Source organism: Coregonus clupeaformis, chromosome 16 (genome assembly GCF_020615455.1).
Source record: "Coregonus clupeaformis isolate EN_2021a chromosome 16, ASM2061545v1, whole genome shotgun sequence".
NCBI classification, from domain to species: Eukaryota; Metazoa; Chordata; class Actinopteri; order Salmoniformes; family Salmonidae; genus Coregonus; species Coregonus clupeaformis.
Window position 1 is genome coordinate 31,234,727 of NC_059207.1, and position 144,179 is coordinate 31,378,905.

The following is a 144,179-nucleotide window of genomic DNA, read 5'->3' on the forward strand; positions in this document are numbered from 1 at the left end:
ATGTTTGCTAATTTATTTAAAAATAAATACTGAAATATCAAATTTACATAAGTATTCAGACCCTTTACTCAGTACTTTGTTGAAGCACCTTTGGCAGCGATTACAGCCTCGAGTCTTCTTGGGTATGACGCTACAAGCTTGCACTGTCAACTGTGGGACCTTATGTAGACAGGTGTGTGCCTTTCCAAATCATGTCCAATCAATTGAATTTACCACAGGTGGACTCAAATGAAGTTGTGATGGCAGAATTCTCAATGAATAAATCTCTGACTATGCAGACCGGGACTCTGTCCGTTACTTAAATCCCAAAAGACTTACAACCTTTTGGGAGACGCACAGAGACACTGAAATAGTTTGTTGAATAATTCACTTAACAGTCTCATAGCAAAGGGTCTGAATACGTATGTAAATAAGGTATTTTTAATTTTATAAATTTGGCAAAACTTCTAAAAACCTGTTTTTGCTTTGTCATAATGGGTTATTGTGTGTAGATTGATGAGGACAATTTTTTATTTCATCAATTTTAGAGTAAGGCTGTAACATAACAAAATGTGGAAAAAGTCAAGGGGTCTGAATACTTTCCGAATGCATTGTATACATCTGCCTCAGCTATTGCAGACATCCATACACAACATATCGTCCAGCCCTATCCGAAACAAATAATTTGTGGTCGTCTGGATTGCTGGATATAGCGTTTTGGAACAAAACTCTTCATTTGTATTTCCTGCCATACATCACCCATCTTGTGGTGGACAGGTTGTGTAATCAGAGTTTTACCATGCCATGAAATTCAGCCCACCTCACCAACTGTCAGATCATCTGCTGTGACACTAAAAGGTCAAGTGTAATTACATACCCTATAGAGGAGCTGAGAATCATATTGGAAAGCTGTGTGTTTACACTCAGGGTGAACAACACATTTCACACAACCATTGTGTGACTTGATGAATGTGAACTCATTGGAAGTTGGAATTGTTAATGTATTTGTAAAAACACAAGCATTGCTCTGTTCAATCTACCTGTTTAATTTGTTTATCTGATGAATAAGATGAGTAGACTATGATCTTGTATTGCAGGGGTAGGCAACCCTGGTCCTGGAGTGCCGCAGCCACTTCATGTTTTTGATTTAACAGACCTGGAAGACCAGGTGTGTTGAATTTAGGCAATCACTGAACTGATCAATTAGTTCAGTTGGTCAGGTGTGGTGCCTAATTGGAACAAAATCCTGGTATATGTGTGGCACTCCAGGAACAAGGCTGTCTACCCCTGTTTGTATATTAGACCATGTTTGTAGTTATTTATGGTAAACCACAGAAAGAGAAGCTGCTTGTTGTGGTCCTCTGTAGCTCAGCTGGTAGAGCACGGCGCTTGTAACGCCAAGGTAGTGGGTTCGATCCCCGGGACCACCCATACACAAAAATGTATGCACGCATGACTGTAAGTCGCTTTGGATAAAAGCGTCTGCTAAATGGCATATTATTATTGTTAAAAGGAACTTAACTGGGAAGCAGACTGTCACCTTCTAACTAAAATGCATTTGTAATTCTGCAATGACTGTTTCTGTTGTGTGTGGTGAGTGCCTTTTTCTGATTAAATCCAATGTTTTGAGGAATAGAAAGTTAATTGATTTACACTTATTAGGCTTTATGTTAGCTTATAATCACAATACTGTTTTTGTTTAATGCAAATTGTTTTAATGTATTTAATAATTAAGTCATAAATACCTGTAGTTGTGACAGAAACAAACTGCTGTGTCCAGCCATCTTTATGTGTATGCCATGAACAGTTTATTGAAAAAGTGCATGTAATTACATGAGTTACCCAGGAGTTGCAAAACGGCATGCATCATACATGAACCTGCAGCCTCTAATGTCCAAAGGGCCAAAGTCAATGTTATGTATTGGATGCTGTGCCTGACCAGGTTTAGGTGTAGGCTGAGGTTTCTTTTCTCTTCATTCTAAATTGAGTCTCAATGTCAGTTCCTGAATTTAAATAAATTAAAAAGGAAATAACTCCAACAGTTCATTTCAAAAGCCTAGCTGGAAATAATGTGCATATAACTTGTACTTTCAAGTATATCATACATTTTTGTTAATGAAAGATTTTCATGACAAATGGCATTGTAATAATTGTTAGCCGTTTCAACATTTAAAAAAAAATGTTACCGTACTGACATAAAATGGTATGAACTTACACTACCGTTCAAATGTTTGGGGTCACTTAGAAATGTCCTTGTTTTCGAAAGAAAAGCTATTTTTTGTCCATTAAAATAACATCAAATTGATCAGAAATACAGTGTAGACATTGTTAATGTTGTAAGTGGCTATTGTAGCTGGAAACGGCTGATTTATTTATGGAATATCTACATAGGCGTACAGAGGCCCATTATCAGCAACCATCAGTCCTGTGTACCAATGGCATGTTGTTTGCTAATCCAAGTTTATCATTTTAAAAGGCTAATTGATCATTAGAAAAGCCTTTTGCAATTATGTTAGCACAGCTGAAAACTTGTGCTGATTAAAGAAGCAATAAAACTGGCCTTCTTGAGACTAGTTGAGTATCTGGAACATCAGCAATTGTGGGTTCGATTACAGGCTCAAAATGGCCAGAAACAAATAACTTTCTTCTGAAACTCATCAGTCTCTTCTTGTTTTGAGAAATGAAGGCTATTCCATGCGAGAAATTGCCAAGAAACTGAAGATCTCGTACAACGCTGTGTACTACTCCCTTCACAGAACAGCGCAAACTGGCTCTAACCAGAATAGAAAGAGGAGTGGGAGGCCCCGGTGCACAACTGAGCAAGAGGACAAATACATTAGTGTCTAGTTTGAGTTTTGGTGGGTGGCCCTCTCTTGGCAGGTTTGTTGTGGTGCCATATTCTTTCCATTTTTTAATAATGGATTTAATAGTGGTCCGTGGGATGTTCAAAGTTTCTGATATGTTTTTATAACCCAACCCTGATCTGTACTTCTCCACAACTTTGTTCCTGACCTGTTTGGAGAGCTTCTTAGTCTTCATGGTGCCGCTTGCTTGGTGGTGCCCCTTGCTTAGTGGTGTTGCAGACTCTGGGGCCTTTCAGAACAGGTGTATATATACTGAGATCATGTGACAGATCATGTGACACTTAGATTGCACACAGGTGGACTTTATTTAACTAATTATGTGACTTCTGAAGGTAATTGGTTGCACCATATCTTATTTAGGGGCTTCATAGCAAAGGGGGTGAATATACAGTTGAAGTCGGAAGTTTACATACACTTAGGTTGGAGTCATTAAAACTTGTTTTTCAACCACTCCACAAATTTCTTGTTAACAAACTATAGTTTTGGCAAGTCGGTTAGGACATCTACTTTGTGCATGACACAAGTAATCTTTACAATAATTGTTTACAGACAGATTATTTCACTTATAATTCACTGTATCACAATTCCAGTGGGTCAGAAGTTTACATACACTAAGTTGACTGTGCCTTTAAACAGCTTGGAAAATTCCAGAAAATGATGTCATGGCTTTAGAATCTTCTGATAGGCTAATTGACATCATTTGAGTCAATTGGAGGTGTACCTGTGGATGTATTTCAAGGCCTCCCTTCAAACTCAGTGCCTCTTTGCTTGACATCATGGGAAAATCAAAAGAAATCAGCCAAGACCTCAGAAAAGAGGCACTGGTTCATCCTTCGGAGCAATTTCCAAACGCCTGAAGGTACCACGTTCATCTGTACACAAACAATAGTATGCAAGTATAAACACCATGGGACCACGCAGCCGTCATACCACTCAGGAAGGAGACTCATTCTGCTCCTAGAGACGAACGTACTTTGGTGCGAAAAGTGCAAATCAATCCCAGAACAACAGCAAAGGACCTTGTGAAGATGCTGGAGGAAACCGGTACAAAAGTATCTATATCCACTGTAAAACGAGTCCTATATCAACATAACCTGAAAGGCTGCTCAACAAGGAAGAAGCCACTGCTCCAAAACCGCCATAAAAAAGCCAGACTACAGTTTGCAACTGCACATGGGGACAAAAATCTTACTTTTTGGAGAAATGTCCTCTGGTCTGATGAAACAAAAATAGAACTGTTTGGCCATAATGACCATCGTTATGTTTGTAGGAGAAAGGGGGACGCTTGCAAGCCAAAAAACACCATCCCAACCGTGAAGCACGGGGGTGGCAGCATCATGCTGTGGGGGTGCTTTGCTGCAGGAGGGACTGGTGCACTTCACAAAATAGATCATGACATCATGAGGAAGGAAAATGATGTGGATATATTGAAGCAACATCTCAAGACATCAGTCAGGAAGTTAAAGCTTGGTCGCAAATGGGTCTTCCAAATGGACAATGACCCCAAGCATACTTCCAAAGTTGTGGCAAAATGGCTTAAGGACAACAAAGTCAAGGTATTGGAGTGGCCATCACAAAGCCCTGACCTCAATACTATAGAACATTTGTGGGCAGAACTGAAAAAGCGTTTGCGAGCAAGGAGGCCTACAAACCTGACTCAGTTACACCAACTCTGTCAGGAGGAATGGGCCAAAATTCACCCAACTTATTGTGGGAAGCTTGTGGAAGGCTACCCAACACGTTTGACCCAAGTTAAACAATTTAAAGGCAATGCTACCAAATACTAATTGAGTGCATGTAAACTTCTGACCCACTGGGAATGTGATGAAAGAAATAAAAGCTTAAATAAATCATTCTCTCTACTTTTATTTTGACATTTCACATTCTTAAAATAAAGTGGTGATCCTAACTGACCTAAGAGGGAATTTTTACTAGGATTAAATGTCAGAAATTGTGAAAAACTGAGTTTAAATGTATTTTGCTAAGGTTTATGTAAACTTCTGACTTTTCTGTTATTTATTTTGTAGAATTTTCTGAAACAAGTTATTTTTTAACGTTTCTACAAGTGTCTGATTGCCTTTCAATAAATACCGTAATTACAGTACATGTAATATATTGCCAATACAATAACACATTCAGTTCACATATTAAGGTCCATGGTTTGTGACAATAAAATATTGTGTTAATCTATACCAACTGTAATGCAAACTTTTCAATGCTGAGTAAATAACACATTTAAAGTCATGTTTCCTGTAACACCAACACAGTTGTGATAATGGTTTTGTTCAAATGTAGTTGAACGTCTTTTTCAACACCACTCAAGTAACATGGGCAGCAATATTGTACTGTATGTTGTCTGTATATTGATAGAGTCAGAAGCATTTGTATTTCCTGCCATACATCACCCATCTTGTGGTGGACAGGTTTTTGTGTAATCAGATTTGTACCATGACATGTAATACAGCACCAACACTCATCTGTCAGGTCATCTGCTGTGACACTGAAAGATCAAGTGTAATTACATATCCTATAGAGGAGCTGAGAATCATATTGGAGAGTCCTGTGTTTACACTTCACAAAACCGCTGACAACAAATATTTTGGATGAGCGTGAAGTCATTGGAACTTCATACAGTACTAATAGTCAAATGTGCAAAATGGGGACTAAATACATAATAACCAACAACTTTGGTGAGTGATTAATAAAACTGTGAATAATAAATGTTTATGTGTTGGTGATCTCAGTGTTGGTGATCTCAGTACTTTGACACTGTATGTATGTAACTGAGCCCTGAAAGAAATACCAGGAATATCCTGGGCATATATTCAGGTCAATGTTACACAATATTATGTGTTCTTCATTGATCAATAGGGGGGTGGGCGGAATTTAATCTTTGTCCTGGTCGAGTGTGTACTTTTACTGTCATACAACATTTATTTCAGATTGCATGTTTATTTGGAATCACAGTCCATTACTTCCATTCTATTACCTTATTTATTGGGTATAATCACATTACATTCATTCCATACAAAATACATTCAAATGTGACACCCCTTTTCAGATAGTGCTAGCCTGTCAATGAAAGCAAAAAACACTCAAAGTTAAGGTCCTATGTCAAAAATAGAAGTGATCTCTCCCATTTACTTGTTGCATTATAAATATATTTTTAATTTTGTTGCACGTACTATAAAAATATATGTGTATATTTTGGAAGGAATTTTTTCTTTCATTGCTCTCTTTCTACATGTGTCCAATAGAGACATGTGCACATTGTACATCAGTCAACATAATGTGGTGGGTGTACAAAATCGAATGCTTCACTTACAGATTATTTTGAAGTATTTTAGCTTTCTATGCTCTGTTGCACAGTACCTATGGCTGGGACTATTATATAGCTTGTTCTGCGATACCAAAGCAATCTAGAAAATGGGGTGTGTCACTTTCAGTATTACTCACCTTCAACAAAAATGATCAAAATCGTATATAAATGCCTTTTGGGCCTTTGGGGTAGTAAGCGTTCAGCTACATTCTACAGCTGTATGAATCTTACAGTGAAACACTTTTTGGATCATATTCAAGTTAAATAAGTGAACACAAATATTTAAATAAGCAACCTTCATTTTCTCTTAATTATGAAGTCAATCAAACAGACACAATATTCATTTTGATTGATTTTGGTGTGTTTGAGTCATTATAGGCAGGCAAAGTTATAATTTGAAGTGTTAAACTATCTGGGTATGCTTGATAACTCAACAGTATTGAACTAACATGCCTCAGCCACACAGTGAGGTGGCATACTATTATTGATTGTAAACCCTGCCTCTTCCCAGCCTGTATTGAGATCTATGAGCCAAATGGAAATCTGTATATGTTCTCAAACATTCTATCAGTGTATTGCACTGACACAGTACTTGCAATAAATACATAACAACATCCTTGGTATTTTGTTTTCATAAGCTAGAACACCCTCGACATTAGTGTGTCTGGTGATGCATTATGCGGACAGTTTAATATCAAATATCATCAATAATATATTCACATTAACAATAATATTTGATATTACTAACAATTGTATTTTCCCTACATTTCAACTTAAAGCCAACAGTCAGCTGACAGAAAAGTCACCACAATAAATGTTGCTTCAAACCACCATTATAAGGAAAGCAACTGGTTCTGCAGAGACATTTGGCAGAAGTGGTAGTTTCAAAATAGCGCTGTTTACAGAAAACTACGTTCAATAAATCCACAATAAATGTATTATGCGCAGTGTGGCTGGCTGACCACCTCTGAGGAGACCAAGGATGAACAAGCAGTCGATGAGTCAAGGCTACTTATTGAAAGGGCTGTCTTGACAAGAGCCAGGAGCGTTCCATAGAGCCTGATGGTCCAAATAAACTGTGGAGGGTTTATTATTTAATGTTCCAGAGCTGTTGCCAGTAACCAAAAGGACAGATGTGATGTACAGATGTAATGACTCAGTAGGACTGATACAGCACAGTTTTAAGTGAGGCCACTGCTTCAGAGAACCAGAGCAGCTGTATGATAGTGCTGTATTACCTCTTCTCATAGGAATACTGCTGAAGCATGAGGAGAAGAGTGAAGATCTGTCCTCATGGTGGGTCCGCAGGGGTGGATGGAGAGACGAGTGTTCAGTCCCATTCATTACCTCTTAGATGGACTCTGGTGTTTTCGCCAACCAAATCAAAGTCCAATGGTACGGTTTTGACCACCTTCTCATTTTAAGTCCAGTAGCTCTCAAACATACAGTATTCAGCAAGTGGAGGTATACATTTTTCATCTCTCTAACAAAACAAAACATTTAGTTGAAAATGACAGATCATTACAAGGTTTTGTGACATTTCAAACCATTTCAAAAAATATTATTTGTTCTCCTAATCTGTGATAGCAGAAGATCCTATTCGATAACGTACATTATGCATATGAATAGACTTCTTACAGTGCTTTTTCATCACTCCGATGAACAGGAATTTGCTTTTTGTGGTCGGCTGACAGTAATCCAACCAGTATGTACTTGGATGTGCTTCCAACACAGTTACTGTACCTTCATGTTAAATCATAACGCACACACGTGCATAGAGGGAGAAGTGCTTTTCATTGGTCTGTATTTGAGTTTCCTAATGTCAAAGATCAAATCAAAATCAATATGCAGAGTGCTGTGCTGAATGTATGTTCATCAGCCAAGTAGCTAAATGTCCTTTTTAAAGCAGTATACAGTATGATGCTGTTGTCATAATCAATACGGTTGTGTGTCTGTCAGTCAAACAAATAAAGAAAAGGGATGTGAGAAAGGAGACAGAGAAGTGGAGGGGAACAGAGAAGTATATTAAATAAAAAAGGTATTTCCTATACATAGATTTTCAGTTCATGTGACTTTTCTGCCCCAAAGAATTTCTGAAATAATATTTGGACGCCATTTGGACATGGATGCCATTAATTAATCCTAGAATGATGTGTGGGAAGGGAAGGGATAGAGGAACAGAGTGAGAAAGAGAGGGAAAGGAGAGGGGATCATATTATCTCGGAGTCGGTCGGTACTCCTTCGGCACCCCGGCCATGTTCCTCTTCTTTAGGGAAGCGTCTACAGTCATGACCAGTTCGTCAATGCTAGTGCGCATCTCAGGTGTGTACGGGTCATAATCCAGTTTACGCAGGCCGGAGCGCTTGAAGTTGCCGTCCTTCTGTCCCTCTACACAGAGCAGGCGGTTCTCGGCCACCTCCAGGCCCAGAAACAGGACCATGTCCTTGAGCTTGGAGAACAGATCCCTCTTCAGCTCCTCAAAGTGGACCACATGGACGTTCCTCCCATAACGCAGCCAGTCCAGTGTGTGGGACGCCCACCAAGGAGAATAGTTCTTCACAAACTCAGGCCACTCTGCAAAACAACACAGAACACAGGAAGCAGATGAAAAATTATAGAGTCGTGTGAGAAGGCCTAAAATCTTAGTTAAGGGTACACAATTGAGCTCCAGGATATATCAGTTATAGCCAGTGTAAATAATTATAATACAAAGTTAGAAGAAAAAAATAACTATAACTGGGGCACTATTGGCTGTATGAGCAGCCCAGGGAACAGCAGGAAAGAATACAATTTGAATATAATTTGAGAATACAATCTCTGCAGCTCTCTACATCCCCAGGTAACCCTGGGGAGTAGATCCAGCAGAGGCCTCTCCCCCGTCCCCCGTCCCCCATTCCCTCTCCCTGCAGAAGAATCATCAAACGCTGATATTATTTCATTTAAGAGGTCTGGTGCAATTCACCAGCACATAATGCCTTCTCTAAGACCCAGGCTTCCTGTTATCTTACATTATACCTTAATTTCTCAACATGTATACTCTATAATGTATACTTATGTATGGCACTATCTGCTGTGCTGCTCTTAAAAAAAACCAAAGTATAGCCTAGGTCCTAGGCAATACGAGAAACTAAGCTTCACACCACCAAAACCACATAGTAGGCTAAGGTCTTCTTTTACTTCTCATTTTTAGCTCTTTCTTAGTGTCCCAGTTCTCGCCTAGTGTTCTGTTAGTGTTATGCAGATCGAAGATCTCTGTTCCTGCCGAGTCCAAAACCCCATTACATCATTCAGATATTGAAAGCCTCTGGGGTTGACCACATTAGTTAATAAAAAATACATCATAAGGAATAAGGTTTTGAAGTGTCCGTCCTATATCTAAGAGTTATAAGAAAATTCAGGAAATATATTTGTTTTGTTTTTACACATTTTTGTTTTTGTTGCCACAAAACTACCTCCATATTTCCATTCATTTGTATGGGTTACATTTAGACAAGTCCTGTGACACTTGTGTATCCCCTTTCTATAGAGTGGTCTTATTAGTTTGTAGGCCAAACCGTTTGGATGCTACAGACGTTTTTGTGAGATGAACGATTTTCGGGATGTCTCCTGGTCTGACAAACAGCGCTGTAGCTTTGACACTTTCCACCGCAGATGGACATAGGCGGATGCGGTGGATTGAGACGCAGCCTTGCAAAAAAAAAACAGATATCTCTAGCTTAATCTGCTGGGTTTTGATGGGGATTTTTTTTATTATGTTACTTAGATTGACGCACTGGTGCATCAGTAGACTCTAGGGGGTTTTAATAAAGAGAGAGCCACTAAAAATGGGCATGCAGTAGCATGATGGGGAAAGGGCATATCTACAGTATGCCAAGCCTGTTCATATCTGTTGAATTCACCTAGTCATGACTCATCAATAATGCAGACAATTGAGTAACTCTTTACACCACATACCCTTATTACTGTGTAATTATACTCATGTAATTACTGTTACAAGTATTGTAATTACTAATGATTGTACTTACACTGTACTTACAGCAGTAACCCTATTAATCTTAGCTCTAACCCTAACTCTAGCTTCATGTCCACACCCTGGCTCATCCCAACCCTAACCCTAAGTACAGTATAAGTGCAGTGTAATAATGAGCACTGCAATATAAAGTGTAACCGACAGTTGATTAGATTGATCATTTTAATTGCAAGACAGTGTAAGGACACAATGCACAAATACAGTAGGTCGAAAATAGTTAAAGAATAAGCATTGGCATTCGCTGAGGACGAGAGACTGAATGGTGGAAACAGTGACAACATGTTGTCATCATTGGCTAAAGTCTCACCTTTCCCTCTCCAGTGGGCCTGCGAGGCGAATCCAATATGGCCGCCGTACTTGCGGTTGAACTCAGCCATGAGGGCTTTGTAAGGGTTGCGGATCATGACGATGCTGGCGTCAAAGGCTTCAATCTCCTTCTTGCCACTCTCATGTGTTTTAATGCAGATGGTCCTACCACTCCGCCAATGGTCTCGCTCACCTTTGAAGCCTTAAAAAAAAATATATACAGTACCAGTCAAAAGTTTGGACACACCTACTCAAATCAAGGGTTTTTCTGTATATTTACTATTTTCTACATTGTAGAATAATAGTGAAGACATCAAAACTATGAAATAACACATATGGAATCATGTAGTAACCAAAAAAGTGTTAAACAAATCAAAATATATTTTAGATTCCTCAAAGTAGCCACCCTTTGCCTTGATGACAGCTTTTCACACTCTTGGCATTCTCTCAACCAGCTTCACCTGGAATGCTTTTCCAACAATCTTGAAGGAGTTCCCACATATGCTGAGCACTTGTTGGTTGCTTTTCCTTCACTCTGCGGTCCAACTCATCCCAAACCATCTCAATTGGGTTGAGGTTGGGTGATTGTGGAGGCCAGGTCATCTGATGCAGCACTCCATCACTCTCCTTCTTGGTCAAATAGTCGTTACACAGCCTGGAGGTGTGTTGGGTCATTGTCTTGGATTGAAAAACAAATGATAGTCCCACTAAGTGCAAACCAGATGGGATGGCGTATTGCTGCAGAATGCTGTTGTAGCCATGCTGGTTAAGTGTGCCTTGAATTCTAAATAAATCACAGACAGTGTCATCAGCAAAGCACCCCCACACCATCACACCTCCTCCTCCATGCTTCATGGTGGGAACCACACATGAGGAGACCATCCGTTCACCTACTCTGCGTCTCAGAAAGACACGGCGGTTGGAACCAAAAATCTCAAATTTGGACTCATCAGACCAAAGGACAGATTTCCACCAGTCTAATGTCCATTGCTCGTGTTTCTTGGCCCAAGCAAGTCTCTTTTTCTTATTGGTGTCCTTTAGTAATGGTTTCTTTGTAGCAATTTCATGAAGGCCTGATTCATGCAGTCTCCTCTGAACAGTTGATGTTGAGATGTGTCTGTTACTTGAACTCTGTGAAGCATTTATTTGGGCTGCAATTTCTGAGGCTGGTAACTCTAATGAACTTATCCTCTGCAGCAGAGGTAACTCTGGGTCTTCCTTTCCTGTGGCGGTCCTCATGAGAGCCAGTTTCATCATAGCACTTGATGGTTTTTGCAACTGCACTTGAAGAAATTTCAAAGTTCTTGAAATGTTCCGGATTGACTGACCTTCATGTCTTAAAGTAATGATGGACTGTTGTTTCTCTTTGCTTATTTGAGCTGTTCTTGCCATAATATGGACTTGGTCTTTTACCAAATAGGGCCATCTTCTGTATACCCCTACCTTGTCACAACCCAATTGATTGGCTCAAACGCATTAAGAAGGAAAGAAATTCCACAAATTAATTTTTAACAAGGCACACCTGTTAATTGAAATGCATTCCAGGTGCCTCATGAAGCTGGTTGAGAGAATGCCAAGAGTGTGCAAAGCTGTCATCAAGGCATGTTACAGGAGAGGGTCGCAGTTCCGAAGCGACCCACTAGGTGTCATCCTCTGACAACATTAGGCACCTCCTCACTCACAGTCTGGACTAATCAGTATCCTTTTGGTGTCACCTGTGTCTACCTGTTGACCTGTGTATTTATGCCCTCACTTCCCTGTGTTCCCTTGCTCAGTTTTCTCTGTTAGTTTCTCTATGTCCAGCAGTACTACTCAGTGTCTGATCGGAGACCTATGTACAGGTACTTGAGAAGTTTTGTTATTTGTTTCAGTCGTAAGTAGTATATCGTATATGGCTGTCAGCCGGTTATTGGAGACTTATTTGCTCCGCCTTTCTTTTATCGTGATAAGTCCGTTATTTTGTATTTTGGCTTCGGGACCACAAGTAAAAATCCTTGTTTCACCATCTCTTCCTACTGCCTGCTGTATATCCTGCACCGCACCTGGGTCACACCTCACACTAACCCTTACAGAAAACTGAGCCAATATGGACCCAGCGGAGACAGCACAGTATCGGAGCGCATTGGCAACACAGGGAGCTATGCTGAACCAACCCGACCGCAGCCTGCAGCAGATCATCGAGAATCTCCGCCAGCTGACGATCGCCGTGCAGAGCCGGGTGGACACCCAACCAGCCCCAGCAGCCGGCGGAGCGGATGTCACGGCAGCGGCTCCATTCGCGCCAGTGACATCGCGGGAACCCCGCCTACCACCTCCGGAGAGGTATGACCTACGTCCAGAGGGCTGCAGGGAATTCCTCACCCAGTGTTTGCTGGTATTCAGCCTACAATCCTCCTACTTCCCGACGGAGCAGGGCCGGGTGGCCTACATCATCACTCTGTTGACGGGTTCGGGCCCTTTCCTGGGCTACCGCGGAGTGGGAGAGCCTACCAATCCACCCGGGAGCTACGCAAGGTGTTCGACACCTCTCGGGTGATGTCGGGGCACGAGGCCGTGAGACTACTCCATGGAGTTCCGGACCCGGGCTCGAGAGGCAGGATGGGAGGAGGCCGCCCTGGTCGTCCTTTACGCGCAGGGGCTATCGAAGGGGATGAAGGACGAACTCTCCTTCCGGGAGCTGCCTGAGCGACTGGACGGCCTCGTCGAACTCTCGGTGCGGGTAGACTATCGGCGTCATGAGAGGGCGCATGATAGAGGGATGACGCAAGGCACGCCTCCGTGACCCCCTATCAACCCGGAGACTTTCCTCCTCAGCAGGAGACTATGCAGCTGGGGGGGCGCGCTTGTCCAGGATGGAGAGGCAGAGGCGTCTGCGCCAGGGACGTTGCCTGTACTGCAGCCAGGCAGGTCACCACTGCGACTAATGCCCGGAGAAGCCGGTAAACGGGAAGGCTCGCTAGTATCGGGAGGGGTGCTAGCGAGCCTGAACCAAAACCCCAACTCCAGAGACTCCCAGACTTTTCTCCCCGTCAGGGTTCAGTGGGCCCACGCTACACATCGGGTGCATGCACTGGTGGATTCTGGGGCCGCGGGAAACCTGATGGACGTGGGGCTGGCCCAAGGGTGGAGTGTTCCATTACTCTCCCTCTCCGAGCTGGTTCTGGTCATTGGCCTGGACGGCCGGCCGTTGTGGTTGGGCTTCATCACCCAGCGCACTGTCCCCGTGCTTGTCCGGGTGGCGGGGGGGGCTATGGGAGGATATCCAGTTTTTCATTGTGGACTCTCTGGAGTGTCCCCTCATCCTCGGGCACCCCTGGCTGGTTGCCCACAAACCCCCAATATACTGGTCCACGGGGCGGGTCATCCTGGAGGGAGGCTCCGCCCCCGTCCTGTTCCGGTCTCCACCGACCACTCATCAGCCCAAACCACCATCCCAGACCACATACCAGTCCTCACCTCTTCCCCAGGTCCCGCACTCCGAACCGCCTACTGCCCTAGTGGCTGTTACCACCGGGAGGACTGCGGCTACAGACTCAGTCACCGGCCCAGACCTGGGAGGCATTCCCCGGGAGTATTGGGATCTGGGTGAGGTGTTTAGTAAGAGGCGTGCCAAGGGCCTACCTCCTCACAGGCCATACGACTGCGCTATCGATCTCCTGCCGGGCGCCATGCCCACATGAGGGTGATTGTTTTCCTTGTCCCGGCCGGAGACACTGGCCATGAGGGAGTATATCGATGAGGCGCTCGTCGAGGGTCACATCAGTCCCTCTATCTCACCCACGGGCGCGGGCTTCTTCTTCGTGGGGAAAAAGGACGGTGGGCAGCGGCCAGGCATTGATTACCGGGCGCTCAACGACATCACGGTTAAGAACCGCTATCCACTCCCCCTGATGACGACGGTATTTGAGTCATTGCAGGGAGCCCGGGTCTTCACCAAGCTGGAATTACGCAATGCCTACAACCTGGTGAGGATTAGGGAGGGGGACAAGTGGAAGACGGCTTTTAACACAACCAGTGGGCATTACGAGTACCAAGTCATGCCGTTCGGTCTAGCCAACGCGCCTACAGTGTTCCAGGCGTTGGTCAATGACGTGCTCCGGGACCTCCTCGACTACAGCGTCTTCGTGTATTTGGATGACATCCTAATATTCTCAAAGGACATGAGTAAACACCAGCAGCACGTTCGGCAGGTCCTCCAACACCTTCTCTGTCACCAGCTCTATGTCAAGGCGAAGAAGTGCGTGTTCCACAAAGAGACAGTCTCCTTCCTGGGGTTCATCGTCACCCAGGGGGACCTACGGATGGACCCAGCCAAGGTCAGCGCGGTACTGGATTGGCCCCAGCCCTCATTCCTCAAGCAACTACAGCGGTTTTTAGGGTTTGTTAATTTTTATAGGTGATTTATTCGCAATTTTAGCTCCTTAGCCGCTCCCCTGACAGCCCTCACCCAGACGAGCGTGCGCTCCTTCGCCTGGACCCCGGAAGCGGGAACGCATTTGATGCGCTTAAGCGGCGCTTTACATCAGCCCCAGTCCTCGGGCATCCTGATCCATCCCTGCCGTTCATTGTGGAGGTGGATGCTTCAGACGTTGTGGTGGGAGCATTCCTGTCCCAGTGGTTCCTCACGGATGGTAAGACTCACCCCTGCAAATTTTTCTCCCGGCGGCTGTCCCCGGCGGAGCGGTATTACGACATGGGGAACCGTGAGTTGCTAGCGGTCAAGCTCGCCCTGGGGGAGTGGAGGCATTGGCTAGAGGGGGCTGCCCATTCATTTGTCATATGGACGGACCATAAGAACTTAGCCTACATTCAGGGGGCCAAGAGGCTCAACTCGCGCCATGCCAGGTGGGCGTTGTTCTTCACCAGGTTCCGGTTCACCATCTCATACCGTCCGGGTCGAAGAACACCAATCCTGACACGCTCTCCCGGCAGTTCGACCCCATGTACCTGGTGGAGAGGGACAACCCCATTGTCCCCAACGCCCTGATTGCTGCACCAGTTTCGTGGGGAATTGATAGGCTGGTCAGAGCAGCGCTACGGCGGGAGCCCAATCCGGGCAGGGGTCCATTGGGAGGATGTACGTAGCCAAAGCTGCGCGCTCGCGACTGCTTCAGTGGGCACACGCGTCCGACCTCACCAGCCATCCGGGGGGCGCCAGGACGTTGGAGTTCCTGCGTAGGATGTTCTGGTGGCCATATGCATGCGCCTTCATGGCTGCTTGCCCGGTGTGCGTGCGCACGAAGAGCTCACGTCAGCCCGCGGCAGGGCTGCTCCGACCCCTGCCTATCCCCAAGCGTCCCTTGTCTCACATCTCTCTGGATTTCATTTCCGCCCTACCCCCCTCTGATGGATACACAGTCATCCTGGTCGTTGTGGACCGGTTCTCAAAGGATGCCCACTTCATTCCCCTTCCCAAACTCCCGTCGGCCTGGGAGACGGCTAAGTTGGTGGTGCAGCACGTTTTCCGGGTCCACGGCCTTCCCCAAGATGTGGTGTCGGATCGGGGCCCTCAGTACACCTCCAGGTTCTGGAAGGCGTTCGCCACCTGCCTCAGCGCCTCCGTCAGCTTGTCTTCCGGCTCCCATCCCCAGTCGAACGGGCAGACGGAGCGCGTCAACCAGGATCTGGAGGGGGAGCTGAGGTGCTACGCCTCCAGCAACCCAGCTACGTGGAGTCAGCGACTGGCGTGGGCAGATTACGCCCACAGCACCCTACTCTGCTCATCCACCGGAATGTCCCCCTTCCAGTGCCAATACGGGTACCAAGCCCCCCTATTCCCCGAGCAAGAGGAGGAGGCGGCGGTTCCATCGTTCCAGGCCCACATCAGTCGCTGTCACTGTTACAGGAGAGGGTCGCAGTTCCGGAGCGACCCACTAGGTGTCATACTCTGACAACCTTAGGCACCTCCTCACTCAAAGTCTGGACTAATCAGTATCCTATTGGTGTCACCTGTTTCTACGTGTTCACCTGTGTATTTATGCCCTCACTTCCCTGTGTTCCCTTGCTCCGTTTTCTCTGTTAGTTTCTCTATGTTCAGCAGTACTACTCAGTGTCTGATCGGAGGCCTAAGTACAGGTACTTGAGAAGTGTTCTTCCTGTTTCGTTATTTGTTTCAGTCGTAGGTAGTATTTCGTATTTTGGATATATGTCATGCAATAAAATGCTAATTAATTACTTAAAAATCATAGAATGTGATTTTCTGGATTTTTGTTTTAGATTCCGTCTCTCACAGTTGAAGTGTACCTATGATAAAAATGACAGACCTCTACATGCTTTGTAAGTAGGAAAACCTGCAAAATCGGCAGTGTATCAAATACTTGTTCTCCCCACTGTATATATATATATATATATATATATATATATATATATATATAGTACCACTCAAAGGTTTGAACACACCTACTGATTCCAGGGTTTTTCTCTATTTGTACTATATATATAACACATATGGAATCATGTAGTAACCAAAAAAGTGAAACAAATCAAAATATATTAAATTTGAGATTCTTCGAAGTAGCCACCCTTTGACTTGATGACAGCTTTGCACACTCTAGGCATTGTCTCAACCAGCTTCATGAGGTACTCACCTGGAATGCATTTAAATTAACAGGTGTGCCTTGTTAAAAGTTAATTTGTGGAATTTCTTTCCTTCTAAATGCGTTTGAGCCAATCAGTTGTGTTGTGACAAGGTAGGGGTGGAATACAGAAGATAGCCCTATTTGTTAAAATACCAAGTTCATATTATGGCAAGAATAGCTAAAATAAGCAAAGAGAAATGACAGTCCATCATTGCTTTAAGACATGAAGGTCAGTCAATCCGGAAAGTTTCAAGAACTTTCAAGAAACCACTACTAAAGGACACCAATAAGAAGAAAATACTTGCTTGGGCCAAGAAACATGAGCAATGGACATTAGACTGGTGGAATTCTGTCCTTTGGTCAGATGAGTCAAAATTTGAGATTTTTGGTTCCAACCGCTGTGTCTTTCTGAGACGCAGAGTAGGTGAACGGATGATCTCTGCATGTGTGGTTCCCACAGTGAAGCATGGAGAAGGAGGTGTGATGGTGTGGTGGTGATTTGCTGGTGACACTGTCAGTGATTTATTTAGAATTCAAGGCACACTTAACCAGCATGGCTACCACAGCATTCTGCAGCGATACACCATCCCATCTGGTTTGCGCTTAGTGGGACTATCATTTGTTTTTCAACAGGACAATGACCCAAAAACACACCTCCAGGTTGTGTAAGGGCTTTTTGACCAAGAAGGAGAGTGATGGAGTGCTGCATCAGATGACCTGGCCTCCACAATCACCCGACCTCAACCCAATTGAGATGGTTTGGGATGAGTTGGACCGCAGAGTGAAGGAAAAGCAGCCAACAAGTGCTCAGCATATGTGGGAACTTCTTCAAGACTGTGGGAAAAGCATTCCTCATGAAGCTGGTTGAGAGAATGCCAAGAGTGTGCAAAGCTGTCATCAAGGCAAAGGGTGGCTACTTTGAAGAATCTAAAATCTAAAATATATTTTGATTTGTTTAACACTTTTGTGTGTACACTTCCATATGTGTTATTTCATAGTTTTGATGTCTTCACTATTATTCTACAATGTAGAAAATAGTAAAAATACAGAAAAACCCTTGAATGAGTAGGTGTGTCCAAACTTTTGACTGGTACTGTATATATATGGAAATGCTTAATAGTGTATTTCTTACTGTGTAAGTGACTGCATGACTTCCCAATGTATGACTTCCCAGTACCCATCATCTGTTCCCTCTAGGTGAGGCCTACCGTACCTTTGTTGTAGAGGGAGCCATCAAAGTAGTAGCTGCCTGTGTAGAAGCCGGTGGCCAGCTCTATGAGGTGGCGGGCCCAGGTGTTGCCAGCCCCGGGGAAGCTGGCCAGAGCCATCAGCTGCTTGGAACGCGTGGGCAGGAAGCGCCGGTCCATGCAGCGGTTATCTGAGGGAACACAGGAGAGAACACAGGTCACGTGATACACAATAATGAATGAGCAAATGAAATACACAGACTTATTTGTGTTCCTTCCTAAAAATATTATTATTAACCAGCCACAGATTTGAAATAGCTGGACAGTGAGTGAGAATGTCAAATGGTCTCTGTACTTTAGCTTGACAGTAGGAATCTCAAAGGGCCTCTGTAAGCCCCTGAAGGACTGGTGAACATAGAAAGCTCTTTCAGGGTCATACATCCTAGACCTAGAGCAGACATGTTCCTACTACAGAGGAAAAAACATGGCAAAGGTAATGTATAACGCCTTTGAAATCCAGTCATTGCTTCAAATGTCCTGCACTGTACAACACAAGTCAATGACGTGCTTGTAACAGATGACATTCATATTCTGATTATCTCTGAAACTGACTTAGATAATACCTTTGATGATACAGTGGTAGCAATACATGGTTATAACATCTACCGAAAAGACAGAAATGCCAATGGGGCGGTGTTGAGGTCTCCATTCAAAACCATTCCTGTAAAGGTTAGAGAGGATCTTATGTTAAATACTCTTGAAGTAATATGGCTAGAGGTTCATCTGCCTCACCTAAAGCCCATTCTTGTGGGAAGCTGCTATAGACCACCAAGTGCTAATAGTCAGTATCTGGATAATATGTGTGAAATGCTTGATAATGTATGTGGTATCAACAGAGAGGTATATTTTCTGGGTGATTTAAATATTGACTGGCTTTCATCAAGCTGCCCACTCAAGAAAAAGCTTCAAACTGTAACCAGGGCCTGCAACCTGGTTCAGGTTATCAGTCAACCTACCAGGGTAGTTACAAACAGCACAGGAATTAAATCATCAACATGTATTGATGTCACGCCCTGACTCAGGGGACGCTTATATGTTGAGTCAGGGTGTGTATATTCCTTGTTGTGCTTTGTCTATGTTGTCAATCTAGTATGTGTGGATCTATGTTGGCCGGTGTGGTTCCCAATCAGAGGCAGCTGTCGCTCGTTGTCTCTGATTGGGGACCATACTTAGGCAGCCTATTGGCACTGTCTAGTTGTGGGATCTTGTTCCGTGTAAGGTTTGTTGTTCTGTACTACCTTGGACTTCACGTTTCGTTTCCTTTGTTGTTTTGTCGTGTTGTTTATTACGTTAATAAACATGTTCGCATATCACGCTGCGCCTTGGTCTGACCCGTCCTTCAACGAACGTGACAGAAGATCCCACCTAACAAGGACCAAGCAGCGTGCCGAGAAGGAGCAAACGCCTGGGACTCAACAGGAGGTTATGTTAGTAGATGTCCTCCTCGGTTGGGGGAGAATTACGGAGGAGGAGGCCGTCCATTATCGGAGGGCGATGAAGGAGGATGCCCAGGTAGGAGAGGAGAAACGGCGCCAACAGTGCCAACGACGGAGACCCGAGAGGCAACCCCAATAATTTTTTTGGGGGGGGCACACGGTGTGGACGGCGAGGCAGCAGGAGGCCGTTAAAGGGCGGATCTGCAGGTTAGGAGAGGAGGCCACCATGTTACGGGGGCTATTGGTTCAGAGGGAGCAGGACTTATTCGGTCAGAGGGAGGCGCTACAGGAGGCTAAAAGGGAGAAGGAATGAGTAGAGGCACGGCGAGAGGAGCTGGTTAGGCAGCAGAAGGAGCGGGGGTTAATAAAGGAACCCAGTCCTGCTCCTCGCACCAAGCAAGTGGTGCGTGTCGCCAGCCCGGCCCGGCCTGTTCCTGCTCCTCGCACCAAGCCAGTGGTGCGCGTCGCCAGCCCGGCCTGGCCTGTTCCTCGCACCAAGCCAGTGGTGCGCGTCGCCAGCCCGGCCCGGCCTGTTCCTGCTCCTCGCACCAAGCCAGTGGTGCGCGTCGCCAGCCCGGCCCGGCCTGTTCCTGCTCCCCGCACCAAGCCAGTGGTGCGCGTCGCCAGCCCGGCCCGGCCTGTTCCTGCTCCTCGCACCAAGCCAGTGGTGCGCGTCGCCAGCCCGGCCCGGCCTGTTCCTGCTCCTCACACCAAGCCAGTGGTGCGCGTCGCCAGCCCGGCCCGGCCTGTTCCTGCTCCTCGCACCAAGCCAGTGGTGCGCGTCGCCAGCCCGGCCCGGCCTGTTACTGCTCCTCGCACCAAGACAGTGGTGCGCGTCGCCAGTCCGGCATGGCCTGTTCCTGCTCCTCGCACCAAGCCAGTGGTGCGCGTCGCCAGTCCGGCCCGGCCCGTTCCTGCCCCTCGCACCAAGCCAGTGGTGCGTGTTCCTAGTCCGGTCCGGCCCATGCCTGCTCCTTGCACCAGACCAGTGGTGCGTTTATCCAGTCCGGCACGGCCCGTGCCCGTTCCACCGGTGCCTGATCCAGTGCCGGTCAGCTGTGCCACTCCGGAGCCAGAGCAGTCCACTCCACCGGTGCCTGATCCAGCTCCGGTCAGCTGCTCCACTCCGGAGCCAGAGCAGTCCGCTCCACCGGTGCCTGATCCAGCTCCGGTCAGCTGCGCCACTCCGGAGCCAGAGCAGTCCGCTCCACCGGGATCCAGTCCAGCTCCCGTCAGCTGCTCCACTCCGGAGCCAGAGCAGTCCACTCCACCGGTGCCTGATCCAGCTCCGGTCAGCTGCGCCACTCCGGAGCCAGAGCAGTCCGCTCCACCGGGGTCTAGTCCAGCTCCGGTCAGCTGTTCCACTCCGGAGCTAGAGCAGTCCGCTCCACCGGTGCCTGATCCAGCTCCGGTCAGCTGCTCCACTCCGGAGCCAGAGCAGTCCACTCCACCGGTGCATGATCCAGCTCCGGTCAGCTGCGCCACTCCGGAGCCAGAGCAGTCCGCTCCACCGGTGCCCAGTCCAGCTCCGGTCAGCGGCTCCAGTCCAGACCATGACAACAGCCCCTCTCCAGGTTCGGGGTCTCCCACATCAGGGTCCAGACAGGGCCTGGCGTATCGTGGGAGGAAGGAGAGGGAAAGCAGCGCGCCGAGGTCCAGACCAGACCAGGGGCGCAACAGGGAGGCGGAGAGTGAGAGGTCGTCACGCCCCGAGCCGGATCTGCCTCCGAGGCAGGGACGCTTATATGTTGAGTCAGGGTGTGTATATTCCTTGTTGTGCTTTGTCTATGTTGTCGATCTAGTATGTGTGGATCTATGTTGGCCGGTGTGGTTCCCAATCAGAGGCAGCTGTCGCTCGTTGTCTCTGATTGGGGACCATACTTAGGCAGCCTATTGGCACTGTCTAGTTGTGGGATCTTGTTCCGTGTAAGGTTTGTTGTTCTGTACTACCTTGGACTTCACGTTTCGTTTCCTTTGTTGTTTTGTCGTGTTGTTTATTACGTTAATAAACATGTACGCATATCACGCTGTGCCTTGGTCTGACCCATCCTTCAATGAACGTGACAATTGATCACATCTTTACTAATTTTGCAGAAATGTGCTTTAAAGCAGTATCCAAATCCGTAGGATGTAGTGATCACAATATAGTAGCCATATCTAGGAAAACCAAAGTTCCAAAGGCTGAGCCTAATATAGTGTATAAGAGGTCATACAATACGTTTTGTAGTGATTCTTATGTTGATTATGTAAATAATATTTGCTGGTCTGTGGTGTGTAATGAGGAGCAACCAGACACTGCACTTGACACATTTAGTTACTAATAAGCATGCACCGATTAAGAAAATGACTGTAAAAACAGTTAAATCCCCTTGGATTGATGAGGAATTGAAAAATGGTATGGTTGAGAGGGATGAGGCAAAAGGTATGGCAAATAAGTCTGGCAGCACAACCGATTGGCAAACGTACAGCAAATTGAGAAATCATGTGACTAAACTAAATAAAATAAAATAAAAACTATACTATGAAAAAAAAAGATATAAAGAATGATAGTAAAAAGTTTTGGAGCACCTTAAATGAAATCTTGGGCAAAAAGGCAAACTCGGCTCCATCATTCATTGAATCAGATGGCTCATTCATCACAAAACCCACTGATATTGCCAACTACTTTAATTATTTTTTCATTGGCAAGATTAGCAAACTTAGGCATGACATGCCAGCAACAAACGCTGACACATCACATCCAAGTATTTCTGACCAAATTATGAAAGATAAGCATTGAATTTTGAATTCCGTAAAGTGAGTGTGGAAGAGGTGAAAAAAGTATTGTTGTCTATCAACAATGACAAGCAAACGGGATCTGACAACCTGGATAATAATAGCGGACGATATCGCCATTCCTATTTGCCATATCTTCAATTTAAGCCTACTAGAAAGTGTGTGCCCTCAGGCCTGCAGGGAAGCAAAAGTAATTCCACTACCCAAGAATAGTGAAGCCCCCTTTACTGGCTCAAATAGCTGACCAATCAGCCTGTTAAACTTTTGGAAGAAACGGTGTTTGACCAGATACAATGCTATTTTACAGTAAACAAATTAACAACAGACTTTCAACACACTTATAGGGAAGGACATTCAACAAGCACAGCACTTACACAAATGACTGATGATTGGCTGAGAGAAATTGATGATAAAAAGATTGTGGGGGCTGTTTTGTTAGACTTCAGTGCAGCTTTTGACATTATCAATCATGGTCTGCTGCTGGAAAAATGTATGTGTTATGGCTTTACACCCCCTGCTATATTGTGGATAAAGAGTTACCTGTCTACCAGAACACAGAGGGTGTTCTTTAATGGAAGCCTCACCAACATAATCCAGGTAGAATCAGGAATTCCCCAGGGCAGCTGTTTAGGCCCCTTACTTTTTTCAATCTTTACTAACAACATGCTTTGAGTAAAGCCAGTGTGTCTAACACTATACACGTTAGCTACTACAGCGACTGCAATGACTGCAACACTTAACAAAGAGCTGCAGTTAGTTTCAGAATGGGTGGCAAGGAATAAGTTAGTCCTAAATATTTCAAAAACTACAAGAATTGTATTTGGGACAAATCATTTTTTAAACCTTAAACCTCAACTAAATATTGTAATGAATAATGTGGAAATTGAGCAAGTTGAGGTGACTAAACTGCTTGGAGTAACCCTGGATTGTAAACTGTTATGGTCAAAACATATTGATACAACAGTAGCTAAGATGGGGAGAAGTCTGACCACAATAAAGCGCTGCTCTACCTTCTTAACAACACTATCAACAAGGCAGGTCCTACCTTTGTCGCACCTGGACTACTGTTCAGTAGTGTGGTCAGGTGCCACAAAGAGGGATTTGGGAAAATTACAACTGGCTTAGAACAGAGCAGCACGGCTGGCCTTTAAATGTACATGTAGAGGTAACATTAATAATATGCATGTCAATCTCTCATGGCTCAAAGTAGAGGAGAGATTGACTTCATCACTACTTGTTTTTGTAAGAAGTGTTGACAAGCTGAATGTACCGAGCTGTCTGTTTAACCTTTACGGGATTGGTGTCCCGTATATGGGACGGTTGAGCTAACGTGCGCTAATGTGATTAGCATGACTGTTGTAAGTAACAGCAAACCTTCCAGGACATAAACATGTCTTATATGGGCAGAAAGCTTAAATTCTTGTTAATCTAACTGCACTGTCCAATTTACAGTAGCTATTAAAGTGATAAAATCAATTTTTATATTCAAATGTAGGAACTGGGTTCTACAGTTTGAACCCCTGCTGTCTCTGGCTCCACACCCACCCCGCCCGGCCATCTAGATATGTGAAAGTTAGTGTATAAGCTAATGATCCATCATGTATGACATTCCTGAGAGTGTGTAAACTTCCATTTTGTATTACCATATCATTTTTGTATGTTCTCTATAGTTATGTACTTGAAAATGTATCAATTGACCAATTCGGCACATTTGGGCAGACTTGAAACAAAATTGTCCAGTATTGCAATGCTTCACTGGATCAATCTGAAACTTTTCACACACACTGCTGCCACCTAGTGGCTAAAATCTAAATTGCGCCTAAACTGCAATATTATATTGTGGCCTTTCTCTTGCATTTCAAAGATGATGGAACAAAAAAATAATATTTTTTGTTTGCATTATCTTTTACCAGATCTAATGTGTTATATTCTCCTACATTAATTTCACATTTCCACAAACTTCAAAGTGTTTCCTTTCAATAGTATCAAGAATATGCATATCCTTGCTTCTGGTCCTGAGCTACAGGCAGTTAGATTTGGGTATGTCATTTTAGGCTAAAATTCAAAAAAAGGGTCCGATCCTTAAGAGGTTAAACTACAAGCACACAGCTCGGACACCCATGCATACCCCACAAGACATGCCACCAGAGGTCTCTTCACAATCCCCAAGTCCAGAACAGACTATGGGAGGCGCACAGTACTACATAGAGCCATGACTACATGGAACTCTATTCCATATCAGGTAACCGATACAAGCAGTAGAATCAGATTTAAAAAACAGGTAAAAGTACACCTTATGGAACAGTGGGGACTGTGAAGAGACACACACAAAGGTACAGACACACGCATAAGCACACAAGTGCTGGCACACACACTCTACAGACACGTTCATTGTAATATTGTTGTATGGTGGTATTATACATTTTGTATTGCAGATTGTAGTGGTGTAATAATGTTATACGATGTAATGTTGTATCTTTTGTTTTATATGTAATGTAAGTGCCTTAATGTGTTACTTCATAGATGTGTAAGCTTTGTAAATCACCCTTGATACAAGTTCCTGCTTAGCAACAGTGTAATGTGATGTACTGCAAGGCAAAGGACCGTGAGTAACATGACTGCAGTGGTGTAAAGTACTTAAGTAAAAATATATTAAAGTACTACTTAAGTAGTGTTCTGGGGTATCTGGACTTTACTTTACTATTTCTATTTTTTGACAACTTGTACTTTTACTTCACTACATCCCCAAAGAAAATAATGTACTTTTTACTACATACATTTTCCCTAACACTCAAAAGTACTCGTTACGTTTTCAATGTCTAGCAGGACAGGAAAATGGTCAAATTCACAACCTTAGCAAGAGAACATCTCTGGTCATCCCTCTGATCTAGCGGACTCACTAAACACAAATGCTTAGTTTGTAAATTATGTCTGAGTGTTGGAGTGTGCCTCTGGCTATCTGTAAATTATGTCTGAGTGTTGGAGTGTGCCTCTGGCTATCTGTAAATTATGTCTGAGTGTTGGAGTGTGCCCCTGGCTATCCGTAAATAAAAATAAATAAAAATGGTTTGCTTAATATAAGGAATTTTAAATTATTTATACTTTTACTTTTACTTTTGATACTTAAGTGTATTTTAGCAATTACATTTACTTTTAATACTTAAATATATTTAAAACCAAATACTTTGAAACTTTTACTCAAGTAGTATTTTACTGGGTGACTTTCACATTTTACTTGAGTCATTTTCTATTAAGGTATCTTTACTTTTACTCAAGTATGACGATTTAGTACTTTTTCCACCATTGCGTGACTGCAGGACTTGGTTGTTGTGAGTGGAGCCCTGTGCTGTTTATGATGTTGTAACTCTGGTGGCTGTTTAAGGAAGCAAGAGATTGCACAGTACGTCAGTTTGTGTTCTGGGACAGCTGGTGATGCACAGGCCTTCGTCATACTGGAAATGAAAATAAAGGTCACTAAGAAACTCCAAATAGAAATAAAGAAATGTGGAATTTATATAACCAATGTACACTTCCATATGTGTTATTTCATAGCTTTGATGTCTTCACTATTATTCTACGATGTAGAAAATAGTAAAAGTAAAGAAAAACCCTTGAATGAGTAGGTGTTCTAAAACTGTTGACCGGTAGTGTATATTAGGATACCATAAAAAAATAAATACAGTAGGTTTACTTTTAATAATGTATTTGACTGTTTAAAAAAAATAGTATCCTTATATAATGCTACTGGTCCAAACCAGTATGTTGTTGTACATTGTTTATTATAGCCTCAATTTCCACTTCTGAATGTAAGAAGAGCTGCTGCAGCAGTAGGGCAGCATTGCTCACAGCCTCTCTGAGCATCCATCCACTGAGATGTGAGAAAACAGCAGTAGGGCAGCATTGCTCACAGCCTCTCTGAGCATCCATCCACTGAGATGTGAGAAAACAGCAGTAGGGCAGCATTGCTCACAGCCTCTCTGAGTATCCATCCACTGAGATGTGAGAAAACAGCAGTAGGGCAGCATTGCTCACAGCCTCTCTGAGCATCCATCCACTGAGATGTGAGAAAACAGCAGTAGGGCAGCATTGCTCACAGCCTCTCTGAGCATCCATCCACTGAGATGTGAGAAAACAGCAGTAGGGCAGCATTGCTCACAGCCTCTCTGAGCATCCATCCACTGAGATGTGAGAAAACAGCAGTAGGGCAGCATTGCTCACAGCCTTTCTGAGCATCCATCCACTGAGATGTGAGAAAACAGCAGTAGGGCAGCATTGCTCACAGCCTCTCTGAGCGTCCATCCACTGAGATGTGAGAAAACAGCAGTAGGGCAGCATTGCTCACAGCCTCTCTGAGCATCCATCCACTGAGATGTGAGAAAACAGCAGTAGGGCAGCATTGCTCACAGCCTCTCTGAGCATCCATCCACTGAGATGTGAGAAAACAGCAGCAGCAGCAGCATCCATGGTGCTGGTAAAGTGTGGTGTAAAGTGTGGTGTATTGCAGGGCAGCTCTCTAGGCCCTCTACTCTTTTTTATTTTTTACCAATGACCTGCCATGTGTGTCCATGTATGCTGAGGATTTAACCATATGTGCATCAGCAACCACAGCTAATGAGTCACTGAAACCCTTAACAAAGAGTTGCAGTCAGTTTTGGAATGGGTGGCTAGTAATAAACTGGCTATGAACATCTCTAAAACTAAGAGCATTGTATTTGGAACAAATCATTCCTTAACTTCTAGACTTCAGCTGAATCTGGTAATGAATGGTGTGACTGTTGAACAAGTTGAGGAGACTAAATAACTTGGTGTTACCTTAGATTGTAAACAGTCATGGTCAAAACATATAGATACAATGATTGTAAAGATGGGGAGAGATCTGTCCGTAATAAAGAGATGCTCTGCTTTTTTTGACACCACACTCCACAAAGCAAGTCCTGCAGGCTCTAGTTTGATCTTATCTTGATTATTGTCCAGTCGTGTGGTCCAGTGCTGCAAGAAAATACCTAGTTAAGCTGCAGCTGGACCAGAACAGAGCGGCACGTTTTGCTCTTCATTGTAATCAGAGGGCTGATATTAATACTATGCATGCCAGTCTCTCTTGGTTAAGAGTTGAGGAAAGACTGACTTTTACTTCTTGTTTATATAAGAAACATGAATGTGTTGTAATTTCCAATTTGTTTGCATAGTCAACTTACACACAGCACTGACACACACACTTACCCCACCAGATATGCCACCAGGTCCACAGTCCCCAGATCCAGAACAAATTAAAGGAAATGTACAGTATTATACTGAGTCATGAGTGCATGGAACTCCCTTCCATCTTATTTAGCGCAGGTGAACAGAAAACCTGGTTCCAAAAAACAAATAAAGCAACACCTCACGGCACAACGCCTCTCCCCCATGTGACCTACTTGTTTGTGTGTATGTACTGACATGTACAGTATGTGTAACTTATAGATGCACACACACACTACATGTTCATAAATTTATTTAAATTGTAAAGTATTTTGTCTGTAATGTCTTTTTCGTTATATGTCGGACCCAGTAAGACTAGCTGTCGCCATTGGTGTCGGCTAATGGGGATCCTAATAAATCTAATCATGGTGTGAAAGCAGTGGGCTAGCTGTTTCACAAGAACACTCTCACCCATGCTCAGAAACACTGTACACAAATTGTTTCCTGTACCACTTCCTGCACTCTGACAATATCTTCTACTCAAAGAGCATCAAAACAAATCTACGGAAACCCATCCTTTAATATGAATAACATTGGTAATGGTAATTAATGTAGTTATATCCAGTCACTACAACTAGAGCGGGCTTAGAATGATGAGGTCAGTGGCAGATAGTGGCTTGTTTACCTTGGACCTGTGTCTGGTACACCACAAAGTACTTGTCATTCCCACAGCTCTCAAACTCCTCGCCATGGCAGCGATGCAGGCACATGTCCTCATCCTCCATCTCATGGAGGGAGAAGTGGGGGGTGGGGAACCCACAGAGACACCTGTCTCCAGCCAGGACTGCTAGGGACAGCTCCTGGAGGACAGGAAGGAGGGAGGAGAGGGACATCAGAGAGAGAAAGATGATGTATACGCATATGATACACACACACTGTAAAAGATAATGTCGTTGTTTCAACAAATTATTATTAAGTAACTGGCTCCACAGCCTTTTTTGGATTACTCAACTTTTCGGCCCATGTGCTACCTGAACAAAAAAAAAATTGTTATCCCAAACCTAACTCCAACTTGAGAAAACTTAGCCAAAAACTCAGTAAATTTAAAATGATGTGTTTGCTCAACTTGTCTCACATGTTCATTCAACTATAAGGCTGTGGAACTGGTTACACACACACGCACACACACACACGTACACACACACACACACACACAGTGCTTTTAACATACAATGTTTTCAACTTACATATTCGACACACATTGACGTCTTACATCACCAGTTACTTAATAATAAATAGTTAAAACAAATAAGATTTTTTTTTACAGTGCAAGCAGGTGCAGGCACACATACACACAACATGTACACACACATGCACATTACACAAACACACTTTCTCTCACTCAGTACCAAGCAAACAGACATCACAATCTCATACATCACAACATGCACATTTCCCTCACCTTCTCTGTGCACATATCCACACACTTCTCCACTGACATGTTCTGGATGACTGCGCTGATGGGCAGGGCCAGGGTGACGTTGTCAGGCCTGTGGAAGCACCCCTTAAAGATGGCGCTCCCATCTGAACCAAAGACAAACACAACATACTAGATTAGTATCAATCACTAACCCATTTTCATGTGTGTTCTGACTGAACAAAGCTTTCAGTTTGACCCCTATAGTATCCACTGACCCCTTCCTTGGCCTCACTAGGAACCTAACACAGAGCATGAGGCCCTGACCCAGCAGCGGCCTGACCTGAGCAGTTACCATCACATCAGGGACTGCCCGGCTCTCCTTCACTGGCTGTCTCAACACCCTTTAGCCCTAGGCTGTCCCTATGGGCTACCACAGTGCACACACTGTAGAACAGCAAATAACAGGCCCAGCCATACTGTAGAACAGCAAATAACAGGCCCAGCCATATTGTAGAACAGTATTTAACAGGGAAGTGCAGCAGTCTGTGTAGGTTATGCACCAAAAGAGGGGAGAAAGCTCACTGGTGTGTACAGACAGCAGGGCACTACAGCCAATGCATTTCCCATGGAAGGTGGTTTGTGTGTTGGAGACCTGGAGGAGTTAGTCATAGTGTGTGAGGGATTAAATGTATTTTAGATGTGACTCCTGCCTCTAGCACTCTCACAGCCGCACATAGGGGAGGAGAGACTATCCAGCACCAGCACCTGCACATTGACATTCTCTCTCTCTCTCTCTCTCTCTCTCTCTCTCTCTCTCTCTCTCTCTCTCTCTCTCTCTCTCTCTCTCTCTCTCTCTCTCTTCTCTCTCTCTCTCTCTCTCTCTCTCTCTCTCTCTCTCTCTCTCTCTCTCTCTCTCTCTCTCTCTCTCTCTCTCTCTCTCTCTCTCTCTCTCTCTCTCTCTCTCTCTCTCTCTCTCTCTCTCTCTCCAGCTATTTTCTGTCAATAAGTCTGTTTCTTACTTCCCCCTCCCATCCTCTTTAGGTCTTCCTCTATCTCCTGCCGTCTCTCACAAAAGACACCCTTTCCTTTTTTGGTAATGAAATGCTTCATTGGAGCTTCCTCGGCTAGTGTGTCACTTAACTATATACAGTATCAGCCCAAGGCCCGAGAACCAGAGCACCTTTCTAACTGTATTTAGTCTGACTCATCATGGGAATATATCATACATGCAAATATTCAGCTGCATGAAGTGCAAGTATGTTAGCCTAGGTGTAATGTGTGGGGAGACTACACATTATATTTCTGCTTCAGTAATACAAATAGGTATATAGAGATAGGGGAAAGGGACATGATAAGGGGAAAGGAAAGGGGGAAAGAGAGGCAAGAGTTTTTACTCAGAAAATTGGGTCTTATGTCTCTACAAACGTTCTGCTGTTGATCAGAGCGGAAAATGGGAGGCTGCACTGTTTCCCAGGCAATCTGATGATAACAGTCATGTTGCAGAGGACAACAGAGGGCAAAACATCCTCCCGTTAATTTCCTCTTTTGAAGCATGCAGCAGGGTTCTTGTCACATGATTACTGCAATCAGGGTCAGAGGTGTCAGAGCACGCACAACCACATTTGAAAAAGAGCAATGCTCAGCAATCTGGAATATGCGGGCTTCAGAAGACAGGAAAAAATGAGAAATAACAACAATTACAGAACAGTGTTGTTATTTTAACCCTGAATATAAACAAGCTTGGTGCGCCTCTTCCAATAGCTATACTACCATAGATTGTGGATTGGTGGCTATGGGCTTATTGTTTAAGAGACCTAGGAGATAGTAGAGGTGGGGGAGGAGGAAGGGGTGGAGAGGGAATAAAAGGAGAGGGAGGAGGTACACCCTTCCCTGTTGCCTCTGAACATCCTCTCACACTTAACTCCCTGTCCCACCCATAGACATTAAAATCAGTAGATAGTGATAGCGTGGACATCATCCATGTATTCCTATGGAAAACTCCCGATGGCGTATGATGCCGGAAGTATTTGAATTTGAAGTGTGTCATATTGCTGAATGGGCCTAAATGGCATCAAAAAATCGCTAAGGATCATGCAGTCGTTTTCATCCTGCCTGAGAGAGTCAACCGGGAGCCTCCTCGTAGCCTGCCGGCCCATGGTTGGTCTGTGTCAGCACGTGTTCCTGTGTGATGACAAATGTAGTAGTCAGAATGGATCACTATTTAATTACAGTTTTTCTCAATTGCTAAAACACTAAACCCTATTGTCTGAACCAAATGCTCAGTTGCCTGAACCCACTGATTGAATCAATCACTCTTTTGGCAAAACCATAAGCACTTTTCACCTGTTTAGACATAACTTGCCAACACATTTTTATTGTGATGCACCCGTGCTGCATAATGGTGAGCACAGGTGACAAAAGTCAAACACAATTAGAGCACAGGTGTCACCACTTGAACACAACAACTCAAAATTGATCACACTTGTGGCTAATGATGTGAGGGAACATATACAGTAAGACAGTTCAGAGAGCACTGGTTTGTGAGGCCCTACAATGGATAGAAATCTGAGAGGAAGAGTTCGTGTGAGAGGAGGTCGAGGTGGTCGAGGTGGTCAGCGAAGACAAAGAACAGTAATATCTGATGAAATCAGAGCTACTGTGATTGACCATGTTCTTGTCCATGGTATGAGCATGAGGGAGGCTGGACAAAGGGTACAACCAAACATCAGTAGATTCACTGTGTCCACCATAATCCGAAGATTTAGAGAAGAGAACAGGTAATTACCTTTTTTTTACATTATAGTACAGTATGTAAATGTTGACAGCAATTACTGTATGACATACTATATACTGTACCACAGTATACTGTAAGTAAATATATGTTTCAGTACATCACTGTACCAATGTACTGTAGTATTGTAATGGAGGGTTGGTCTAACTGTTTGTAGGCCTAGTATTCCATGTATATTTTTGTAACTCCATGTTCTCTTTTTGTAGAATTGAAAGACTGCCACATGGGGGGTGGGAGGACAGGTATGTTCTCCCCACACCAAGAGACCCTAATTGTTGATATGGTCCGTGAGAACAATGCCATTAAACTGAGCGAAATTCAGCAGAAGATCATTGAGGACCATTAAAATTTTGAGGGTATCAACAGTGTCAGCCTCTCTACTGTTGATCGTGTCCTCAAGCGCAACAGACTGCGCATGAAACAGCTATACAGAGTGCCCTTTGATCGCAACTCAGACAGAGTCAAAGAGCAAAGATTCCAGTATGTACAGGTTGGCATATATGCAGACACATTCAATGTTGATTACTCTAAGTAGTGATTTACTGTAGTGGCCTAAATCACATTTTCCGTATCACTTACAAAACTATATATATTTCTACAGAGGGTTTTTTAACTGGATGCAATGGAAAGACCCCATCAATACATCTACATGGATGAAGCTGGGTTTAATCTCACCAAAAGGAGAAGGAGAGGCCGTAATGTGATTGGCCATCGGGCCATTGTTGGTGTTCCTGGGCAGCGTGGTGGCAATGTCACATTATGTGCTGCCATCAGCAATCATGGGGTTGTCCACCATCATGCCAACCTGGGGCCCTACAACACTCACCAGCTCCTCATTTTCCTCAATCACATGCGAGATGCTTTGTTAGGGCAGCAGGATGAGCATCCCATCTATGTTGTAGTTTGGGACAATGTGAGTTTTCACAGAGCCCTCCAGGTTAGAGAGTGGTACAATATGAACCAAGGTTTTATCAATCTTTGCCTTCCACCGTACTCCCCTTTCCTCAACCCCATTGAGGAATTCTTCTCCTCATGGCGGTGGAAGGTATATGAACGCCAACCTTACACCAGGGTAAATCTCCTGCAAGCCATGGGACTTGCCTGTGGTGACATAGGTGTGGAGGCATGCCAAGCCTGGATACGGCATGCCAGGGGTTTTTTCCCCCGTTGCCTGGCCAGACAAAATGTGGCCTGTGATGTGGATGAAGTCCTGTGGCCTGACCCAGTACGGAGACATGATGCTGTGGCTGAGTGATGCACTTATTTGTATATTTTTGTACTTTATTTTTTACATGGGCTTACTGTACACAAGTGGCAAACGCATAATATTTCTGTTTGTTTTTACAAGTGCTACATGTAAATGCACAAGATTTCTGTTTTGTCTTTTTGTACAAGTGCTAAATGCACAGTTTTTTTTTGTTTTGCAACATGCATTTAGCCTACAGTGAACAATAAACATTTATTTCTCCAGCTTCATGTCCTGAGCATTGTGTTTTCAATTTTTCTACGTAGTGTTTAGTGACTGTTCAGTAGTGTTTTTAATTTTGATTGACTCGGGGCACGATTTGACAACATAGTTCAGTTTTGAGCACAGATTGAACTGTTTTGAGGTGAAAGTTTGGTTTTGCAAGAAGAGTCTGAGGTTTTGTGAATGTAGCTTGAAAATTGGGTTTTGTGTTCACAGTTAAGAGAAAAGGAGAGCAGCTTTCAAGAAATGTGTCTTAGCAATCGAGAAAAACTGTAAATATCTCGATTTGTAGCGAATTTAAAAATAAATCTTGGGGATTGAACTTGATCATTTTTTAGGCCAAAACGGCTGTCCATTTTTTTGGGATTTAGCCGTTATGGCGATCGTAATTTACATAGGCTTTCTAGGGCAGACCAGGGCTTTTGGCACCACTAGGTTGCTACGCAGTAGCCGACCAGCAGAGCTTGTGACTTTGTGCTCCAGACTGGAAACTGGGGGCCTGGTCCCACCGCAGCTCACGGCATATCCATTTCCCCTCAGAGGGTTACATGGATAAACAGATAACAGCGTGCAGCTCGTTTAAAGACACCACAGTGACTCTCCTACATTCACTCTCTCTCTCCAGAATCCACTCTCTGTCTCTCTCTGTCTCTCTGTCTGTCACTGTCTCTCTCTCTGTCTGTCTGTTTCTCTATCTCCCCCCTCTCTTTCTCCCTCCTGCCTCTCCCTCTGCTGTTCTCTGGTAATAAATATGGTGGTGGGTAGTGTAGGTGAGGTCCACTTTTATTAATGAGAGCTCCTTCGACCCTGTTCACCTCCATCCAGGGTTGTTCTCACAAAAGGAGAGCAGTGTTAAACTGAAAAACACACCTTGCTGGGCTAGGTAGCACAGCTCTCTGGGGGAAAAGTAAACAACTGAACCAGGTTGCACCCGACCCTGGCTTCACTCCAGAACGAAATTATTCACCATCAAACCACCAAAATCAAAATATTTTATTAGCATAATCTGTATAACAACAATATGGATTGCAAAACAGTGCCAGGGACTGTGTAGAATCCTTTCAAGTATCTATTTTACAGTTAGTTAACCTTTAATGTTTTCTTTGCATATTAGCCTATAATATGAGGTAGAAGTCAGTCATGTTCAAAGAGAACAGTGCTGTGGTATGATTGCCTGGCTGCTCCTATCAGTACCCTTCTGGTTGTCATTGTGTGGGGTGCACCATGCCCCCTGAATGGATTACCCATGCCCTTGTGGAGTGTGGTGATGGGTGGTTAAAGCTCACAGCGGCGTGCTGACTCCTGGCTCAGCTCCAGTCTGTAGATGGACAGGCGATTGGCCCCTCCACACAGGTTGCCCTTGTCGCCCTTACACTCCATGTTGCATTCACTCTCAGAGGCGTTGGGAGCCTGGATCTTGTGGCCACAGTAGCACTCCGCCCCAAACTCTAGGCCTGAATACAGGTAGCCCCTGGTGAAAGGGAAACAGAGGGGGTTAACATGTTAATATTATCAATAATGGGGCGGATCACGGGACCCTTGAACGAGATAGCCGCATGAACTGAGAGCTCTTAATCTTACCTCCTATTCAAGTTAAACCCCATTAGCTTTAGTCAAAAAAGCCATGGCGGCTACAAAAGGCGACATTACATGTGACATTTTTACCCGGACTCGAGCAATAGCCATGGAAAAGCCTCCAAGAAAAAGCTAGCTTCAGAAAAAGCTAGCACCATTAGCCAGGAGCATGAGGACCCATCCCTTCCCGAGGCCCAACAACTGCCAACCTCGTCCTCTGTCAAAGACATCCTTTCTGAGCTGAGATCCCAACGTACAGAACTCAACATCAAACTAGATGGCATTAACTCTCAGCTCACTGCGATAGGGGGCAAAGTGACAACCCTGGAAAATGCCTTGCCTGACATCAACAACAAGATAGCCATCAATGTGGGATGCCTGAGTGAGGCAGAGGGGCAAATCCTATCCATGGAAAACTCAATGGCAGACGCAGTGGAAACAATAGAATCTGCTAAAAAGAAAACAGAGCATCTGGAAGAGAAAACGGAGGACCTGGCAAATAGGGGGTGAAGGAATAACTGTGTTCTATTAAACCTGGCTGAAAAAAAGAGGGAAACATGCCTCTGATCCGCTACCTGCAAGACAAACTCCCCGAGTGGCTCCACCTGTCCACCGACAGGCCCATAGAACTGGTGAGAGCTCACCGAGCACTAAGGCCCCCACCAGCAGCCAGACAACCACCGTGCCCAATCACCATACGTTTCCTGAGATTTCGCTGACAAGGAACGAGTGCTACAGGCGGCGAAAATCAACACCATTACCGTGGGAAACGCCAAACTCACCTTGCACCAGGACCTGTCAGCTGGAATACACCGAAAGCGCAGAGAGTTTGATGAGGTGAAGAAACACTTAATTGACCGAGGCATCTTCAGGGGATTCAAATACCCAAACGAGTTCAGGATTATTCACCAAGGAGCCCTGTGACACTTCAAAACTCCTGAAGAGGCAAATAGGTTTTTGAAGGACAATCCTGGCCACTGAGAAATGGACCGATGACTAAAAGTGATTACTGTTATTACTATTGGAGGTAAGACAACATATAGCCGCCGTCCAATGACCCACCTGCTCCGCTAAATGTAATTTTAGCCGTCTGCAAGAGGGTTAGGCCTAGGCCTGCTAAAGTTTTAGCCTACTTTTATTTTCCCTTTTATGTCAAGTGAGAAAATTCACAATTTACAGCCTGTTATCTTGTTTGTAGAACATATAGGCTATTTGGCAGACAAAGTGATCAGACACTGTGTAAATTTTATATTAGGCATATAACTTACTTTTTATATATATATAATTTTCACATAGGCCTTCACCATTAATAGCCTGTCGATTACGACACATCTATAGACCTAACGAGAGGATCAGTGTGTCAATTGTATGTTTATGGTTATGACCGTCTTATTCTGTTGATATTTCATTTTAATAATAACAAACAACTTATTCTATAGATCCCTCTTAGGGATTTGCTCCCTCATTTCTGTTTTATTTAGTCCAAATGATTAGGCCTATGTCCTTTGGGGGATGTATTTGTAGGCTAGGCTATTGATTTTATTTACTTTATTTCTCCCTCTCTTTGTCACGATCGTCGGTGAGAGAGGAGGACCAAGGCGCAGCGTTGAATGCGAACATATTTATTTATATAATGATCACACGAACAAAACAACAAAACGAAAACGTGACGTCCCTGGTTACATACACGAACCAACACGGAACAAGAAACCACAATGAATGAATGCCTAACGGCTACCTAAGTATGACTCCCAATCAGAGACAACGAGCTACAGCCGTCTCCGATTGGGAGCCACCCTGGCCAACATAGATATACAACAACTAGAACCAACACACATGAAAACTCACACCCTGGCTCAACATACTAGAGTCCCCCAGAGCCAGGGCGTGACAGTACCCCCCTAAAGGCGCGGACTCCGACCGCGCCAACCAATACTACAGGGGAGGGACCGGGTGGGCACTCCGCCTTGGCGGCGGATCCGGCTCGGGCATGATCCCCACTCGCTCTCTAACCCCCCAAAGTACCCCTGGTCCGGTCTGGCCCTGCTGACCGGAGCTGGACTGCACACTGGTGGAGCGGATTGCTCTAGCTCCGGCGTGAAGCAGCTGACCCGTGCTGAACCAGGCACCAGTGGAACAGGCACGGGCTGTGCCGGACTGATGACGCACACCACTGGCTTGGTGTGGGGAGCATGAACGGCCCGAGCCGGGCTGACGAAACGCACCCCTGACTTGGTGCGGGGAGCAGGAGCGGGCCGAACCGGGCTGACGAAACGCACCACTGACTTGGTGCGGGGAGCAGGAACGGGCCGAGCCGGGCTGACGGGCGCACCACCGACTTGGTGCGGGGAGCAGGAACGGGCCGAGCCGGGCTGACGAGCGCACCACTGACTTGGTGCGGGGAGCAGGAACGGGCCGAGCCGGGCTGACGAGCGCACCACTGACTTGGTGCGGGGAGCAGGAACGGGCCGAGCCGGGCTGACGAAGCGCACCACTGACTTGGTGCGGGGGAGCAGGAACGGGCCGAGCCGGGCTGACGAGCGCACCACTGACTTGGTGCGGGGAGCAGGAACGGGCCGAGCCGGGCTGACGATGCGCACCATTGGCCTGGTACGGGGAGCAGGAACAGGCCGGACCGTACTGGGGACACACACCACTGGTCCCACGCAGGGATCTGGAATGGGCCGGACCGGACTGGTAACACACCCCCAGTACCTCTCGCCGTGCCTCTACACCTTCCATCCCCTCTTCGACCAGTGGCCCCCGTAACCTGGCGGCCTCCTCTGCCAACCCGCTGGGCCGCTCTGCCGCGGTCTCCTGCTGGCCCGTCGTCCCACGGCGTTAGCCCCCCTAAAACATTTCTGGGCGTCTCTCCTACCCGTGGACCAGGTCTCCATGTCCCTCGCCAGCCTTTCGCCCTTCTGCTTCCATGTCAAGCCCTTCTCTTCCTCACCCGGCTTGACCCAGTCGAGGAGGCGAAGGAGATCTGCTAGAGATCTCCCTGGCGATGGCTCCTGGACACGCTGCTTGGTCCAGTCTTGGTGGTTTCTTCTATCACGATCGTCGGTGAGAGAGGAGGACCAAGGCGCAGCGTTGAATGCGAACATATTTATTTATATAATGATCACACGAACAAAACAACAAAACGAAAACGTGACGTCCCTGGTTACATACACAAACCAACACGGAACAAGAAACCACAATGAATGAATGCCTAACGGCTACCTAAGTATGACTCCCAATCAGAGACAACGAGCTACAGCCGTCTCCGATTGGGAGCCACCCTGGCCAACATAGATATACAACAACTAGAACCAACACACATGAAAACTCACACCCTGGCTCAACATACTAGAGTCCCCAGAGCCAGGGCGTGACACTCTTTTTTACTGTGGCCTAGGCGGGGGCTATATTGGCATTCACTTAATGCGGGGCGGAGAGGATGAGTCTCTCTCAGGAGAAGTTGTGTGTTGTGAACTGTTCCCATTTTTCGGAATACAGAATTGTGACTGAGCTTGGGGTTAACAGATCCAACAGGATATGTCGAGTTGTTTGGGAATTCGGCTGGGGTGTTCAGAGATTGTTATTTTATGTACACGGTTTATTTTTATTTTATTTGATCGCAGTTGTAACTATTATCCACCTATACCCAGAGTTGACTTGCACTAGAGTTCAATCACTGTACGATGACGTTGACTAGTACCTTAAATCTACATGGAACTGCCATGGGCTAGGTCATGCAATAAAACTGAAAAAGATACTATGTGCTCTCAAAAAGGAAAAAGCAGACATTGCACTATTACAAGAGACACACCTCTGTGATGTTGAACATGCTAAACTCCGCAGAGCTTGTGTGGGACAGGTGTATTTCTTATCTTTCAAATCTAACAGTAGAGGCACAGCCATACTTATCCATAAGCATGTTCCATTCATAATTAACAAAAACATGACTGATCGAGAGGGGAGATTTATTCTGATAACTGGGTCACTGTTTGGGCAACCAATTACTATCTTAAATGTATATGCCCCTAACACAGATACAGTGGCTTGCGAAAGTATTCAACACCCTTGGCATTTTTCCTATTTTGTTGCATTACAACCTGGAATTTAAATAGATTTTTTGGGGGTTTGTATCATTTGATTTACACAACATGCCTACCACTTTGAAGATGCAAAATAAAAAAATTTGTGAAACAAACAAGAAATAAGACAAAAAAACAGAAAACTTGAGCGTGCATAACTATTCACCCCCCAAAGTCAATACTTTGTAGAGCCACCTTTTGCAGCAATTACAGCTGCAAGTCTCTTGGGGTATGTCTCTATAAGCTTGGCACATCTAGCCACTGGGATTTCTTCCCATTCTTCAAGGCAAAACTGTTCCAGCTCCTCCACAGATCTCAATTGGATTGAGGTCTGGGCGTTGACTAGGCCATTCCAAGACATTTAAATGTTTCCCCTTAAACCACTCAAGTGTTGCCCTCGCAGTATGCTTAGGGTCATTGTCCTGCTGGAAGGTGAACCTCTGTCCCAGTCTCAAATCTCTGGAAGACTGAAACAGGTTTCCCTCAAGAATTTCCCTGTATTTAGCGTCATCCATCATTCCTTCAATTCTGACCAGTTTCCCAGTCCCTGCCGATGAAAAAACATCTCCACAGCATGATGCTGCCACCACCATGCTTCACTGATGTTCAAAGTTTCGGATATTGATTTATAACCCAACCCTGATCTGTACTTCTACACAACTTTGTCCCTGACCTGTTTGGAGAGCTCCTTGGTCTTCATGGTGCCGCTTGTTTGGTGGTGCCCCTTGCTTAGTGGTGTTGCAGACTCTGGGGCCTTTCATAACAGGTGTATATATACTGAGATCATGTGACAGATCATGTGACACTTAGATTGCACAGAGGTGGACTTTATTTAACTAATTATGTGACTTATGAAGGTAATTGGTTGCACCAGATCTTATTTAGGAGATTCATAGCAAAGGGGGTGAATACATATGCATGCACCACTTTTCCGTTATTTATTTTTTAGAATGCTTTGAAACAAGTTATTTTTTTCATTTCACTTCACCAATTTGGACTATTTTGTGTATGTCCATTACATTAAATCCAAATAAAAATCAATTTAAATGACAGGTTGTAATGCAACAAAATTGGAAAAAAAACGCCAAGGGGGATGAATACTTTTGCAAGGCACTGTACTCTTGCTTTCATGTCGAAAATGATAACCCTGTTCAATGAGCATTGTGTTTCATTTAGAGTGCTGGCTGGAGATTTTAATTGTACCCTCAACTCAACTCTGGACAAATCATCTCAGGTCCCCACCACAAACCCTAGATTGGTAAAGATGTTGAACTTTCTTACTAGAGAGATAGGACTGATAGATATCTGGAGAGAGACTAATGGCTTATCTATGGACTATACATATTACCCCAATGTCCATAACACCTACTCTCGTATAGATTACATTTGTATCCCAAAGATTTTCATAAATTCTGCCACTTGTAAAATAGGACTCATAGCACTTTCAGATTACGCCTTTGTCCGCCTCCGCTTTGACCGCTGTAAAAACATCCCGAGGTCAAAGACCTGGAAATTCAACACCTCCATGTTATCAAACGAAGCATTCCATACATTGGTCTCTACATGGATAGACAACTACACACAAGACAACAAAGACTCCTGTTTCTCCGGCCACAATGTGGGACGCTGCAAAAGCCACACAAAGAGGTCATCTAATTGCATATGCTTCCTCTTAGAAAAAAGCAATGTAAGCACACAGGTTAGATCTTGAGAGGGAAGTGGAACGCTGCAAAAAAAAGAGCAGATTGCTTGAATACCAATTTTAAAAAGAGCAGTCAGAGCAATCATGGCCATCCCAACAGCAGATGACGAGGTCACATATGATCCAAATAAGATAAATGTAACTTTTCATGAATTTTACTGCAAATTATATACTTCTGAGAGAAAACATACAGATGCAGAACTCTGTTCCTTCCTAGAGGGAATCTCGCTACCAAAGCTATCAGAGACCGACCAAGAAGGTCTCAACTCCCCCTTCACTCCAGAGGAGTCCCCAGGCCCAAATGGATTCCACAGAGAGTTCTGCAAAGCTTTTTGGCCCCAGCTTAGCCCTATTTTCATGCCAATGCTGGATGATTTTTGCGAAAACAGAGCTCTCCCAGACTCTATGTACACAGCCCGCATTACAGTGTTGCTCAAAAAAGACAAGGACCCTCTATCCTGCTCGTCCTTCCGATTTCGACTACAAAATAATTACCAAATTGTTCGCCAAAAGACTTAACACTCTTCTTCCCAAAATAATAAAAGCGGACCAAACTGGATTTATTAGAGACAGGTACTCTTCTGATAACATTTGCCGTCTTTTTGACATTATAGATCAAGTAAATGCACAGAAGACCCCTGTCCTGCTGGCTTCACTGGATGCTGAGAAAGCGTTCGACCGGATGGAGTGGAGCATTCTGTTCTCAGTCTTAGAAAAGTTCAATATGGGCCCAAACTTTATTAAATGGATTAAGTTTCTATATTTTCATCCAAATGCCATGGTGTCTACTAATGGTCTGAACTCTGACAGATTCTCTTTGGGACGTGACACAAGACAAGGATGCTCGCTGTCCCCTCTGCTCTGCTTGTTGGGGGCGGAGCCTTTCTGCAGGCGGCCTTCAGCACAAGATTTTGCTCTATGCGGAGGATGTCTTGCTCTACATATCCAACCCTGAGAAATCCCTCCCTCCCATTTTAGACACAATTGCTCAGTATGGCAAGTTTTCAGGATATAAGATACATTTTAACAAATCCTTTGTTTGCCTTCTCAATCGTACACTCATCAGGTCTATGAAGACACTCTGCCCGTTCCAATGGAAGACACAGGGGTTTCAATACTTTGAAATTTTTGTCAGGTCTTACCAGCGTGTTTCTCCTGTTCTCAAGTTTTGTTTTCTAGTCTTCCCAGTTTTGACCTTTCTGCCTGTCCTGACCCTGAGCCCTCCTGCCGTTCTGTCCCTGATTGACTCTGCCTTGTATTAGGAACCTGTGCCTGCCCTCGACCTGCCCTTTGCCTGCCCCTTTGTTGTAATAAATATTCTGAGAATCAAACTATCCGCCTCCAGTGTCTGCATCTGGGTCATATCCTGAGTCGTGATAAATATAAAAATGAAAGAATCTAATTACACATTTTTGTACAAATTGTATTATACCCTAGTGAGACTCCATATAATGAATACAGACATTTCTCCTGATTGTAAAATATCTACCTCTGAAAGTGGAACCTATATGCATGTATTTTGGAGTTGTAGAGAGATTACCAGATTTAGGCAATCTATACATACTGCTGCACACAAAATATTAGATGTACAGTTTGATATGACCCTGTGTCTCTATCTTCTTAATGCTCAGCAGGACATTGTTCTTGATCCAGACAGAGAAAAGGTGTTTATGACGACCACATACTTTGCTAAAAAATGTATTATCCTACTGTGGCCTTCTAATTCCTCTCCTACATTTAAAATGTGGATTGACCAGATTGTTGATTTCTTCCTCTTTAAAAGCTCACTTATGACCTCTGCAAGAGACAGCCCAGGTCTGATAGACTCTGGTCTCCACTACTCAACTATATTTCAAACTGGACAGAATTAATGGGGTTATTAAGGAAATGTGTATATCTACAGTACATGTTGTGTAAGGTGCTGTAAAACTAATTATTTGCACGTTGTCTCAGCTAAAGCTGGAAATAGCTAACATGAGCACAGATAGTGTTGCTGCAAATTTGTTGTTTGTTTTTAATTTTATTTTATTATATTATTTATATCTGCCACATCTGTGAATGTTGAATGTGTTTTGTTTGTTGATTGAAAAACAAGAAAACTTAATAAAACTATATCATCAATAATAACAGAGAGGATCTGGCTCACACAAGAATATTCAACATTGGTTGCAACATGATGAGAAATAACAATGTCCCTACAGTAGAAAGACTCTCAGGGCTTCTAGTGGGGATCTGTCAACATCCTGTCTCACCAACTGCAGTCTGCAATGTCTGACCAGAGGGAAGTGGTCTTGTATTTCAGGATTCGATTATGCATGCAGCAGCAAGACACACGTCACCCTCTCTCTCAGCAGTTCTCGCTGCAGTCAGTCCACTAATAGGGTGAATGACTCATAGACAGTCAGTTGGGTAACCAGCAGTAACCTCACTCGCCCTCTCCAAGATGAAGAGAGCCCTCTGGGTGGACAAGGGTGGGATCAGAGAGAGAGTGCATGCATTAATACTGCACCAAGACACCAGAGCTTTTTTAAAGAAATACATTTTCTAGGGTGATGCTGATTAGGAAGTCCATGCAGAGTACAGTATTCTGGAAGGCTCTATCCATCAAACACACATGGCCTGTACACTCCTTGGGGTACAGTAACCTGGAAGTGGCACATGAGGGATGCATATTTGATTCTTCAGAGGCCTTTAGAATACCAATAGATGGCGAACACAACACAGCCTTTACACAAAACAGCTGGGTTGCAGGCATTTGGTTACTTAATTTGGTTGTTTTCTTTTAAATCAGCACGGTTGGGTTGTTGATGCTGGAGTATTGATACTGGGTTATTGAGATATTACCCAGCAGGTCAGATCAGAAGAATGGAGGCGTGGCTTAGTAGGAACGTGGCTTTCAGATAGTTATTTTTGGCCACCTGTGAGAGTAAATGTAATTCCGGTTCATCTGTTCTGTTGTATTGTTATCACATGTTAAGGCTGAATACTGACACTTTTGTAGCTTTAATGAGGCTTACACACGTGTATGAGTTCCTCAAGAGCCTATGCATTTCCCAATGTTGGGATAGTTACCACTTTGTTACAATATGTCAAAAATAATGTTATTAAGTTTATATTAGAATATGTAATGTGCAAAAATATTAAAGGAAAACTAGAATTTGTAGTGTACTAACTTAACATGATGACGTTTAGTCTCACGGGTGGCCAAAAATAACTATCTAAAAGCCACGCCCCTGATATTGCACGACTCCTGAAAATCACCTATGGATTATATTAAAAAATACCCAGCTGCTGGGTCAACCCAGGATGAAAATGAATAAAAACCCAATTTATGGTTAAATTAACCCAAGTTTTGAGGGAGTTTGCAATTGGCATGCTGACTGCAGGAATGTCCTCCAGAGCTGTTGCCAGAGAATTGAATGTTAATTTCTCTACCATAACCCGCCTCCAACGTCGTTTTAGAGAATTTGGCAGTATGTCCAACCGGCCTCCCAACCGCAGACCACGTGTAACCACGCCAGCCCAGGACCTTCACATCTGGCTTTGTCACCTGCGGGATCGTCTGAGACAAGCCACCCGGACAGCTGATGAAACTGTGGGTTTGCGTAACCGAATAATTTCTGCACAAACTGTCAGAATCCATCTCAGGGAAGCTCACCTGCATGCTCGTCGTCCTCACCAGGGTCTTGCCATTACTGCAGTTCGGCATCGTAACCGACATCACTGGGCAAATGCTCACCTTCGATGGCCACTGGCACGCTGGAGAAGTGTGGTCTTCACGGATTAATCCTGGTTTCAACTGTACCGGGCAGATCGCAGTCAGCGTGTATGGTGTCGTGTGGGCGAGCGGTTTGCTGATTTCAACATTGTGAACAGATGTGGGGTTATGGTATGGGCAGGCATAAGCTACGGACAATGAACACAATTGCATTTCATCGATGGCAATCTGAATGCACAGAGATACCATGACGAGATCCTGAGGCCCATTGTTGTGCCATTCATTCACCGCCATCACCTCATGTTTCAGCATGATAATGCACGGCCCCATGTCGCAAGGATCTGTACACAATTCCGTGAAGCTGAAAATGTCCCAGTTCTTCCATGGCCTGCATACTCACCAGACATGTCACCCATTGAGCATGTTTGGGATGCTCTGGATTTACATGTGCAACAGCGTGTTCCTGTTCCCACCAATATCCAGCAACTTCGCACAACAATAATATATTTTTTAATTCTGATTTTTCAGGGAGTGCTGCAGCACCCTTAGCACCCCTACTTTCCACAGCTATGGATTTGTCTGCATATGAGCAGCCTGCTCTGGGAGGGGTTGGAGGAGAGAGAGAGAGAGAGGAGCAGAAGAGGAAGATGAAAACATGCTCTCTACTTCTCCCCTCTCTCTCTCTCTCTTCTCTTGTTTTCCTCCTCTCTTTCTCTAGTAATGGAATGCATTGGGCTGAGCCATTGGGAGAGAGAGAGGGACAGTAGGAGGCAAGGTGGACCGGGAGAAAGAGATTATTTGAAGAAAATATGATAGGAGGAGGACAGAGGCAGGCTAAGAGAGAGAGAAATAGAGAAAGAGAGAGAGAAAGAGAAAGAGAGAAAGAGAGCGAGAAGGAGAGAAAAACAGAGAGAGACAGAGATAAATAATGTGAAAAAAGTATGGAGACTACAGTTATAGAGAGCTAATGTGAAGGAAAGGAAGAGAGAGATGGTAGAGGCTGAGAGTGTATGATAGCTGGGCCAAGGCCCTATATCCATTAGACAGGACTCATTTCATTCTGCCAGACATGTTAATCTACTACACACTGATCAGGTACACAACCTTTACTCCTCACTCCCACCCTGTGACTGTGTGTGTGTGTGTGTTTGTATATGTTTATATGCGTGCATGAGTGCGTGCGTGTGTTTGTAACATAAGCATTTTATATCCTGTCATTCCTCAGCCAAACACTTACAGTAGCAACCACCAATTAATTAAGAAGTAACAAGGACAGTAAGCACACCAGAGGACATTTGATTGCTTGTTATGTCTTTGTACTGAATCGTCGTGTTTGTGAGTTTTTATATTCCCAGGCCTACCTTTCAGCACAGTTGTCCTGGCAACGGAAGACCGTCATTTTCTTGTAGTCAAAAAAGGACACTCCCCTAAGTGCTCTTTTCGCTGTGTCATCAATATAGCAGCCAATGTACTTTGCTGTAAGAGAGAAGAACATAACATTTCTGATAATAAATCAAATATACACAATTCAAGCAGACCAATTAATATTATAGGAGACAAGGGAGATAGGCAATAATGTAGTTTTGGACAGCACATGACGAAAACATTTTTGTTTTTTTGTTTTGTTTAAAATGTAATTCCATAGCTTATGTGAGAAAAAAAGTAACATTTTAGAACATTTCCAATGGTATTTGCTTATTAATACAGCCATGGTAACTTCTGTAGAGACAATCTGTAAATCAGTAAAAAAACTCATCAATCTGCTCCATACAGTGCAGACACACTGCAGGGCAATACTGCTGCTCAAGGAATCAATACCAGACTAGCATGTTTATTTATAAAGACACACAACCCCTTCTAGTGGCCTGCTACTGCAATGGCACTCAGTCCACTTCCTCTCTGACTTATTCAAAGTGAGTAAGGAGGGAGGGAGGGCTGATCATGTCCTTCAGCAATAGGACTGGTTGATCCTTCCAAACCTCCTTCCTGCTCTGTCTGTGAGGTAGCATGCTGGATAGACCAATCCAAAACCCACACCATCTGTCCCCTGCAATCTCCAAATGGGGGGGGGGGGTTGAACAATGCACATCCTAACCCACCACATTACTGTAATTGTAATGGTCTAAAAGGCAGTTGAGCGGCAGTCTGCGGTGCTCTGTAGGACCTTGCAGTAATCTTCCTCCCAGACATAGCAGCACAGCAGACTGAGCATGATCACTAATCTGCTTTATGACAAAGGGAAGCAGTGATTTAGCTCTACTGAACTGCACTTCAATGGGGCTGACCTTCCACCTTCCGTTTTTGTGCTGAGTTTATTAAATTAAATAATCAGATCAGCAGCCATACAGGGAAGCAGAGATACTGTATATATCTGCAGGTTGTGACGTAAGCACAGTCATGTGGCAATAAGATTAACAACAGACACATAATATAAATGCTCTACTGTACGAACAAATACTTTGTGTACACAGATGAATGGCAGGAGTGCAGGGCAACCACTCAGCCACCTGTATAGAGTTGTATTCAGGGCTGTGATGATAGGTAGGCATCTCTCTCATTCAGAAGATCTGGTGCTGACAGGTGATGGATAATGGTTCCATTTCAAACAGCTGTGTTTTTCCTCTCGATTTCCCAAACAAATAACAGACGTCAGAAACAATCTGCCTCTCTGAGTTTGACGCCACAGTATGAGCTTACTGTCTCCCCTCTCGAATAATGTTATTATCTTATTATATAATCTTATTATATACTATACAGTAATGTTCTGGCCTCATGAGGGATGTCAACAGATACAATTACTCTGTACTGGATAACAACAATACCCTTGCTGGATTATTCCTTAAAACAGGGTAGATGAGGTGGTTGAATACAGGGAAGACAGTATTTGGTTAATGTTTCTTTCAGACAGTGTGTGTGTGTGCGTGTGCATACGTGTGCATACCCATGTGTGTATGGTGGGGAGCGGGTTGGGTGTGGCTGCTCTTGACGAGAACATGACAGGGGCCTGGAGTGTGATGAGGGGGCGGTGGGGATGGTGGAGCACTGTGGCACATAGGAGTTGTGGATGAAGGGGAGCTGCGCTGCTTTGAAAGCACTAATTACTCTTTCAGCTAGCGCTCTGCTGTGGTTGTGTGGGGGTTACCACTTCACAGAGAAAGAACAGAGGGAGGAGAGAGAGAGAGAGAGAGAGAGAGAGAGAGAGAGAGAGAGAGAGAGAGAGAGCGAGAGCAAGGACCTAGACAGAGAGGACATACTACATGGAGACAAACTGAGGGCCTCTCATATGATCTGATAATCCGTAGCAATAATACATGTACTATATAAATCACGTTTTGTGTTTCTCTCAATCAGAAAGATGGAAAACAATCATATACCATATGAATACCATATGAATGCAACAAAAACAATCCCTGTGCAAATCAATTCCACTCAGGAACTGCTTGTGCTTGTAATACCTATTTCTCTAATGCATAGGCTTACTATATGTAGGTATCCTAGCACTATGAAGGTAATACTCATAGAAATAGATTATATCTCTATGGTTATACTACTGTCATCTGGTACAAATCCTACTATATACTTTAAAGTCCAGTATGGGGAATGTAAAGATCAATGAGGAGGATAACATGATTAGATGTGAGGGAATTAGGGCGGTGCGCTGTGCTGTGCTGTGCTCTTCTGGCACTCCCAGTCTGCTACCAGCTGCTCACAGAAGCCAGCCATGTGGAGTCCCTGTCACACCCTGGTTCTGGGACTCATTATGTTGAGCCAGGGTGTGTGCAGTCTATGTGGTTTTGTTCTATGTTGGGTGTCAAAGTGTTGTAATTATGTTGATTAGTCATGTGACTCCCAATCGGAGGTAACGAGTGTCAGCTGTCGGCTCGTTATCTCTGATTGGGAGCCATATTTATTCTGTATGTGTTCTTGTGGGCATGGTGGGTTATTGTTTCCTTGTTGCTGTTAGTGTATATCAGTATTTGGACTTCACTTTGTCCTATTTGGTTTGTTGTTTTTTGATCGTGGTTTCTTTAATTTAATAAAGTCTACGATGTGCGTCGCCAGCCGGCCTGAACTGGCCGTCTGCCCAACGCCCGCCTGAACTGCCCGTCTGCCCAACGCCGTCTGAACTACCCGCTCTGCCCAACGCCGCCTGAACTGCCCGTCTGCCCAACGCCGTCTGAACTGGCCGTCTGCCCAACGCCGTCTGAACTGCCCGTCTGCCCAACGCTCGTCTGAACTGCCCGTCTGCCCAACGCCGTCTGAACTGCCCGTCTGCTCAACGGCGCCTGAACTGCCGGCTGCCCAACGCCGTCTGAACTGCCCGTCTGCCCAACGCCGTCTGAACTGCCCGTCTGCCCAACGCCGGTCTGAACTGTCCGTCTGCCCAACGCCCGTCTGAACTGCCCGTCTGTACTGAGCCTGCAAAGCCGCCCGTCTGCCATGAGCCTTCAGAGCCGTCCGCCAGACCGGAGCGCTAGGAGCTCTCCGCCAGACAGGATCAGCCAGAGCCTTCCGCCAGACAGGATCAGCCAGAGCCTTCCGCCAGACAGGATCAGCCAGAGCCTTCCGCCAGACAGGAGCAGCCAGAGCCTTCCGTCAGACCGGATCAGCCAGAGCCTTCCGCTCAGACAGGATCAGCCAGAGCCTTCCGCCAGACAGGATCAGCCAGAGCCTTCCGCCAGACAGGAGCAGCCAGAGCCTTCCGTCAGACCGGATCAGCCAGAGCCTTCCCGCCAGACAGGATCAGCCAGAGCCTTACGCCAGACAGGATCAGCCAGAGCCTTCCGCCAGACAGGAGCAGCCAGAGCCTTCCGTCAGACCCGGATCAGCCAGAGCCTTCCGCCAGACAGGATCAGCCAGAGCCTTCCGCCAGCCATGAGCAGCCAGATCCGTCAGCCAGCCATGAGCAGCCAGATCCGTCCAGCCAGCTATGAGCAGCCAGATCCGACAGCCAGCCATGAGCAGCCAGATCCGTCAGCCAGCCACGAGCAGCCAGATCCGTCAGCCAGCCACGAGCAGCCAGGATCCGTCAGCCAGCCATGAGCAGCCAGACCCGTCAGCCAGCCATGAGCAGCCAGATCCGTCAGCCAGCCATGAGCAGCCAGATCCGTCAGCCAGCCATGAGCAGCCAGATCCGTCAGCCGCCAGGATCCGCCAGATCCGACAGCCAGCCAGGATCCGCCATCTAGTCAGGTACTGCCCCTGAGTCCGGTGCTGCCCCTTAGCCCGGTACTGCCCCTTAGTCCTGTACTGCCCTTTAGTCCGGTACTGCCCGTAGTCCGGTGCTGCCCCCTTAAACCAGTGGGGGGTCATTTGGAGGAACCTACGTAGCGGGTAGTGACGATGGTGGGGTGGTGGTCTAGGCCGGAGCCAGAACCGCCACCGAGGAGGTATGCCCGCCCAGCCCTCCCCTGTTTGGGGTTTTGAGGCGCGGTCGCAGTCCGCGCCTTTAGGAGGTACTGTCACACCCCTGGTTCTGGGACTCATTATGTTGAGCCAGGGTGTGTGCAGTCTATGTGGTTTTGTTCTATGTTGGGTGTCAAAGTGTTGTAATTATGTTGATTAGTCATGTGACTCCCAATCGGAGGTAACGAAGTGTCAGCTGTCGGCTCGTTATCTCTGATTGGGAGCCATATTTATTCTGTATGTGTTCTTGTGGGCATGGTGGGTTATTGTTTCCTTGTTGCTGTTAGTGTATATCAGTATTTGGACTTCACTTCGTCCTATTTGGTTTGTTGTTTTTTGATCGTGGTTTCTTTAATTTAATAAAGTCTACGATGTTCGCTCAACACGCTGCGCTTTGGTCTCCTCCTTTCGACGATCGTGACAGTCCCATGCTAAATGAATCTACATCACTTCACAGGAGCTCAAGCCAGCTCTTTTTGGGAAAGGTTAATTGCCATGGACATGCTACATATGGCCCATGAAAATGAGCAGTGCAGGATTTTACCCAAGATTGGAGATCTATGCTTAGAAACCATCTGTTAGGAGTGTGAGCCCTTCAAACATCAGTCCGGATTAGCCTAATGGGCAGAGATTGAGCCAATACTTAAATTAGCTTAGTTTTTGAATTATATTTTGTGGTTTGGTTCCAAGTCACTTGTCTGTGGCATCTTGGTATCTAGGTAATACTTACAATGTTACACCAGATGTTGCGAAGGATAGCTCCATTATATGGGTAAACATACATAGTAAAATATAGGGAAAACCTGCTATCACTGTAAAGCGAATCAGTACGTTCTGAATATCCCCCTGACAAAACCATGCTCAGTGGCCTGCTGGTGGGTGTTGACTGACTGTGGGCAAGGAGGACCAGGGTGGGTGGCACCACTGAGCTAACTGAGCCCCTGGTTCTAGATCTCCCTGGGAGAGAGTTCTTCATCTCCCTGGAGCTACAAGCTCTCACAGTCTCACGTCAGAATTAGACGTTCATCCATGTTTCTCAATCGTCACATTTTTAAGTTGTTCCAAACATCAAATGTCGAAGTGTTTAAGGTTAAGTTTAGACATTAACTCCAAATGGTTAAGGTAAGGGTTAAGGTTTGGGATAGGCTTAAAATAAAAATATCAAAAACAACTTTCTATCGCTGGATTCAAACATGCAACCTTTGGAATCAGAGGTGGAAGCTTAAGCCCATCCGCCATCCCCGTCCATAATGTCCTAGCAACACCGAAATCTACTTGAAGGTAACAGTGCTCACTGTTGCCCATAATGGCCAGTTTCCAAATCCCAATGTCCTCAGACATGGATGAAAGTCAAATACTGACTTGTATTACGGGTGACCTGCCTGCCCTGGAGAGGCATCACCTGAAGGGCCAATTACAGTTGAAGTCAGAAGTTTACATACAACTTAGCCAAATACATTTAAACTCAGTTTTTCACAATTCCTGACATTTAATCCTAGTAAAAAATCCCTGTTTTAGGTCAGTTAAGATCACCACTTTATTTTAAGAATGTGAAATGTCAGAATAATAGTAAAGAGAATGATTTATTTCAGCTTTTATTTCTTTCATCGCATTCTCAGTGGGTCAGAAGTTTACATAAACTCAATTAGTATTTGGTAGCATTGCCTTTAAATTGTTTAACTTGGGTCAAACATTTTGGCTAGCCTTCCACAAGCTTCCCACAATAAACATGTTCCACCTAGCCTGACGAGGGTTCAATCTCCTAGCTGCCCGGATGTACTCCAGGTTACGATGGTCAGTCAGAATGAGAAAAGGGTGTTGAGCCCCCTCAAGCCAATGCCTCCACACCTTTAGGGCTTGAACCACGGCTAACAGCTCCCTGTCCCCTACGTCATAATTACGCTCCGCCGGACTGAGCTTCTTAGAATAAAAAGCGCAGGGACGGAGCTTAGGAGCGTGCCAAGCGGGGTCCGGGTGCGCCAGCACCGGAGCCGAAGTGAACAGGTCCTTCAGTTTACAAAACGCCCTGTCCGCTTCAGCAGACCACTGCAAACGCACCGGGCCCCCCTTCAGCAGGGAAGTAATGGGAGCTGCTACCTGTCCAAAACCCCGGATAAACCTCCGGTAGTAATTGGCAAAACCCAAAAACTGCTGCACCTCTTTAACAGTGGTTGGGGTTTGCCAGTTACGCACGGCTGACACACGGTCAATCTCCATCTTCACCCCTGCCGCTGACAACCGATGACCCAAGAAGGAGATGGACGCCTAAACTGCAATATTATTTTGTGGCCTTTCTCTTGCATTTCAATGATGGAACCAAAAAATAAATAGAAAACGCATGTTTTTTTGTTTGTATTATCTTTTACCAGATCTAATGTGTTATATTCTCCTACAGTAATTTCACATTTCCACAAACTTCTAAGTGTTTCCTTTCAAATGGTATCAAGAATATGCATATCCTTGCTTCAGGTCCTGAGCTACAGGCAATTGGATTTGGGTATGTCATTTTGGGCGAACATTTTAAAAAAGGGTCAGATCCTTAAGAGGTTAAAGGGGTGTCCACATGCTTTTGTATATATAGTGTATACCAACCATGTACTGTAGGTACTGTACAACTATCAGTGTCTCGACATAAACTTTTGACTCACCCCGTCCATCGTCCAAATCTTTGGCGTTGCGTCCCTTGAGGGCGCGGTTCCAGGTGCTGGTGTAGTCTATTCCTCGGCCCTCCCTGTCATGGCTGTCCTTCCCAGCAGCCCCTTTCGTCCAGGGAGGGCCGTACCTCCGCGGGGTGGGTCTGCGCGTCTCTTTGAACACCCTCCCTTTCATTCCTACCCCCCGGCCGTCTGAGGAGGCCGCCCTGTTCCCTATCCCAGATGCCACCAGGGGGTCCCGGCCCCCATTTGCCCCCGTGGAGCTGTCCCCTACGAAGCCAGAGTGCAGGAATACCAGGCTCCCAGCTGTCAGGTAGAGGAGGATGAAGGAGAAGAAGCGCACAGGTTTCCTGCGGAAGTAGCGTTGGATTTTCAGCAGAGGCCTGGCCATGCTGGCTCCCCCTGCTCAGTCACAACGTCCCAGGGACACCCAACCATAAAGCAGCAGAGCAAGACAGCACTCCCCTTAAGCTACTGAGAGGTCCAATCACACAGGACAGAGAGTCACAAAAATTCTAATTCTGGTTGGGGAAAAATAATTGCCTACAAGGTAAAAAAACACACACAACAAAGGTCTCTTGTGCTCCGGAGTGTGTGTGTATGGTATCTCTGCATGAGGTCTGTCCCCATGAAGGGGTGTGTGTGTGTGTGTGGTGCTGGAGAGTGTGTCTCTAGTGTGTATCTCTCTACGTTCCCTCTGAGAGAGCATCAGGAGGACAGAGAGCTGACGGTAGGGCCATGGCAGGAAAGGTGAGTGGCTGAGACTGAAAGACGATCACTGCAGCAGTACTGCTTTCTTTCCTGTTATCGACCTCCGGCTGACGCCTCCGCGGCTCCACAGAGGCCCTTTCCCCCGCCGCACAGATGGAAGAAGCTTTTATTCACTCTCCGAGTTGAGACTCTTGTGCCTTTGTGTGGCCAGCCATTTACCGTGACGGTCTGTGAAGGAGGTTGTGGCTCGCCATCTGAAAGTAAAATAAGCTGCATTAAATAAAATCAAAGTCAAATTGTATTTGTCAGATGCTTCGTAAACAACAAGTGTAGTCTAACAGTGAAATGCTTACTTACGGGCCCTTCCCAACAATGCAGAGAGAAAAATAGAACAAATTATATCACACGATAACTTGGCTATATACACGGGGTATCAGTACCGAGTCGAGGGGTACAAGGTAGTTGAGGTAGATACTGTATTCATCCCCCTTGGCGTATTTCCTATTTTGTTGCATTACAACCTGTAATTTCAATTGATTTTTATTTGGATTTCATGTAATGGACATACACAAAATTGTCCAAATTGGTGAAGTGAAATGAAAAAAATAACTTCTTTAAAAAAATTCAAAAAAATTAATAAAGGAAAAGTGGTGCGTGCATATGTATTCACCCCCTTTGCTATGAAGCCCCTAAATCTGGTGCAACCAATTACCTTCAGAAGTCACATAATTAGTTAAATAAAGTCCACCTGTGTGCAATCTAAGTGTCACATGATCTGTCACATGATCTCAGTATATATACACCTGTTCTGAAAGGCCCCAGAGTCTGCAACACCACTAAGCAAGGGGCACCACCAAGCAAGTGGCACCATGAAGACCAAGGAGCTCTCCAAACAGGTCAGGGACAAAGTTGTGGAGAAGTACAGATCAGGGTTGGGTTATAAAAACATATCCGAAACGTTGAACATCCCACGGAGCACAATTAAATCCATTATAAAAAAATGGAAAAATATGGCACCACAACAAACCTGCCAAGAGTGGGCCGCCCACCAAAACTCACGGACCAGGCAAGGAGGGCATTAATCAGAGAGGCAACAAAGAGACCAAAGATAACCCTGAAGGAGCTGCAAAGCTCCACAGCGGAGATTGGAGTATCTGTCCATAGGACCACTTTAAGCCGTACACTCCACAGAGCTGGGCTTTACGGAACAATGGCCGGAAAAAAGCCATTGCTTAAAGACAAAAACAAGCAAACAAAAGGCATGTGGGAGACTCCCCGAACATATGGAAGAAGTTACTCTGATCAGATGAGACTAAAATTGAGCTTTTTGGCCATCAAGGAAAACGCTATGTCTGGCGCAAACCCAACACCTCTCATCACCCCGAGAACGCCATCCCCAGTGAAGCATGGTGGTGGCAGCATCATACTGTGGGGATGTTTTTCATCAGCAGGGACTGGGAAACTGGTCAGAATTGAAGGAATGATGGATGGCGCTAAATACAGAGAAATTCTTGAGGGAAACCTGTTTCAGTCTTCCAGAGATTTAAGACTGGGACAGAGGTTCACCTTCCAGCAGGACAATGACCCTAAGCATACTGCTAAAGCAACACTTGAGTGGTTTAAGGGGAAACATTTAAATGTCTTGGATTGGCCTAGTCAAAGCCCAGACCTCAATCCAACTGAGAATCTGTGGTATGACTTAAAGATTGCTGTACACCAACGGAACCCATCCAACTTGAAGGAGCTGGAGCAGTTTTGCCTTGAAGAATGGGCAGAAATCCCAGTGGCTAGATGTGCCAAGCTTATAGAGACATACCCCAAGAGACTTGCAGCTGTAATTGCTGCAACAGGTGACTCGACAAAGTATTGACTTTGGGGGTATGTCTCTATTGTTTCACAATAACAAATATTTTTACTTTTTAAAGTGGTAGGTATGTTGTGTAAATCAAATGATACAAACCTCCAAAAAATCCATTTTAATTCCAGGTTGTAAGGCAACAAAATAGGAAAAATGCCAAGGGGGGTGAATACTTTCGCAAGCCACTGTATTTCCATGTTAAAATATTATGGGATGCATTTTCTCCATTGTTTTTGATGGTAGGACACTCTGGTAGGCCTACATTATGATCAAATAGCCACAGTAGCCTACTTAGCCACTGTTAAAACTGTAACTTAAAGCGGGTACAGCCTCAGTGTTCACAATAAACGTGCGCTGGAAGTTGCACAGGATTTTCACAATGTTCAAGTTTGCACACAGCAGACCTGAAATTTGTTCAGTGGCGAAAAAATTTATGTGGGTGGGGCTAAGGCTTAAGAGAGTGGGAACTATGCTGAATGAGCATATTCAAAAAATACCTCTTGAGCAAGTGTGTAAAACCTTCTGGAACTTAATAACAAGTTATCACATTTCAAATAAGCATAACTGTTAACCCCAACTGCAGTGTATCATATACCATTTTGAAGCTCTGAGTCTGTACTTTTATGAAACATACAAAAAATGTAAATGGTACATAAGACTCAATTGGGAATTGTAGCCACATTTTTGTAGCCACATTTTTGTAGGGGTTGCAACAGACTCTGTACACATAAAGTGAAGGTTTCCCCTGGGATTAAATCTGTTAAAAGAAAGTTACAGTTTTTAATGTAGTAGACATCTCAATCCAATTCAACAACTCAATCATCCCCAAGGGCGATTTGGGAGGGGACACTATTCCCTATTTAGTGCAATAGTGCACTATATAGGGAATAGGGTGCCATTGCACTAGTGCACTATATAGGGAATACGGTGCCATTGCACTAGTGCACTATATAGGGAATAGGGTGCCATTGCACTAGTGCACTATATAGGGAATAGGGTGTCATTTGGGACAGGCTCCAGGCACCTCTGGTTTATTATGAGTGAGCCTCTTCTGAGCTCAGTTTTTCTGTAAGATGATGAGGAATGAGAGGAACCAGGAACAGTCCATATGTTAGTTTGTTAACATTGACTTTATTTAGTTTACTGCTATTTATCACTTATTCAGCTAATATGCTCTGGTATCAATAGGGATCATGAATCAGAGGCGTGTGAAGCTAATAGAATCTGTCATCAGCTCAGGTCAAATTAAGTTTAGACACACACGTCACAACTCTCTCCACACAGTATGAATGGTAGATCCTCACTGACAAGGCAGGGCCTGGTTGTGTTTGACTGAAGCATGGGGGTGATGAGGTTAGGGAAATGTGAGTACAGTGTCAGAGAATGTAAAGTAAATTCCACTGACAGCCAGGGGTTCACACCTTGGACCCCTGAACTAAAACAACCCATTGGACGTCCATATGAAATGTAACCAGCTGTACAAACAGTAAGGGGAAAGGATCTACAGGTCCCATCATTCAAGCTATAAAGGGCAGTTTAGACTGGCTGACTTATTCTGCCCCCTGTTGTACAACCTACTCTATATTACTAAGCAAGTATTAATATATCAGGGAAGAGCATATCGATTTGATGGAATAGAAAAAACTCTGTCACTCTTTCAGAGTACCACCTTAGTGGGTGGTGATAAGAGAGTGTCCCTATCTGCTCTCTGAGTCAGGCTATTGCCCTTATAAGGCTTGCGTTTACACCCGATGCTTTGTGGGATTAAGGTGTTAAGGTCGGGGGGGGGGTTTACCTTGAGGCTGGGAACACGTCTGCGCTGATAAATGGACCTTTTGTCATGTTGGATATTGGCTTTTCATCACTGCAGCTTACAGACTTAGAGGCAGACCTTCATAAAAGGTACTACAGTACATGTAAAAGTACTCCAAGTACTTCCCATCATGCGCTCTTCCTCCTTATTTTCACTTTCTAACCATGGCATGCAGACACAGACAATTATATCTGTCTAGCATTTGTCTACATACTGGGATTGGCATGTAGGCCAGGGGCAAAACATTCCTGGGCAGATTTTTGGGATGGTTGGGGAGAAAGATAAAGGGCACACAACTGGTGGCAGATGGCAGAATGTTACAGTATACACATACACACACATGCACACACAAGCTTGCAATCACCCTATTAATTATTTGCAAGCACACAATGGAAAAAATGATATTGAACTACAAACTCCACCTGAGAAGAGCATTTCTAATTTGCAGGTTCAAATCCCCGTAATAAGAGTTGATGCAGAGGTCACTGACCTCAAACTAGACATTGAACACAGACAGGTTTTGGATGTAGGGGGGCAGAGAGTGACAGGTGTCCTTAAATTCTCTAATTGCCAATTAGGGTTCTATGACTTGCCGTAAGTTTTCAATGTTTATATGAGCTATAAGAGGCCCTTGAAGTTAGCTGCACTTTCTGAACCTCCTCGAGTATTGTGGTTGGATTGTGTTCATATCTGGCTGACCACTTCAGGAGGTGGTCAGGGACAAATTGTGTGCGGATTTCTCCTCAGTCTGGATGCAATCAGGCTACCAAAAGCCCATTTTTGGGACGACGTCATCAGCATTCTGCCCACAAGTCTCCAGAAAACTTGTGTTTTGGGAGCGTGGCACCTTTTTTCATTAAACATTAGAGGAAATACGTTCCTAGTGTGGGAGGAACGTGTTTGCTGGCTTCATAAATGCTAGCCAGGTAGCTTATTTATATTTAAAAAAATGTTTGGCTAGAGTTATGCTAACCTGTTTGCAATCCCTTTAGCTTTGCTAGCTTGCTGGCTAGCTACAGAGTTTCACTGGCTAGTTAGCTACAGTAGATGGCTACTGCCATCAAGTTGTTGTTGTGTTATTATCAGATTTGGCCTGTTCCATCGTTTGCAGAATGCATACTGGCATTTCAATATAGCGCGGAAAAGGGAATCCGGACACAATGTAGACATGGTAGACATTTAAATGTAGGTGTAGATGCATGACGTGTTCGGAATTCCATGATCAGAACTCCATGATCAGAATACAAAAGCTGCATGAACTGTCAAGTCTAAACACGGCGTGATTGGCCATTAATTCACATTCATATTAAATGAGCCAGCAAATATTTAATCAGAGTGGATTCTGGCGGGAGAAATGTCAGAGTTAATCGTTGCCGGGCAGGAGGGCAGCTCAGCGCGTGCTGTGGGCCATGGCTCTGCAGGACACTTCATAAATATACTTCATATCTGCCCTGGGACTTATTGAGCACTAGGCACAGGGTCATCCTGCAGAGTGGATGCTGTCACCTCACTCATACCCTTTACAGACAGCCTTTACTGTAAAAATTAATTAATCAGGCTATGTTTTTTACAGCCCAATTCATACAGTCCCATTTTTACCATATTCTTCACAGGATAAGCATTTTATATCTCCCATGCACATGCTGGCAAGTGTAGGAGAGGCAGTAGATGTGGGTCGATGTGGGTGAACGTCTATTTGAATAAACCCATTGAATATACACCATCACAAAGAAATCCATTATTATTTTGTTTTAGGCCGGTCCTAAGAAACATTATAAGACTAATAAAATGTAGTAATTTTTTTACGAATAGAATGCCATATTTTTTGTTTAATTATGTTACTGGTCTGTGCAGCCAAATGGCTGCAGCATGTGCATGAAATCACAACCTGGTCTCAGAGCATTTCATGTACGTACAGTTGAAGTCGGAAGTTTACATACACCTTAGCCAAATATATTTAAATTAGTTTTTTCAAAATTTTTGACATTTAATCCTAGTAAAAATTCCCTGTCTTAGGTCAGTTATGATCACCACTTTATTTTAAGAATTTGAAATGTCAGAATAATAGTAGAGAGAATGATTTATCTCAGTTTTTATTTCTTTCATCACATTCCCAGTGTGTCAGAAGTTTACATACACAATTAGTATTTGGTAGCATTGCCTTTAAATTGTTTAACTTGGGTCAAACGTTTCAGGTAGCCTTCCACAAGCTTCCCACAAGAAGTTTGGTGAATTTTGGCCCATTCCTCCTGACAGAGCTGGTGTAACTGATTCAGGTTAGTAGGCCTCTTCTTTTTTTTTTTTTTTTTTGGGGGGTAGATCAGCTTAATATTGCAGATAGATTGATACTTCCATCAATATAATTGTCTGCATCACTTCCAATCCCCCATGTTTTTTTATATATATATACATACACACACATATACACATACACATACAATACATATACATATACATATACATATACATATATATATATATATATATATATATATATATATATATATATATATATACACACAGTGGGGAGAACAAGTATTTGATACACTGCCGATTTTGCAGGTTTTCCTACTTACAAAGCATGTAGAGGTCTGTAATTTTTATCATAGGTACACTTCAACTGTGAGAGACGGAATGTAAAACAAAAATCCAGAAAATCACATTGTATGATTTTTAAGTAATTAATTTGCATTTTATTGCATGATATAAGTATTTGATCACCTACCAACCAGTAAGAATTCCGACTCTCACAGACCTGTTAGTTTTTCTTTAAGAAGCCCTCCTGTTCTCCACTCATTACCTGTATTAACTGCACCTGTTTGAACTCGTTACCTGTATAAAAGACACCTGTCCACACACTCAATCAAACAGACTCCAACCTCTTCACAATGGCCAAGACCAGAGAGCTGTGTAAGGACATCAGGGATAAAATTGTAGACCTGCACAAGGCTGGGATGGGCTACAGGACAATAGGCAAGCAGCTTGGTGAGAAGGCAACAACTGTTGGCGCAATTATTCGAAAATGGAAGAAGTTCAAGATGACGGTCAATCACCCTCGGTCTGGGGCTCCATGCAAGATCTCACCTCGTGGGGCATCAATGATCATGAGGAAGGTGAGGGATCAGCCCAGAACTACACGGCAGGACCTGGTCAATGACCTGAAGAGAGCTGGGACCACAGTCTCAAAGAAAACCATTAGTAACACACTACGCCGTCATGGATTAAAATCCTGCAGCGCACGCAAGGTCCCCCTGCTCAAGCCAGCGCATGTCCAGGCCAGTCTGAAGTTTGCCAATGACCATCTGGATGATCCAGAGGAGGAATGGGAGAAGATCATGTGTTCTGATGAGACAAAAATAGAGCTTTTTGGTCTAAACTCCACTCGCCGTGTTTGGAGGAAGAAGAAGGATGAGTACAACCCCAAGAACACCATCCCAACCGTGAAGCATGGAGGTGGAAACATCATTCTTTGGGGATGCTTTTCTGCAAAGGGGACAGGACGACTGCACCGTATTGAGGGGAGGATGGATGGGGCCATGTATTGCGAGATCTTGGCCAACAACCTCCTTCCCTCAGTAAGAGCATTGAAGATGGGTCATGGCTGGGTCTTCCAGCATGACAACGACCCGAAACACACAGCCAGGGCAACTAAGGAGTGGCTCCGTAAGAAGCATCTCAAGGTCCTGGAGTGGCCTAGCCAGTCTACAGACCTGAACCCAATAGAAAATCTTTGGAGGGAGCTGAAAGTCCGTATTGCCCAGCGACAGCCCCGAAACCTGAAGGATCTGGAGAAGGTCTGTATGGAGGAGTGGGCCAAAATCCCTGCTGCAGTGTGTGCAAACCTGGTCAAGACCTACAGGAAACGTATGATCTCTGTAATTGCAAACAAAGGTTTATGCACCAAATATTAAGTTCTGCTTTTCTGATGTATCAAATACTTATGTCATGCAATAAAATGCAAATTAATTACTTAAAAATCATACTATGTGATTTTCTGGATTTTTGTTTTAGATTCCGTCTCTCACAGTTGAAGTGTACCTATGATAAAAAATTACAGACCTCTACATGCTTTGTAAGTAGGAAAACCTGCAAAATCAGCAGTGTATCAAATACTTGTTCTCCCCACTGTATATATATATATATACATACACATACACATACACATACAGTACATACACATATACACACATACACATACATACATACATACATACATACATACATACATACATATCCTTTAAAAAATATATATTCCCCTTTATTACTTTCCAACCCCGCCACCCTTTCCCCACTTGGAGTAAACTAGTGAACAACAACGCCTAGGCCTCTACTTCCAGCCCATACCCACTATCTACATTTTATGGACACAGTCAATGTTACAGTAATTACATTTTGTTTGTTCTTTCTCCTGAACTTCCTCTACCCTCAACCTCTCCGATCATCTTCATGATGTCCATCTGGTTTGCTTCTATATGCCATATCTTTCTAACTGAGCTCCTTCACAAAAGCTCCCAACCTACAACCCATACACTTATTATGGACACAGCGTGCCTACATTATTAGTTATCTTGTTATTGTTTGTTGTTAGTTGTTATTAGTCCCATCCTTCAATTCCATTCAACACCACCCATCTATCTCTTAACACCATCCATATAGGATTTCTATTTGCCATATATATTTCAACTGTACTGTAATGTCTTACAAAAGTTCTGAACCTTTCTATTCTCATTGTTTCTACAGATTGTGAATTGAAAATAAACATTTTTGCTAATAGTATTATTATGTTATTGATCGATTGACTATGACTTTTCAGATCACCCAGTAGTACTATCTGCAGGGTTAGCTCCAGGTAAATATTGCAATCCTTTAGCCATTCCTGGACCTGTGTCCAAAAACAAGCTACAAATGGACAGTACCAAAACAAATGATCTAATGATTATGTCTCTTCGCAGCAAAATCTGCAGAGCTGGGAAGATTGTATCCCCCATATAAATAACATTCTATTGGTAGCAAGAATTTTATATAATAATTTAAATTGAAAGATTCTAAGTTTTGAATCCGGTGTCGTTTTGCGTATAGTTCATAAACACTATGCCATGGGATCGGTACGTCAAAAATCTCTTCCCAACTATTTTGCAATCTATATGGGACGGCTGTCAATCCTTTGGTCCTGAATTGAAACTGATATACCTTATTATTTATCACAGTTTTCCTTAACCAATTATTTATTTAATGCAAGGCCGACAGACAAGTTCCTTACTTTCTCCTCCTTCCACTTTCCTCTTCCATTTTTGCGGTAAGGCTGCAATTATTTGGTTGTAATTTTGGGTAGAGCAGACATTTCCATATGTTTTTGTTAGCTGCATGTGCGACATAACTCCACCAGTCCTACCGATGATATCATTTACAAAGATTATACCTTTTTTAAACATTTTGTAAAAAAAAAAAGGTTTTTTGTCAATTAGTATATTTGAGTTTAACCACAATATTTGTTGCATTATTTGTTCTGTCGTTTCTGGAGGATTAAATTGAAATTACAACCAACTTTCTATGGCTTGTTTTAGAAATAGTAATATCTGGGAGATTATTTCCTTTTCAAATAACTGAAAGTGAGTGGTTGTAATCTGAATAAAGGGAAAAAGGCCATTCTTGAACATTGGGTGAGACAATCTTACTAATTTGCTAGAGAACCAGTTCGGATTTAAGTATAACTTTTGTATGACTGAAGCTTTTAGTGATAGGTCTAATGCTTTAATATTTAATAATTTCTGTCCTCCGAATTCATATTAATTATATAAATAGGCCCATTTAATTTTGTCTGGCTTGCCGTTCCAAATAAAATGGAATATTTTTTTCTCATATAATTGAAAAAACTGTTCGCTAGGCGTTGGCAAGACCATAAGCAAATACAGTGGGGAGAACAAGTATTTGAAACACTGCCGATTTTGCAGGTTTTCCTACTTACAAAGCATGAAGAGGTCTGTAATTTTTTATCATAGGTACACTTCAACTGTGAGAGACGGAATCTAAAACAAAAATCCAGAAAATCACATTGTATGATTTTTAAGTAATTCATTTGCATTTTATTGCATGAAGTATTTGATACATCAGAAAAGCAGAACTTAATATTTGGTACAGAAACCTTTGTTTGCAATTACAGAGATCATACGTTTCCTGTAGGTCTTGACCAGGTTTTCACACACTGCAGCAGGGATTTTGGCCCACTCCACCATACAGACCTTCTCCGGATCCTTCAGGTTTCGGGGCTGTTGCTGGGCAATACAGACTTTCAGCTCCCTCCAAAGATTTTCTATTGGGTTCAGGTCTGGAGACTGGCTAGGCCACTTACGGAGCCACTCCTTAGTTGCCCTGGCTGTGTGTTTCGGGTCGTTGTCATGCTGGAAGACCCAGCCACGACCCATCTTCAATGCTCTTACTGAGGGAAGGAGGTTGTTGGGTTGTTGGCCAAGATCTCGCGATACATGGCCCCATCCATCCTCCCCTCAATACGGTGCAGTCGTCCTGTCCCCTTTGCAGAAAAGCATCCCCAAAGAATGATGTTTCCACCTCCATGCTTCACGGTTGGGATGGTGTTCTTGGGGTTGTACTCATCCTTCTTCTTCCTCCAAACACGGCAAGTGGAGTTTAGACCAAAAAGCTCTATTTTTGTCTCATCAGAACACATGACCTTCTCCCATTCCTCCCCCTGATCATCCAGATGGTCATTGGCCAACTTCAGACGGGCCTGGACATGCGCTGGCTTGAGCAGGGGGACCTTGCGTGCGCTGCAGGATTTTAATCCATGACGGCGTAGTGTGTTACTAATGGTTTTCTTTGAGACTGTGGTCCCAGCTCTCTTCAGGTCATTGACCAGGTCCTGCCGTGTAGTTCTGGGCTGATCCCTCACCTTCCTCATGATCATTGATGCCCCACGAGGTGAGATCTTGCATGGAGCCCCAGACCGAGGGTGATTGACCGTCATCTTGAACTTCTTCCATTTTCGAATAATTGCGCCAACAGTTGTTGCCTTCTCACCAAGCTGCTTGCCTATTGTCCTGTAGCCCATCCCAGCCTTGTGCAGGTCTACAATTTTATCCCTGATGTCCTTACACAGCTCTCTGGTCTTGGCCATTGTGGAGAGGTTGGAGTCTGTTTGATTGAGTGTGTGGACAGGTGTCTTTTATACAGGTAACGAGTTCAAACAGGTGCAGTTAATACAGGTAATGAGTGGAGAACAGGAGGGCTTCTTAAAGAAAAACGAACAGGTCTGTGTGAGCCTGAATTCTTACTGGTTGGTAGGTGATCAAATACTTATGTCATGCAATAAAATGTAAATTAATTACTTAAAAATCATACAATGTGATTTTCTGGATTTTTGTTTTACATTCCATCTCTCACAGTTGAAGTGTACCTATGATAAAAATTACAGACCTCTACATGCTTTGTAAGTAGGAAAACCTGCAAAATCGGCAGTGTATCAAATACTTGTTCTCCCCACTGTAGGTAAACTGGGATAATACTAGTTAATCAGGGTGATTTTTCCACAAATTGACAGGCACCCACCTTTCCATGGTAGCAAGATCTTATCTATTTTTGCTAACTTTCTATTATAATTCATTGAATTGAGATCATTTATTTCCTTTGGGATATGTATTCCGAGTATATCCACATCACCATCAGACCATTTTATTGGTAAACTACATGGCAATGTAAAAATTGTATTTTTTATTGATCCAATACGTAATATAGTACATTTGTCATAATTTGGTTGTAATCCAGAGAGGTTAGAAAATGTATCTAGATCCTCTATGAGGCTGTGGAGTTATTCTAGTTGTGGATTTAAAAGAAAACATGAATCATCAGCGTACAATGACACCTTTGGTTTTAAGCCCTGGATTTCTAATCCCCTCATATTATTGTTGGATCTGATTTTAATAGCTAACATCTCGATGGCCACAATAAATAGATATGCCGATAGTGGACAACCTTGTTTCACTCCTCTTGACAGTTTAAAACTTTCTGAGAAATAGCCATTATTTACTATTTTACACCTAGGGTTACTATACATGATTTTGACCCATTTTATAAGAGATTCACCAAAATTGAAATGCTCCAGGCATTTATATATAAACCCCAGTCGTACTTTATCAAATGCATTTTCGAAGTCTGCTATGAATAGCAGGCCTGGTTTCTCCGATTTTCCATAATGTTCTATTGTTTCCAATACTTGCCTTATATTATCTCCAATGTATCTTCCTTGTAAAAAACCTGTCTGATTAGAATGAATAATATCCGACAATACCTTTTTAATTCTATGCGCTATACAATTTGCTAGAATTTTTGCATCACAACACTTGTAGGCCTCCTTGCTCGTACTTGTTTTTTCAGTTCTGCCCACAAATGTTCTATAGGATTGAGGTCAGGGATTTGTGATGGCCACTCCAATACCTTGACTTTGTTGTCCTTAAGCCATTTTGCCACAACTTTGGAAGTATGCTTGGGGTCATTGTCCATTAGGAAGACCCATTTGCGACCAAGCTTTAACTTCCTGACTGATGTCTTGAAATGTTGCTTCAATATATCCACATTATTTTCCTTCCTCATGATGCTATCTATTTTGTGAAGTGCACCAGTCCCTCCTGCAGCAAAGCACCCCCACAGCATGATGCTGCCACCCCCATGCTTCACGGTTGGGATGGTGTTCTTCGGCTTGCAAGGCACCCCCTTTTTCCTCCAAACATAATGATGGTCATTATGGCCAAACAGTTCTATTTTTGTTTCATCAAACCAGAGGACATTTCTCCAAAAAGTGTCCCCATGTGCAGTTGCAAACCGTAGTCTGGCTTTTTTATGGCTGTTTTGGAGCAGTGGCTTCTTCCTTGCTGAGAGGCCTTTCAGGTTATGTCGATATAGGACTCGTTTTACTGTGGATATAGATACTTTTGTACCTGCTTCCTCCAGCATCTTCACAAGGTCCTTTGCTGTTGTTCTGGGATTGATTTGCACTTTTCGTATCAAAGTACGTTCATCTCTAGGAGACAGAACGCGTCTCCTTCCTGAGCGGTATGACGGCTGCATGGTCCCATGGTGTTTATACTTGCGTACTATTGTTTGTACAGATGAACTTGGTCCCTTCAAGCGTTTGGAAATTGCTCCCAAGGATGAACCAGACTTGTGGAGGTCTACCATTTCTTTTCTGAGGTCTTTGCTGATTTCTTTCGATTTTCCCATGATGTCAAGCAAAGAGGCACTGAGTTTGAAGGTAGGCCTTGAAATACATCCACAGGTACACCTCCAATTGACTCAAATGATGTCAATTAGCCTATCAGAAGCTTCTAAAGCCATGACAACATTTTCTGGAATTTTCCAAGCTGTTTAAAGGCACAGTCAACTTAGTGTATGTAAACTTCTGACCCACTGGAATTGTGATACTGTGAATTATAAGTGAAATAATCTGTCTGTAAATAATTGTTGGAAAAATGACTTGTGTCATGCAAAAGTATAGTTTGTTAACAACACATTTGTGGAGTGGTTGAAAAACGAGTTTAATGACTCCAACCTAAGTGTATGTAAACTTCCGACTTCAACTGTAAATTCGAGACACTCCATTTAGTATGATATGTTACGTTTTATATGATATTAATTAATTTGTGGATGTCTATCACCCATTTCGTATGATTATAAGTACGAATTTGCAAAATGTACAATATGTTACTAATTTGCAAAATGTACAATATGTTGCGAATTTGTAAAATGTATATGTTACGAATTCTAGCTAGGTGGCTAATATTAGCTAGCTGGCTAATGTTAGCTAGGCGAGGGGGTAGGGTTAGGGTTAAGGTTAAGTTTAGGAGTTAGGTTAAATGGTTAAGATTAGGGTTAGGGGAAGAGTTAGCTAAAATGGTTAAGGTTAGGGGAAGGGTTAGCTAACATGCTAAGTAGTTGCAAAGTAGCTAAAAAGTAGTAAGTAGTTGAAAAGTTGCTAATTAGCTAAAATGCAAAAGTTGTCCATGATGAGATTCGAACTAGCAACCTCGGTTGCTAGTTCGAAGGAACAGAGACTGATTGGCTGAGATAATGGATGGGCTGGACATGCCGAGAGATGAGTTTGGCTTGGTCTGCCATGTAGCACGCTTCTGTCTATAACATGAGATGCTCAGTATGTGTAGGTAATCCTTTCTAACGCAGCTGTTTTGAAAGACATCACAAAGAACTGAAATAGTGTTGCTCTCCACTTTCTGGAGGACCGAGTTTTGAAATCAGTGGAATGCCCGGTGGAAGCAGAATATGATAGCTAAGGAGGTGGAGAAAATTCTGCCGTTTGATTGCAAATATGCAGAGGGAGTCGAAAAGAGAACACACAGAAGGCTGTTGTATAAAACACCTGTCTCCGGATTACATTTTCAAACTAATGACAACCATAGCATCCGTGACATTTCTAATTTGGTCAGACAGTCATACACTTAGCTAACATTACATGTATGATTTGAATAGTAATATTATTCGTATCTCAGAGCCATTTGCATTGCTAGTTATAGCTTAATGTTAGCTAGCTGGCTAACATTGAACCTAGTTGGTTAGCTAATGGCAGATTCATGCAGGGTAGTAACGTTATGAGTTGGGATTATGGTTCATTGTTTAGCTAGCTAGCTAGCTACATGTCTAAACAAAAGACTCCACTATGCAAGTAACCATTTCACTGTACCGTTTACACCTTCTGTATCATGTGCATGTGACAAATAAACTTGATTTGATATATTGTGTGTTTAACAGAGACGGTAATGTGAAGAAAAACATGGCCTGCACCAAAGTCAAATTAGGTTATAACGTTAGGCCAATGAGACAGTGTCCAAATTCTAAAATTCTCCAGTAGAATGCTCTGCTTTTATTTCATCACACTCACAACCGTAAGCTATTTTCTGTAATTAGCTCGCCATTTACTTGTAAATAATTATCTTGTTGTGAGTTTATTTTCCTGTAATAATGAATACAAATTAGCTAAAGTTAAGACGTTGTCAGATATATGATATGGTCATTGTTTGAACTGGCTAGCCAGCTAACTTAACGTTAGCTAGCTAGCTAACAAGCTAGAAAAAATTCACCAAAACATTGTTTAGAAAGTTGTTTTTAGTTGCCTGGTTTACTAGATTGACATATACTAAAATACACCAGTTATCCTATTTTGGACCACCAGACTGCTGATGTCATGCAGCCTGTAGTTTTTGTGTTTATACTTTTTCATAATGACGACAAGTTTGATGTTGGATGACAATAGAATGTTCATGATGTCACTGCGACAACTGTAAACAGACATGTCGATAGACGTAGTATGAACCAGCCTTTAGTCTTGAAATCTTTGGCTGTTTAGTACACTACCATAATCTATGTTTAGCACATGGCCTCACATGTGAATCCTTAAAGAGATGGGTGGGGCTAAGGCTTAAGAGGGTGAGAACGATGCTGAATGGGTGTAGACAAAGAAAAGCTCTCCAGTAGATGCACCAAAACATTCAAGGGCCATTTTCTCAAAGGTGGGGTTACAAGTTTGTCAACTTTCTAAGCAGAATTGCTTTCCCATTGTTCCTCAACTATAGTGTATGATATACTTGTCTCTACTTTTATCCAATGTAAAAAACACAATTTCAAATTTTGGTAGATAAGACCGAATCGAGCCGGTCAGTCACATTTCAAACTCTTGGGTTTACATTTACTATGTTACGTCTAGTCTATGAGACCAGGCTGGAAATCAATAGTTATTTTGTTAATTAAAAAGAGACAAGACACACTTAGGCTACCCTGATCACAGTCAAACAAATTTTACAGTAGGCTAAGAATATAATTAAATAACTGAATAAAATAAAAATAATATTTATACTGTCATATAACATTTATATTTTGAAACTGAGCACAAAGCAAGCCAATGCTTTTTGATCCACGTTTAATCTCTTTTCTACCCTCACTCTGCTTTGTTAGGGAGCAGGTGTAGGGTCTTACATTGAGAGTATCTTCATCATGATACCGATAGAAAATAATAGCAATCTATTTTTAAAAGTATTTGATTCTCGTATTTATATTTCACAACCTCTGCGGGCTTTTAGATATGCCTATACAGTTGCTGCAGAAAGTATTAAGACCCCTTGACTTTTTCCACATTTTGTTACGTTACAGCCTTATTCTCAAATTGTTTAAATTGTTCCCCCCCACCCCACCAATGTACACACAATACCCCATAATGACAAAGCAAAAACCGTAAAAAAAAAAAATGTTTGCTAATTTATTAAAAACTGAAATATCACATTTACATAAGTATTCAGACGCTTTACTCAGTACTTTGTTGAAACACCTTTGGCAGTGATTACAGCATCGAGTCTTCTTGGGTATGACGCTAAAAGCTTGGCACACCTGTATTTGGGGAGTTTCTCCCATTATTCTGGGCCACTCAAGGACATTCAGAGACTTGTCCTGAAGCCACTCCTGCTTTGTCTTGGCTGTGTGCTTAGGGTCATTGTCCTGTTGGAAGGTGAAAATTCGCCTCAGTCTGAGGTCCTGAGCAGGTTTTCATCAAGGGTCTCGCTGTACTTTGCACCGTTCATCTATATACACTGAGTGTACAAAACATTAAGAACATGACATATCCATGACAAAGACTGGCCAGGTGAATCCAGTTGAAAGCTATGATTCCTTATTGATGTCACTTGTTAAATCCACTTCAATCAGTGTAGATGAAGGGGAGGAGACAGGTTAAATAAGGATTTTCAAGCCTTGAGACAATTGAGACATGGATTGTGTATGTGTGCCATTCAGAGGGTGAATGGGCAAGACAAAATATTTAATTGCCTTTGAATGGGGTATGGTTTTTTCACGCTCAACAGTTTCCTGTGTGTATCAAGAATGGTCCTCCACCCAATGGACATCCAGCCAACTTGACACAACTGTGGGGAGGGGGGGTATTTGGAAGGTGTTCTTACAGTTTTGTACACTCAGTGTAGCTTCCCCATATGACACTCAGTTACCAATCTCATATAGCTTCACCACATTGCAGATGCACAATGGATTGGAGTGAATGGATGGATTCAGCTTGTTTCCACTGAGTTTTAGAGAAATAATTTGGTTTTAGAGATAGTACCGTGAGTGGCAATGTGAGCATTGTTTGTAGAGTAGTGGAGTGTACAGTATTAGTGGTAAAAGCTGTTAAAGGAGGTGAGGGAGAGAGAAAGTCAGTAGCAGTCTAAAAAGTGTTTATGTCTTTTGGAGAGGTGGCTGAGTTAGCCGTGTTTATATGCCTTGTGTTTGGCCTCAGATGAGGATAATACAGACCGCTTATATAACATTGAATAAAAAACAGATAAATAGATGATTAGATTAAATATAATATAATTATATATAATATAATAATCTGCTTATCTTTTTTCATTCATTATCGTCATTTGTGCTTGTGATGTTTTTGGATTACCTTGTATAAACCACATAAAAAGAAACCTTTCTCTAGATATTATTTTAATGATTTTATGCATCATGAACAGGACAATCTCAAATTGTCACAAAAACATTTTTATGTTCTAATGCCAAGAAAACAAATTGCGTAGAAATGTCCTGGTAATGACATTCTGTTGAGAGAGCGAACAGGAGAACTATGTTGTGCAGAACATCAATAAAATAAAACAAATCAGTCCCAGAAAATAATATATTCCCATGGACAAATAACTACGACATAAAACATATGGTTTGTGGTTTGGCTTGGCCCTTACATATGTATCCAATTTCCGTTATTTTGTATTTCTTTGCCAAAGGAACCCTATTCCACTCAATTATTGGGAAACAGGGCGACCAAGAGCTCTGAAACAGAGTTGGTTTCAATTTGATTTTAATCGATCCTCTCCCCTGGTTTGTGTTGGGCTTGGCTGTGACTGGCTTCCTCTCTGATGAGATTGCATTCTACAGCAGTGATAACAGCATCACAACATGGCTGAACAGGGGCCAGTTTGGGGCTGGAGAGAGGAGTGTGTGGGGCTGATGAGGGGCCAGTGTGGGGCCCGGAGAGAAGAGTGTGTGGGGCTGATGAGTGGCCAGTGTGGGGCCAGAGAGAGGGGTGTGTGGTTTTCCAGAAATCCTGGTTGGAGGATACCGGATTTCCTGCGTAATCCCTCCTGATTCCAGGAATCCTCCAACTGGGATTTCGGGAAAACCTGGGAATTTATTGAACGTTTCAGGAATTTTGCAACCCTAATCCCAAGACAATGCTTTCACTGAGGTCTGAGAATTGAAGCTGAGATCCGCGTAAGGTGAAACAGCGCCACTGGTTTCCCCCAGATGCAATTGTAATTGTTTTTGTTTTGTTTATGAAAGAAGGAGAGGAGCGTCCAACATCTTGGTAAAATAAATAGTAGTACATGCTCTGCAGTTCTATGCGCATGCAATGATGTGCAATGATGTCAGTGGAAAAAAAACAGTGTTCGTTGTTTGAAGTAACGTCTTTGTTGTTGTAATATCGCAAACGGACGTGGCAGTGTCACCGCTACGGATTCCAGTTTTAAGACCCATTCCAGGCTTAGCTTCTAAGTGACCCAGCTCTTTATACAGTAAGATTAGCACAGATGGTGCCTGTGAGTGTTGCTGGAGCCTTGAAAACGGTTGTGCTCAGGAGGTCCTGGCAATAAGTATTGAGGGGAAGTGGGGCCAGAGCACGGGAGCAGCTCTGTTTGCTCTATATCTGGCAGTGTACAGTAGTAGCCAGCCACACAGTGCAGGGGTGAGGGTTTCACATCTTCATGCCAACCATTTTGATTAGACCCATATTTGATCCTAGAGTGTGCCAGCCGGCGTCAGCGATTGGCTCAATTCCCAATTCAATTAATTATTGGTAGCCACTCAGAGGCTGTGGAAGCTCATCAGTGGGGCTGTGTGGGAAAATCCCCAGACATATCCTGTCTTTCGTTTGATCGTCCTCTGAAGCTAACACAGCACTTTGAAAACAGCTGGCATGGCCCTTTGCTAGGTGCCCAAAATAGGCAGTTATCACTGGTGAACAGTGTTGTGGAGTACATGTAGTTTAACAAGTAATTTAACTACATTTTGTAGTAGCTTGGTAGTAGTTGAACTAAATTCAAATCTAGGTAGTGTTTTCAGTAGTTAATTACTTTTCTGCCATGTAGCGGTGTAGCTAACTACTAGAACTACACACTACTTTATTTGCAATAAAAAAGAAAATATGGGAGAAGTCGGCAAGATTTTCCTTTTTTTTCTGCATCAGACCTGTTTGATTCTCACTTGAAACAGAGTTTTTGTGTTTAATAGACTAATTTACACATTCTGTCATTCTGTCAATCTGACTCCAAAGTGCTCAGTTCTTGCAATTTCTAGTCTTTGACATTTCAGATTTAGTAGTTTGGATGTAGTGAACTACTTTTTAAGGGTAGCTTTCGTGTAGCTTAACTTATTTCAGTGTGAAGTAATTGGTAGCTTGGTAAACTATTTCAGAGTAGCTTCCCCAACACTGCTGGTTAGACACTGTTTATTACAGTTAGTGACATGATTCTTTGGCACAGAAGTTGTACAGATGTGTCTCACACTAGTTGTAGTAGGTACAGTGTCTCACACTAGTTGTAGTTAGGTACAGTGTCTAACACTAGTTGTAGTTAGGTACAGTGTCTAACACTAGTTATAGTTACATCTCACAAACTATCCAGAGGGAGCTCTGCAATTACCACAAGATAGTGAACATCAGCCAGACAGTAGATATCTTGAACACCAGTAATAGTTTGAATACCTACAATCCATCAGATGAGCCATAATTGTCAACATCTGTCTTTGGGAGAGAGATACAGTCTATAGCCTATAGAGATTGGGTGGAAGATTCAGTGCTGTTCTAACTGTGAAAGTATTTAATACCTCGCCTGGTGAGGTTAGCACATAAATAATATTTAATGCTACCAAGGGAAGGAGGAATACCAAAGTACAAATGTAAGAAACTGAAGGATGTGAGGAAACGTTAGTACAGTGTTGAGAAAGACATAAAGAGGTACTACCAATAGCACATTTCTAATGTTTGTAAACAAGTGAATTCTTACACAGTGGCACGCAATGAAGTGGCAGATGCCAATAATGCCCATGCATTTGGCACAAAAAGGATCCAACAGACCAGTCACAGGATGGGGTTTTATGGGAGCCATATAAAGCTTAGAAATTAAGCCCATGGGTGGCAGGGAAAAGGCTCATTGTAATCCTTATAATACTCAATGGACCATTAAGCTCACTGGTGTCCTTTTTACAGTGAAAGAGAAGAGGTAAATAAAAGGCTCTAAAAATAATGTTATCCTATACTGTAGCAACTGGCCCTGTACAGTAGCCTTAGCTGAGTGTGGTGTAATGGAGTAACTACATTGGTTTTGAGAAACATTTTCTGAGCATAATCAAAGGAAAGACATTATCGTTTCCAGCCATTTCTTTTTACTCTGTCGTTTCCATGGCACCATATTGGTGCCTATTGGTGCCATGGAAACTAAATAGTAAAAATAAATGGGTGGAAAGTGATAATAGCTTTCCTTTGATACTAGTGCATTAAGCAAATCAAAATTGGACTGTGCAGGTTCCACCTACCATTTCCACAAAAACAGAATCAGCTTAATTTTTTTTCCACATGACACTAGGCTGTGTGAAAACACAATATATTCATGAAGCTTTTCAATTCAGGGAGGGAAGGAGAGAGGGAGGGAGAAGGAAGGAAGGAAGGAAGGAAGGAAGGAAGGAAGGAAGGAAGGAAGGAAGGAAGGAAGGAAGGAAGGAAGGAAGGAAGGAAGGAAGGAAGGAAGGAAGGAAGGAAGGAAGGAAGGAGAGATAGAGAAAGAGAGGGAGCGAGTGTGATTGAGAGCCTGAGAGAGAATTAACAAAACAGTGCAGCAACCTTTACAGCTTTACAGATTCAGATGAACCAACCCAGAAAAGGAGCCATTAAATCCCAAAAGGAGCCATTGATGGGCCCAACAGAGGAGGTTCTTTCATCTTGTCCTCCCTACACGGGTGTCACCCTACAGCCTAAAATCTGAGAAAATACCTCAGATTCCTCCACTCCTCTGAGACTCTGGCCCACCATGCTGTCTCTCCACCCAGCCAGCCCAGCACCCTGCCCCGCGGCCCTAGACGGACATTTGAAAATCACTTGAGTGAATTGGCTCTCTGAGGGCTCCCTTAAAGAAGTAATTATTTGCAGTGATGCTGAATGGGGAAGCTCTGTCAATGGGAGATCAAATGATGTCTTCCACTCACCAGCCCGAACAAAGCGATCATTCAGGGCCCACAGAATATCTGTATTTTTCCCCTGGAGGGAAGCGTTTCCCCTTGCTTCCAGGTTTCCCACTCGCAGGATCCCTTGGCTTTAATTAAGAAATAAATCTCATAGTTACGTTATTCTCTGAAATTCAGTCCACTGTGATTGAAGGAGAGACATTTGTTTTCGGGTCACAGTGGGTTTAGTCAATGGAAATAAAGGGAGAGCAAGGAGGAGGAGAGGATGTGTGTTAGGAAATGAAGGCAATTGCAGAAATTTGCAGCAGCACTTCAGAAATGTCATATTTTAAACACCCTTTAAAAACAGTCTGAACATCTAATTACATATCTGAATACAAGATGAGTTCAGGGTTCCCAACAAATGACTAGCTTTACAGTAGTTATATCATTTCCAAGGGGTAGACAGAGACCCAGCTTAAATCAACACAAATCACGTGCCGATAAACACACACACACACACACACACACACACACACACACACACACACACACACACACACACACACACACACACACACACACACACACACACACACACACACACACACACACACACACACACACACACACACACACACACACACACACACACACACACACAAACACCCCACACACGCACGCATACACACACCACAGTGACTTGGAGTCATTAATTAACTGAAAGGAAGGCTCTTTGTTTTTCCATGTTGACCGAACAGGAAGCCACTTCACTGAGCTTGCTAGAGAGGGGGACACAGCTTGCACTCTTTCCCAGGTTCTACGTTACACCTTATCTTACATCAGCCGTCCTGCCCTTTGCCTCAGTAATAGACCAGATCAGAATCTTTTCCAGGGATTTGTTTCGCATCTAAGCAATGCGTGCATGTCAAAATCCAACATCCTGGCTACTCATTACTCCACACCACTGCCCAGTGGCCTGTGTTCTTAAACACAGTCTGGATTTAACGACCCAACAAACATGGGCAAAGGTATCTGGATGTTGCTGGCATACGCCTTGGCAGAGAGAGATGGTCCCATCCACCTCAGCCTTATTTTCACTCCACTTAGCAAGCCAATCAGACGGCAACAAACATATTGATCTATATTGACTGAGCGAGAGAAAGAGAGAGAGAAAGAGATGGTGGTGCATTCACAAGCAAACCAATGTGACGGTGCTCAATGCATGTCAAGCAATGGTAGTTTGAAAGAGTAAAAGAGCTTGTGTTGTACTTATATGGTATGTTTTTTTCTTCTTTATTTGGCTATATTGTCTCTTCTGACGTATTCTTTTGAATGTATATTTCAGATTTCAGAAAATGACAGAATGCACTTTTAGATGAAATTAGAATGTGAAAACTTGAATGACAAACTGAAACCTGACTTCAACAGCAGCCAATGATCCCCTAAAGCCCAGACTCAGCTAAAGAGCCAAGAAGTCATCTTACCTCACCTGGGCTCACCTGACCTGTCTGTTTAATTCTGTACAGAATGAATCACCAAACCCCATATCCTGTCCTGTCCATTGACACGCACAAATGCACGCATTTATGCTAATATTATGCTAATTCGATTTCCACGGGGCGCGGACATCAACTCTAGGTGGTTTAAACTGTGAGGGTCGTAAGGAACAACCTATTTTAACAGCCTGGGAGTCTAATGAAACCCAAAAGGCACATCCAAAGTTGGCACATATAAAGTTAAAAGTTGCAGCAGAAAATGGCCACTGGGACAAAAATGACTTGGCACAGTGTGAGCTAAATACAGTATTACTTGAGCATATTATACTGTACTGTACATGAATCAGCCGCAAGAGCAGAGATTTACTGAGCTACATTTCAGCTTTCAAAATAGTCCTTCATTGTAGACTGCTTGAAAGGCACAATGTATAGAAAGCACACGTCCTCACAATGTCCATGGACTCTCTACTCTGTCTAAAGATCTCCTCAAGGATAACCAGACCAGCCTGGTGACTATTTTGAGCAATAGAGATTGAGCAGACTGCAGAGGCCATGGCCTAAACCTTAGCACACAAAAATAGTGTATGATGAGAATGAGAAGCGTGCGAACCTGACTCTCACCCTGACTCTCACTGCTTTATCTCTGCAGTGGATCGCCTCTAAAGGGTCAGGCTATATTGGCTTTTAATATGAGCTCTGCAATGGTGAACAATCATGTCAGGCAGTGGCCAGGACCCACTGGGCTGGATGCACTTGTTTGGGGGGAGAGAGGGGGATGGGATGTAGGGTTGGGTTTGAAGGTTCTGTGAACATGCCTCCTCTTGCGGAACAGCCACTGAACCATGGGCCTCCTCATCACGCCAATCTGCCTGAAAAGGCAGAGTAGTGCCGGCAGCCGGATATCATCACAGCCACATCAATTAAAGAGGGGCCATCATTAGAGTGAGTCCCTGCTGCTCACTGCTGTTTCTATTTCTGGACAGACTGTTGTTATTGTTGTAACTCTTTTTGCCTCTTCACTCAGACAGGAAGGAAGACGCTAACAGGTTGCTTAATAATGAAGAGGAGCATAGTGAAATCTACTGTAACCTCAATCTCCAATCCAATACGGGAAGTTAAGAATTAGTATCCAAAAAAGTGCATTGCTGTTGCACGCTACTCATTTAGTTTAGGTGCTGCCCTTTAGAGGTTAAATTCCCAGATTCTCAGTAAACTGATTAAACAAAAGGAAAAGGTGCAACTCTACTGATCAGTTAAGAATTAGTATCATTGATTTTCAGGTCTCAGAATGCACATCCCTTTTCTGTCCATGCAACAAAATGTCACATGACATGGGATTGAGAAAAAGGAAATCAAGAAACTGCAGTTTTTGCATTTTATGGGAGGTTATGTACAGTGGGTATCATAAGTATCCACCCCCTTGGATTTCTTCACATTTTATTGTGTTACAAAGTGGGATTAAAATGGATTTGACATTTTTTGTCAACAATCTATGTCCGCAAAAAATGTAACATTTCTTAACAATTGATGAACAATTAAACACTAATACAGTGGGGAGAACAAGTATTTGATACACTGCCGATTTTGCAGGTTTTCCTACTTACAAAGCATGTAGTGGTCTGTAATTTTTTATCATAGGTACACTTCAACTGTGAGAGACGGAATCTAAAACAAAAATCCAGAAAATCACATAGTATGATTTTTAAGTAATTAATTTGCATTTTATTGCATGACATAAGTATTTGATACATCAGAAAAGCAGAACTTAATATTTGGTGCATAAACCTTTGTTTGCAATTACAGAGATCATACGTTTCCTGTAGGTCTTGACCAGGTTTGCACACACTGCAGCAGGGATTTTGGCCCACTCCTCCATACAGACCTTCTCCAGATCCTTCAGGTTTCGGGGCTGTCGCTGGGCAATACGGACTTTCAGCTCCCTCCCAAAGATTTTCTATTGGGTTCAGGTCTGGAGACTGGCTAGGCCACTCCAGGACCTTGAGATGCTTCTTACGGAGCCACTGCTTAGTTGCCCTGGCTGTGTGTTTCGGGTCGTTGTCATGCTGGAAGACCCAGCCACGACCCATCTTCAATGCTCTTACTGAGGGAAGGAGGTTGTTGGCCAAGATCTCGCGATACATGGCCCCATCAATCCTCCCCTCAATACGGTGCAGTCGTCCTGTCCCCTTTGCAGAAAAGCATCCCCAAATAATGATGTTTTCACCTCCATGCTTCACGGTTGGGATGGTGTTCTTGGGGTTGTACTCATCCTTCTTCTTCCTCCAAACACGGCGAGTGGAGTTTAGACCAAAAAGCTCTATTTTTGTCTCATCAGACCACATGACCTTCTCCCATTCCTCCTCTGGATCATCCAGATGGTCATTGGCAAACTTTAGATGGGCCTGGACATGCGCTGGCTTGAGCAGGGGGACCTTGTGTGCGCTGCAGGATTTTAATCCATGACGGCGTAGTGTGTTACTAATGGTTTTCTTTGAGACTGTGGTCCCAGCTCTCTTCAGATCATTGACCAGGTCCTGCCGTGTAGTTCTGGGCTGATCCCTCACCTTCCTCATGATCATTGATGCCCCACGAGGTGAGATCTTGCATGGAGCCCCAGACCGAGGATGATTGACCGTCATCTTGAACTTCTTCCATTTTCTAATAATTGCGCCAACAGTTGTTGCCTTCTCACCAAGCTGCTTGCCTATTGTCCTGTAGCCCATCCCAGCCTTGTGCAGGTCTACAATTTTATCCCTGATGTCCTTACACAGCTCTCTGGTCTTGGCCATTGTGGAGAGGTTGGAGTCTGTTTGATTGAGTGTGTGGATAGGTGTTTTTTATACAGGTAATGAGTTCAAACAGGTGCAGTTAATACAGGTAATGAGTGGAGAACAGGAGGGCTTCTTAAAGAAAAACTAACAGGTCTGTGAGAGCCGGAATTCTTACTGGTTGGTAGCTAATCAAATACTTATGTCATGCAATAAAATGCAAATTAATTACTTAAAAATCATACAATGTTATTTTCTGGGTTTTTGTTTTAGATTCCGTCTCTCACAGTTGAAGTGTACCTATGATAAATTATAGACCTCTACATGCTTTGTAAGTAGGAAAACCTGCAAAATCGGCAGTGTATCAAATACTTGTTCTCCCCACTGTATATCAACCTCAGATTGCAATTCTATAACAAACATTTGGCAAAACACAACACACAATTCTCTACCTTTGGCACAACCTTCACAAATAACATCTCTTGTGTGCAAATTAAAAGCAACACTGTTCAACAAGCTAAGCTCAATTACCAATTGATCACTTTCACTCTTCACATGTGCAAACACTAATTGCGTAAATGTTCACTTTGCAATCAGACCTTTGGTATTGATAAAAATGCCACAGGTGAGTACTCCTGTGTTTGGAGAACAATGGAAGCAAACTTGGTAGAGGTGGAGGTGGGGGTAGAGGTAGTGGTGGAGGTGGGGGTAGAGGTAGAGGTGGAGGTGGGGGTAGAGGTAGAGGTGGAGGTGGGGGTAGAGGTAGAGGTGGAGGTGGAGGTGGGGGTAGAGGTAGAGGTGGAGGTGGGGGTAGAGGTAGAGGTGGAGGTGGGGGTAGAGGTAGAGGTAGAGGTGGGGGTAGAGGTAGAGGTGGAGGTGGGGGTAGAGGTAGAGGTAGAGGTGGGGGTAGAGGTAGAGGTGGAGGTGGAGGTGGGGGTAGAGGTAGAGGTAGAGGTAGAGGTAGAGGTAGAGGTAGAGGTAGAGGTAGAGGTAGAGGTAGAGGTAGGGGTAGAGGTAGAGGTAGCGGTAGAGGTTGAGGTAGAGGTGGAGGTGGAGTTGGAGGAAGACCAAGAACAAGGAGAGTAATCTCTGATTAAATTCAGGCGACTGTGGTGGATCATGTGGTCAACATGGTTTGACCTTGAGAGAGGCTGGGCAGAGAGTGCAGCCCAATCTGAGCCGCTTCACTGTAGCATCCATCATCCAGACGTTCCAAAATGAGAATAGATACAGTATGTACTGCAGACATGGGACCTATCTACTACTTTTACTACTTGACAGTACAACATAAAGCACAGTAAAGACTGTAGATTCCAATACATACAGAAAGGGGAAACAGAGTAAATGTTTCATGTATTACTGTATGTATGAAATTGGGTGCTATACTACTTTGTAACATGTTTATCTTGTATACTGTACTACTGTAGTGTTTACTGTACTGTATGCTATTTTGTTTTTGTACAACTGAAAGACGACAACCACGTGGTGGTAGAACGCATCTATTTACAGACAAATAACAGGCTGCCATTGTGCAAATGGTTAATAATTCCATAAGACTGAGGAAAATCCAACAACAGATTATTGAAAACCCTGCCATCTTCCATAACATCAGACTGAGCTCATCAACCATAGCCCGCATCCTGCATTTGTGTTCCTTTCTTTTTTGAGTACACACAAACAATATACAGTATAACAACAAATTCTTAGTCTTTACACTGAAATAGGTTCTGATAGTAGTGATTTGAATATGCCACATTAGTGTGATCTCGTTTGTCACTAAGTTAGATTCATTTGATGTGTGTGTGTGTCTCATTTGTATGCAGAGTTTCATTTTGGGAGCAGGGAGTACATGATTTTGATTGCTGGGTTTAATTTTGTTTCTGTTTTGTGTTTTGTGTTTAGAGTTTTGAGTACCTGAGATGTAGTTTCAGCAAACGTGTGTTAACAATTGGGAAAAACTGTAACTCTTTTCTGGATATCTTCAGAACTACCCACAATGAACTATTTCTCAACGCCATATGGAGGATCTACTCTGTGCTAATGAGTTCGTATGCTAGCTCAGTAGCTAGCTCAAGTTGGCTAATGTTGGCCACACCGCATGCTCTTCACAGACTTTGTGGCTGTGTTATCTAGTGGGAACCCGTTAGCACTGCAGGCTCTGGTGCCTTCTTGCCGTGGGCTCAAAACGAAAGAGAAAATCATACCTGCTTGCTTTAATTGTGTAACTGTGGTACCTCGTCTGTTCTCCCTTTTGTTTTGTCAACTTTTTCGGCATGTTCTCTGTGTAGTAGGCTATGGGAGTTTTGTAACTTTTTCCACCTTGGCATAGTGCTAGCGCGCCAGCTGACGGACATCTGGAATCTATCTATTTTGGAAAATAGCTCATGTTAATTGGATAAATAGCTTACGTTAGCTGGCTGGCTAGCTTGCTAAGATAACTGCATATAGCTAACATTATATGATATTTGGTTAGATGGCGTTATGTATGTCCAAAACGTTGGTTTACTTTAATGTAGCTGTAAGCTAGGTGTTGATAGCAACTGGCTGACTAATGTAACGTTAGCAGGCTGGTAGGGCTAGCGTTAGCAGGCTAGTAGGGATAACGTTAGCAGGCTAGTTGGCTAGCAACCTTGCAAGTTGATTTGTAACAAAAAATGTATAAAGTATTTGCTTGTAAGTTGGCAGAAAATTGAATTGAAACCAGTATTCATGAGTGCAAATGATTTGGTTTAATTTGAAGTTATACATTTGAAGTTATTTCTGTTGGAATTTACATTATAGGTACATTACTTTTGTATTCTTTGGAATTCTGATCCGCTTTATGTAATAACTCCAATAATAGAAATGTAAGGTGTAACTTTGTATTGGGACTTTTGATGTGTATACTAATGCAAATCCACATGTTACATGTGTTTACATTTATGCTAACTACCCTTTAAGTCAAAACTGAAACTGAACATACCCTGTCTTCTTGGTAAGCAACTCCAGTGTAGATTTGATGCAACCACCACCATGCTTGAAAATAAGAATGAAAAATGGCGCAGCCATTTTACGGACTCCTGACTATTTTGTGTGTTTTTTTGCTTCTGGACATCATAACAGTGATCACTAGCTTCGATTTGGATGAAGATTTCTACTTCAATGAGTCGGCGGCACAGAACATACTGCTCACCCCGGACCAGGCCCTAATCACCGACACTCGGAAGAGAAAGAGACAGTGCGGGTACCCTGATGAAGCTACTGCGAGAGTAAATAATCTGCCTCTCCCCTTTGTTCTGTTGGCAAATGTACAATTACTGGAGAACAAACTCTGTTCAAGATTATCCTATCAACAGGACCTGAAGAATCCTATCATCGGGACATGAAGAACTGTAATATCCTATGTTTCTCAGAAACTTGGCTGAACAAGGACATGGATAATATTCTAACTGGTTTTTCTATGCATTGGCAGGAACGAACAGCAGCATCGGGTAAGCTCAAGGGGGGTGGTGTGTGTCTCTTTGTTAACAACAGCTGGTGCGCAATCTCTAATATTAAGGAAGTCTAGAGGTTCTGCTCTCCTGAGTTAGAATAACTCATGATAAGCTGTAGACCAAACTATTTACCAAGAGTTTTCATCTATATTTTTTGTAGCTGTCTATTTACCACCACAAACCGATGCTGGCATTAAGACCACACTCAATGAGCTGTATAGGCCCATAAGCAAACAACAAAATGCTCATTCAGAGGTGGCACTCCTAGTTGCTGATGATTTTATTGCAGGAAAACTAATTTCTACAGGACTAAGATCGAATCCTACTACACTGGCTCTGACGCTCTTTGGATGTGGCGGGGCTTGCAAACTATCACGGATTACAAAGGGAAACCCAGCCGCGAGCTGCCCAGTGATGCAAGCTTACCAGATGAGCTAAATGCCTTCTATGCTCGCTTCGAGGCAAGCAACACTGAACCATGCATGAATGCACCAACTGTTCCCGGACGACTGTGTGATCATGCTCTCCGTAGCAGATGTGAATAAGACCTTTAAACAGGTTTACATTCAGATTACCAGTTCGCATACCACCCCAACAGATCCACAGATGACACAATCTCTATTGCACTCCACACTGCCCTTTCCCACTTGGACAAAAGGAACACCTACCTGAGAATGCTGTTAATTGACTACAGCTCAGTGTTCAACACTATAGTGCCCTCCAAGCTCATCACTAAGCTAAGGACCCTGGGACTGAACACCTCCCTCTGCAACTGGTTCCTGGACTTCCTGACGGGATGCCCCCAGGTGGTGAGAATAGGCAATAACACAGCACGCCCCCATTCACATTGACAGGGCTGTAGTGGAATGGATGGAGAGCTTCAAGTTCCTCGGTGTCCACATCACTAAGGATCTTTCATGGTCCAAACACACCAACACAGTAATGAAGAGGGCATGACAATGCCTCTTCCCCCTCAGGAGGCTGAAAATAATTGGCATGGGCCCTCAGATCCTCAAAAAGTTATACAGCTGCACCATTGAGCGCATCTTGACTGCCTGCATCACCACTTGGTATGGCAACTGCGTGGCATCCGGCCGCAAAGTGCTACAGAGGGTAGTGCGGACGGCCCAGTACATCACTGGGGCCGAGCTCCCTGCCATTCAGGACCTCTATACCAGGCAGTGTCAGAGGAAGGCCCTAAAAACTGTTAAAGACTCCAGCCACCCAAGTCATAGACTGTTCTCTCTGCTACCCCACGGCAAGCGGTACTGATGCACCAATTCTAGAACCAACAGGACCCTGAAAAGCTTCTACCCCTAACCCATAAGACTGCTAAATAGTTAGTTAAATAGTTAAACAAATAGCTACCCGGACTATCTGCATTTATCCTTTTTGCACTAACTTTTTTGACTCATCACATACGCTGCTACTACAGTTTACTATCTGTCACTTTATTACTAGTTATATGTACATATCTACCTCAATTATGTCTTACCCCTGCACATCAACTCAGTACTGGCACCCCTTGTATATAGCCAAGTTATCGTTACTCATTGTGAATCTATTATTACGTTTTACTTTTCTATTATTTCTTTATTTTCTTTCTCTCGTCATTGTTGGGAAGGGCCCCTAAGTAAGTATTTCACTGTTAGTCCAGACCTGTTGTTTACGAAGCATGTGACTAATACAAATTGATTTGATTTGAAATAAGGAGGTAGTTACTCAGTGACTCTTTGCATTTAGGCCAAAAAGTTGATTTCTTTGTAGAGTTTTCTTGCAGTATAACTTTAGTGCTTTGTTGCATACAGGATGCATGTTTTGTAGGATTTTTATTCACTATATTTACATTGTTCTTTTCACTCTGTCATTTTGGTCAGTGGTTCTCAACTGGTTTTGCTTCAGGAACCAAACTGAACCAGGTTGTCTTAGTTGCGACCAAATATTTGCATTGTGAAAAATAATCACCAAAATACAATCTGGAAAACTATTTTTAATGGTATATTGATAGTAAATGTAGCAATTATATGACGAGGGAACAATATTCCCACCTCATTCATTGTCAATAATACAATTTTGCTCATATGTTAACAAACACATTGGTTTGAGATCAAAAATCAACCCAAATTGCACTACTAATAGCTCTACACTGACAGACTGACCAGGTGAATCCAGGTAAAAGCTATGGTCCCTTATTGATGTCACTTGTTAAATCCACTTAAATCAGACCCCTTGAAGGGGAGGAGACAGGTTAAAGAAGGATTTTAAAACCTTTAGACAATTGAGACATGGATTGTGTATGTGTCCCATTCAGAGGGTGAACGGGCAACGCATTTTCCCGTGTGTATCAAGAATGGTCCACCACCCAAAGGACATCCAGCCAACATTACACAACTGTGGGTAGCAGTGGAATGCTTTCCACACCTTGTAGAGTCCATGCTGACTGATTGAGGTTGTTATGAGGGCAAATGGGGGTGCAACTCAATATCAGGAAGGTATTCCTAATGTTTTGTGCACTCAGTGTATATGGAAAATACTGTGATTGAAGAACAATTGTTCAGAGATTAAATTATTTTAAAATGTATGTTCATTATAATTTCTACACTATTTCTACCTGGTTTGAGTCGTTTAAGTTCAGATTTTTATTTATTTAGTTTTTCTCAGACACCCGCGGCCCATTCAAAACCTCCCTCGACCCAAATTTGGGTCACGACCCACCAGTTGAGAATCGCTGATTTAGGTAATTATTGTGGAGTAATGACAATGTTGTTGATCCATTCTCAGTTTTCTCCCATCACAGCCATTGAACTCTGTAGCTATTTTAAAAACACCAAAGGCCTCATTGTGACATCCCTGAGCAGTTTCCTTCCTGTACTGCTTGAATCTGTTCAGAAGGACAACTGGGTGGTTTAATACATCACCCACAGCATAATTATTAACTTGACCATGCTTAAAGGGATATTCAATGTCTGATTTGTTATTGTTACCCATCTACCAATCACTGCCCTTCTTTATGAGTCTTTCAAAAGCTCCCTGGTCTTTGTAGTTGAATCTGTGCTTGAAATTCAATACTTGACTGAGGGGACTTACAGATATTGTATGTATGGGGGACAGAGGAAGGGGTAGTCATTCAAAAATCATGTCAATCCCTATTATTTTACACAGAGTGAGTCCATGTAACTTTTATGTGATTTGTTAAGCCAAATTTTACTCCTGAACAAATTTAAGCTTGCCTAAACATAGGGGGTGAATATTTATGCAACGACTTTATTTAAGTGATTTAATTTGTATTAATTTGTAAAAAATTAATAAAATAAGAATTGTCTTTTCATTTTGACATTACAGTATTTTGTGTAGATCAATGACAAAAAAATCAATTAAATCCATTTAAATCCCACTTTGTATCGCAACAAAATGTGAAAAAAATCCAGGGGGGCTGAATACTTACAATACCCATGTATGTGTTGTGTGTGCATTGGCGAGTGGTGTGATATATAATATAATATAATATAATATGCCATTTAGCAGACGCTTTTATCCAAAGCGACTTACAGTCATGCGTGCATACATTTTTTTTTTGTGTATGGGTGGTCCCGGGGATCGAACCCACTAGCTTGGCGTTACAAGTGCCGTGCTCTACCAGCTGAGCTACAGAGGACCACTGATATGAGTGTGTGCTGCTGCTGCAGAGGGGAGAATACATGCAGCTGGGCTGCAGACAGGCAATATGACAGCTGCCGAGCCGTGCTGTGGGTTCACAGGACTGAGGAAGCTTCTGTACTGCAGCCTCTCTCACAGGATGAATACAATATGAAGTGCACATAGCACTCCAGTCCCAGCTCAAACGCAGAGAGAGCGAGAGAGAGACATTGAGAGAGAGAGAGGTGTAGTAGAGACGAGGAGGAAAATAGTATAAAAGTTTCAAGTTTTAATGTCACGTGTACACGTACCGTGAAATGCTTTTCTTGCAAGCTCTTATCCCAACAATGCAGTAATCAATATCAATGTAGTGCTATAAAATAAAGAAAAGTAGAACAAAAACACACAAGAAATAAAAATAAAAATAATAAGAACACGAGAAAGTAAGTAAGCTATATACAGGGTCAGTTCCAATACCCTATTTACAATGTGCAGGGATACAGCCTTATTCTAAAATTGATTAAATAGTTTTTTCCCTTCATCAATCTACACACAATACCCCATAATGACAAAGCAAAAACAGGTTTTTAGAAAGTCACACAGCCTTTTCCCAGCCCAGGTATAATCATACCAGCAACACTTGAGGTTACATTCCCCATGACTAGCAATAGCAATTAGGGTTGCAAAGGGAGGGTATATTACTGGAAACTTTCAAGGTTTAACAGTAAACTACAAGAATGTTGGTATATTTCAAGGATTTTATGTAATCATCACAAGACATCTAGTGGCCCTTTTGGGTTCTTCAGATTATCACAGGCGTCTGTAATTATCTCTGGCCCTCTGTGTGGCCTTATCACATGTAAAATATATGAAATAATTAAATAAGATGATAATATATATATATATTTTTTTTTTACAAATGACAAAGCTTTAAAACTTTATCCTAAATATAACCCATCAACTTAGTGAATACCATTCGTGTTTAATATGAGGGTTTAAGCATGAAATATTTTTTTTTTAACACATTTATTTTACTATGTCAATATGTATTTGTTGTCAATGTTTTGGCGTCAAACTGGTGGCTGGTTGTGAAAAAAGTAAATAGTTGGACGAGTTGCAGAGGTAATTTAAAATAATGCCATTGTTGATTAGATGCTTTTTTCATTAATTAGGCTATTTTATTTTCAACCATATGGTCTATCTACTAGAAACTCATGGACACTATGGACACAGATATACAAAATGAATACTATCTATGAATACATTTTAAAAAAAGTTATTAAATGATAAATTACCTAATTATGATAGATTGCCATAGATGTTCTGTTAATTACCAACAATACTGAAGATTCTGACAACTCTGGTAAATTACCAGTAGCTTTGCAACCCTAATAGGAATATAGCACTCCCAGCCCTGGAATCAGTCTAACCTTGCAGCAAGGTCCATGTGTATGGGTGATTGCTTCCGGCAGGGAGTCAGTGAGGCGCTGAGTGAGCTGAGTCATCCTCAGAGCACATCTATAAGTGACCTGTTACTGACAGATGCACAGTTACCACAGAGTAGAGTAGACACAGGAGCTGATGGGAGCCATCATGGCATGGTCCCTGGCTGCCACGTGGCCGACCAGGCACAGTGTAATAATGTGACACTCCCACACATCTCACCAGACTTGTGTGACTTCACTGACAGATGGATAATGAATATATGCCTTGTGAATGGAACCTGCATGAGCGTGCTTACTGATCCCCACCAGACCGGAAACTAGGCTAATACTTAAGACATGCTTAGAGCCTTATCCTATTTGATGTTTCTAGTGCAGGAGCCAACTCTTCGTATTAGAACAATGTGAAACGCTAGCAATGGCGGGTCTTATTGTAAATAGACAGAGCTTGGCTACTGCCTTACATTACATTACAAAATCCTAGTCAAGCATAAAACATGTTGTAAGAACATTTAAGGTTCTCCGCACCCTTCATGTACTTGTTCCCAATGGTGCACACACGTTTAACTACTTACCCATGGTAATTACACAGCGGTAACAGGCCTACTGTATGTAGAGAATCTTAGCAGGAACAGTGGGATGCACCCCGTGATTTTGCCAGGAATTTCACTTCACAGCATTCGGACAAAGCTGCATGGAAGCTGTGACAGCCCAATTAGGGCCCAGTGAGCAGAGAGGAGAGGAGATCTGAGGCTGCTGCTGCCTCTCCCTGTACAGGCTGGAAGAGAGACCTACAGGGGATCTCTTCTCTTCTCCCGTGTGGCTCAGTTGGTAGAGCATTGCGCTTGCAATGCCAGGGTTGTGGGTTTGATTCCCATGGGGGACCGGTACCAAAGAAAAAGTATGATAATGTATGCACTCACTACTGTAAGTCGCTCTGGATTAGAGCGTCTGCTAAATTACTCAAATGTATATATCCTTTATCAGACCAACCACTGGTGTTGCATGGGAGGGAGGCAGGGAGTATTATGAGGAGGGCTTCTGAATATGGGTTTAGCTCCGCTGTGCCAGTCCGTTTCCTACTGTCCAGATATCTCTGGGTGGCATTGCAGATTCACCATGGTTCTCTACATAATTAAGCCTTAAATTGGTCAAATAGATTATTGTGCATGAAGATTATTGTGAACATGAGGTATGTGTAATTTACTACAGACCATACTATAGTTGCATTATTTTAACAGCAAGGGGAATATCTGGGTAATATCTGCATCGATGACGTCGTCCCCACAGTGACCGTACGTACATACCCCAACCAGAAGCCATGGATTACAGGCAACATCCGCACTGAGCTAAAGGGTAGAGCTGCTGCCTTCAAGGAGCGGGACTCTAACCCGGAAACTTATAAGAAATCCCGCTATGCCCTCCGACGAGCCATCAAACAGGCAAAGAGTCAATACAGGACTAAGATTGAATCGTACTACACCGGCTCTGACGCTCGTCGGATGTGGCAGGGCTTGAAAACTATTACAGACTACAAAGGGAAGCACAGCCGCGAGCTGCCCAGTGACACAAGCCTACCAGATGAGCTAAATCACTTCTATGCTCGCTTCGAGGCAAGCAACACTGAAGCATGCATGAGAGCATCAGCTGTTCTGGATGACTATGTGATCAAGCTGTCTGTAGCCAATGTGAGTAAGACCTTTAAACAGGTCAACATTCACAAGGCCGCAGGGCCAGAGAGATTACCAAGACGTGTACTCCGAGCATGCGCTGACCAACTGGCAAGTGTCTTCACTGACATTTTTGACATGTCCCTGACTGAGTCTGTAATACCAACATGTTTCAAGCAGACCACCATAGTCCCTGTGCCCAAGAACACTAAGATAACCTGCCTAAATGACTACCGACCCATAGCACGTCTGTAGCCATGAAGTGCTTTGAAAGGCTGGTCATGGCTCACATCAACACCATTATCCCAGAAACCCTAGACCCACTCCAATTTGCATAGATCCGCAGATGATGCAATCTCTATTGCACTCCACACTGCCCTTTCCCACCTGGACAAGAGGAACACCTATGTGAGAATGCTATTCATTGACTACAGCTCAGCGTTCAACACCATAGTGCCCTCAAAGCTCATCACTAAGCTAAGGACCCTGGGACTAAACACCTCCCTCTGCCCCCAGGTGGTAAGGGTAGGTGACAACACATCTACCACGCTGATCCTCAACACGGGGGCCCCTCAGGGGTGCGTGCTCAGTCCCCTCCTGTACTCCCTGTTCACCCATGACTGCATGGCCAGGCACGACTCCAACACCATCATTAAGTTTGCCAACGATACAACAGTGGTAGGCCTGATCACCGACAATGATGAGACAGCCTATAGGGAGGAGGTCAGAGACCTGGCCGTGTGGTGCCAGGATAACAACCTCTCCCTCAACGTGCTCAAGACAAAGGAGATGATTGTGGACTACAGGGGAAAAAAGAGGACTGAGCCCACATTCTCATCGACGGGGCTGTAGTGGAACAGGTTGAGAGCTTCAAGTTCCTTGGTGTCCACATCACCAACAAACTATCATGGTCCAAACACACCAAGACAGTCGTGAAGAGGGCACGACAAAGCCTATTCCCCCTCAGGAGACTGAAAAGATTTGGCATGGGTCCTCAGATCCTCAAAAAGTTATACAGCTGCACCATCAAGAGCATCCTGACTGGTTGCATCACCGCCTGGTATGGCAACTGCTCGGCCTCCGACCGCAAGGCACTACAGAGGGTAGTGCGTACGGCCCAGTACATCACTGGGGCCAAGCTTCCTGCCATCCAGGACCTCTATACCAGGCAGTGTCAGAGGAAGGCCCTAAAAATTATCAAAGACTCCAGCCACCCTAGTCATAGACTGTTCTCTCTGCTACCGCACGGCAAGCAGTACCGGAGCGCCAAGTCTAGGTCCAAAAGGCTTCTTAACAGCTTCTACCCCCAAGCCATAAGACTCCTGAACAGCTAATCATGGCTACCCGGACTATTTGCATTGCCCCCCCACCCCACCCCACCCCAACCCCCTCTTTTACGCTGCTGCCACTCTGTTTATTATTTATGCATAGTCAATTTAACTCTACCCACATGTACATATTACCTCAATTACCTCGACTAACCGGTGCCCCCCTCACATTGACTCTGTACCGGTACCCCCTGTATATAACCTCCCTACTGTTATTTTATTTTACTGCTGCTCTTTAATTATTTGCTATTTTTAAAAAAATCTTAAACTGCATTGTTGGTTATGGGCTTGTAAGTAAGCATTTCACTGTAATGTCTACACCTTTTGTATTCAGCGCGTGTGGCAAATACAAATTGATTTGATTTGATTGTAACTTGTTACCAAACAGAGCCCGAATTAATCAGGCAGAAACTGTAGCTCAAAACAAAAAGATACATTATTAAATAAATGCAGTGTTTATCTTTCCTCCCACATCATCCAGCGCTCATCAGCCTAAGGAGCCATTAATTACTTTAATATGGGAATTAATTTGCAGAATGGAATATAATACTGTGGAAATCACCAGGCTTTGGTAGTTGTGTGTTAAATATCAATGGGGCTTTGGCTCAGCATTACCCCAAGATAAATTGCTCTCTGAGTTAAACACTGGCGCCAGTAACTACAATACATCTCCCTTCTCCAAGACGCAATGAAAGTGGAACCAGAGAACTAAAAGTCTGTGTTTTAGGAGGATTGGTGTTGGCAGATGGCGCCCTCTTGGTAAACCAGGTAGAGAAAACAGGTTCCAGTACTTTCACGCAGACGAAGGCTTGTTTGTGTGTCAGCAAGTTCAAGAATTAACAAGAGGGTCTGTTATTGTAGGTCAGCAATTACAATTGGCTGATGTTCTAATCTCTATGACTGGCCATATCTCAAGGTCAGCCATTCATTGACTACATAATGGACTGTTCTTTCTTTCTTTCCCCTCACTCTAATTCTCTAGTCTCCCCACTCTTTCTTCTTCTCGCTCTCTCTCTCTGTCACACACGCACACATACACTTCTTAATGTCGAGCCCTCAAGCTCCCCTTGGCAGTTAGTGTTGGTCATTTACAATGATGTGAGAGTCAGCCTGAATGACACTGTAGAGGACAGACAGGGAGTTGGAGGATGGAGCAGAGAGCTGGCGAGACTAAGAGGAGCCAGTGCTAATACCACATCTGGGACCTGATTCTTAATCAACCCTGAAAACTCGGTAACACTTTATTTGACACTTAGCGTCATAACAAGTTATGACACGATCATAACCATGTCATAATTTGTCATAACAGCTGACATAACTTGTCATAACCTGTCATAATATGGTCATAACACTATCGTGACATATATATTTAGACCATTTGTAACATATATTGCATTATTTTATGGCTGGTTATGACACCTACATTAGAGTGTCAAAACCCACAAAACCTACCATACAAGGCAAAACATTCCATTACACCGTAGCCTACAGTATGTTTGTTATATAAAATTTTCTGAAATTGACCATATTAAATTATCATTGTAATTGCACACAAATTGATGTCAGACATGCACCTGTTGTATGGGATGAATGCAGGAGCAGGACAAGACACCCTGTTTTTGACTGATGACTGACATAAGGACATGTACGTGATAGGCCTATCTGGCTTATATGATTATGATGGTCATAATGTTTCTTGACAGTGTCATAAAGTGTATTTTCTAAGTCCAAGTAAAGTGACACGTGATGGTCATAATGCTTCATGACAGTGTCATAAAGTGTATTTTCTGCAAGTTATTTAAAACATGATGTAAAAACATAACTGTAAATATAATTAATTACTACAACAACAAATGACTTAAGAAACAGGAAAAAAACACATTTGAATAAATGTGGGTTTTGACACTCTTATGTAACCAGCCATAAAATAATGTAATATATGTCACAACAGGTGTAAATATATGTGTCATGCCAGTGTCATGACCATATTATGACAGGTTACGACAAGTTATGTCAGATGTTATGTCATAACGTGTTATGACGCTGGGTGTCAAGTAAAGTGTTACCGAAAACTCTCAGCATATTCTCGATTTCATACGTCATAATTCTGTTTTTATTGGTTTCTGTGAAGTTTCACATGACAAGGCATGAATTGACGGCCTTGGGAAGGTCCTTCTACAGTGGCTGACTGTCGGACCTAATCAACCATTTTGGGTTAATAACCATGTGTGTGTCAGGAAAGAGCTTAACAACATACTCATTATCTACTTCAACTCTGCCAACTGAGAAGACCTGGCATCAACCTCACATAACCAGTTGATTGATGGATGATGTGAATTCTGGGTATTATGAGCATACAGGTACTGGTCTGTCCTGATGACTTCCTCTGTAATACAATGTCTAATAGATGACTGACAAAGCCATATGAACAAATTCAAATCATCAAAACACAATACCAATTCAAGTTCAATTATCCAATAAGGACCGGAGAGTATGAGCCTGCTGAACAACATTACAGTATATACTGTAAACAAGCCTCTAAACACAACTGTGGATTCTAAACACAAGTGGATTCATTGTATCTCCACACACTGACTAGAAGTGTTAGAGTAATGACCTTGGTTAATGACGCTAATGATGACAAATCATCTCCTTGTTTCTGTGACGGTGCATGTGTCCCTGCCCTTTCTACGGTGTCCCGCATTCATCCATCGCCATGGGATGCCTCTAACACTGCTGATCCATCATCCTTCCTCCTTGGCCAGGCAGACACTGTTGGAGATGTTAACAAAGTAGAGTGACAGACTCCCCATCGCGCAGGGAAAAACACTTGTGATTCACTGACAGCTACATCCCAGCATGCTGGACCCCCAGCCACACACCACCACCACCCCCTTCCTAAAACCATACGATAGTCACGGGCGGGTGGGCTAAACAACATCCTCTCCCTCAGTGCCTTGCTGTATCTGCGTCTGTTGGAGGATGCCCAACGGAGAAGCAGGTGTTACTCTGAGTGGACAGGTCTGGGTTCACATCCTTCAGAGAGGGGCGTGAGGAACATCTGTCCACACACTGGCTCTTGAAACTCCTCATAGAGCATCAACATTAGCATAACCAAAACATTAAAGCGTTTGATGAGGATGAAATGTATAAAGGAGACACGTAAGTATGCACACACGCATGCACAAGGTCATACCCCATTAGGACATCATCTTGTTACTTAAATCTTGTATTTGCGGGTTTTCCCAACCCCACAGTATGGCCTTTCCCCACACAATGTTACCCTACCACCTGTCCAGACAGCTATTACTTGAGTATTATTTACTGAAAAAGCCCACTGTTGTGGATTATCCCGGTCAAGGCAAAAACTCTGGCCAAGATATGTACGCAGCAAGGCTAGCCCTCCTCAGGCCTTCCCAGTAACTGATCTGTTCCCAGGCCTTCCCTATTGCAGATAATCCCCACTCCAAAATCATCTTGTCCTTTGAGGAAACATTAGCAGGGAAATTGATCATTTTCCTCTGTGCCACAAAGGAGAACAAGAAACATATAGACCTTTTTAGTTGCTTTTTGAGGAGGCACGGAAGTGAACCCTGGAACCCCAAAGAACTTCCAGTGCATTTGTAAACATCTGTTCTGTCACGGCTGTAAACAGCTAGCTAGCTAAGCAAGCTAACTTAGTCTAGTTGTTTTCTCAAGTTGACCATAGTATTCACGGGTGGGATGGTCATTATGACCGGCGATGAAGCTATTTTTGAAATGTACGTTTATAGATTTCCCAACGAAGCATCGCAGCGGGCTGCATTGCCAGCATGGATAGAAACGTTAGCAGCAGGAGGTGGCGGCACCAGGATGATGTGTAGCACATGGGTCAAGTTACCATATATTCTAGGTAATGTCAGCTAGGATAGACAGCAATCCAATATTTGGTTTGTTTATGACACAAACGTAAGCTTGATCTGCTAAAAACAACAATGTTAGCTACCAAGCTAGTAGCTAAGCTAGCTAGCTAATGAACAGATTTCCAGTCCCAAAAAGAGAACTATGACAATACAAAAACAGAATTGCAATGAAATATCAAATGTTGTATCTCTTGAGAATAATTACCGAAGTCCTGAACTAATTTCTGTGTTTCCTCAGATACAGAGACCTGTGAAAGCTGCTAAACCCTGTCCGCGGATGAAGGTCCCAAAGAAAGTCCCAAGTCCTGGAGAGACTGAAGGGGATATCCATATCCATATACAGTGGGGAAAAAAGTATTTAGTCAGCCACCAATTGTGCAAGTTCTCACACTTAAAAAGATGAGAGAGGCCTGTAATTTTCATCATAGGTACACGTCAACTATGACAGACAAATTGAGAGAAAAAAAATCCAGAAAATCACATTGTAGGATTTTTAATGAATTTATTTGCAAATTATGGTGGAAAATAAGTATTTGGTCACCTACAAACAAGCAAGATTTCTGGCTCTCACAGACCTGTAACTTCTTCTTTAAGAGACTCCTCTGTCCTCCACTCGTTACCTGTATTAATGGCACCTGTTTGAACTTGTTATCAGTATAAAAGACACCTGTCCACAACCTCAAACAGTCACACTCCAAACTCCACTATGGCCAAGACCAAAGAGCTGTCAAAGGACACCAGAAACCAAATTGTAGACCTGCACCAGGCTGGGAAGACTGAATCTGCAATAGGTAAGCAGCTTGGTTTGAAGAAATCAACTGTGGGAGCAATTATTAGGAAATGGAAGACATACAAGACCACTGATAATCTCCCTCGATCTGGGGCTCCACGCAAGATCTCACCCTGTGGGGTCAAAATGATCACAAGAACGGTGAGCAAAAATCCCAGAACCACACGGGGGGACCTAGTGAATGACCTGCAGAGAGCTGGGACCAAAGTAACAAAGCCTACCATCAGTAACACACTACGCCGCCAGGGACTCAAATCCTGCAGTGCCAGACGTGTCCCCCTGCTTAAGCCAGTACATGTCCAGGCCCGTCTGAAGTTTGCTAGCGTGCATTTGGATGATCCAGAAGAGGATTGGGAGAATGTCATATGGTCAGATGAAACCAAAATATAACTTTTTGGTAAAAACTCTACTCGTCGTGTTTGGAGGACAAAGAATGCTGAGTTGCATCCAAAGAACACCATACCTACTGTGAAGCATGGGGGTGGAAACATCATGCTTTGGGGCTGTTTTTCTGCAAAGGGACCAGGACGACTGATCCGTGTAAAGGAAAGAATGAATGGGGCCATGTATCGTGAGATTTTGAGTGAAAACCTCCTTCCATCAGCAAGGGCATTGAAGATGAAACGTGGCTGGGTCTTTCAGCATGACAATGATCCCAAACACACCGCCCGGGCAACGAAGGAGTGGCTTCGTAAGAAGCATTTCAAGGTCCTGGAGTGGCCTAGCCAGTCTCCAGATCTCAACCCCATAGAAAATCTTTGGAGGGAGTTGAAAGTCCATGTTGCCCAGCGACAGCCCCAAAACATCACTGCTCTAGAGGAGATCTGCATGGAGGAATGGGCCAAAATACCAGCAACAGTGTGTGAAAACCTTGTGAAGACTTACAGAAAACGTTTGACCTGTGTCATTGCCAACAAAGGGTATATAACAAAGTATTGAGAAACTTTTGTTATTGACCAAATACTTATTTTCCACCATAATTTGCAAATAAATTCATTAAAAATCCTACAATGTGATTTTCTGGATTTCTTTTTCTCATTTTGTCTGTCATAGTTGACGTGTACCTATGATGAAAATTACAGGCCTCTCTCATCTTTTTAAGTGGGAGAACTTGCACAATTGGTGGCTGACTAAATACTTTTTTCCCCCACTGTATATGCTATTGGTTTACTGTTAGAATTTGTTGTAGGACTACAAAAATACTGTTAAAAGTAACAATGCATAGACCTAGAACATGCATGGCCAACCAGCTACTGGGTGTGCAAGTTTCTGTTCCAGCCCAGCCCTGACATTCTGCTTATTATTTGTATTTAATTCTGCTACATTGACTCAGATCACACAGTCGGTGGATGAGTTACACTATCGGTTTTGATTCTGTTCCTCAATTATTTTGTTATTTTCTGGTTTTCGTTTCTGTTCCCTTAACTGGTTACAGGGCCTTTTGCAATTATAACAAATTATAACACATTTCATGCAATTGTCCTTATTTTGCCATGGGGCAGAGAGAAAACAATTGCAGTTTTAAAGCTAATTTCCTGCAATTCTACCCGTTTTGCCAAAACTTATGCCATGTTAATGATATCTGAGTGAGAGTAACTAACAAAATCAATGGGGCCCCCCTGGAGGTCAGGGCCCCTGGGCACCTGCCCTGCGTGCACGGTCGCTATTCGGCCATGATTAATACAAGTTTAGATACAGTAGCTGGCTAGACTAACTTAACAATGTAAAAGTTGTTAGCTGACATGGTAATTGAGTGACTGTCAGTGACTGACATAACAAGAGAAAAACTGCTGATGGACAACCAAATTTCGAAATTGCACCTTGTGTATTCTACTATTCTAAATCTCAACAGTAAGATTAACTTCCCAAATAAATAAATAAAATATATATATAGTTTTTGGTCGGGGGTCTCTTCATGGCTGATGGCTCTAAGCGACTGCTTATATCGCTTATGCATGGAGCCAGCCCTGGTTATATTAGAACCAATCACAGAGATGTCATTGTACATAGATGTTTCTGTCATTTCCCACAGACATGACATGACTGAGCCATCACTATATGAGTCCTACATCTCTACTTATAGAGATCATAGATGAGACAATGCCTAATTTACCTGTCAGAATTTGGAGGAATGAAACTGTTTTCATTCAGATGATGGACATGTCTTATTCACTGTTCTTTACTTCAACCCCTGATTTACCTCTTTATAACTGACAGGCCATAGATCTGCTGTTCTGTCTGTCTATGATTCTTATTCTGCACCAAAACAGCATTTGACAATGAGTACAGAGAAAACCATTAACTCCCTGTGCCACTTCACTGAGACACTGCACTGATGAAACCCAGAGAACAGTAAGGAGCCATTGTCCACATACCAGAGCTTAAGCACTCAACACTGAAGCTCTGTTTTTATAGCCAGGCTATTTCTGTATACACTCTAATGAGAATCTTGGCATCCGTTCATGATAATGAAATATCAATAGAGAGCACATCATCAAACATACATACAGTACAGAACAGTACAGTGCCTTCCCATAACGCAGCAGGGTTCAGAGGGTTTCATTGCTATGACCAGCTCAGCCATGGATGTTCTCTTTTATGTCAGCTCCTCTGGTGATATTCACAGACCAGAGCCACTGGTTATGATCCATGAGGAGTCACTGAGAGTTCACCAAGAGGATAAAGAAGGAAGCCATATAAACTCTGAAGGAATTCAAAGCCTTCTTCTTCACTATGCTGCTGCTGCTGCTGCTGCTATCTGGTCATGGCTCTACAGAGAGCTGCATATCTGAGGGGCTTTAAAGTGTTCCATTGGGCTGGGTGCTAAGCCTGCTAGCAATAAACCCATACTACAAAATACTGTACCATGCATGTTATTACCATGGTTAGTTACCATGTAGGGTGACCCAGCCCCCAAAGTGACTATTTACACTGTATGCAATGATTCCTCTGTGTTGTGTTAGTTATTCAACATTCTCTGTGTTGATCTCACCAACCCCCATTGTCACACCTCTGAGAAGCAGAGATTATGTTGTCTTTACAGGTCTGTAGGTCTGACATCTGATTGGAGGTTAACTAGTAATGCTGTTGGTCAACAACTCAGATTTTGAATCCAAACAACTGAGGCTTATAAAAGGTCTTAGATTCATTGTCTCGCTCTCTTTTTTGTTCCTGATCTGCGCTGGTAAGATACAGTCTCTCCTCTTTCATTATAATAATAATATGCCATTTAGCAGACGCTTTTATCCAAAGCGACTTACAGTCATGCGTGCATACATTTTTGTGTATGGGTGGTCCCGGGGATCGAACCCACTACCTTGGCGTTACAAGCGCCGTGCTCTACGGGCTTTGGCTATGGGCTTTCGCACAAGCCATGGTTTCTTTGTCTCTCTCTCTCTCCCTCTCTGATCATGCTTAGAATAATGCCTTGTAATGCTTGTTAATGCTTTGTAACTTAAGCTTCACGCCTTGTATGTAATTTCATTCATTTTACAAAGTAATTAAATACACTTGTATTTAGAATTCCATTCTCAGACATTTAGTGATTGCCTATTACTGTAACTCAACTATAGTCTCTTGCATATTGCTAAATCATGTCTATGGAGTCAGATAATTCATTTAATGGGCCTATTGCTTAGTCTTATTATGAGTCGCATGTGAGGTATATATAATATGCACATATAAAATATTACTTCACTACAACCATTCCATTAACAGTCCTTGAGAGCACCTGGCTGCCTCTTTTCCCTGTCTAACTGCAAGGGGGCGAGAGGAACATTATTCAGATATACGGTTGCTGTTTGGCACAGCATCACTCTGAATCCAAACTCCCTTGAGCATTCCTGTCTCTAGCCTGTCCCCCCACTGTCTCAGACTCAGGCTAGTAGATGGCTGCAGGGTGGGACGGCTACTGCCAGCTATACTAAAGCTAGATAATGATTTCATTTGTCAAAATGAGTGACTTGTAATTCATCCATTTCTTCTAAATGTACAAGGTGTTGACACATATATAATATATACAACTTGTCATTAATAGTGGGTGCCCGGTTTTATACCCACTTTCTCCAGAGTGTAATAACTATAGGCTACTGGATTATGGCAGCAGTCTGAGCAATTCCCAGCATTAATAACTGGGCAGTTCAGCAGCCTTGTGATCATTTTTAAAGACTTGACATATTGCTGTTCTGTTATTCTGACCCAAGAAAGTTAGGGTTAGGGTTAAATGTGGGAATGTTTGCTCACTTCCAGTACTGAATAACTGTGCCTCAGGAGAGCACCTGCTGACAGATGATGCTTCATTATGAATACCACCGAATATCACTCAGTAATTTCCCCATTACTGAGCTGCCACAAAGGGGAATACATCTAACACATCTCTAACCATGTCATTAGCCCCAGTAACAGAATAACAGAGGATGAAGGAAGGGAAGGCAGGAGGTCAGGAAGGCAGAAAGGCAGGCAGGTTTCCTCTGCTCTCTGAGGTGGATCTGCAAGTCATTCTGCTAGTTAAACATTAGCAGGAGGGCTCTAATGAAAGTCTAGCTGCCTCACACTTTGGGTAAAGTGAGAGTGCCGATGTGTTGATTCTCATGGCCACACAATATTTACATAGAGCCAGCCCTCCAGAACAGGCAGGGGGATAATTACATGCAGCCTAGCTGAGCCACACTGACTGGGCATGATTACACACACTGAGATGAGTTGGCTACTGGTGCAGAGGGCACTCTCAAATTTCCATTAGCACACTTAACTAATCCAAATAAACCTTGCATGTATCAGGTGTTGTGAGATCCAGAGGAGCTGATCGTTTTACACAAACACACACACACACACATACACACACAAAATCAAACAACCTCTTCCTGACTTGACTTTGTCTAATTTATTACAGACTATAGACAGCTCCTCTTGGTTTGTGCGAATATATGCATGGATTTAATGGATTTAATTGTAATTTTTGGCAACGATTTACACAAAATACTCTGTAATGTCAAAGTGGAAGAAAAATTCTAACATTTGTAAAGAAATTATGAAAACTAAAACACTAACATATCTTGATTAAATAAGTATTCAAGCCTCTGAGTCAATACATGTTAGAATCACCTTTGGCAGCGATTACAGCTGTGAGTCTTTCTGGGTAAGTCTCTAAGAGCTTTGCACACCTGGATTGTACAATATTTGCACATTATTCTTTTTCAAATTCTTCAAGCTCTGTCAAGTTGGTTGTTGTGTTTTAGGTTATTGTCCTGCTGAAAGGTGAATTTGTCTCCCAGTGTCTGATGGAAAGCATACTGAACCAGGTTTTCCTCTTGGATTTTGCCTGTGCTTAGTTCTATTCCGTTTATTTTTATCCCCCCCCCAAAAAAAATCCCTAGTCCTTGCCAATGACAAGCAGCCACCACTATGCTTGAAAATATGAAGAGTGGTACTCAGTGATCTGTTGTGTTGGATTTGGCCCAAACATAACGCTTTCCAATCAGGATATAAAGTTCCTTTCTTTGCAGTTTTACTTTATTGCCTATTATTGCAAACAAGATGCATGTTTTGGAATATTTTTATTCTGTACAGGCTTCCTTCTTTCCACTCTGTCATTTAGGTTAGTATTGTTGAGTAACTACAATGTTGTTGATCCATTGTCAGTTTTCTCCTATCACTGCCATTAAACTCTGTAATTGTTTTAAAGTCACCATTGGCCTCATGGTGAAATCCCTGAGCGTTTTCCTTCCTCTCCGGCAACTGAGTTAGGAAGGATGCCTGTATCTTTGTAGTGACTACGCGTATTGATACACCATCCAAAGTGTAATTCATAACTTCACCATCCTCAAAGGGATATTCAATGTCTGCTTTTTTTTTTTTTACCCATCTACCAATAGGTGCCCTTCTTTATGAGGCATTGGAAAACCTCCCTGGTCTTTGTGGTTGAATCTGTATTTGAAATTCACTGCTCAACTGAGGGACCTTACAGATAATTGTATGTGTGGGGTACAGAGATGAGGTAGTCATTCAAAATTCATGTTAAACACTATTAGTCCAAGCAACTTATTATTTGACTTGTTAAGCACATTTTTACTCCTGAACTTATTTAGGCTTGCCATAACAAAGGGCCTCTATACTTACGGACTCAAGACATTTCAGCTTTTCATTTTAAATTAATTTGTAAAAAATCCTAAAGACATAATTCCACTTTAACATTATGGGGTATTGTGTGTAGGCCAGTGACACAAAATCTAAATGTATTCCATTGTAGATTCAGGCTGTAACCCAACAAAATGTGGAAAAAGTCAAGGGGTGTGAATACTTTCTGAAGGAACTGTATATGAGAGTCTGTTGGTATAAATAGAACAGGCATCCTGGTCTGGTGTGGTGGTAATGGTAGGCCCATTAATAGGCCCTCTGGGAAATCTTGAAATGTCTGTTGAAATTTTGAGCTCAATGGCAATGACTCTCTCCACCATTATCAGTGGTAATGGTCTCTCACCACCACCACCGTTAGTAGGCTTAAAAAATAATGGTATACTTTTAATAAACTAAAGGCTATTGTAGGCTACATTCAGATATTTGTTTGACTTAAATTCATGTCAGTGGCCCAGTGGCCCAGCATACATAAAGATCCAAGGGGAGAGGGGGTTTGCTGGGTTTGCAAAAATTACACTACACTGTCTAAATGTCAAAACAATTGTGATGGGGCACTTATCAATGTCTCAGATGCTATACAGTAGAAACCAGCTAATAGAAACATCCGTTATCCAGTAGAAATCTGCTGGTCGATGTTAAATCCTACAATAGAAATCTGTTTATAGAAAATGGCCATAATAGTCTAGTAAAATTCTATATCTGGTAAAACATTTTTTAATTCAATGTTTGACAACTTTCGTTGAACTAAATAAAAGATGATAAGGTCTGTAACCTACCTCAAATAGGAGTCATGAGAGAGACATCCAAAGGAGAGTTGAATACAATCCATTACCGCATATTCGGTAATCTTTGGCTGAACCTAATGCACGGGTAACAGAAAGATATAACTCTGAAATAAGAATTGGTCTGATAACAGCTCTCATGCACAATCTTGGTCCCCGCTCTGTGAAAATTCCTCACAATATCAAGATAATAGATCCAGTGGTAGTCTAAATGTTGAGATAGGGTAACTAATTTATGAATTCACCTTAACGTCCATGCGTCTGTCCTCTGTCAGTGAGTTTCTCAATCCCGTTACAAACCAATCTTGGTCCAGTTCAATAAAGCATTCATTGGATGCTGCCACACGTTTATTTACAAGGAGAGAAGAAGGCGGAATATGGTCCTTGAAGCAAACCAAATTATGTTGAACACGGCAGGCGGGAGACTATCCTTTCCATACACCGCTGTCATCTATTTGGGTCAAAGCCGGTATGATGCAGCCAGCGTGTCGCGGTGAGACGACCTGTCTATTCCTTCCGTGTCCAGACCGCCTGTCAAACAGCCCTGCGGAACGCGCACACCACAGCGGTAACCGAGTTCTGCGCTCCACGCAGGCGGATAGCACTGCCTACTGTATTTAAAGAGACACAGCAGAAAAGACTAAGGGCGCAGTGACTGTGCATTTCACTGTGCGTTTTGCAATAACTACTTTTTCTGTTCCATATATTATAAACAATATACTACACCATACATTTATTTTTTTATCCTTCAGTATTTATGTATGGCTCATGTCTAGAATTAATTATGTGGGGCAGGGCAAGTAATGGTCACCTTGACATGATGACAGCTTAGCTTCTGCTATGTTATGTCACAACAGAGCAATACACCAAAACATCATACATCTCATTCTGTTTTCATGAAAACATACAGTACGAGTCAAAAGCTTGGACACACCTATTCATTCAAGGGTTTTTCTTTATTTTTACTATTTTCTACATTGTAGAATAATAGTGAATACATCACAACTATGAAATAACACATATGGAATCATGTAGTAACCCAAAAAGTGTTAAACAAATCCAAATATATTTTATATTTGAGATTCTTCAAAGTAGCCACCCTTTGCCTTGATGACAGCTTTGCACACTCTTGGCATTCTCTCAACCAGCTTCATGAGGAATACTTTTCTAACAGTCTTGAAGGAGTTCCCACATATGCTGAGCACTTGTTGGCTGCTTTTCCTTCACTCTGCAGTCCAACTCATCCCAAACCATCTCAATTGGGTTGAGGTCAGGGGATTGTGGCAAGGTCATCTGATGCAGCACTCCATCACTCTCCTTGGTCAAATAGCCCTTACACAGCCTGGAGGTGTGTTTTGGGTCTTTGTCCTGTTGGAAAACAAATGATAGTCCCACTAAGCGCAAACCAGATGGGATGGCGTATCGCTGCAGAATGCTGTGGTAGCCATGCTGGTTAAGTGTGCCTTGAATTCTAAATGAATCACAGACAGTGTCACCAGCAAAGCACCCCCACACCATCACACCTCCTCCTCCATGCTTCACGGTGGGAACCACACATGCAGAGATCATCCGTTCACCTACTCTGTGTCTCACAAAGACACGGCGGTTGGAACCAAAAATCTCAAATTTGGACAGATTTCCACCGGTCTAATGTCCATTGCTCATGTTTCTTGGCCCAAGCAAGTCTTTTCTTCTTATTGGTGTCCTTTAGTAGTGCTTTATTTGCAGCAAGACCATGAAGCCCTGATTCACGCAGTCTCCTCTGAAAAGTTGATATTGAGATGTGTCTGTGACTTGAACTCTGTGAAGCATTTATTTGGGCTGCAATCTGAGGTGCAGTTAACTCTAATGAACTTATCCTCTGCAGCAGAGGTAACTCTGGTTCTTCCTTTCCTGTGGCGGTCCCATTGAGAGTCAGTTTCATCATAGTGCTTGATGGTTTTTGCGACTGCACTTGAAGAAACTTTCTACGTTTTTGAAATGTTCCGTATTGACTGACCTTCATGTCTTAAAATAATGATGGACTGTCGTTTCTCTTTGCTTATTTGAGCTGTTCTTGCCATAATATGGACTAGGTATTTTACCAAATAGGGCTATCTTCTGTATACCACCCCTACCTTGTCACAACACAATGGATTGGCTCAAACACATTAAGAAGGAAAGAAATTCCACAAATGAACTTTTAAGAAGGCACACCTGTTAATTGAAATGTATTCCAGGTGACCACCTCATGAAGCTGGTTGAGAGAATGCCAATAGTGTGCAAAGCTGTCCTCAAGGTAAAGGGTGGCTACTTTGAATAATCTGAAATATAAAATATATTTTGATTTGTTTAACACTTTTTTGGTTACTACATGATTCCATATGTGCTATTTCATAGTTTTGATGTCTTCACTATTATTCTACAATGTAGAAAATAGTAAAAATAAAGAAAAACCCTTGAATGAGTAGGTGTGTCCAAACTTTTAACTGGTACTGTGTAACTGGGATAACTTTCTCCAACATGGAATCTCTACAGTTTATAGCAGTTGGCTTGAGAATTATACTAGCCTAATAGCCATCTAACCAAATCCGTACTGCTTTCATCACTGTATGAATCTAAGAGCTATGACTGAGAAACTCTCTCTCTCTCTCTCCGTTGTTGACTTGGACCACAATGTTCAAATGTTTACCTCTCTTGATTATACTCCTTTTCACCTGTCTCCATAACTACCATTTCAGCCCTATGGCCCTGACTATAGATTGGATATATTGGACTGCTGCTCATCTCATTTGCAGAAGCCTAGACAGAGCAACATACAATCCTTGCCTCAGCCTTCTCAAATCCAAGTCCAGCTGCTGCATCCTTAACTGGCACTCACAAGGATCTCTTAACTTAGTGGCTAGAGCCATCATAGCTCTGCCCACAAACAAATCTTCCTCACGTATAAAACACTCTCTCTGATCACAGTTTGATCACTGTCCCCCTGCAAATGATGACATTGCAATCAATTGCACAGCAACAGCATTAAGCAGACCTTTAAAGGCCAGCATGCACCCACTCTCTCTCACATACAATATGTACTCCATACACTCATTCACACACACACACATACACACACACTAGTCTAATGAAGTACCCCCTTAGCCAATAAGACCAGATAAGCAGAAACTCCACGCAAATGAGTAATCCACAACACATGGATATGAAAACAAATAGCTTGTGTAAGCAAACCTGCTTGTTAATCAGAGCTGAGCTGAGTAATGCAAAGTATGAATATTCTATGGTCCAAAAAATATCTCTAAACATTTTCACTTGGATTAGACATTGAAATCTCACTTCTCTAATAGAAATATGATCAGTTGTCCATGTAATCGACACATCGACATTATGTAGTAAAAATGTATCTGTAGTTGAATAGTTTACCCAAGACCAGCTGTGGTCGATGACATTGTTGAAATCGAACTTAAGGAGCAATCCACTTCCCAACACGTCAACAGTCAACACATTGCATTATTATTCATCCATCTACAAGGAGCAGCCAGTCTGCTGACACTACATAACAGACATGACAGTGCACATTCCAAGCAGCAGCATCATCATCAACTCTGGGTATGCAGGGGGACGATGGTTTCTCCCTGCACAGTGGCCCCTGGCACTGTCCCCTCCCATTAATAACGTCACCTAGCTCCGTGGTGACCGGGAAGACTGGGATCAACCTACAAATAGATGCTTGACCTGGTCACTGAGTCCCAGTTAGACTACTCATGCTGAAGCAGGCAGGGTCATGCCTCTGTCTCATCTAACCTGTACCCCTGCACATTGACTCGGTACCGGTACCCCTTGTTATCGTTATTTTATTGTTGCTCTTTTATTTTTTACTTTAGTTTATTTAGTAAACATTTTTTCTTAACTCTTATTTTGCATTGTTGGTTAAGGGCTTGTAAGTAATCATTTCATGGTAAGGTCTACACCTGCTGTATTCGGCGCATGTGACAAATACAATTTGATTTGATTTGATCTACTGTATGGCAAAAGCCTCTGGGACTCAGGAGTAAAAAGACCACACAGCATCTTGCGTGTATGTTATTGCTTGTTTGATATGCCAAAGGTAAAGTTTCTTTCTGTAAACTTTTTAGCCATCAACAGCACAGGTCACATACTGTAAACCTTGGTTGATCTGCAAAAAGTTGTGAAATGCCATTCTGTCAGTTTAAGAGGTGCATGTACACATCACTTTACAGGAGATGACCCAAATTGCACCATATTTCATATAGAGCACCACCCTATGGGCCCTTGCCAAAGTAGTGCATTTTATAGGGAATAGTGCCATTTGGGATGCAGGCCCACAATGAAATAAGGGGTCTGTGTCTGTTGTCCTCTCCCAGAACCCCTCTTCTTTATGGATGATGTCATATAGAGCCATTGGGAGAGGGCTGTCTGGCCAGATATAAGGAGCCAGGTCAGTTGTCAGAGATCCTTTTCATTATTCAAAAGTATTTGAATCAAGGTCCACACATGTGGAATAATGCATTTTATATTATACACGTCAGGGCACGTACAAGAAAACTTGTTGAACAGTTCATGGCATTTTCATTGGATCACATGGATTTCTAAAGGTTGAGTCATGCATACTGTTTTTTCTTCTCCTCTCCTTTCGTGGACATATGATGTCTTGGCAACGTTCTGCTGTTTGTGATGATGTGAAACTAAAGAGAATATACAACTTCATAACTCATATTATTTTAAGTATAAAGGATATAATGAATTCATGATCATATTTTACTTGAAAGACACATTCATACTCTATTTGTATGGCATAATGTTTGACACATTTTCCACTGCTCAAACACAATACAAATTACAGGCCTTGAAGGCCAATACAAACCAATGTCAAACTCTGCCAGGGGAAAATGTATGATTTTATATCTCATTAGTATTCATTGAGCGGTTGCCATCAAGAACCCAACTCTGCTTTTATCCTGTAAACACAGGTCTCAGGGGAAATCTAAGGCTACAGCCATGCTGTAACTCTCTACATACAGCATGACTTTCTGCTTCGCTATGGGAAAGAGAAAGGACACTTCATCTGTCATCAGATAACTTTAGAACAATAAACACATCCCTCTGGGCACACCACGTCATTTCAACGGGGATAATTGGGTCATATTTGGTTGAGACGTTGATCAATGAGATTACAACCTATATTCACCCACTCAAAAATCCAGCCAAAAGATAGTTGAATTTCCAATGTGTTGTCACTATGCTTTCAACCAACTAAAACCACAACCAAATTCAAATGGGAATATAATGTCAGATATATCTTTATTTATACAACATATTAATGTGTTATCCCTGTGCTTCATCTAATAGCAGACACAAATGGCCTGGATTGCAGTTGAGATTACAAGTACATGGTGCAAGTGATCAATGCCGTTCGAGATTCTGCACAGCAATTGTGAAGATCTCCACAGACCTACGACGACCTATGCATGCTATCTTGAACATGCACACTTTATATGATAACATAAGAAGACATTTATACACTGCTCAAAAAAATAAAGGGAACACTTAAACAACACATCCTAGATCTGAATGAATGAAATAATCTTATTAAATACTTTTTTCTTTACATAGTTGAATGTGCTGACAACAAAATCACACAAAAATTATCAATGGAAATCAAATTTATCAACCCATGGAGGTCTGGATTTGGAGTCACCCTCAAAATTAAAGTGGAAAACCACACTACAGGCTGATCCAACTTTGATGTAATGTCCTTAAAACATGTCAAAATGAGGCTCAGTAGTGTGTGTGGCCTCCACGTGCCTGTATGACCTCCCTACAACGCCTGGGCATGCTCCTGATGAGGTGGCGGATGGTCTCCTGAGGGATCTCCTCCCAGACCTGGACTAAAGCATCCGCCAACTCCTGGACAGTCTGTGGTGCAACGTGGCGTTGGTGGATGGAGCGAGACATGATGTCCCAGATGTGCTCAATTGGATTCAGGTCTGGGGAACGGGCGGGCCAGTCCATAGCATCAATGCCTTCCTCTTGCAGGAACTGCTGACACACTCCAGCCACATGAGGTCTAGCATTGTCTTGCATTAGGAGGAACCCAGGTCCAACCGCACCAGCATATGGTCTCACAAGGGGTCTGAGGATCTCATCTCGGTACCTAATGGCAGTCAGGCTACCTCTGGCAAGCACATGGAGGGCTGTGCGGCCCCCCAAAGAAATGCCACCCCACACCATGACTGACCCACCGCCAAACCGGTCATGCTGGAGGATGTTGCAGGCAGCAGAACGTTCTCCACGGCGTCTCATGACTCTGTCACGTCTGTCACATGTGCTCAGTGTGAACCTGCTTTCATCTGTGAAGAGCACAGGGCGCCAGTGGCGAATTTGCCAATCTTGGTGTTCTCTGGCAAATGCCAAACGTCCTGCACGGTGTTGGGCTGTAAGCACAACCCCCACCTGTGGACGTCGGGCCCTCATACCACCCTCATGGAGTCTGTTTCTGACCATTTGAGCAGACACATGCACATTTGTGGCCTGCTGGAGGTCATTTTGCAGGGCTCTGGCAGTGCTCCTCCTGCTCCTCTTTGCACAAAGGCGGAGGTAGCGGTCCTGCTGCTGGGTTGTTGCCCTCCTACGGCCTCCTCCACGTCTCCTGATGTACTGGCCTGTCTCCTGGTAGCGCCTCCATGCTCTGGACACTACGCTGACAGACACAGCAAACCTTCTTGCCATACCTCGCATTGATGTGCCATCCTGGATGAGCTGCACTACCTGAGCCACTTGTGTGGGTTGTAGACTCCGTCTCATGCTACCACTAGAGTGAAAGCATCGCCAGCATTCAAAAGTGACCAAAACATTAGCCAGGAAGCATAGGAACTGAGAAGTGGTCTGTGGTCACCACCTGCAGAACCACTTCTTTATTAGGGGTGTCTTGCTAATTGCCTATAATTTCCACCTGTTGTCTATTCCATTTGCACAACAGCATGTGAAATGTATTGTCAATCAGTGTTGCTTCCTAAGTGGACAGTTTGATTTCACAGAAGTGTGATTGACTTGGAGTTACATTGTGTTGTTTAAGTGTTCCCTTTATTTTTTTGAGCAGTGTAGTTACAGTAAAATCAAAACGTGGCCAAGGATGTGATACTCATTTTAAGTTTGAATGTTACATTAGTTTGTAAGCTAGCCTTAACTTTAGTATTACAAAATTAATATTGAATTGTGTTTGGTTGACAACGCAAACAAATATAAACATTTGAAGAAGATGTAGGCCTATCTACTGCTTGGATAGTTCCATCTGAGCTACTGCCTTAATCCCATTCTTTAACTTTTATTTTTGGTTGAATTGGAGACTTGAATCCAACATATAATTTGTTAACTTGGAGACAAATGGGCAAAAACTGGTTGAATCAATGTTGTTTCAACGTAATTTGTCAACGTATTGTGATGTGGAACCTAAGCGGAAATTACACTGTATTTGAAAAAAGTCATCAATGTAAACTGTTGTTTTAAGGGTGAAGTATCAACCACAGGATTATCTCATCATGGTAACCAAATTTCAACATAGGAATCTACGTGGAAAATACATTGGATTTGAAAAAGGTTATCAACGTAAACTGTTGTTTTGAGGGTGAAGTATCAACCACAGGATTATGTCATCATGGTAACCAACATATTTAATACAAACCTTGTATAGAATATGTTGAATTTGTACCTTTAAAACAATGTCAGAATTTCAACGCTATATCCACTAAAAAAAATAACTTTAGGCTGGGCAGCACCTCCTACTGGAGAATTGATCTATCTACAGCTACCTCTTGGTCTCCCATCCAAGGTTTTAACCAAGCCCTGCTATGATATTAGTCACTGACTATTACCAATGTGCTATCGTGAGAATGATTGTTGAGAGATCTACAAATAAAAACTAAATAGATTCACTGTTGCTATCATTCCAAAGGGTAGGTTTAACTGAGCAAATGAAATGTGACCATACTTTATCAATCATCAATGATGCTATTTAAGCCTATATAGCATTTGCAAAGTCATCAACAGCAATTGTTTGAATTCAACCCAGAATTCAACAAAAAATAGACAATACAATAGGCCTATGGTTTCAAGCTCTGGTTGATTTCAAATCTAATAATATTTAATGATATTGAATTGTGTTTGGTTGTCAACGCAACCAAATATCTACATTTGAAAGAGATGTATCTTCTGCTTGGATAATTATATCTGTGCCACTGACTTAGTCTGGCTTTAATAGTCTGGCTTTAATATGTTGGTTTCACGTCTCCATCTCAACCATAAATCTGAGTTAAAGAATAGGAGTAAATCAAATAAAACTATTTTAAGTTTGATTACATTTTAAATCAACCAGAGCTTGAAACCCTAAGCCTATGTATTGCCAATTTTTTGTTGAATCCTGGGTTGAATTGAAACAACAATAGCTGTTGATGACTTTGCAAATGCTATATACTGTAGGCCTAAATAGCATCATTGATAATATGAGTGATAAATTATGGTCACATTTCATTTGCTCTGTTAAACCTATCCATTGGAATGACTTCGATAGCAACAGTGAATCTATTTCGTTTTTAAGCGGAGATCTGTAAACAATAATTCTCGCGATAGCACATTGGTAATAACCAGTGAAAAATATCATATCTAAGCTGGGCTGGGCTTGGTTAAAACCCTGGATAGGAAACCAAAAGGTACTGTAGCTGTATATATTTCAACTTCCAGTAGGTGCTGCCCAGCCAATTTTTTTAGTTTTAAAGGTACAAATTCAACATATCTTATACAAGGTTTATCTATGTTGAAATTTGGTTACCATGATGACATAATCTTGTGGATGAAATTTCACCCTCAAAACAACGGTTTACTTTTTCAAATCCAATGTATTTTCCATGTAGATTCCACATCACAATACATTGACATATTACATTGAAACAACGTTGATTCAACCAGTTTGTGCCAAGTGGGACATTTCATATGACATTTACATTTACATAATTTAGCAGACGCTCTTATCCAGAGCGACTTAAAATTGGTGCATTCAACTTATGATAGCCAGTGGGACAACCACTTTTTTTCTTCTTTTTTTTTATAGGGGGGTGGGGGAGGTAGAAGGATTACTTTATACTATTCCAGGTATTCCTTAAAGAGGTAGGGTTTCAAGTGTCTCCGGAAGGTGGTCAGTGACTCCGCTGTCCTGGCGTCGTGGGGGGAACTTGTTCCATCATTGGGGTGCCAGAGCAGCAAATAGCTTTGACTGGGCTGAGCGGGAACTGTGCTTCCGTAGTGGTAGGGGAGCTAGCAGGCCAGAGGTGGATGAACGTAGTGCCCTCGTTTGGGTGTAGGGTCTGATCAGAGCCTGAAGGTAAGGAGGTGCCGTTCCCCTCACAGCTCTATAGGCAAGCACCATGGTCTTGTAGTAGATGCGAGCCTCAACTGGAAGCCAGTGGATTGTGCGGAGGAGCGGGGTGACATGAGAGAACTTGGGAAGGTCAAACACCAGACGGGCTGCAGCGTTTTGGATAAGTTGTAGGGGTTTAATGGCACAGGCAGGGAGCCCGGCCAACAGCGAGTTGCAGTAATCCAGATGGGAGATGACAAGTGCCTGGATTAGGACCTTTGCCGCTTTCTGTGTAAGGTAGGGTCGTACTCTGCGAATGTTGTAGAGCATGAACCTGCAGGATCGGGTCACCGCTTTGATGTTAGCAGAGAACGACAGGGTGTTGTCCAGGGTCACGCCAAGGTTCTATGACCATATTACACCAGAACACTGGGCTGCTGTTGGTCATTTCTTATCATGAGAAATAGTCCTCTGGCTTAGATGTCAACATCGCATGCAAGGTGCGAGAGACCTGATATTGATATGAACAACCATCCTCTTAATGGTAGCTCTCCTCTAAATGGTAGCTCTCATGGAATGAAACTCAAAACCAACCCATTTACCCTATTCTCATTGTAAGCAGTGAAATAGAGCAAAAATCTGTCCCCATTTGTAATTATACCTTTCAAAAGCACCATTGTCAAGGAGCCATTGTGTCTGTTCTTAATGTATGTTTTGAAGTGTTAAACCTGTATCAATCATCACGTGAGATACAGTTAATGTAAATGTACTATGGTCCTCGGTGGGAACTCCACTGTAGCCTCCAGTGCTGTAGTAACAATACCATCTCAGTAACTCTACCTCCTCTTATGAAATGTGTTCATGATTTGCATGAAAACTTCAAAGCTACGTCTCTCCTTGGACAAGTTACTTACAACATCACATAAATATTACTCCCAGGAGTCTCTACCTAACAAACAGGGTACTGTTAAACAAGTTTGGCCTTCCACACACAAGAACCCTTCTACTGACAGTGGTTGGAACAGAGAGACAGCAACATGTGTCCTTGTAATGCTTTCCCAAAACAACACCTTGTCATTGTCATCCGAACACCATATCCTCTGCCCTTTGACATCACTAAGTTGTGTTCTGGAATCCATTCCTAGCATCATATTCTATAAAGCACTTATTTATATATCACTTTCACCTCTCACTCCATTGTCTATTCCTATAACCAGTACAGTAGTTGCGGTATTCTGTCTGAGAGGGGGAGAGGAGAATAACAGTCAGTATTGATGCCTCTTTGTACATCAGTCACACTATTCCCCTGTATTAAAGGATAGCAGAGAGAGAGAGCGAGAGAGATAAATATAGTATATAGAGTGGAATGTGGTGGCAGTGAACATGCTGGAAGGTCTACAGAGATGTTTTAATTGAATATGTGCTGTTTCCTTATTAAAAATAAGAAACACACACACACACAGTGTGGGTGTGGGTCTCCCGGCTATCCGTGTCGTCAGACTGACAGGAATGATTTAAAATGGGGATCCAAGAGGTGCAATCTTCTAATGGATTCCAGGAGCCCATGGCTGTAAGACTGTAATTTCCTATCCATAACCCCCCTTCTCTTCCCACGTACACTCATCCAGCAAAAAAAAACTGACGCAGACATCAGCAAAATTAAGTTACTTGTCACAATACATTTCATACAATATAATAAACTACATTAAAGTCCAGAAAATACAGTAAGCACAGGCATATCAAGAGATTACAGAGACCATTAAGAACTTATCTTTTCACATGAGAAAAATTATCCCTCCATAATTCATAATTCGTTTGATATTTGGAATACAAGGTTATGGATATGCCACAATGAAATCACATTGAAGCAGTGCAGAATTTTCGGACAACTCTGCTGATGCCACTCACTGTCCATAAACTAATGTCCTGAATTAATGAAGCTTTCTTTTCTCATTCTCCATGATGATGTTGTTGAAACTGATCAATGCTCTTGTCAGTTCCAGCTGATAATCAATCAAATTCAATCAATATAAAAAATATTTTTTTACATCAGCAGTTGTCACAAAGTGATTTACATAATCATGTGTCATGTTTATTGATTATCTGTATCGCCATGTGTCTGTTGGCCTGTTTCCTTCGGGGCCAATCAGTGTCCCTCACTGGGACCTGCTGTGTACTAGCTAACCTCCAGTCAGGTCTAACAGGATGTGGATGTATAATGATGTCTATGGTTTTGTCCCAAATGGCATCCTATTCCCTATATATGGAACAAGGTGCCATTTGGCATGGACACTATGAGTTGTAATGAGTCAGAGGAAAGAAGATAAAAGTCTCTAGAGGAAACTGTTTCACCATGTTTTGCCTTCAGCGTTGCCTAGAGAGGATGTCGTAACCTTGTATAGAATACTGAGATGGGTTGCATTCGTTCATCAGATATCTTATTTCCACTAGTTCCTTCCTCTCCCAGAATAGCATGCATTGATTCAAAACAAGCAGAATAGCGGAAAAAACTCAATCATCTGGTTGTCAGCTTCAGTGTGATTTGACTTTTGGGGAATGGCATTGCACTGATGACACTGTTGTGCAACCATCAGGACAATAATAGTTTACCTCTATGAAATGCATTTGATCCTCTGCAATTCCTTTGGTGGCACAATTACAACTAGCCTATATTAATGACTTCAAAATGTAGTACATATTTTCCTAAGAAAAACAGTTTCATGAGAGTGTGTACAGAGTGGTCACATGTGAATACATTTGTTGACATAATGCCACCACCATATTCCCAGTTTAAACCCTTTCTTCCACCCTCCAGCGCTTGGGTGTGAGAGGTCAGTAGTCCATGCGTAACAACATGCTCTTTCAAAAGTAGTGCACTATAACGGGAATAGGGTGCCATTTGGAACGCATCCACTGTTGAATATTAAGCATCATTAGTGGACCGGGCATCTGAGTCCTAACAAGGCAAGTGCAAAATATAAAAGCCAATTTTCCCCTGGTGACTGCATATTAGAGCTTCTCATCACTTTCACCTTGACACTGCCCCCTGCAGGGGTACAGAGAGGGGCGGACTGAGAGAACACAATGAACCAACATACATACACATGTATCACCATCACAATATTGTCTGAGGAGCACTGAGTTAGTCCTCAGATTACTGTCAAACAGAACTATGCCACTCTACACACCAGTAATGGCTGATGTAAACAGAGAAAGAAGCAGAGCTATAGAGAGAAAGAGAGGCACACTGCTGCTGCTGCTGCTAGTCTTGTGACATGACCTAAGAGGTTTAAAGTGAACTGAAGTAACCTGGAGAGGAAATGTTTGATGTTTTTGATGAGGACAATGCCAAATCCTGTGTGTCATGATGAAATGGTCTTTATAGTGCATCAAAACTTGGAGTCAAGGGGCTAGTTGATTTAGAAAGTATCCTCAGGCACTTATGAGCACAACACATAGCTGAGCGGTCTACAACTGTGTCCTGATGTATGCCATCCCAGTTAGCCAGGCTTGTAAGACACATTTAGGGGTTTTCACTTTCCATTTGTGTTGCTCTCTTTCTCCATACCTGTAGGTTGATAATAATCTCTACTTCTTTGCATGAACAAGCAGACTAACTGAGTGATATGCATTGAGTAACAGTGACAGATTATCCCAGATGCAATCCCTTTTATAGCATTCCATTAAGGAAGGCTGTGGAGGCTGCAGAGTAGAATACCTTGAGCACAGCTCTCAAGTTTCAAGTTTCAAAGTTAATTTGCCACATGCACAGGATACAGGTGTAAATACATTACAGTGAAATTATTGCCTTGAGTGCTCTTTCCCAACAATGCAGTGATAGCAATAATTATATAGATAATAATATCAAATATAATTTAAAAAACACAATAAGTACGAAATAGGTTGATGAAAAGAGAATGCATGTATATGCAGGTCAGTGCAGGTACCTTTTTCAATGTGCAGGGGTACTGGAGTGGCTGAGGTAGGTTTATACATAAAAAGTGACTGGTAGTAGGATATACATGTAAACAGGGACTGCAGGGATGTAGTATATACATGTCAACTCTGCTAAGCTGCTCTTATCTCCTGAAGCACAAACAAAAGCTCATGAGTTTAGTTGCATTCAATTATTTATCTTAATCAACATCAACTGTTAGAGGGCATCTGTAGTTCTGTGGTTCTGGGATAAATAGCCAGTCCCTGCAAGGTGGAAGCAATGTCAAATTTGATTCGTTAACACAGTCCTTAAAGGCAGATGACTGCAACATAACAACGTTAATGAAATGACAGTCAATCAAGCAACCTGTTAATGCTAAACTGAATCTAGAAGCAAACTACAATACACATAAATATGCCTCTATGACCAGGTCATGATCAGGTTATGAACTAGCAGTTAAACTAGGCAGTTGACAGTGAGTATGTCATGACTGGCGCAGGAGGCGAAGGGCTAAAATGAAATAGCAACCTACATTTATTAGACCTGGTGAAGGCTGTTAACATCAATAATTCACAAGGCTCTCTCTGAAAACTATGAAAAATAGACCCTGCATTATTAAAGGGACATGCAGATTTAATTAGCAGGGTTATGAATTAATAATGAGATTATCCTAAGCGCTCGACTATAATCTGTAGCTATAACACTCGGGCAATCAACAGACCAAAGATCAGGCATTGATTTTACTTGGTGAAAAAGGGTTTATACAGTATGAAGAGTATAGTAGGGCTGTTTGTGAATCCAAGCTTATATCATTTTCTTTGGTATCTCGTCTGCATTGTCTGACATTGAGTGTGATGTTACGGTCAGTAGCCCCATTTCCTGGGCACTGCAGACACTGTCCTGTAGCCCTCGCTGCTAAATTTACCCTCATTGGGTTCACTCTCATAGGGGGGAAAAAGGGCACAGGCAGCGTACAGTATGATGTTGTCTAGTTTCATCATCATTGTTCTATGAGTGCTCTGAGATCTTGTGTCCGGTGTATGAACCTGAGAAGGACTGGCTGTCTAATGTAGTCCAGATGGGTCTTGCTGTTTAGGGTGCTCAGGGTGGGAGTACAGAGAGATGTTTCAGGGGCTGCGTCCCAAATGCAGCCTATTCCCTGCACAGTGCACATAGTGCTTATGGGCCCTGGTCAGAAATAGTGCACTTCAGTATAGGGAATAGGGTGCAATTTGGGACTCAACCCAGGTCTCAGAGGTACAGCTCACATGGTGAATGTTAATGTCCCACAGTAAGACAACAACACTTGAGCAGAGAAAACCCTGGGAAGATTGTATCAGCCATAAACATCATCCTTGGAGAGAGCTATCATTTCTCAGATGTGTTTCTATCTACAGTACCAAGGTTTCAACATGTTCCTGCAGGGATGTGTTATTTAAAGACCAAGCCTGTTAAGAAGATGGAGGAATGGAGAAGGACATGATAACTACATGTAGATCTCCCTGTTTCAGCCCCTCTCATCTGCCCTCCCGTCATACCCCTGACTCTAAACACTGATCCGCCATTGCCACTGTAATAAAATGTAGGTTAGCCTATCACAACATAGGATGAAAACATGTTTGGAGAAAAGAGAGCGAGAGCGAGGGAGAACTGGTATTCAGACAAACAGCATTTAATGCTCTCTGTTCCCCCAGGTTTTGTGTCAAGACTTTGAATTAAATAAACATTTGAAAAAGGTTTCCTTTTCTTATCAACAGGCACATTACATTTTTGTTATTTAGCAGACTCTCAAGGGGACATCAACAGACTTTTCACCTAGTGGGCTCAGGGATACAAACCAGCAATCTTTTGGTTACTGGCCCAATGCTCTTAACCACTAGGTTACCAGGGTTGGGTAGGTTACTTTCTAAATGTAATCCATTACAGTTACCTGTCCAAAATTGTAATCAGTAATGTAATCTTTTGGATTACCCACACTCAGTAACGTAATCTGATTACTTTTAGATTACTTTCCCTTTAAGAGGCATTACAAGAAGACAAAAATGAATATTACCAATTGAACGACATCTATTGCAGGATAAATAAATGTTAGAGTTTACATAGCTGGCCATAATTGGATGTTGCATTTTACTTTATGGGTTGGTTATTTAGGGATTCTTCTAACCCATTCCACAGAGGGCCGAGTGTGTGAGGGTTTTCGCTCCACCCTTGTACTTGATCGATGAATTAAGGTCACTAATTAGAAAGGAACTCCCCTCACCTGGTTGTCTAGGTCTTAATTGAAAGGAAAAACCAAAAACCTGCAGACACTCGTCCCTCCGTGGAATGAGTTTGACACCCCTGTTCTAACCCATTGCTTTCTACTACAGATAATAATACGATTAGGCTATATCTTTACATTAAAAACCAAAGTCTGTCAGATTTCCAGTCATTCAAATTAATTTAATACCCCTTCATCTTCAAGAATAGGACTTGGAAATATAGGTTGTTGTTTTACCTGAGCATAACCCAAAAACCAAGGACTTTTTAGCCTACCCTGTTGTTTATGATTTTTTTTTGTCATGAAGGATTGGGCTCATTGCTTCGAGTTGAAAAATAAATGCTGCTCTCATGAAATGGCATGCTTTGCGCTTTACCGAAAAGTGCTATTTGCATGTGAAAAATGTATGCCATATGCTGCATTTGCTATAAGCTTATTGTTTACCTTTTTTTGTGTGACATTTGCAGCTGTTTAAGTATATCAAAAATGGACAGGTTTGAGCATTTGCCACTTAAGCCTATAGACAATTTTTTGGGTGAAACATAAAAATATCATTTTTAGATAAAACTATACTAAATATATTGACATGTCACCAAATAATTGATTAAAACACACTGTTTTGCAATGGTCTGCAGTAGCCTCAACAGCACTCTGTAAGGTAGCACCATTGTCAAATCAAATCAAATCAAATTGTATTTGTCACATACACGTGTTTAGCAGATGTTATAGCGGGTGTAGCGAAATGCTTGTGCTTCTAGCTCTGACAGTGCAGTAATATCTAACAAGTAATATCTAACAATTTCACAACATATACAGTGGGGAGAACAAGTATTTGATAAACTGCCGATTTTGCAGGTTTTCCTACTTACAAAGCATGTAGAGGTCTGTAATTGTTATCATAGGTACACTTTAACTGTGAGAGACGGAATCTAAAACAAAAATCCAGAAAATCACAATGTATGATTTTTAAGTAATTCATTTGCATTTTATTGCATGACATAAGTATTTGATACATTAGAAAAGCAGAACTTAATATTTGGTACAGAAACCTTTGTTTGCAATTACAGAGATCATACGTTTCCTGTAGGTCTTGACCAGGTTTGCACACACTGCAGCAGGGATTTTGGCACACTCCTCCATACAGACCTTCTCCAGATCCTTCAGGTTTCGGGGCTGTCGCTGGGCAAGACGGACTTTCAGCTCCCTCCAGAGATTTTTTATTGGGTTCAGGTCTAGAGACTGGCTAGGCCACTCCAGGACCTTGAGATGCTTCTTACGGAGCCACTCCTTAGGCTGTGTGTTTCGGGTCGTTGTCATGCTGGAAGACCCAGCCACGACCCATCTTCAATGCTCTTACTGAGGGAAGGAGGTTGTTGGCCAAGATCTCGCAATACATGGCCCCATCCATCCTCCCCTCAATACGGTGCAGTTGTCCTGCCCCCTTTGCAGAAAAGCATCCCCAAAGAATGATGTTTCCACCTCCATGCTTCACGGTTGGGATGGTGTTCTTGGGGTTGTACTCATCCTTCTTCTTCCTCCAAACACGGCGAGTGGAGGTTAGACCAAAAAGCTCTATTTTTGTCTCATCAGACCACATGACCTTCTCCCATTCCTCCTCTGGATCATCCAGATGGTCATTGGCAAACTTCAGAGGGGCCTGGACATGCGCTGGCTTGAGCAGGGGGACCTTGCGTGCGCTGCAGGGTTTTAATCCATGACGGCATAGTGTGTTACTAATGGTTTTCTTTGAGACTGTGGTCCCAGCTCTCTTCAGGTCATTGACCAGGTCCTGCCGTGTAGTTCTGGGCTGATCCCTCACCTTCCTCATGATCATTGATGCCCCACGAGGTGAGATCTTGCATGGAGCCCCAGACCGAGGGTGATTGACCGTCATCTTGAACTTCTTCCATTTTCTAATAATTGCGCCAACAGTTGTTGCCTTCTCACCAAGCTGCTTGCCTATTGTCCTGTAGCCCACCCCAGCCTTGCGCAGGTCTACAATTTTATCCCTGATGTCCTTACACAGCTCTCTGGTCTTGGCCATTGTGGAGAGGTTGGAATCTGTTTGATTGAGTGTGTGGACAGGTGTCTTTTATACAGGTAACGAGTTCAAACAGGTGCAGTTAATACAGGTAATGAGTGGAGAACAGGAGGGCTTCTTAAAGAAAAACGAACAGGTCTGTGAGAGCTGGAATTCTTACTGGTTGGTAGGTGATCAAATACTTATGTCATGCAATAAAATGCAAATTAATTACTTAAAAATCATACAATGTGATTTTCTGGATTTTTGTTTTAGATTCCGTCTCTCACAGTTGAAGTGTACCTATGATAAAAATTACAGACCTCTACATGCTTTGTAAGTAGGAAAACCTGCAAAATCGGCAGTGTATCAAATACTTGTTCTCCCCACTGTACCTAAAACACACAAAACTAGTAAGGAATGGGATTTAAGAATATATACATATATGGACAAGCAATGACAGAGCGGCATGGACTAAGATACAGTAGAATATTATAGAATAGAATGCAGTATATACATATGATATGAGTAGTGCAAGATATTATTAAAGTGACTAGTGTTCCATTTCTTAAAGTGGCCAGTGATTTCAATAGGCAGCAGCAGCCTCTAATGTGCTAGTGATGGCTATTTAACAGTCTGATGGCCTTGAGATAGAAGCTGTTTTTCATTCTCTCGGTCCCAGCTTTGATGTGCCTGTACTGACCGCGCCTTCTGGATGATAGCGGGGTGAACGGCAGTGGCTCGGGTGGTTGATGTCCTTGATTATCTTTTTGGCCTTCCTGTGACATCGGGTGCTGTATGTGTCTTGGAGGGCGGGTAGTTTGCCCCTGGTAATGCGTTCGACAGACCCCACCACTCTCTGGAGAGCCCTGTGGTTGCGGGCGGTGCAGTTGTCGTACCAGGCGGTGATACAGCCCGACAGGATGCTCTCAATTGTGCATCTGTAAAAGTTTGTGAGGGTTTTAGGTGCTAAGCCGAATTACTTCAGCCTCCTGAGGTTGAAGAGGCTCTGTTGCGCCTTCTTCACCACACTGTCTGCATGGGTGGACCATTTCAGTTTGTCGGTGATGTGTACGCCAAGAAACTTGAAGCTTTCCACCTTCTCCACTGCGGTCCCGTCGATGAGGATAGGGGGGTGCACCCTCTGCTGTTTCCTGAAGTCCATGATAATCTCCTTTGTTTTGTTAATGTTGAGTGAGAGGTTATTTTCCTGGCACCACACTCCCAGAGCCCTCACCTCCTCCCTGTAGGCGGTCTCGTCATTGTTGGTAATCAAGCCTACTACTGTTGTGTCGTCTGCAAACTTGATGATTGAGTCGGAGGCGTGCTTGGCCACGCAGTCATGGGTGAACAGGGAGTACAGGAGGGGGCTGAGCACGCACCCTTGTGGGGCCCCAGTGTTGAGGATCAGAGAAGTGGAGATGTTGTTTCCTACCTTCACAACCTGAGGGCGGCCCGTCAGGAAGTCCAGGACCCAGTTGCACAGGGCGGGGTTCAGACCCAGGGCCTCGAACTTAATGATGAGCTTGGAGGGTACTATGGTGTTGAATGCTGAGCTATAGTCAATGAACAGCATTCTTACATAGGTATTCCTCTTGTCCAGATGGGATAGGGCAGTGTGCAGTGTGATGGCGATTGCATCGTCTGTGGATCTATTGGGGCAGTAAGCAAATTGGAGTGGGTCTAGGGTGACAGGTAAGGTAGAGGAAGACAGCTAGTTTCCATCCTCCTCTGGGTACATTGACTTCAATACAAAACCTAGGAGGCTCATGGTTCTCACCCCTTCCATAGACTTACACAGTAATTATGACAACTTCCAGAGGACATTCTCCAACCTATCAGAGCTATTGCAGCATGAACTGACATGTTGTCCACCCAATCAAATTATCAAAGAATGAATCTAGTACTGAAAGCATAAACTACAGCTAGCTAACAGTAGCACTGCACAGTGCATAAAATGAGGTGAGTAGTTGAGTCAAATAGAGAAAGACAATAGTTGAACAGTTTTGAACAAATTCATTTCTTACAAAATTAAGGAGAAGCGTGAGAGAGAGAGATACATTTCGTTGTATTTTTTTCACTTTCACTTAGCTAGCAAATGCAGCTAGCTTGTTTAGCCTACTCAAACAGAGAGGGTGCTATGTTAGCTAGCTGGCTATGGTTATCCAACACTGGAACTCTTCAAAGACAAGGTAAGCTTTTGGTTTTATTAATATATTGCCACCGGGGCCCGCCAGTGTAACTGCTCAACTGTTTGCTGACTGAACACTGTATGACTATAACGGGTTTAGTAACATGTTAATTCTAGTAGCTATGTTGACTATGACATTAGCTAATATGGTGACAACAATGTAGGCTGTGGTTAGCAGTTAACGGTTATGATATGAAGGTTTGGCTTGGAAAGGTTTTTTCGCCTGCTGACAGAAAGCTGATGTGTTGTGCACTGAAGTTCACAAGTGAAGGGAAAGGGTGAGAGGAGAAGAGCGAGTAGATGCAAGAAGGAATTATACAACAAGCAAAATGATCATGCTGTTTGTATGTGGCTGCTATGAAAGTTAACTGTTTGCGTGTGATCAGGGGTGTATTCCTTCTGCCGATTCTGTTGAAAAATGTTTTTTAAACGGAAGCAAACGGAACGAAACGGGGATCAAGAAACCTGAATTTGTACAATAGAAACTCTCGCTTGCAACTGTTGGACTAATGATTACACCCTAGATCAGCTAGATGCAGGCAAGAATGTGCAAGGCGGTATTGAATGTGTCAATGTCTGTCACCTTGATTACTCACATTTTTCTCCCAACCTGTGCACCTACGTTGTAAACTTTCTTTCATAGGCAACGATGGGTATGTGGAAAATTTGAGTATCATGTAGTAGCCTAAACCGATCAACGTTATGTTGAGCTGGGTGAATGGAATATGAATGATAGTCATCCAATATGATGTAATAGAAATAAGGCCATGCTCATGAAAAAAATTATCATCCTCCCTCATTTTAAACGTCACCGACCGCCACTGGTGTCAACTTAACCTGAAGGTAATATCTTAACAACCACATTTGGTAATCTTCCTTACCTCCTCAACACATCGCAGCAACGTAATTTCCAAAAGAAGCAAGCTAACTGCCCTGTGTCATTCATTTATCCTGTTTTACAGATTTGTAATATATATACAAATATTTTCATCTTTGAAATCTTCAGATAACATGTTCAACATAACCGTGATGAGTTTGTGTCATTTATACGTATTGTTCAAGTGTTATGACCGAGTGAAAATTGAAACGATTTTTTCCATTCAAAGTGAATGAAGCCAGGCAAGCTGGATAGTTTTGTATGCAAGTCTGTGAGACAAAATGGCGGCCACAATGATTTTTATTTAGAATATGAATGTTTTAGCTCCTAATGGTTTTGTTTGAACAAACAAAGTCTCACATTATTTGTATTTTATGTGTACATATGAGACGCCAATTATATGTACTTTAACCTGTTATATTGTATGCGATTTGTTATTTATGCGAACCGCTAACTACCTAGCGTGCTATTTCGCCCAAGCTATTTTTAGATTCTGTTATTAGCTGTCAATGGCCTCTTCTATATTTAATTTTACTGTTAGCCTGTATAAAGGGATAATTTAATATTGCAGCCTACGTAATACAAAAATCTTTCATACAAGGGTGTTATTTTAGTGGTTTTGTACACCACCATATTTGAGTGTCATGTCATCAGTAATTACATGTATAGCTGAGAGCTATATCATACTATGAAGTATGTTATTAAGGAACATTTGTATTTGTGAGAAAGAGATTCTCAACTGCCTTTTTCAATTATTGATTCTCTTTTTTTGCAGGAATCATCTAGCTTGGTTTGATGGAAGGATGAAGGAGGGAACAAAGAGAATGAGTAGGTAGCAAGCGAACTTTTGTCCCCCCCAATTTATTTTATGTTGTCTTGAAGACAACATTTATTAGCTTTGACTCTAGTGTTCCATTTGTACATGTGCATTTGTATTGTAGGCAACTGGGTGAAAAGAGTCAATATCAGGGGATGTATTTATCTATATATTTCCAGATATTTGACATTTTATTAGATATAAGGAGTAGACATGCTCCAGATACGCATGTCCTTAATTTCATATACGGAGCTAGGATATTCTCTGTAATAGGACAGTTTCTATATACATCAAATCCGGACCTCAGAAATCTCCCTGCTACTGTAGTCCAGGGAGATATCTAGGGTGAGATACTGTATGTTCAAGACACGCACCTGATGTGCGTGCACCCGCCTATATATATAGGGGGTAGATCAGCTTTAATATTGCAGATAGATTGTAACTTCCATCAATGTAATTGTCTGCATCACTTCCAATCCCCCATATGTTTTTTTTTCTCGCAAATATATATATATATATATATATATATATACACACATATACATATATACACATACACACACACATACATACACATATACACTGCTCAAAAAAATAAAGGGAACACTTAAACAACACAATGTTACTCCAAGTCAATCACACTTCTGTGAAATCAAACTGTCCACTTAGGAAGCAACACTGATTGACAATAAATTTCACATGCTGTTGTGCAAATGGAATAGACAACAGGTGGAAATTATAGGCAATTAGCAAGACACCCCCAATAAAGGACTGGTTTTGCAGGTGGTGACCACAGACCACTTCTCAGTTCCTATGCTTCCTGGCTGATGTTTTGGTCACTTTTGAATGCTGGCGGTGCTTTCACTCTAGTGGTAGCATGAGACGGAGTCTACAACCCACACAAGTGGCTCAGGTAGTGCAGCTCATCCAGGATGGCACATCAATGCGAGCTGTGGCAAGAAGGTTTGCTGTGTCTGTCAGCGTAGTGTCCAGAGCATGGAGGCGCTACCAGGAGACAGGCCAGACATCAGGAGAGTGGAGGAGGCCGTAGGAGGGCAACAACCCAGCAGCAGGACTGCTACCTCCGCCTTTGTGCAAGGAGGAGCAGGAGGAGCACTGCCAGAGCCCTGCAAAATGACCTCCAGCAGGCCACAAATGTGCATGTGTCTGCTCAAGCGGTCAGAAACAGACTCCATGAGGGTGGTATGAGGGCCCGACGTCCACAGGTGAGGGTTGTGCTTCCAGCCCAACACCGTGCAGGACGTTTGGCATTTGCCAGAGAACACCAAGATTGGCAAATTCGCCACTGGCGCCCTGTGCTCTTCACAGATGAAAGCAGGTTCACACTGAGCACATGTGACAGACATGACAGAGTCTGGAGACGCCGTGGAGAACGTTCTGCTGCCTGCAACATCCTCCAGCATGACCAGTTTGGCGGTGGGTCAGTCATGGTGTGGGGTGGCATTTCTTTGGGGGGCCGCACAGCCCTCCATGTGCTCGCCAGAGGTAGCCTGACTGCCATTAGGTACCGAGATGAGATCCTCAGGCCCCTTGTGAGACCATATGCTGGTGCGGTTGGCCCTGGGTTCCTCCTAATGCAAGACAATGCTAGACCTCATGTGGCTGGAGTGTGTCAGCAGTTCCTGCAAGAGGAAGGCATTGATGCTATGGACTGGCCCGCCCGTTCCCCAGACCTGAATTCAATTGAGCACATCTGGGACATCATGTCTCGCTCCATCCACCAACGCCACGTTGCACCACAGACTGTCCAGGAGTTGGCGGATGCTTTAGTCCAGGTCTGGGAGGAGATCCCTCAGGAGACCATCCGCCACCTCATCAGGAGCATGCCCAGGCGTTGTAGGGAGGCCACACACACTACTGAGCCTCATTTTGACTTGTTTTAAGGACATTACATCAAAGTTGGATCAGCCTGTAGTGTGGTTTTCCACTTTAATTTTGAGGGTGACTCCAAATCCAGACCTCCATGGGTTGATAAATTTGATTTCCATTGATAATTTTTGTGTGATTTTGTTGTCAGCACATTCAACTATGTAAAGAAAAAAGTATTTAATAAGATTATTTCATTCATTCAGATCTAGGATGTGTTATTTTGTTATTGACCAAATACTTATTTTCCACCATAATTTGCAAATAAATTCATTAAAAATCCTACAATGTGATTTTCTGGATTTGTTTTCTCATTTTGTCTGTCATAGTTGACGTGTACCTATGATGAGAATTACAGGCCTCTCTCATCTTTTTAAGTGGGAGAACTTGCACAATTGGTGGCTGACTAAATACTTTTTTTCCCCACTGTATATTTGCACGTCTGAAGTTTGCCAATGAACAACACCATGAGACCAAAATGGAGCTCTTTGGCATCAACTCAACTCACCGTGTTTGGAGGAGGAGGAATGCTGCCTATGACCCAAAGAACACCATCCCCACCGTCAAACATGGAGGTGGAAACATGCTTTGGGGGTGTTTTTCTGCTAAGGGGACAGGAGAGCTTCACCGCATCAAAGGGACGATGGACAGGGCCATGTACCGTCAAATCTTGGGTGAGAACCTCCTTCCCTCAGCCAGGGCATTGAAAATGGGTCGTGGATAGGTATTCCAGCATGACAATGACCCAAAACACACGGCCAAGGCAACAAAGGAGTGGCTCAAGAAGAAGCACATTAAGGTCCTGGAGTGGCCTAGCCAGTCTCCAGACCTTAATCCCATAGAAAATCTGTGGAGGGAGCTGAAGGTTCGAGTTGCCAAACGTCAGCCTCGAAACCTTAATGACTTGGAGAAGATCTGCAAAGAGGAGTGGGACAAAATCCCTCCTGAGATGTGTGCAAACCTGGTGGCCAACTACAAGAAACGTCTGACCTCTGTGATTGCCAACAAGGGTTTTGCCACCAAGTACTAAGTCATGTTTTGGATCAAATACTTTTTCCCCTCACTGTATATATATATATATATATATATACACACTGCTCAAAAAATAAAGGGAACACTAAAATAACACATCCTAGATCTGAATGAATGAAATAATCTTATTAAATACTTTTTTCTTTACATAGTTGAATGTGCTGACAACAAAATCACACAAAAATTATCAATGGAAATCAAATTTATCAACCCATGGAGGTCTGGATTTGGAGTCACCCTCAAAATTAAAGTGGAAAACCACACTACAGGCTGATCCAACTTTGATGTAATGTCCTTAAAACAAGTCAAAATGAGGCTCAGTAGTGTGTGTGGCCTCCCTACAACGCCTGGGCATGCTCCTGATGAGGTGGCGGATGGTCTCCTGAGGGATCTCCTCCCAGACCTGGACTAAAGCATCCGCCAACTCCTGGACAGTCTGTGGTGCAACGTGGCGTTGGTGGATGGAGCGAGACATGATGTCCCAGATGTGCTCAATTGAATTCAGGTCTGGGGAACGGCGGGCCAGTCCATAGCATCAATGCCTTCCTCTTGCAGGAACTGCTGACACACTCCAGCCACATGAGGTCTAGCATTGTCTTACATTAGGAGGAACCCAGGGCCAACCGCACCAGCATATGGTCTCACAAGGGGTCTGAGGATCTCATCTCGGTACCTAATGGCAGTCAGGCTACCTCTGGCGAGCACATGGAGGGCTGTGCGGCCCCCCAAAGAAATGCCACCCCACACCATGACTGACCCACCGCCAAACCGGTCATGCTGGAGGATGTTGCAGGCAGCAGAACGTTCTCCACGGCGTCTCCAGACTCTGTCACGTCTGTCACATGTGCTCAGTGTGAACCTGCTTTCATCTGTGAAGAGCACAGGGCGCCAGTGGCGAATTTGCCAATCTTGGTGTTCTCTGGCAAATGCCAAACGTCCTGCACGGTGTTGGGCTGTAAGCACAACCCCCACCTGTGGACGTCGGGCCCTCATACCACCCTCATGGAGTCTGTTTCTGACCGTTTGAGCAGACACATGCACATTTGTGGCCTGCTGGAGGTCATTTTGCAGGGCTCTGGCAGTGCTCCTCCTGCTCCTCCTTGCACAAAGGCGGAGGTAGCAGTCCTGCTGCTGGGTTGTTGCCCTCCTACGGCCTCCTCCACGTCTCCTGATGTACTGGCCTGTCTCCTGGTAGCGCCTCCATGCTCTGGACACTACGCTGACAGACACAGCAAACCTTCTTGCCACAGCTCGCATTGATGTGCCATCCTGGATGAGCTGCACTACCTGAGCCACTTGTGTGGGTTGTAGACTCCGTCTCATGCTACCACTAGAGTGAAAGTACCGCCAGCATTCAAAAGTGACCAAAACATCAGCCAGGAAGCATAGGAACTGAGAAGTGGTCTGTGGTCACCACCTGCAAAACCAGTCCTTTTTTGGGGGTGTCTTGCTAATTGCCTATAATTTCCACCTGTTGTCTATTCCATTTGCACAACAGCATGTGAAATTTATTGTCAATCAGTGTTGCTTCCTAAGTGGACAGTTTGATTTCACAGAAGTGTGATTGACTTGGAGTTACATTGTGTTGTTTAAGTGTTCCCTTTATTTTTTTGAGCAGTGTATATATATGGGGGATTGTAAATGATGCGGACAATTACATTGATGGAAGACAAAATCTATCTGCAATATTAAAGCTGATCTACCCCCTAAGAATTTGTTTTGAAATAATGGGTCACATACAGGTTATAGAAAAGAGCAGACCCAGCAAACAAAAACTGTACAGTTGTGCTGATGATTATACAATGTTTCTACAAAACATTCGCCTGACGTTGCAAGAACGTTCCCAGAACACAGTCTGTTTCATTAGGTTGTGGCAATGTTCCCTCTAAGCTGGGTGCGGGCTCGCAGTAGCCAGAGACTGCCGGGCAGCTCCTCCGGGACTGCGGCACAGAGTGCAGAAGAAATATCAGCCCACGGAGAGAAGCAGGAGATTGAACTTCACTCAACTTTCTAGAGTTTTCTCAGTTAACACTATCAACGTTTCCCTTTACTGTGGCAATTGTGATTGAATCAACACAATATTATCTACTTTCAATACAACATACAGAAACAAAGCAAGCTATGCAAGAGATTTTGTTGTAGGCAGAACGCATTGGATTAGGATTCTATTGCGCATGACTCAGCCCATACTCTACACAGACCGTTGAGGCATAACCAATCAGAGCTGCAGTAGGCCTATATGCAAATCGACCATTGCCATATATGGATCTGTGCCATTTACTTTGAACTGGACTGTGTTCACAGCTGTGGTCATGAGTAGATGAGCTTGTTATGATCAAAGCAAGAGCTGCATGTAGCCACGTGTGCACATTTTGTTCATATCCTTTGCTAGTTAGTGAGTTATTAACCCAGTTATATATAATTTGTAGTCAGCAATAGGGGAGTGATTGCTTCCTACAAGAGCACAAAATGTGTACATTTCTAGATGTCTTTGAAAAGCAAGTCAGGTAAAGAGCTTTTTTTGTCTTAAAGGGGCAGTGTTGTATTTTGAGACAGGCTTCAATAAGCTAAGTAGCCAATAGGCAGAGGGTATCATAGTTTGTCTGATTCTCTGTAATAATGGTATGGGAATAATAATGCATTTTATTTTGTAAAGTGGCTTCTTGCATTAAACAACACAAAAACATTTTCAGTCACCTCCTTGTCTGAAGGACAAGTTAACAGGTTAATGTCAAGCCCTGCATGTGTTTTTCAAAAGTCTCATGGAATGTAGGCCTACACTGAGCACCACACATTGGCTACTACTGTAGGCTGAATTATAGAACAGCTATTTCCATGTTAAAATGTTATGGGATGCATGTTCTCCATTGTTTTTGATGGTAGGCCACTCTGGTAGGCCTACTGTACATTATGATCAAAGAGCCACAGTAGCCTACTTGGCCACTGTTAAAACTCACTTAAGGTGGGTACAACCTCAGTGTTCACAGTAAATGCGTGCTGGAAGTTGCACAGAATTTTCACAACTTTAAGATTGCGCTCAGCAGACCTGACATTTGCTCAGTGTCTAAAAAATTTGAGGGAACATTGTTTGTGGGAAAAGTCTGGTGGGAACATTGTGGGGGCATCAAAAAATACAGTATCTTGCCAAAACACAAAAACAGTCCAGTTGTGCAGATTATTATACGTTTGTTTTAGGGTGCAAAAAACATTCCCAGAACAATTTGTTTTATGTTCTTTAATAGTTCCTAACACATGTATTTAGGTTGTGGTAACATTGTGGGGACATGGCAAGAGATGGGTTCCCAAAACACTAAAACTGTCCAGATGTGCTGACATTCAGATAATATTTGTATCAGGGTGCACAAAACATTCATTTGATGTTGCAAGAATGTTGACAGAACAGCCGTTCTGATTTCTTTAAAGGTTCCCAGAACATTTAATTAGGTTGTGGGAACAGTTTGGCTACATTACTAGAGATAGGTTCCCAAAACACAAATTCTGTCCAGTTGTGATGACATTCTTACAATGTTTGTATCAGGTAGCACAAAACATTCCCTCAACGTTCTTAGAATGTTATTCCTATGTTCCCAGAATGATAAAATTAAGTTATGAATAGTCCATAGAGGTTTCTTTCAAGTGATCGTGTTATCTTACTGTTGAGGACGTTAGTTGTACAACAATCCATGTAGCAAATATAGCTGTAAACAGCAATGAACAGGGTGAGCAAGTTGTAGCCCTTTCCTGCAGTCAAATTACCTAATAGCCTCGTGTGGAATATTAATATTTTTAATAACATCATAAAATCCAGTGTTTCTATGTCAAACAGTTTTGTTATAATTCAGTCTTCTGTGATGTATATAAAGTGTAATATTGGTACGCAAACTGAAAATGGAATACATTTCAACTCAACATCTTTTTTTAAAGCCCATAACCATGTGTGAGGTGTATAGTTTGATTTCAAAGTAGATTTGTTTAAGACTACCAAGAAACACTATGTGACCCTGATTTAGCCCACCGCAGTAAAAGGTTAAGTTGGTTTAAATGAATACTTAAAATCTGATTTACTGATTTGTCAATAATTCAGCCATCTTTTGATCATTCATTCCCTTCACTTTCCTGAAACTAAGTTAAGACATGTACCATTGGTGTCATTTGGTCCTATGGTGCATGAGAAAAAAGTATTTTTGCTAATATGCATCTACTGCTATAGTAGAATGCATCTTACATTATTTTCTCAAACTCTTTAGGGACTATTGTGATGAGTCCAAAGACCAAATTTGGAGAGAATCTGACTTTTAGTCCATGAGAATATTTTTTTAAATGATTATTTTAAGCACTCGCTTTATAGTCAAAAAGTGAATTGTTAATAGTGTCTTTATATTTTAAGATATCAATGCCAAACTTAACATGGTTCATTATGGCAATTTTTTTGATGACCCCCCCCCCCCCCAAAAAACACCAAGTTGATAGGCCATTGTGAAGTGGATTTACAAAGAATTTAGGTGGACACGTAAAATCTAAATTCCTGATTTATCAATAACTCAGCAATCTCTTAACCAATCTCTTAGCTTGCATCAAAACTATGTTAAGACATGTACCATGGGCCTACACTTATGGTTCATTAGAATACCTTTTTCAAAGGTTTTCCAAAATGTCAAGATGGAGGAAAATCTATCCTGATGGACCTTATGGGTCCTTGAGGCAAATGTGTTCAGCATGAGGAAAGACACGTACATACAAAGTTTAATGTCTCTAGGTGAAACGGGGTGGCAGATATGATATGTGACACTGATTATAACAGCACTACCTATAGGCCAATCGGTGCCATTATTTTTGACCAAGTTAGTCATGGCCTCTGGTTTCTGTGTGCCAAATTAGAAAAGGTTTATCTATGTTTGAGTTATTTTAAATATTTTTAAGCTTGACAATTTATTAGACATTCCTTGTACAAACAGTTTCACCATATTTTGTTGATAGTCACAAGCAGGGATTGAGCCTGGGAGCTTTGAAGTCTTATCCCTGTAATTAATCCACTGCCCCACTGGGATGGGACCAACACAAATATAAAGCTGTTTACACCTTTACTCTGACTTCCAGGTTGTGGTCCTATTTTACATACAACCTTGATTTCAGAAATCGTGTTAAATTATTGCCTGGCAGATTGCGGTGAGGTGTATATACAGTTGAAGTTGGAAGTTTACATACACCTTAGCCAAATACATTTAAACTCAGTTTTTCACAATTCCTGACATTTAATCCTAGTAAAAATCCCCTGTTTTAGGTCAGTTAGGATCACCACTTTATTTTAAGAATGTGAAATGTCAGAATAATAGTAGAGAGAATTATTTATTTCAGCTTTTATTTCTTTCATCACATTCCCAGTGGGTCAGAAGTTTACATACACTCAATTAGTATTTGGTAGCATTTCCTTTAAATTGTTTAACTTGGGTCAAATGTTTCGGGTAGCCTTCCACAAGCTTCCCACAATAAGTTGGGTGAATTTTGGCCCATTCCTCCTGACAGAGCTGGTGTAACTGAGTCAGGTTTGTAGGCCTCCTTGCTCGCACACACTTTTTCAGTTCTGCCCACAAATGTTCTATAGGATTGAGGTCAGAGCATTGTGATGGCCACTCCAATACCTTGACTTTGTTGTCCTTAAGCCATTTTTCCACAACTTTGGAAGTATGCTTGGGGTCATTGTCCATTTGGAAGAATCATTTGCGACCAAGCTTTAACTTCCTGACTGATGTCTTGAGATGTTGCTTCAATATATCCACATAATTTTCCTTCCTCATGATGCCATCTATTTTGTGAAGTGCACCAGTCCCTCCTGCAACAAAGCACCCCCACAGCATGATGCTGCCACCCCCGTGCTTCACGGCTGGGATGGTGTTCTTCGGCTTGCAAGGCACCACCTTTTTCCTCCAAACAGTTCTATTTTTTGTTTCATCAGACCAGAGGACATTTCTCCAAAAAGTAAGATCTTTGTCCCCATGTGCAGTTGCAAACCGTAGTCTGGCTTTTTTATGACGGTTTTGGAGTAGTGGCTTCTTCCTTGCTGATCGGCCATTCAGGTTATGTCGATATAGGACTCGTTTTACTGTGGATATAGATACTTTTGTACCTGCTTCCTCCAGCATCTTCACAAGGTCCTTTGCTGTTGTTCTGGGATTGATTTGCACTTTTCGCACCAAAGTACGTTCCTCTCTAGGAGACAGAATGCGTCTCCTTCCTGAGCGGTATGATGGCTGCGTGGTCCCATGGTGTTTATACTTGCGTACTATTGTTTGTGTACAGATGAACGTGGTACCTTCAGGCGTTTGGAAATTGCTCCCAAGGATGAACCAGACTTGTGGAGGTCTACAATTTTTTTTCTGAAGTCTTGGCTGATTTATTTTCATTTTCCCATGATGTCAAGCAAAGAGGCACTGAGTTTGAAGGTAGGCCTTGAAATACATCCACAGGTACACCTCCAATTGACTCAAATTTAATTTCCTGGAATTTTCCAAGCTGTTTAAAGGCACAGTCAACTTAGTGTATGTAAACTTCTGACCCACTGGAATTGTGATACAGTGAATTATAAGTGAAATAATCTGTCACTAAACAATTGTTGGAAAAATTACTTGTGTCATGCACAAAGTAGATGTCCTAACTGACTTGCCAAAGGTATAGCTTGTTAACAAGACATTTGTGGAGTGGTTGAAAAACAAGTTTTAATAACTCCAACCTAAGTGTATGTAAACTTCCGACTTCAACTGTAGATATGCATATGTACGAAGACATATCCACTGGGCACACACTGGTTGAATCAAATGTGTAATAGACGCTGAATGGAAGTTTGTGCCCAGCCATAATTTAAGGATTTCATTTCAGTACAAAGGGAAATCCCTTAGAAACATTAGGATCCTGGTGGTGCAGCAGACTAAGCAGCCTACAGGGCTTGCAGATTGCAGGTTCAAATCTACTTGATTACCATTATTTAAAAAGCTATGTTTGGACAATACCCTAATAAAATATAATGATGTAATAAGATTGAAATGTCATTTCTTTAAAAGTTTGGCAACTTCATATAATAATGTTACATTACACATCAATATTAGCAGAACATTGCAGCAATGTTTTCAGAGCTACTTCCATTATTGTTGAAGTATGATTTTAGAACAATTCTGGATCATCACATCATAATGTGTTGTGTTATGTATTGTTTTATTGTATGCAAATTGTGATTGGACACTGTTATGATGACTTTCTGGTATTGAGAAGTTCAAGATGTAAGAATTTACTTAGACATTCTGTGGAGATTTTATACCAAGTATTTATTGATCACGAGCCCGTGGGTTCATCTAACAAACGGACATAGCTCTGCCCTTTGTCATTTGAACTGCCCACATACACAAATCCAGGGGCGGTGTGTTCATTAGGGCGATATGGGCGACGCACTGCCAAACGGGAAAAGCAAGGGATTTTTTTTCTAATCAATTATATCACGGCAACAGTAGTTATCAGTGTTGTAATCTAGACGTCTGGTCTGATCTGCCACTAAATGTCCAATCAGGCTAAAGTCGTGCTTCAAATGGCCCCGCCCGTTTTGGGGCGATTTCAGTCAGGTTGAAAATCGCCCAGAAGTCTCTCATAGCCTCTCATGTAAAATCTATTTTTTTCAAATTTCAGAGCTTTCAATACAATCTCTATGGGTTTCTGAGGGCTTGCACTTACGCGCTTTCGTCATACGTAACGTAACCATGAACGTAACTAAGAAAAGAGCGGGTAGCAGCATCAATCAATTCACGTACTACTATCAAGATGGCTATAGCGTTCAGTGCAACTCGATTGTCTCTTTGAAAGAAGTTCACATCAAAGAGACAGCCACAAAGTGCAGGAGCGCTTTTTTGAGTTCCTTCCCATCTCGGAATCAACCTCAGTCTCAATCGCCAGTGTGCTTTTGGAGAGACTGAACGGTCTTTTGCCGACGACGTGAAAGTCAAACTCATTGCGCAAGCTTACGATGGAGCCAGTGTGATGAGGCGAGAGAAGGCAAAAGGTGCGTGAGCATTTCAAGAAAGGCCATTACGTGCATTGCTATGCGCATCAGCTGAATTTGATCATGCAGCAAGCTAAAAAGTAACTAGTAAACTAGTCCTCAGCATGCCTGATTTCAATGAGAAAGTCATTGACCGCTTTGCTGCATTGAAAGAGAGAAGAGAACAGTTTCAGTACAAGTAATGTAGCCTCTCTCTCTCTTTGTCCCTCCCTGTCTGTCTCTTTAACACACACACTCCCAAATCAGTTCACAGTTGATGTTGTTTAAAATAGTTATTTTTTATTTTAAAAAAAGTAAACAATTTTTTTTACAAATCTATACAATTGGCCAGAATATGGTTGTTCATATTTACAAAGCCATACAGATAGCTGTGTTTACCTTTTCTAGAAATTATTTTCAAATTCTGTTTTCAGGCAAAATGTCTATCACTGTTCATTTTCACAAATCTATACAAGAGGGCAGAATATGGAAGTCTATAAAAATTTCTTATTACCAATAACTTGCATCAATGTTTTCAGTAGCCTCTATCAAAAGCTCCTGCTTGCTCAGGTGCACATATTTCCAATTCAACCATGAGGCCTTTTTGAAGCAAGTAATGTGTATATCAGTATTGACTTATATGCTGCCCCTGTCTTCATGTTGTTGCTGGACATATCTTTTTTAAAATGTGTGTAGGTCACCTAAATCATCAGAAAAATTGCCCCCCCTGAGAATTTTTTCAGGAGCCGCCACTGCACAAATCTCACAGCTTTTATACTCTTGGTTATCCTTCCTTTCACATACATCTGGCAACCATCATAGGCACTCCCTTTCTCTGATGTTATTACCCTTTGCCCCAAGTCAGTATTCTGTCCATCAATCATGCTATCCTAAACATAACTAATCTCCTTTGACATAAGGAATGTAGACTCAATGGAACCAAGTAAATTATCCCCTAACTCTTCCCTGGTCCACACAATACTATGACATGACATCATTACAGACCCCAGGAAGAGTAGCTGCAGCCTTGACAGCCGCTAATGGGGATCCGTAATAAATACAAATACAAAAAACCTAACAGAATAACTTTATGCTGGCATGGTTACACGTGGTCTGCGGTTGTGAGGCCGGTTAGACGTACTGCCAAATTCTCTAAAACGACCACGTGTAACCATGCCAGCCCAGGACCTCCACATCTGGCTTATTCACCTGCAGGCGGTCTGAGACCAGCCACCGGGACAGCTGATGAAACTGTGGGTTTGCACAACCAAATAATTTCTGCACAAACTGTCAGAAACCGTCTCAGGGAAGCTCATCTGCGTGCTCATCGTCCTCCCCAGGGAGGTTTCATCAGATGGTAGAGAAATGAAAATTAAATTATCTGGCAACAGCTCTGGTGGACATTCCTGCAGTCAGCATGCCAATTGCACGCTCCCTCGAAACTTGAGACATCTGTGGCATTGTGTTGTGTGACAAAACTGCACATTTTAGACCGGCCTTTTATTGTCCCCAGCACAAAGTGCAGCTGTGTAATGATGATGCTGTTTAATCAGCTTCTTGATATGCCACATCTGTCAGGTGGATGGATTATCTTGTAAAATAATAAATGCTCACTAACAGGGATGTTAACACATTTGTGGACAACATTTGAGAGAACTACGTTTTTTGTGCGTATAGAACATTTCTGGGATCTTTTATTTCAGCTCATGAATCATGGGACCAACACTTTACATGTTGCGTTTATATTTTTGTTCAGTGTAGCTGACGTTGATTGGACTAAATTGTTTTTGGTATCTTTTAGTTGTCACTGTAGATGAAGCATAGGTGGTTTGATGATGTTGAAATGTTGAAGTTGAAATGGTGCTGGAATTGTGGAGGCAGCTCCTGTTTTCTTTGTGACTTGCGGTAACTCTCTGTGGTTCTAAATAAATTGTTTTTTAGTAGTCTGAAAATTTCGGAAACATTAACTTGCTTGACCATGCTGCAGGTCATGTAACTATTTGTTACATGCAACATGCTTTGTTATTTGCTACATGCAATATGCTTTGTGGACTTCACCGGACAGAGGTTGCTCTCCGGTTTTGTGATGAAACAAAGGTGTGGTTGATTTTATTCTTCCACTGTGTCTTCTTATTGTCTCAGACTTACATACAGTGCATTCGGAAAGTATTCAGACCCCTATACTTTTTCCACATTTTGTTACGTTACAGCCTTATTCTAAAATGGATTAAATTGTCCCCCCCCCTCATCAATCTACACACAATACCCCATAATGACAAAGCAAAAACAGGTTGTTTTTTTGTGTGTGCAAATTTATAAAAATCTGAAATATTACATTTACATAAATATTCAGACCCTTTACTCAGTACTTTGTTGAAGTACCTTTGGCAGCGATTACAGCCTCGAGTCTTCTTGGGTATGACGCTACAAGCTTGGCACACCTGTATTTGGGGAGTTTCTCCCATTCTTCTCTGCAGATCCTCTCAAGCTCTGTCAGGTTGGATGGGGAGCGTCGCTGCACAGCTATTTTCAGGTCTCTCCAGAGATGTTCGATCATGTTCAAGTTCGGGCTCTGGCTGGGCCACTCAAGGACATTCAGAGACTTGTCCTGAAGCCACTCCTGCGTTGTCTTGGCTGTGTGCTTAGTGTTGTTGTCCTGTTGGAAGGTGAACCGTCACCCCAGTCTGAGGACCTGAGCGCTCTGGAGCAGGATCTCTCTGTACTACCTCTCTGTGGTCTGTTCATATTTCCCTTGATCCTGACTAGTCTCCCAGTCCATGCCGTTGAAAAACATCCCCACAGCATGATGCTGCCACCACCATGCTTCACCATAGGGATGGTGCCAGGTTTCCTCCAGACGTGACGCTTGGCATTCAGGTCAGAGAGTTCAATCTTGGTTTCATCAGACCAGAGAATCTTGTTTCTCATGGTCTGAGAGTCCTTTAGGTGCCTTTTGGCAAACTCCAAGCGGGCTGTCATTTACCTTTTACTAAGGAGTGGCTTCCGTCTGACCACTACCATAAAGGCTTGATTGGTGTAGTGGTTGTCCTTCTGGAAGGTTCTATCATCTCCACAAAGGAACTCTGGAGCTCTGTCAGAGTGACCATCGGGTTCTTGGTCACCTCCCTGACCAAGGCCCTTCTTCCCCGATTGCTCAGTTTGACCGGGCGGCCAGCTCTAGGAAGAGTCTTGGTGGTTCCAAACTTCTTCCATTTAAGAATGATGGAGGCCACTGTGTTCTTGGGGACCTTCAATGCTGCAGAAATGTTTTGGTACCCTTCCCCAGATCTGTGCCTCGACACAATCCTGTCTCGGAGCTCTACGGACAATTCCTTCGACCTCATGGCTTGGTTTTTGCTCTGACATTCACTGTCAAAACTGTAACTCGGCCACTGCCAAAAGGTGCCTTCATCTCCCAGTATCTGGTGGAAAGCAGACTGAACCAGGTTTTCCTTTAGGATTTTGCCTGCTTAGCTCCATTACATTTCTTTTTTATCCTGAATAATTCCAGTCCTTAACGATTACAAGCATACCCATAACATGATGCAGCCACCACTATGCTTGGAAAAATTGAGCTTGGTGCTCAATAATGTGTTGTATTGGGTTTGCCCCAAACATATTCAGGACATTTTTTACATTATTACTTTAGTGCCTTGTTGCAAACAGGACACATGTTTTGGAATATTTTTATTCTGCACAGGCTTCCTACTTTTCACTCTGTCAATTAGGTTAGTATTGTGGAGTAACTGCAATGTTGTTGATCTATCCTCAGTTTTCTCTTATCACAGCCATTAAACTCTTGACTGTTTTAAAGTCACCATGGTGAAATCCTTTAGCGGTTTCCTTCCTCTCCGGCAACTGAGTTAGAAAGGACGCCTGTATCTTTGTAGTTACTGGGTGTATTGATACACCTTCCAAAGTGTAATTAATAACTGTCACGGTTTCGGCCGAGGCGGCCCCTCCTCCTTGTTCGGGCAGGTTTCGGCGGTCGTCGTCTCCGGAGTACTAGCTGCCACCGTTCTATGTTTCATGTTTGATTGGTTTTGTCTGTTTGTCACACCTGTTTTGTGTTATGTCTCATTAAGCACCCTATTTAGTTCCTTGTTGTGAGTTTAGGTGTTGTGTGTAATTGTTCCCATGGTCGTGTTGCTGCGCTACCCGTTTCGGTGCGCTATTTGTAGCTTACCTCCTTGTTTCTTTAGGAGAGGATTACGCACATGTTTAGTGCGCCCGTTTGTTTACGCCTGTGTGCGCTTTTCTCGCCTCCGGGCTGTTTTGGATTATATTTTGTGTGATCTACTAAAGGTCTTTGTTGGACTTAACTTCTGCGTCCTGCGCCTGATTCCACACCACACCTACCTACAGCAACACCTGACAGAATTACACACCTTCGCATGGAATCAGCAGGAGCACCCACCGACATCATGGAGGAGCGTCTCCGTGGTCAAGACGATCGGATTAACCAGATCGGGCACGCCCTGGACCGGGTGATGAACATTCTCCATCGTTGGGAGACCAGCGATGTACCCACACCTCCACCTACCGCACCATCACCATCGGTCAGCCCGCCCGTCCAACAACCGGAACCCAGTGGGATTCGGCTCTCGCTCCCGAGGGCGTACGACGGCACCGCTGCCGGGTGTCAGGGGTTCCTGTTACAGGTGGAACTCTACCTTGCCACCGTACACCCGGCGCCCTCGGGACACGAGAGCGTTTCCGCCCTCATCTCCTGTCTCACCGGCAAGGCGTTGGAGTGGGCCAACGCTGAATGGAGGAGAATAGACGCCGCCACTGTCACCTATGCGGAGTTTTCCCGCCGCTTCCGTGCGGTCTTCGACCATCCACCAGAAGGGAAGGCGGCGGGGGAGCGTCTATTCTACCTCCGACAGGGGATGAGGAGCGCTCAAGAGTTTGCGCTGGAGTTCCGGACTCTAGCGGCAGATGCAGGGTGGAATGAGCGGGCCCTCATAGACCACTTTAGATGCAGCCTCCGGGAGGACGTCCGCAGAGAGTTAGCGTGCAGGGATACTACACTATCATTTGACCAGTTGGTGGACATGGCCATTCGGCTGGACACCCTGCTCGCGACCCGCGGACGTCCCAGGTGGGGGTCGCCCATTCCACCCTCCAGCGCCTCCGAGCCGAGCCCGATGGAGCTCGGAGGTGCTGGCGCTAGAGGGGGGAGAAGAAGGAGCCCAAGGGGGGCGGTCTCCTGCACCAACTGTGGCCGCGGAGGGCACACCGCGGCTAGGTGCTGGGGAGGGTCCCCTGGTGAGGGAGACGGCAGGTCACACATTGGGGAGTCCTCCCAGGTGAGTAGGCGCCCTACTTACCCAGAGCTTTCTGTCGTACACATAACTATACCTGTTTGTTTTCCACAGGTTGCACCTCGTTCCCAGCATAAGGCGCTAGTCGATTCAGGCGCAGCTGGGAATTTTGTAGATCGTAAATTCTGTGTTGAGTTAGGGATTCCCCTCCTTCCGGTTGATAAGCCGTTCCCTGTACATGCCCTAGATAGTCGTCCGTTAGGATCTGGGTTGATTAGGGAGGTCACGGCGCCACTTAGGATGAAGACGCAGGGGGGTCATGAGGAGACGATTCAACTCTATCTGATCGACTCTCCTGCGTATCCGGTGGTACTGGGGCTTCCCTGGTTGATTACCCATGATCCTACGATTTCGTGGCGAGAGAAGGCTCTTAAAGGGTGGTCTGCTCAGTGTGAGGGGCTATGTCTGGGTGTTTCCGTAGGGGCGACCTCGGTGGAGAGTCCGAACCAGATGCCAGCACTGCACATTCCGCCTGAGTATGAGGATTTGGTACTCGTGTTTAGTAAGACAAGAGCGGCACGGTTGCCGCCTCATAGACAGGGGGATTGTGCGATAGACCTCCAGGCAGGAGCTGCGCTCCCGCGGAGCCATGTGTATCCTTTGTCACAGGAGGAGAAAGGGGCAATGGAGACATACATTGCCGAGTCTCTGAGACAGGGATACATACGGCCCTCCACTTCTCCCGCGTCCTCAAGCTTCTTTTTTGTGAAGAAAAAGGATGGAGGTTTGCGTCCGTGTATTGATTACCGCGGTCTCAATCAGGTGACTGTGAAATATAGTTATCCACTCCCGCTGATTGCGACCATGACGGAGTCTTTACACGGGGCACGGTTCTTCACAAAATTGGACCTCAGGAGCGCATATAACTTGGTGCGCATTAGGGAGGGCGATGAGTGGAAGACAGCATTTAGTACTACCTCCGGCCATTACGAGTATCTCGTCATGCCATATGGTTTAATGAATGCTCCATCAGTCTTCCAATCTTTCGTAGATGAGATTTTCCGGGACATGCAGGCGCAGGGAGTAGTGGTGTACATAGATGATATTCTAGTATACAGTTCTACTCGGGCCGAGCATGTAGCCCTGGTGCGCAGGGTATTGAGGAGATTGTTGGAGCATGACCTGTATGTCAAAGCCGAGAAATGTCTGTTCTTTCAGGAGTCAGTCTCCTTTTTGGGTTACCAGTTGTCTGCGTCAGGGGTGAGAATAGAGGTTGACCGTGTGTCTGCCGTGCGTAATTGGCAAACCCCAACTACGGTTAAAGAGGTGCAGCGGTTCTTGGGTTTTGCAAATTACTACCGGAGGTTTATCCGGGGTTTTGGACAGGTGGCAGCTCCCATTACGTCTCTTCTGAAGGGGGGTCCTGTGCGCTTGCGGTGGTCGGCTGAGGCGGACAGGGCTTTTGGGAGACTGAAGGACCTGTTTACCTCGGCTCCAGTGCTGGCGCACCCGGATCCCACTTTACCCTTCCAAGTAGAGGTAGACGAGTCTGAGGCCGGTATCGGGGCAGTTCTTTCACAACGGTCCGGCACACCACCTAAACTCCGCCCCTGTGCTTTTTATTCTAAAAGCTCAGTCGGCGGAGCGGAATTATGACGTAGGGGACAGGGAGCTGTTAGCCGTAGTACAGGCCCTAAAGGTGTGGAGGCATTGGCTTGAGGGGGCTCAACACCCTTTCCTCATTCTGACTGACCACCGTAACCTGGAATACATTCGGGCAGCTAGGAGACTGAATCCTCGCCAGGCTCGATGGACTATGTTTCTCGCCCGGTTTGTGTTCAAGATCACTTACATCCCTGGGTCCCAGAACGGGAAGGCAGATGCCCTGTCTCGGCGGTATGACACGGAGGAGAGGTGCGTGGAACCCACTCCCATACTACCGGAGTCTTGTCTGGTTGCACCGGTGGTATGGGAAGTCGATGCGGAGATCGAGCGGGCATTACGCACCGACCCTAGCCCTCCACAGTGTCCGGTGGGTCGGACGTACGTCCCGCTCGAGGTCCGGGATCGGCTGATTTATTGGGCTCACACGTCACCCTCCTCTGGACATCCAGGTATTGGCCGGACAGTGCACTGCCTTAGTACAAAGTACTGGTGGCCAACGTTAGCCAGGGATGTGAGGATTTATGTCTCCTCCTGCTCAGTGTGTGCCCAGTGTAAGGCGCCCAGACACTTGCCCAGGGGAAAATTACAACCCCTGCCCGTTCCACAACGACCCTGGTCTCACCTCTCGGTGGATTTTGTTACCGACCTTCCCTCCTCACAAGGGCATACCACCATCCTGGTCGTTGTGGATCGGTTCTCGAAGGCCTGTCGTCTCCTTCCCATGCCGGGTCTTCCTACTGCCCTACAGACCGCTGAGGCTCTATTTACTCACGTCTTCCGGCATTACGGGTACCCGAGGATATAGTGTCTGATCGAGGCCCCCAGTTTACCTCCAGAGTCTGGAGAGCCTTTATGGAACGGTTTGGGGGTTTCGGTGAGCCTTACCTCGGGTTACCACCCGGAGAGTAATGGGCAGGTCGAACGAGTCAACCAGGATGTGGGTAGGTTTCTGAGGTCATATTGTCAGGGCCGGCCGGAGGAGTGGGCGAGATATGTGCCCTGGGCCGAGATGGCACAGAACTCTCTCCGCCACTCCTCCACTAAACTAACCCCTTTCCAGTGTGTGTTAGGGTACCAGCCGGTTCTGGCACCTTGGCATGAGAGCCAGATCGAGGCCCCTGCTGTGGATGAGTGGGTGCGGCGCTCGGAGGAGACGTGGAACGCTGCACACGTCCATCTGCAGCGAGCCATCCGTCGACAGAAGACGAGCGCCGACCTCCACCGCAGTGAGGGGCCAGTGTACGCACCTGGAGATCGAGTCTGGCTCTCAACCAGAAACCTGCCCCTCCGCCTGCCCTGCCGGAAGCTGGGTCGGCGGTTTGTGGGGCCTTTTAAAGTCCTGAGGAGATTGAACGAGGTGTGTTACAGGTTACAACTGCCCATTGATTACAAGAATATTAACCCCTCATTCCATGTGTCTCTCCTCAGGCCGGTGGTAGCTGGTCCACTCCAGGACTTTGAGATAGAAGAGACTCCTCCGCCCCCGTTGGACATCGAGGGGGCTCCGGCGTACACTGTTCGGACCATCCTAGATTCGAGACGCCGGATGGGGGGTCTCCAATATCTCGTGGAGTGGGAGGGGTACGGCCCGGAGGAGCGGTGCTGGGTGCCGAGGAGGGACATTCTGGACCCGTCCCTGCTGACCGAATTCCATCGTGGTCATCCTACGCGCCCTGCTCCGCGTCCTCCTGGTCGTCCCCGAGGCCGGGGGCGGCGCACGGCTGGAGCCGCGCGTCAAGGGGGGTACTGTCACGGTTTCGGCCGAGGCGGCCCCTCCTCCTTGTTCGGGCAGGTTTCGGCGGTCGTCGTCTCCGGAGTACTAGCTGCCACCGTTCTGTTTCATGTTTGATTGGTTTTGTCTGTTTGTCACACCTGTTTTGTGTTATGTCTCATTAAGCACCCTATTTAGTTCCTTGTTGTGAGTTTAGGTGTTGTGTGTAATTGTTCCCGTTGTCGTGTTGCTGCGCTACCCGTTTCGGTGCGCTATTTGTAGCTTACCTCCTTGTTTCTTTAGGAGAGGATTACGCACATGTTTAGTGCGCCCGTTTGTTTACGCCTGTGTGCGCTTTTCTCGCCTCCGGGCTGTTTTGGATTATATTTTGTGTGATCTACTAAAGGTCTTTGTTGGACTTAACTTCTGCGTCCTGCGCCTGATTCCACACCACACCTACCTACAGCAACACCTGACAATAACTTTACCAAAGCCATTATTTGCGGTGCATTGGAAAACTTCCCTGGTCTTTGTGGTTGACACTGTGTTTGAAATTCACTGCTCGATTGAGGGACTTTTGAATGAATACCTCATCTCTGCACCCCACACATACAATTATCTGTAATAATTGTTAAACACTATTATTGGAGTGAATCTATGCAACTTAAACTATAGCTAATTTTCCCCCCAACATCGGACACCCCCTAACTTCAGACACTCTCTAACGGTTGGAGGACTAAATCAGAGAATCTCGAGCTCAACATTTAAATGGACTGGAAAATAACGGTAAGTTTTGCGACTAACGACACCCTTCTAGCTAGCTGACCACCGATTTTCAGTGCAATTTATGTAAGTTAAATTAGGTTTTTAGCATTTTCAAAAAAGTTATATATGTACACATTTTGTGGAACATGCTGCATATTGTAAAATTAACTGTGCGACAGACCACACCTCATTTAATATCCAACTTTTTACCTCTGAAATATAGCTAACAGACTTTCTAATGTTGCTAGCTTAGTTGCTAAATGTTGATAGAACTGCTAAGTAAGCAAAAAGGAAAGAAATTGTAAGCATTAGATAATACATATCACGAAAACAGCTGAATGTTGTCAAGCTTGACCTTTTCAGAATTGGAATCCTTTGACGGGGGCGTTTTACACAATCTGCAAAAATTAATTTTGAACTTTGAACCATTAACTTTTTAACACCTATCACTGTTGGCTATGTTTAATCTTACAGCGGCTACATATAGGCAGTATTTAGTCTAATGTTACAATGTATGCATCAATATTGAACTAATTGGGACACAAATTTTCATTACAGATAACATCAAACAAAAAACGTGGGTACACTTTCAGTTATTGTGAAAACTTTCATCACTTTTCAATGCCTTAGCTTTGAAATGTAAGTGTTTATACATATTTATATTGAGTTATCTTTCTAAAATGTATATAGTATGCCAAGTTATTTAGCTACATGTATTTACCACCACAGCATGGAGAAAGTCAAGAGGAAGCAGTGGAGTGAGGTGGACATGTTCCATGCCATGGAGGACTGCGGGGCAGGGATGGCTATCCGCCAGGCTGCC

At 43.3% G+C, this 144,179-nt stretch overlaps 1 protein-coding gene across 1 annotated transcript; it reads right to left on the reverse strand.

Annotated features, from left to right (window-relative positions):
* Positions 1 to 5,752: 5,752 nt before the first annotated feature.
* LOC121584906 (WSC domain-containing protein 2-like) lies at positions 5,753 to 102,115 on the reverse strand. Its single transcript, XM_041901148.2, has 10 exons — positions 101,801 to 102,115; positions 101,550 to 101,632; positions 52,523 to 53,493; positions 45,830 to 45,944; positions 34,678 to 34,862; positions 29,175 to 29,296; positions 28,398 to 28,572; positions 18,290 to 18,454; positions 10,500 to 10,700; positions 5,753 to 8,736 (listed from the first exon to the last, which is right to left on the reverse strand). The coding sequence occupies exons 3-10, from the start codon at positions 52,917 to 52,919 to the stop codon at positions 8,378 to 8,380; spliced, it is 1,719 nt and encodes a 572-aa protein (XP_041757082.2). The 5' UTR covers positions 52,920 to 53,493; positions 101,550 to 101,632; positions 101,801 to 102,115; the 3' UTR covers positions 5,753 to 8,377.
* Positions 102,116 to 144,179: the final 42,064 nt, after the last annotated feature.

Coding starts and splice junctions, on each gene's coding strand:
- LOC121584906 (XM_041901148.2), bottom strand. CDS start 52,919: ATGGCCAGGCCTCTGCTGAAAATCCAACGCTACTTCCGCAGGAAACCT. Junction 34,863..45,829: donor CAGGACAACTGTGCTGAAAG/GTAGGCCTGGGA, acceptor CCCTTTCACCAG/GGGCTACCTGTATTCAGGCC. Junction 8,737..10,499: donor GGCCCACTGGAGAGGGAAAG/GTGAGACTTTAG, acceptor GTTGTTTTGCAG/AGTGGCCTGAGTTTGTGAAG.